Below are 141,785 nucleotides of genomic sequence, written 5' to 3'. Positions count from 1 at the left end.
CTCGAGAAGTTGGGAAAAACTTATCCAAAAATGCCCGTTTCATACTCTTCCATGATGTGACAGTTCCGGGGGCTAGTTCATACAACCAATCTTTAGCCTTTTCCAAGAGAGAAAAGGGAAAAGCCTTCATTTTTAGAATGCTCCCATTAACATTCACAGAGGTCATGCTCGAACAAACAACCTTGAACTTCTTCAAATGTTTATTAGGATCTTCCATGGACAACCCATTGAACTTAGGAATATGGTGCAATAAACTGGACTTTAATTCGAACTCATCGGTCTTTCCTTGGGCAGCCACGGGGTATTAAATGCAAAGTGGTGCGGCATTGTCCAATCCCGAAGCAGAAAGCTCCTTGATTGTTCGATTGTCCGCTGCCATGTCTTATACTTCTTCAAAAATCTGAGCCGGTTAAGATGGTTGGGGTTCTTGTTGATTCCTTGCTCGTCTCAAAGTTCGTTCAAAATCATCGTCAAAGTCAAGGATGTGCTTATGAACAGGTTGAGAACTTCGAGTCATAAACCACCTAAAACAAGAAAAACAAGTAAAGTCATCAACTAGGAACAAAAACACATGAAAATAAACAAAAACAAATAACGAGGGATTAGCAAAGTTGCTAATCCCCGGCAACGGCACCAAAAACTTGATGCGAAAATTATCTTAACACACAAATTTAACCCTCTTTTGACAACTGTAGTATAAGTATAAGTAGGAATCGTTCTGGACCGGGGATTAGGAGGGCTTGCTAATAACCTCTTAAAAAACATAAAACTAAACTTAAAAATACTAAACAAGACTCACAAGACTCAAAGCAAACTTAAAATACTCAAAACAGCTTAAAACAACTAAATAAACTTAAACTAGACACTATGAATGACTTTGGACGAAAATTGACTTTTACTTCAATCAATACATTTTAAAACACAAATTAAAACAGATTCTAACTAATTAGACACACTAAAGTAAAGGGGGATTGAGTTTTGGACGAAGTTGAAACAAACAAACAAGTATGAAAAACTAGACAAATTGTAAAACAAATTTGAGAAATAAGATGATGGATGGAATAGCTAGAGGCTTTTCTCCACACATGACATGTATGCAAATAACTCGATTTCCAGTTACTACTTCATTGAATTATGAACGACAATGCTCCAAATTAATCGTGACATCACTAATTAACTCTCAGATTTTCCTTGTTTTATTGGATTGGATGACATCATTCGACAACCCAAAACATTCTTCTAAAGTTCCCTACATGACATCATAATAGAGATACAATCAAAGATCATTACGTTTAATGAAAATCATAAGCATTGACAAAGCACTTGCAACTATGACATCATGTCACTCATGCTAGGAATTGAACTTAATGAGATCGTTTATAAGCGACCTTCACTACATATGAATATAAGTTTGTAACGATTATGTGAAACTTCCTTATATTCTAGCAACGGATTTATGCAAGCCAATTAAGTGTTGACCTTTAATTCACAAATACAAATAAGTTATCAATCAAATAGTTAAGCCAATTGCATTCACGATTCAAGAGTTTGTAACTGGAATTTATCAAATTATATTGCACACATAATCATGGCTTTGAAATCACCCCTAGCCAAGAAGGGTTTAGCCACTCATATTTACAACAAAACGAAAGGAAATGAATTTAAACATTAGAAACAAAAGAAAGAAAACACCTAAACGTTCCAACGATCAAAGTTGGACAACAAGCACGTCCAAGTACTTTCCTTCCCTTCCTTTGCTATGGCACAAGGTGTTGGTGAATGTTTGAATGTTTGTTTGTATGGAGGAATAGATGTGAAGATGAATGGATGTGTTTGGATGAAGGTTGTGTTGAAATGGGAGTGAATGATCTAACTAAGTATGAACTAAGCTTATGTTACACACACTTCCTTTTATAGAGGAAGTGCATGGCAATGGAAGGGAACATGGAGTGGTGTAGCAATTGAGTGCAATGATGCATGAAATCTGAAATGATTGAGGGAACAAGGAATGGTGTAGCAATTGAGTGCAATGATTCAATGTAATGATGCGTGAATCTAAAATGATGGAGGGAACAAGGAATGGTGTAGCAATTGAGTGCAATGAGTGGTGTTTGAAATGATTCAAAGGTGCAAGTGAAGTGATGATGCAAAGCATGGGGGTAAAATGGAGTGGTGTTGCAGCTAGGGAACATGAATGATTGTGCACATGGTAGAGAAAGGAAAGGGAGGTGGAATGATGCAACAAATGAGTCAATGGAGGGAACATGGATGATGATGCACGACATAGGAATCCAAATGGAGTGCAATGGTAGTGCACAGCAATGATGGAAAGGTGAATGGTGGAGTGACACCCCTTGTGGCTGAGCTCTTTGTCCTTTTTACATTAATTCCTCTTTCTCTTTAACACATTCCTAGCCTCTTTAGTCTTCAATTTCGTCCATCCACCTTGCTCCATGCATGTGATATTCATTCCAAGCCCAAAACTACTCCAAAATGCACCAAAATGCATCTTATTGCTTCATAAGGCTTATGGACCTACAAACACACGAAAATAGCTTAAAATACATAATTAACTAAGAAATAACAACATAAATGCATGAGAACAAGCTAACTCAGTCGCATAAATATACTCCTATCAAGAAGCCAGGTCCGTTTAGTTCACCTTGCTAATTATATTTAGGGTAAAATGCAGTTTAACCCCCTAAATTATTGTTCCAGATGAATTTGACACTCTGAATTATTTTTTTAGTTAATCAACCCTCTAAAATATTTAAAAGCAGTCAATTAACCCACTACCGTTAGATTTCATCCACCATTCTATCAAATTCAAAGGCAAATTAGTCATTTCATTATCAATTCTTACTAGTCAATGATAACTATCAATAAAATTATGACACATGAACACAAAATAATGTGTAAAACATATAGCATAATAAGAAAATATAAAATAAAATAAAAAATCGAACGTTTACATAAAGGACAATTTCACATTGTCATTACACATTATCTGGTGTTCATATGTCATAAATTTATTGGTGGATATAGTTGATAAGTAAGAACTGATGATGGAAAGACTAATTTGCCCTTGAATTTAACGAAATAGTGGATGGAATCTAGAGACAAGGGATTAATTGGCAATAATTCAAGGTGAATTTGGCGAAAATAGTTCAGGGGTCAATTTCAACTGGGGTAATAATTCAAGGGGTCAAATAGCAGTTTACCCTTATATTTATCATGTGTACTAATGGCACACCATGTGCCACAGTTCCTGTCCGCGACAATAATGTTAAACATGTAAGGTGGTCTTATTGCAATCAAGTTTGAATTTTCATCTGCTCATTTTAATCTCTTTATTTAATTTTTAGTAGTCCATTTTCTAATTAATTTAATCTAAATCCCGCACGAAACATGGCAAAAAATTATGACTATATATTTGAATCAATTGAGATTGTGATTAACTTGTTATTTGAGATTATAACTCATTAGTGCTTTGTCGTATCAAGATAAATACACGTAGGCAATGACAAGTATTATATGAAAGAATTTTGTTGCACTCCTATTAGATTAGGGATGTGATTGTGTAAATCCTAGTATATCTTGTAATATCTCTTATATTCCTATTAGGACTTGATTATTTATTAAGAGTTGTAATCCTAAAAGGGTAAGGAATTAACCTTCCCTACTACTATAAATAAAGGCACAATGGGGTGTAATAGAACACACCTACAATTACACCTCTCTCTTTTCTCTACTATTGCCGCACCTTTCTCTCTCTCTATGGCCTCCATAATTGTTCAGTAAATTATGCCTACAACACGTTATCAGCCTGCTATTGACGTTGCGCTAACAAGAGAGTTTGATCTTCAATTAGGGGAGTATTACGTTTTAATCATTTTTTTATGATTAATTTATTATTTTATTGAATTGATCTACATGCTATTGATTCAATTTAATTTTCTGTGTTAAATGTGATACAATGCATTGGAGATGCAATTCCGGCTTTCCGAGAATAATCTTCTACAAATTCAAAGGCTTTTGTTGTTTTCTGCCAATCAGGTACGTTTAAAATAAAGGAAGATATTTGAAATGACCATGAAGCATGAAAACATTCCCCATGATGCATGAACCCCCTACATTTATATTTACCTTCCGATATATATATTGTGTATGTTTCATATATTTTGTCAATATATATATATATATATATATATATATATATATATATTTGTTCATGCAATACACAATTATGCTATGTGTAATATGCGAGTCAAAGAATCGAAAGAAATTAGAAGCAATTAGGGTTTTTTTTGAAACCCTAGAGTAAAAAATCAAAAAAAGGATTAAAAATTAGGGATTTTTGCGGCTAAGCCACATTGTGTAACCTTGGGATGATATCGTTTGACATCTGGACCACCACTACAGCAGCCTTTTTTTTGGGCTTGCTATGTGTGCATGACAACCAGGCTTTGGCCTGAGAAAGGTTCTACACTGGCCTACAGCCCACAGCCTACCTCTAGCAGGCCTGCAGCCATGATGGATCTTGTCCATGCGTCCCTGACCCAAGCAAGCAAGCATGCTGCTTGCTGGACTTTACCCATTGCACGCTAGCCCACTCTCGCAAGCCTGATGCTTGCTAGGCCTCACCACATGTCACGGCCCGCCCGCAGCAGAACCTAAGCTGCTGGGCTCGCCTCGTTCCAACTCAAAACCCGAAGGCAGCTCACGCTGGGCTTTGTTGCGCACCAGCCCGCACCAGCACAAGCTGGGCTTGTTGACCCCTGTGTCATTTTTCTTTGGCCGGTAACATTACATCAAGCATGCAGACTGGCTTTGTTTGTTATTGGGTTGCCTACAACAACCTCACATGGCCCAAAGCCATTTTTAGCTTATGTTTTTTTTACCCGATGCCATATTTTTTGGTATCCCCGCTTCTTAACCATACCCAAATATTTTTGGGATGTTTCTGGTTAAAACCACATTAGGCTATATTTTCGTTATCACTTAGCATGAAGCCAATTGAAGCTAATAAGACTCGAATATCATTATTTTGCTCCTACGATCGACCCTGAATGGTCCAGATCTATTGAATTAATTAAAAGTGACCTGCAGTCCATTAATCTGATAATGAATCCAAAATTATTGACCTAAAGATCACTTTTGGACATTAACGATTCAATAATTTATTTCTCTTCTTTGAACCGTTGACTCACTTTCGTAATCCCAAAGCCCTCACACTTGAGTTCCTAAAGCAACCCAAAATCCACTACACTTAAACCAGCATATTGCATTCTGTGTTCTTAAAAGAACCTCTCTTTTATGAACTAAACGTTCATAAACTAAAATTGAACCTGTAGTTTCAAATTTAGTTCCTTTAAAACCCGAAGATTTCATAAAACAATACACCCATGAAAACCCGACGTTTTTCATGAAAACCATGTCTTAGAACTCAAATGTTGTAACCTTGATGCATATGGATGTTTCATTCCCATAACACCAATCATAATCTTGTTCCCTCTAATTCAATGAATTGTCGAACCGTCACAAATTCGATTTTCCTAATTTGGACGTTTCTCAGATAAACCACTTTATGTGGGGTACAAGACGTGTGTTGATGCACAAAATCAATGAGGACTTTGGTACAACAGAAAATGTTAAGTTTGTGACCTTCGCTAGATTGCTCCGGTCACTAGTGTGAATAAGTATGTAAATGGATAGGGACAGGGAAGCAAACACAAGATGTATGTGGTTCACCCAGATTGGCTACGTCCACGGAGTAGAGGAGTTCTCATTAATTATGAAGGGTTTACACAAGTACATAGGTTCAAGCTCTCCTTTAGTGAGTACTAGTGAATGATTTAGTACAAATAACATTAGGAAATATTGTGAGAGAATGATCTCTATTTATAGAAGAGAGTTTCTAGTTTCATTCTAACATTGACACGTGTTATATTGTGATTGGCTTCTGATGTTGACACGTGTCGCGCTATGATTGGCTTCTGATGTCGACACGTGTCGCACTGTGATTGGCTTTCTAGTTAGAGGGAAACTCTTTTGGGTCCTTGACAGTATAACGTTAACTGGTGCTCAGTAGTTTCGGGATTGGTCAAGTATGGTACAAACAATGCTTCCCTAAGTTCCCGAGTAAGGGAAGCTCCTCAGTTGGGGACTTGCAAGATCCAAGCCATTGAGTAATCACGAAACTTCTAAGTACCGAAGTGTGGTATCATTTTCACTTGCCTTATCTATCTCATATGTAGATGTGGTATCTTCTCTGGAAGTACTTTTTCTCCATCCAGGGGTGGTATCTTTAATCGATGAAGATGCACAAGGTAATGTATCAATTTCACTTGAAGCTTACTTATAGTTTCTGGCTTGGTTAAGTGCGATACAAAACCCTATAGTAGGAGTCCCCCAAGTGGCCGAGCTAGGAGATTTGTTGAAAGAGGTAAAAGACAAGGTAAGCAATCAGACTTCCAAGCAAGCAACCTGGATCGGAGGTTCGACTTCGACTTCCGGTTGATTGTTCTCCTTCTCCTTGTGTCGTAAACAGCAACAAGGATAAGGAGAAGCAAATGGAGAAGAGATGATATGAGATACTTTTGCTTTTGAAGAAGTAACTTTCCACAGGCTTATTCTTGAACTGGGCTGGAGGGTTTTATGGTTTCCTCCAGAGTATAAGGCCGACTCAAGAATTTGAGGGTCAAAACAAGTCCATCAAATCTAAAGTACGTTCGACCCTAATGATATAGGATACTTTTTCTTTTGACAAAGTAGTGGCTGTATCGGCACGTGTTCTGTTACGCTTGTCTCCACATACTTCCTTGTATCATTCTCACTTGACCTATCTGTTCCTCAGGCAAATGTGGTATCGTCTCTGAAAGCATAAGATGTTGAAGATAAGTACTCGAGAGCAATGCCAGGTAAGTAATTAGGCAAGGGGTTCCAGGCAGTCAGTTCCTGACTGAAAGCTTGATTCTAAGTGCTGACTGATTGCTCTCTTTCTCCTTGTCTTGCAAGTAAGAACAAGGCCAAAAGAAAAGACAGGGAAAAAGCATGATATGGGATACTCTTGCTTTTAACCCTGATGATATGAGATACTCTTGCTCTGGTGTGGCTGGTTTGCATAGGTATTATTGGGGGGAAGAAAGCTGAGTATTTCAAGAAGCTTCATTGAGAGTGCCCTCTCAGATATGAGAAAGGGTTGAGCATTTTTGCAAGTCTGCCTGTCCGTGGAGGATGGAGGTCGACATATATAGAAGTCTCCCTAACAACAAGTAGTAATGTTATTCATTTACCCTTCTTGGTCATAGTAATGTAGTGGGAGCTATAAGCTTCACGTGTTTTAACTTTGTCAGAGCACTTTGAAAAAGTGGTATGTGGTATCTGGAAAGCTGATGTTGCATGTGAAGATTGCAGACAAGCTTTATCCAAGGAAATTTGGCTCTCAAAGTTCGGAGAGCAATACCTCTTCGGTTTTCGAACAAGCAATCATGTCGGGGATCTGGCTCTCGAGATTCGGAGAGCGGTGCTTCTTCAATTTTTAAGAAAGCAATCCTGTTGGAAGTCTGGCTCTTGAGATTCGGAGAGCGGTGCCTCTTCGATTTTTAAGAAAGTAATCCTGTTGGGAGTCTGGCTCTCGAGATTCGGAGGGCGGTGCCTCTTCGATTTTTAAGCAAGTAATAATGTTATTCCTTTACCCTTTTTTGTCATAGCAATGTAGTGAGAGCTGCAAGCTTCACATGTTTTAACTTTGTCAAAGCGCTTTGAAAAAGTGGTCTGTGGTATCTGGAAAGCTGATGTTGCGTGTGAAGATTGCAGACAAGCTTTATCTAAGAAAATCTGGCTCTCGAAGTTCGGAGAGCGGTGCCTCTTCGGTTTTTGAACAAGCAATCCTGTCAGGGATCTGGCTCTCAAGATTCAGAGAATGGTGCCTCTTCGATTTTTGAGAAAGCAATCCTGTTGGGAGTCTGACTCTTGAGATTTGGAAAGCAGTGTCTCTTCGATTTTTGAGAAAGCAATCCTGTTGGGAGTCTGACTCTTGAGATTTGGAAAGCAGTGTCTCTTCGATTTTTGAGAAAGTAATCCTGTTGGGAGTCTGGCTCTCGAAATTCGGAGAGTGGTGCCTCTTCGATTTTTTAGCAAGCAATCTTGTTGGGAGTGTTTTCTCGAATGTGAGTAAAGGTTGGGCATTTTTGCCAGTCTGCCTTGCCACAGAGCATGGAGGTTGACACACATTGGGACTTTCTAGTTATCAAGCAGTGATATTGTTCCTTTACCCTTGTGGGCAATAGTAGGGTAGCTGGATCTTCAAATTTTTTTTGTCTAAACTTTGTCAGAGATTTTTGGCAAAGTTATATGCGGTACCCGAGGAGCTGATGTTGCGTGTGGAAAGTGGTGCCTCTTCGATTTTTGAGCAAGCAATCTTGTTGGGAGTGTTTTCTCGAATGTGAGTAAAGGTTAGGCATTTTTACCAGTCTACCTTACCACAGAGCACAGAGGTTGACACATATTAGGACTTTCTAGTTATCAAGCAATGGTGCTGTTCCTTTACCCTTGTAGGTAATAATAGGTAGCTGGTTCTTCAAAATTTATGTGTCTAAACTTTGTCAGAGATCTTTGGCAAAGTTATCTACGGTACCCGATGAGCTAATGTTGCGTGTGGAAAGTGGTGCCTCTTCGAAATCCGGAAAGTGGTGCTTCTTCGATTTTTGAACCAACGGCCATGTTGCCCTTTCTTTTATAAGGGCACCAATTGTGTGCAAGAAGTATATTCAGAGAGTTATTACTTGTAAGAATTCTCCCCTTACTTCAGAGATTTATTGCACCTCATTTCTCCTTCATCATTTCTGAGAATGTCTGGCCCATCCGACCGTCATTTTGACTTGAACTTTGGTGAAGAGGCAGCAATGTCTTCTCAAGACAACATATGGCGCTCATCCTTCTTATCTCCTACTAGTCCTCTTACCGTTGGGGACTATGTGATGAAGAATGATATGACCGCTGCGGTTGTGGCAATGAACCTTCTCACTCCCAAAGATAACAGACTATTTTCCAAACCGTCTGATGAGTTGGCTGTTAAGGATTCTCTGGCTCTCAGTGTTCAGTGTGTAGGTTCTGTGTCTAATATGGCCCAACGCCTATTTGCTCGAACCCGCCAAGTTGAATCATTGGCGGCTGAAGTGATAAGTCTCAAACAGGAGATCAGAGGGCTCAAGCATGAGAATAAACAGTTGCACAAGCTCACACATGACTATGCTACAAACATGAAGAGGAAGCTCAACCAGCTGCAGGAATCTGATGGTCAACCTTCGGTGCCTCCTCTTTCTGGGGTTCTGCCTAGTACTGAGGCTCAGAATAATCACCCTCTGGTGCCTCCTCTTTCTGGGGCTCTGCTGACTGCTGAGTCTTCTCCTGAGCAACCTTTGTGAAGGCTCCCTCTTGTTTGTTTATTTTGATTCATGTATATGTACATATTTGTAACTTATCGGAGATATCAATAAACAAGCTTTGCTTCCTTTCAACGTATTGTGTTAAATACACCCAGGCCTTCTGTACAAAATCAAGGAGGACTTTTGCTCCACTTGACTATCAAGAAGCTGAGAAACCATTGATGTCAACAATAGCATGGAAGATCTGAATAAGCCTCCGCCATGATCTTCGTTCGAAGACTTATGCCCGAAGCATTACAAGCGGAATTACCTCCCGAACAAGGATTCCATGGCTCTTTGGCTCGCTCATACGGACCGTCTAATCATGAAAACATTGCCTGAAGCACACCATGATTACGTCCATGAATGAGTACAATTCTGAAGTTTATAAATCCGATCGAATTTTGACTGGAAAATACTTTTCTTGTCCTTCCATGTTTCTAACTCACCCCTGAAATAGCAGTGTAGAAAATGGAAGTTTACCAAATTCTCGGATCTGATTACTACCACAAACATATGGTAGAATCAAGACCTACCAAGGTGTGGCATAATGCCCGAAGCGTGCTCATTGGCACCTAAGACCTAAAACTTCAAGAATAAGGGATAATATTCTAGAACCTCAACCATGCAACATCTACTTCCGTATTGATGGAATAGATCATTGGTTATGCACCTGTTCGTGCCCCTACCAATGTTGTTGAGGAGTACCATTCTTGTGAAATCACATTCCTGGATTTCATTATTATAATCTACGTATTGGTATTATTGAGATTTTATATTATTTTTCAGGAATTTATATTAATTTATTTGAATTTAGGTTTTAATTAAACTGGTTATGAGGGTTGAAGTTTTGAAATTAATTATTTAAATTCTGTAGACTTTTCGAGGTCATAATTTATATTTTCGAATAAAGCTCGATCTCACGAACGCATAGGTGAAAACCGTTCATCAAACGGAGTTATAACGAAGAAATTAGAGATGTTTTAGTTGTTGGGAAATAAATAAATGTTTAGATGCTACCAAGTGGCAACAAGGGAGAGGGGAGAAAGGAGAGAGAAAAGGAAAGGAGCAGCCTAATCAGAAGGGAGAGCAAGGAGGGGAAAGGAGAGAGACCCGAGTTGGGTCATTTTTTGACCCACGAACGATCATTTTTGACCCGGCCATATCTTCTTCATTCGACTTCCGTTTTTGGTGATCTTAATATTCATGGAAAGCTCTTGATGACTCCTACATTCTGTAGTGTTAAATTTCCATTTTTCTCTTCCATTTTTCTAGGTCAAAGCCACAAAGTGTCGAAGGTTTTTCGACGAGTTTTCTCATGTTATGGTGATTCCGACAACGATTACTATCAATCACCACCACCAATAGACTCCCTTCAACCCCTGGAGCAAGGGCCAAGCACTGGATGAGGCGTCGGATTTCGTTTTGGCGATGAATCGAGGAACACCCATTTCTAGGTTTTCCGAAGGGTTTGAGGGCAATTGGAGTTTTTCCCGGCCAAATTGGACTTAGCCACATATATGAAACTTCCTCCACTCATTGAGATAAAATTTGGTAATTTTTGGAAATAGTTAAATTTTTGGGCGAGTAGGGGCGGCCAACCGCCACCAGCGGCGGTGCGTGGCTGATGTCTTTCTAAGTCCAATTAGATGCCCTGAATTCATAATTGATATCTATATGAAGTGGTTTGATTGTTTGAACATAGTTTTATTATGATACATCACTTGATCAAAATTTAAATCGACGATCCGACCGTTGGATCATCCCCAAACTTTAATGAGTTATAGAACGTAATATTTAAGGATAGCTGGAACTGACAGATCAAGAATCCGAAGTATGGATCTTCCCAAATTAGATTTCTAAGTTAGTAAAATTAATTGTTAACCGTTACCTAAATCTAGCAATTGGCGAAGATTCGACCGTCGGATTGCGATGATATTTTAGTATGTTGTTCTTTGAGCATAATGTGGACCTTAGGAAGCTACAAATCTAGATTATGATGTACAGATCTTCCAGATTAAATTGCTAGGGTGTGGACCTAACCGTTGATTTTTGGTCAACAAGTCGTGAACCATTTGAATTACTAAAATTAGTATTACTAGAGACTCAGTGAAGCTTTGCGGACTTGTCTCGGTGAGTGACTTCAATATATGTGATATGATGATTACCCAATTCTTTATATTAATATCCTTTGTGGATATGACATGGTTTTATAAATGTGTTTTCTGTTAAAATGTGATTCTTTTATAATTGGCCATCGATCTATTTTTATTGAATGTGATTTGATTCATGGATTGGTAATATTTGTGGAAAAGTGATTTGAATTGCATATTGAAATGTTTTGTAAATTGAGGGCTAGTAAGGGACTATGACCCTGCTTGGTTAATCTGTATTGGGGGGTCACTAATGGGTCTACTTGGTTAATCCGCATTGGGGGGTCACTAGTGGTCATGCTTAGTTAATCTACATTGGGGGACCATACTATATATGGATTGCGTTTGGTTAATCTGTGTTGGGCGATCCTTATGGCCATTTATACTAGGGGTGATCATGCTTGATTAGTTCGCGTTGGGTGATCACTGCCTAACAGTTATGTAGGTGTGACTCTGCTTGGTTAATCCGCGTTGGAGGGTCACTACCTACCTGATTATCTTGACCCTGCTTGGTTAATCTGCATTGGGGGGGTCACTAGTGGTCCTGCTTGGTTAATCCGCATTGAGGGACCATACTATATATGGATTGTGCTTGGTTAATCCATGTTGGGCGATCCTTATAGCCATGTATGATTAGGAGTGATCATGCTTGGTTGATCCACATTGGGTGATCACTTCCTAACAGTTGTAGGAGTGACTCTCCTTGGTTAATCTGCATTAGGGGGTCACTGCCTACTTGGTTACTTTCTTAGGGGTAGGTCTACTTGGTTAATCCGTTTTGGGGGGCCACTTCCTATTTGGTTACTTACGTAGGCTTTGACCGAATTGCGTCCATCTAGCCCCAGTTTTTAATGTATATATGAATGATGCCTTTTGATAATCTTGTGATTTGAATTAGAAAAGTCGTTGGATGTCTGGGTGACTCATTCGGAGTTTTCAGTGACTTAACTATGATTTCGTAAAAATATGATTTTATATTCGAGGTTTATAAATGGTGATCGATGGTCTTTCTTTTATTGAATATCACATACTGGTATTATTGTCACTCACCCGAGCTTCGCAGTTTATCCAAGTTCTGGTTGGCCAATGCACCATTCCACTGATGTAGGTACTGATCATACATGTGATAGATTTGGGTAGACTATGAGAAACGCTAGATATTTTGGATTCCGTTGACTAGTCTGGAATCCTTGCTCTTGCTCATTTCCATAAGGTTAGCCTAGAACCCTAGATTCGAGTGAGTGAGAATTGCCCACAATAGACCTTGTGAATATAAATTAGAATTACCATGTTTATTACTTATAATCCAAGTAGGGAATTACATAGAGTTCCTTAATTAAATTCAGGAAATTATATGTTATTTCATTGATTGATTAATGTAATTAGATATTAATATCGGGCATCTTTGATTTATGGAATTGATTAATTGACATGATCGTGGAATGACGTTGGGTATGATTGAGATTATTATGATTAGATTAGTTGATCATTGTGACTTGAAAATAATAATGTGCTTCGCTGGTTCTTTGATATGTTACATACTATGAATTACGGTATTATGTGAAACATAATGATTTATATGATGGATAAATTGGAAAGCATATGTGTGAGAATGGCATATCGGCGTGCATGATAAGGTGATATTTGTTGTTTGGCGTAAGTTTGATGTGTAGAGTGGTACTTTATGAGTTCTGCTAGAAGTATTTTACGAAAAGTTTTAGAGTTTGACGAAAGGTGAACTACGAATGGCTTGATCCCTATTGAGGGTATGTAGGTAGTTTAACGAGAAGGTTAGATGCAGCTATAAAGCATAGAAACATTATTACACAAGTGGTGCTTATTACATATCCCGGAGGCAGGGTATGTTAGATGTACGAGTAATTGGTGACGTCACGTGTCGATCCTGGATGCAGGTTGGGATCGAGGTGTGACAATTCTAGTAGTCAATATGTGAGACTAATTTTGCTCCACCAAACACCCTTGGAAGAGCATAATTTTGACATGGATGGCCTTGTTGGCCGAATCCCCTCAGTAAACCATTTACTTTGTGAACATTTTTCCATGTTCTTGGATTCAAGTTTGGTGTATGTTTTACTTATGGATAATCTTATTGATATTGTCCTCGAATATGAGTTAATTGAATCATGTTTCTTAATACATGTGACCGATTCAATTAAACATATGATTAGGTAGGAATGTGGGGAAGTTAGTTGTCTGGATGAATGTAATACTACACACACTAACTTTACACTTAAATCATATCTCTAACAATGACTTCAGGTCTATCCAACCTGATTAAAAACATTAGCACACTCCTCATTGTATGAATGGTACTGCATCACCATTTACGGGACCTTAAATTCTCCCTATCGTTGAGTTTTTAAGATATTCGAGGTAACAAAGATCATAAATGAAACCACTAAAGAAAATAGAGTGAAATATCTTTGCACCACCTCCAAAAATGAGCATGAAGCTTTGATTTGGGGTCAATGAGTTGTCTCCCAATTGGGAATACACCACATGTGACCGGCCTCAAGCCTGATGATTGAGCAATTTACTTGATTTGGCACAACTTTTTGGGACATTTAGGTCGAACAATGATGCTACGACGCATCTCTTTACCCGAAGTAAGGATCTTATGCCTACAAGCGCACTTGCCAAAGCCCGCTCGTTTGGGAAATTTGATTTTTATATCATTCCTTGCAAAGATACGGAACGACTCTCTTTTCACAGTGGATTCAAGGGAATATATGTGGACTAATCCAACCAAAATGCGAACCATATAAATACTTATGGTTTTGGTTGATGAATCGACAAACTGGTCACATGTTTGTCCACACACATTACTGCTAAACCTCCTGGCCAATTAAGGACTCACCACCCTTCTTATCCCTTAAAGTCCTGGAGACTAGATAATGCCGGAGAGTTTGCATCGACAGTTTTTGATAAAGTATTACATGTATTTTGGATTTATAATTAAACATCGAATTCCCATGTTCATCCCAAATAGCCTCGCCTAGTGATCATAAAGCGCAATTTTAAATGATCGCCCGAATTTTGGTAAACGTACCAAATTTTCAGTTTCTGCCTAGGGCCAGGCAATCTTGTACACAGTTATGTTGATCCGACTTGAGGCCTATTACCACCCAACCTATATGACGTTACAGTTGGTTACTGGGTACGAACCTGACATTTTGCATAATTACGCATTTGGTTGTGCATTCCATGTGCCAAGTTGCGCCACCGCAACGTACCAATATGGGTCCTCAAAGAAGGATGTGAGTCTTTAACGATTATGATTCTCCTTCACACTAGCTATCTTCGAGCCCTTGCATACGATCTTTTTACCGCTTATTTGTGGGTTGTCACTTTAATGAGATAGTCTTCCCGCCGTTAGGGGGAGATAAGAACGTCAACGTTCTTGGAAAATGGCACGAATTTGCGTGGACGTTGCCCATTATGTCTCATCTCGACCCCATACCGCACAAGTGTGATGAAATTCTACTTTTCAGAATGTTGCTCCAGACGCATTCCTCTGATCTAGTTAAAATGACGAGATCATATACCAGCTACAAACATGCCTGCAAGGATAGACGAACTTAACGGACGTCGAGTTAACATCCCTGGAGAGTATGCCGCCCCTGTTGAACGGTCTAGTACACCGGCGGATAGACAATCAATCTGTCTTGGCTGGGAACACGACAGATCATTCGGTTCGTATGATTCACTTCCCTAGAAGAGGAAAACACGGCACAATAATGAATCCATACTTGATCACTGTCTCAAATCATTTCCATCTCATGAGATTAATCCGGATTGCTCTCGAGACTTAAAGTTCTTGGTCCAGTATGCTAGTTTGGATGAGCTAAATGGAATTGAAATAAGATTACCATCGATGATGTTTTCACTTATATGGTAGCCACTAACATAAATGAAAAGCGACGATATCGAACCGTGTTCCGTTAATTAAGTGACAACGTAGAACTGATTGGACAAATAAAGTTACAATTCAGGTCAAATTCTTTACCAAAGTGTGTATTGGACCTGTCGTTCCTACACTGCCCAAGGTAACCCTATTATGTTACAAGTGGGAAAGGAAACGCTATGAGATGAATGAAATAGTGTGATATGATGCACGTTTTACAGCGCAAGGTTTCTCTTAAACGTCATGTGATTGATAGCAGCATTATGAAATGTGGTTAGTGTTTCTCCATGAGGATATAGATACAGAGATTTGCATGTAAGTTCCTGAAGAATTACATGGACCGGTTCAAATAGTTCCAAAACCACAGCACACCCTCTTAACTTGTTTGAGGCGTTCACTTACAATCCGACGGATGTGGTATACCCGTCTAAGTGATTATTTGATCAGTCAGGGATGAATTATGCCCTTGCGTGTTAAATTATGAAGTCTTATTCCAAATTACTAGAGTTACAGTTTATGTCGTTGACATGCACCTCACTAAGACTCTATAAGAGCTTGAGAAAACTGCCTCGCACTTAAAGATGGAATTTGAGATGAAAGATCTTAGGAAAACTTGTTTATGCTTTGACCTGAAGTTCAAGCGTTGTTCTGACGATATTTTGGTCTACCAGTCGAACTACACCTCGAATTTGTTACCTTTGAGTATACCTATGATCGTTTATACGTTATATGCAAATAAGACCCTTGAAGAGGTTATGGAATCCTAAATTCCATATCTAAGTTCAACTTTACGCTTCATTGTACTTAGCTCATTATATTTAGACAGGACATCTCATTTGTTGTTGATCTATTGGTAAAGATGCAGCACCGTGCCTACACGCAACCACTAAATTGGTATTAAAGACGTACCCTGAAGGTACTACGATGGCAAATCCCAACACATCTCGAGTGGATCCAACCCCATGATCCTCAAAATGATGCTTGCCTTGTTTGTTATGCTGACGATGGTTACTTATCAAACCCGCACAAGGCAAAATCCCCAAATGGTTATGTCATTATCGTTAGGGATATCGGAATATCTTAGAGGTCCACGATATAACCTTAGTTGCGAAATCTTTGAATCATTCCAATACTCACCTCACTTCACTACGTCACAAGCGAGACATGGTTAGGAGTTCTTGTAAAGCATATTCGAAGTACTTGTTGTGTTTTCATCCATCGTTGAGTCCTGACGACGATCCATGAAGATTATGCCGCATGTATCCACCCGACCAAGCCATGATACATCAATGAAGTTAACGCCAAGACATATTGCATCCACATCTACATCAGCAAAGCATCAGGAGATTGAAGTCATGCAAGCCGATCCCAGACAACCTTGCCGACCTCTACATGACATCACTGCTAAAGTCAACCTTCCAGAAGCTTGTCCGAGGAATTGGTATGCCTAACTATCATATGCAATGCTTGTAGTTCTCATTTGGAAGTTATGTCAAACTCATGGGAAGTATCCAGAAGTATACTCACTTGATCTTAATGTACTATTTTTCCCTACGATTAGGAGTTTTTTTCCCACTGAGTTTTTGTTACCTAACTAGGTTTTAACGAAGCACCCATCATGGGCTAATCATACCTTTGTGACCTCTTCTACTTGCATCCAAAAGACGTATAATTTTGACTTAATGGAACTTCTCACTTTTCTCCTTAGACTATGAGTTTTTCTCCCACCTTGGGTTTTACCATAGCGAGGTTTTGTGAGTTTTACTTTTTATGCATTCTTCCATTGATATGAGACTCGCATTCGCTCATTGTGTCGATGACTTTATCAACTGTACTTACTTCATCGCTGAAGACCTGATATGCCATTTACTTGAGTATTTACACACTCAAGGGGGAGTGTTGCAGTCCTATTAGATTAGGAATGCGATTGTGTAAATCCGAGTATATCTTGGAATATCTCTTATATTCCTATTCGTAGTTGATTACCTATTAAAAGTTGTAATCCTAAAAGGGTAAGGCATTAACCTTCCCTACTACTATAAATAAAGGCACAATGAGATGAAATAGAACACACCCACAATTACACCTCTCTCTCTTCTCTCTACTATTGCCGCACCTTTCTCTCTCTCTATGGCCTCCATAATTGTTCAATAAATTATGTCTACAACAGATTTAGATTTGTAATGCCTTACCTATTTATTTATTTATTTATCATGATTCTCGTGTTACAACGGCATTGACATTTGACAGTCACCAAACAAACGGCATTGACATTTGACAGTCACCAAACAAAAGTAGAGAGTTAGCCGCGAACGCTATGCAAGAAAAGTTTACATTTTCTCACGTGAAGAAAACCCCACCCAAATAATGTTTTAATATTTTCCAGTCAATTGTATTGGAGCCACATCCATTTCATTTTGACTTTGAGAAATACCAAGGGACTTTGCAAAAGTTACTCTTTATAAACTTTCTGATACATCATAATTTAACGTTAATTTTTATGCTAATATTATAAAATATGTAAGGTGACAGATGCTTCATGAAGATTCCCACTTTAAAAAACTCCATTTAGCATTTCTCTTTGACTTTTATTTTGTGTATAATTCAAAAGATGCAAAGACATTAAAACACGAGCTTCTCAATTGCCCCACTCATAAGTCATAACAATGAAGATTAGTTATGGTGGCAACCTCTGCAGCCGTACAAGTTCCAAGTTACTGCAAAAATTATGCCTTTGAAGTAACGAATGCTCCTTTTACATTCTGCACCTTCTACAATGAGCTATTTTAGTATACGCTACTCGTAAGTGGCTGGTAGGCATAGACTCCATTGTAGACATATATAGACTCAGGGATTAGCTATAATGGGCTGTTAAGAACAGTAGTAGGGGAAATTTTTCAGTATGACTAGTATACGGGATGATACATCACGTGTTATTATATAAATGGTGAGATATGTGTGTTAAAAAGTTAATAACATAAAAAATAAAATTTCCCACCACTTATATAAAACACGTGATGTACCCCTCGTGTTTCCGTCACAATAAAAAATTTCTCGACTGAGCGCACAATGTGATCCAACCTACTCCAAATTACCAAAAGTCCATAATAGATGTCCCAGATCTAGCCTACTCTTTAGACCACTCTCCTCCCATCTAGATGGCTCGACCCATCTCAAATTTAGCGGCCAAGTATGTGCCTGATTGTAAATTCAAGCCTAATCAAATTGGTAAATGATCCTCCAAATTTCGTAGTACGTGGACGATTATTCCTAGCATAATCAATATCATCTCATAAATTACACATCATTAGTCACATCAAACAATACATCTTGTATAATTCAATCTGTCCTTCTTCCCCAACAGATGTGGACATCAATTATATGGCTTTCCAATCCCCAATTGATATAATCATATAGTTTGATTTCACATGGGCAGAGAGCCAAATGCTGGCCAAAAAACACAGTCGAATTTAATACTGCCCTTCACATATGCTTAGGTTTGGGCGCAGGATGATCCCATCCTTGGAGCTGTTGTTCCCTATTTCTCAACCCCCCCAACATGCATGCCTCGCCACCACCTCATCCAGGGTCCTGTAAATTTGACAAATGCCAGTTTGATATATAGTTTTTGTCCGAAATGCCAACCACCTGAAATCTAGTGGGCGCCACTACCGCCACCGGTCTTTTTCATCTCTGGTAGGGCCGGTCTCAAGGAAGTCAGGGTCCCAGGAACGGGGGAGGTCTTGAATGTACCTTCCTGGAAGCTAGGGTTTGTATTTTTTCAATTCAACCCATGAAAGATGAGCTGTAAAGGAGTGAGGGGGAGCATGTGATGGAGCTGAATCAGCTGGTGGTGATAAGATCATAGTAGGAGCGGGAAGATTAACAATAGAAAATTTTCGGTGTAATCATCACGCGCCTTGGTGTTACCAATCACACATGTTATAGCATGTGTCGAGTGGTCCACTCTTCTCATAACTATAACCGAAAGGGGTTGACTGCCACACCAAACAATTTCCAGAATGAAAAAAATAAAACAAAATAAAATACAGGTCGCCCCAAAGTCGTAAGACCATGGGTAAGGGGCAGACCGGAAGGTTAAGGAAGTTCTTGATCTGATGACCGGAAGGTTAAGGAAGTTGCTGATCTCATAATTACTCTAAAATCTTAAGATTTTCTAACCATACGACTCTCAACAGTAGGCAATACACTACAGTAACTTTTGAAAATAACCAAAGCAATCCGCATAAAATTCCATCTCCTTGGAGTAAATACTAAATATCCTGCTTCTCTTCTGAATCTGCAACTGTTTTTACCTGTGTGCCGAACCCTAACACGGTAACTAAAGCATCGAATTGCAATTTGCAATCATAAATAAGAGTCTTCTGCTCAGATATAATCTGTGGAGAGCAATTGGGAGCAAAGTTAACAACCTATTAAGCATTAAGCAAGAATCAGGCATCTATCTGGACTTGGGAGCAGGGGAATATTCATAAGCTCTGAGTGAGAAACTTAGGCCAAGATCCTCCATCCTACTGATAAGATCAAGACTTTGGGTACCCAGATCAGGTCGAAAGTCAGAATCTGAATATTTTTACTAAATCAGCAACAATGAAGTAAACATAAGATGCTAGATTCTCTTTGAGTGGAAACAAATCCTATTACAAGTGGTAGAAAGGATACACATACGGAGATACATGAACAATGGATTGGAAGTGATTTACAGAGCACAAGTTTTTTCGTTTCTCCTATATGCCGGCTGAATTGTACACCTCATTTTGACTCAAAGATGACAGAAATACAGATGGATTAAACGAAAAAAAATTGTAACAATAACAAATAAAAAACAGATATACAATTTTCGTATGGAAGAGTCAATGGAACGATTTAGAAACCCACCATCTTAGTTGACGTTGATTCATGGTCCCTTTTCTCATCTAGCCTGCTAACAGCTGGTATTCCTGTTAGAAAGAAACAAGAAAGGTATGTGAGTGGCACAAAAATGTGACAGAAAACCCAATCAAATCATCCCTAGTAGTACTCGTTACATATATTTAATCATACATGCTCACAACTAGCAAACCAGTAAAACTATGTCCTCATGCCACCACAATAGGTAGAGGTAAAATGCATGAATTCTACTTTTCCGGCTTATTAGTAAATTCGCCAAGATATTGTTTTGGTAACTTACTCGATAGAAATTTTCACATCTCTTGTCAGGGATTCAGTGATTAATCAGGCTTTTACATAATCTTCACCATTGCGCTTCCTTTTGTTTGACCTCGAGAAGCAGCAGATTTGAGCCCAAGTCTTTTTCTGCTTAACAGGTTGTGCTTTAACATCTCTTTTTACGACCAGCTCAGCCATGTATTGAACAACAGCCTAAGATGCATCAAGGGAGCACAGTTAACCTTGAGATAGAAGTTACAAACCTATTGGATAAAGAAGTCAAAACAACAGAAGAAACTTACTTGCGCCCCCTTTTCAGCTATGTGTCTTGGTGGGACTTCAAGAGGGTTTTCTTCAACACGTAGAACACGTAGTCGAGTGAGCATCCTGAAAGAGTCTGGGAGAACCCGTATCTGGTTGTTGCTGATATCCAACTCTTCAAGCATCTCGAGGTTCCCAATAGCCCTTGGCAGGGATCGCAGATCAGCAAAATTGTTTCCAATGTTCATCTTAACAAGTGAGGTGGCAAAACACAAGTTCTCAGGCACTGACTCAAGCTCATTGAAACTCACATCCAGCTCCCTCAGACTCAATAGAGATGACACGGTTGTGGGCAACTGTTTGATGTTATTGTAACGCACGGACAAAACCTCCAAGCTCTCAATCTTTCCCACAGCTTCAGGAAGTGCTTTAAGCCGGTTATAATCTGCACGCAGCTCTTTGAGCGAGGTACAATGACCAATAGTATGAGGAATTTCGTCAATATCATTGGTCTCAACATTCAATGTCTTGAGGCTAGCAAGGGACCCAATTGTGTCAGGAAGCACAGCGAGCCTGTTTGAGCTCAAATCGAGCTCTTCAAGACGCACCAATCGGCCAAAGGTAGCCGGCACAGCAGTCAAGTCGTTTGCTCTAAGGTCTAGTGAGACAAGGCTAAGAAGATCTCCAATAGTGTCGGGCAGCTGAGCAATCCTGTTTGAGTGCAAATCCAATTTGGTCAAGGAGGAAAGACCTCCAATGGTGGTTGGGAGGACCAGAATCCGGTTTTCGGACAAATCAAGGGAGACCAATCCAGAAAGCTTTCCTATCGAGTCAGGCAGCCATTCGATTTGATCCATCAACTTGTTCCGAAGATTAACATCCTTAGTGCCTTTCTTTGCGAACACTTCAATTAAACTCGCCAACTTTATTAGACTCAATTTTTCACCCTCTTGACCTATAGAACCCAACACACAAACGATCAATCAAACAAATGAAACCCACATTACCCAATAAAGCAAAGAGCCCGAGAAACAATTCCCAATAAATCAATAAACAATTCAAACCTATAAATCAATAAAAATATGATAAATTTATATAGTGTATCGAAAACCCACCTCCAACTCCACCTCCTCCGGTTGAGTTGAGAGCGGAAACCGACCTCAGAGACGAATCCACTATCTGGGGTGTTGCAGAAACAGCAGGTCCAGCCCCAATTCCATCCAAGTAGAATGCTTTCTTGGGCTTGCTGACCACGAAACTGTCATCTCTGCTGACTCTGGCTGAAGCAGTTTTAGCAACACCTCCCCTGTCAGTGTTGAACACATACGCAGCAGCAGTAGCAGCAGCAGAACCAGAAGAAGAAGGAGAGGGCCTGTGAGGAAGAACCCCAGAAACGGAATTCGACTTCGAACTCAAATTCACCGCCGCCATTGCCGCCGCCGAAGAGGAAGAAGTGGAATTGGGAGAGGAGACGCAAGTGGAGGCTCTCTGAATCAAATCGTCGAACAGATTATGTAGGTTCTCGAGATCGAGCAACTTATGGGCCTCCCGCATCTCCTCCTTGCTGTTGAAGTAGACCAACTTCCTCTGCATCTCCTGCAGCACCATGAACAGCTCCTCCGGAACTTGCAAGCTCTTGGTCTGCCTGGCAATGGCGTCGAGCCTGGCCTGCTCCGCCATCTCCACATTCCGAACCAGCGTCACCGCCGCTTCCACCTCATCGACGGCCGGCCTCGGCGGCAAAGATCTGTGAATTCTCATGATCTCTTGCACCACTTGGTCCACTGACTCAAACGCCGTCGTTTCCATTTTCCTCCGCTGCTGACAAAAACAAAATCAAAATTTGATTCTTGGGTGTGAAAGTGTGAGTGGAGGAGGAGAGTGGTGGGTGTGGAGAGTAGAGAGGTGGGGATCGTTATGGAATTTGGACGCAAGAAATCAAGACACTCTTGCGTCGTCCTCTCACAAATCCAGCTATTTCCATGCGCTCTCTTCTTTCTCTCTCTCAATCTTCTTTGGTTGAATTTTTATTTATTTTAACTTTATGCTAGCCTTTGTACAGGCGCACGTGCAAAAGATTTTTTTTAAATTATGTCGTGCCACGTATAACTTGCATATTTTAAATGTATTTATATGCATAAATTGAAAGAAAAAAAATTAAATATCTGAAGTAAATGAATAATTTTAGATTATACTAAAAGAAACATTTCATAAACTAATTAAAGCAACTAAATTCACATAATAAAATCGGTTTCTATAGAATTTACATTAAGAATAGAGAAAATAATATTTAATAAATAATTGATTGAATTACATTATTGTTATCCTATTGTGAGGCTAAGCACACCCCTAAAAAACAATCATTTGATAATTAATTTAATTACATTATTATCCGCATGCAAAATACATTTTTTATAAAGAAAATAATATTTAATAAACAATTGATTAAATCACATTATTACTAACATATTGTAAGGTACTAATTTTTTTTTATAAAATGAACTTTACTAATTTATCATCGGTACTACGCAACACTAAATATGTTTTGAACACAATATTCATTATTTTCCTTATTTTTTATTATATTTTTATTTCCCCTTCATGTAAGCACCATCAACTTTCACTCATCCTTCCATTTTTTTATTTTTTTTCTCTTTTGCCACTTATATTTATATTATATTTTATGATGATCAAATTACCCCTGTATTATTTGATATATTATATTGAGTTGCTTTTGAATTTTTTTGGTTGAGGGGCAATTTTGTCCTAATGTTTTTTGTCAAAACCGTGATCCTAAATTGGGGCTCTCGCTTTATATATAAGAGATGTAAGAAAAGGGGAAAGGAAAAATGGTGGTGCTACCGCCACAGTCATTTTACCTCACATACACTTTTTTAATTTTATATCGTCAAATCGAATGAAATGAAATGATTACAAAATAGAGGTTCAAGGCTGAAGGAGTAGAGGAAGCCCTATGAATACTGTGGAAGAGACTCTAAGAAAAGACTTAGGGCTCGTTTGGATGTGCTTTTAAAATAGTTGAAAGCGTTTTTAGAGAAAATGTTTTTTGGTACCAAAAGTACTTTAAGTGATTTCTGCAAGAAGCATCAATTACGTTCTTCTTACAGGAAACACTTTAAGTGCTTTTTCAAGATTTACTTGCATTTTTACTAAGGATTGGTTCCAAAAACATTTTCACCAAAAGTGTTTTCAGTTATTTTAAAAAGCATATCCAAACGAGCTCTTAGAGTACTTGGATCTAATGGAATACGTGACACATAATCGAGTGCAATGGCGTTCTATGATTCGTATAGCCGACCTCACTTAGTGAGAAAATGTTTTGTTGTTGTTGTAGATCGAATGAAATCAAGAAAATCAATTAACAAAAACTAAAATAGTGTATAAGAAATAAAAATGCATATGTGAATATCACTACCCAAAAAAAAAAGAAAATTTTGGGTTTTTAAGTATTTATGAAAAGGAAGATGATATTTTGATGCATATATATAGCGTGAAGCTGATTATGACTCATGGGATGATTGGTTATCAGATGAGTCAATAATCTCATTGATATATAGCGATTTGCTCTCAATAGTCACCACTGCCTTCATTTTTTGCTTGTTGCACGTAAGGCATCGCTCCTCTTATCTGTTGGACGCAGTTGCATCTTTCGTTTAGCAAATAGTGATAGTTTGGTTCATGTTTTATAAAAATGAAGAACAACTTTAAACTTTCTCAAAGGTAATAATATTGTCTAAATGTATCTCTAAGTTAACTGTTAATTATGACGTGACAATCAGCGAGGTTTTTTTTTTTGCTTACGCGATGGTTTGGTGCTTTCGACACATTTTCTTTCACTAGATTAAGGATTTCTTTGATAAAAGATCTTACATTTCTTAAGGTATCTATGATTTTATGAGGCACCAATTTAGTGTTCAAGTAAGAGCAAAATGATTCTAATAAATGTCACGTCACAAAAAATAATAGTTAAGTTGATAGTTAAACGATCATGAATCAAAAGTGTCGCATTTTGTAAACATTGGCAAATTTTTAAATGACATGACGAAACCTTAACTCTCCAAATCACAATACCGCTTGTTCCAAATCACAACAGGGCAGAGTGATTAACTCCAAATACATGTGTAAACAAAAAGTTAATTTTTTACTATATATTTGTACAATCAATTGTATTATTTCTTTAATAGAAATTAGATTCATATGTGTTGGTGGGTCCTATTTAAAAAAATATATACAAATATATGATAAGTGTAACGTTATTCATGTGAACTGTAGTTCCTTCCTTGCATGTAATAAATGAATTAACATGAAACAATTAAACCTGGGTTATTAGTTTTGTGCAAAACTGCTAATCGCCGTTGTTTAGGCCTTAGAGCAACTCCACCCATAAAGCCCTCCCCCTGGCAATCCACTATTCAATCCACCATATTGAACAGTAACTGCCTTAAATAAATAGTAACTACCATTAATGAACAGTAATTGTCATTTACATCTCCACCCTTGGAACCCTCCCCCTGGCAATAAGCAATTAAAATAATAGTTTTTTTTGTTTGTTTAAATAATAAAAATTTGCAAAAGCTCTCTCTCTCTCTGACACAAAAAAATAATAAAAAATTGCAAAGCCCTCGGGCCACAGGCCCGTCGACTCCCCACCCCCCCTTCGCTCGGGCTCCCACCGTCGCTCGGCCTCCACACGGCTAGACCTCTCTCCACCGGGCCTCCGGCCCCTTCTTCTCCACTGTCCCCCGAGCAACCCACATGGGTGGAGTTGCTCTTAATGAATCAATTAAACCGCAATCATTTATTGCACATAGTTTCCATGGGACCCACCTAATTCAATTCTCTCCCTAGTCCAAAACAAGACGGAAACGAGGGGCATCCGCCCTCGTGAGTGAATTCGACCCATTAATTTTTGTACTTTCTAGTTAAATTAAAAAGCCATTTTATGAGATTACATTTTTATCTTTTAATCCACAAAATATTGCGGGACACGTTGACTTATTGCCGCTCAAACAGTTTTAGTATGGCATGAGACGGTAACATATATCTAACTTTATATTGAAACAATATGGTAAAATAGGTCGGTGGCTTCAAAATATGTATCCGTGATTCCGTATGAGTTCAAATTTGAAGCGAGAATTTTAAACATTTGCTCTATTGAACCAAACTCTTGGAATTGTAGGAAATAATTTTTAACATTATGTTTGGATGAGGGGAATAAATTTGGAATTAGATAAAAATCAGAATTTGTAAATTGACATGCACAAATTTCCTTGTTTGGACTCATAAATATAAGAATTTAGAATTTTCGCATGGAAAAAAAACTAAAAATTCCCAAATTCTATGTAAATATGTGTCATTTCCCAATTTATATAATTGAGAGCTTAAAAATAACAAATTCTGTATTTAATTCCATTGTTCTTTTAGGTTAATCAAACAAGAAAATTCACAAATTCTAAAAAATAAAATCTCGTCAATTCAATTTTCGTCATTTTAAAATTCCTTCGTAATCTTAAATTTCTTCATCTAAATATAATGTAAAAGAAAAAGTTAGATTCCATTTTTTCAGAAGTACAATCTTTAGAGATTTAAATCGTAAATGTATTACACGTCGGTCCATAAATTGACTAAAAAGTGGCCTTTTTAATGCATAAATAAAACACCATAATGCAAGAAAAAGAAAAAAAGTATCTGTTTTTTTCATTTGGATTTTATAGGGGAGGTTGGTATGGGTGGTCGGATGGGAGTCCTTGGGTTATAACCTGTGGAGTTGGAGAGATTTTTCAGTTTACTTGGAATGGAAAGATATATTACGTGTCGCTATACAATTAATAAAATATTTTTGTTAAATAATTAACAACTTGAAAAATAAAATTTCTCTTAATTTATAATAATACGTGGTATATCATTCATTTTCCGAACAGAATAAAATTTTCCCGACGGATTGGGTTGGGTCCATTGGGTTGGAGGCGCAGTAAATGCAGTGTCGAGTGTCCACGTGTGGTGTATGACACGTGTTGCTGCTTTATGGGCTGTGGGTTGGAATTTGATCGTTCAACAGCATCCAGCTGGCATTGCAAAGCAGCTGGTCACGGCATAACCGTGTTTCTGTGCATCTACTCCTACCAGCTAAAGCCTTTTGGGGGCTATCTTTTATGGTGATGATTTTTTGGTGTTTCATGGAGGATGCATGGGATGATAGATGATGGGTGGATGGATGGATAGATGGGCGGGTGGGTCGGTTTTCTAGTAACTGCCACTATCATAGTGTGTGAGGACCGAGGAGTGAGGACTCATCTCCTATCACTCATCACATGATCTGCTTTTCTCTTGTCCAATGTGTACTTCACATTCTTCACTTGTTGCAGTAACGGTATTTCAAATAAATCATGTATTGTTATGTGAGAATGTTAAATTTCATGATACTATCTATGATAAGTTTTAGAAACTATCACTATGACAATACAGAGTTTACATAAGTTTCTCAGCCTTGACACTCTTCATTAGGTCATCTCCAACTGATCCGGCCAGAGGGTCATAGAGTCAAAAATAGTCCAAAATGACATGAAAACCGCCTGGAAAGTATTTTATTATTAATTTTTTAAATTAATGGTAATTCCACTTTTGTCCTAAAATGGAATAGTAATTTCAGGTAAATATTTAGCAACGTCTCATGAATAGGTTTTTAGTAAGGGGCAAATAAAGTTTTACCAAATAATTATACATTGGGCTTGAAATACAAATGTAATCATATTTTAAAGAAAAATTAACGAAAAATTTAAAAAAAAAATAGTTTTAATGAAAAATGACAAATAAAGATGTAGTGAATAGTAATAGGAAAAAGTAAAAATGTGGTTTTTCGTTAAAAGTAAACAATATTGTGAGTGTTTCGTTAAAACTCTCTATTTTAGAGTACCTTCCATGTATTTATTATTGATACATTGCATTTGATTCAACGATCATCAATCACTTATTTTTTTGTTGTCCGTTTGCTCAGGTTTTTGGTTTGGGAGTCCGTTGCGACTAGATATCATACAAGTGGAGGGGGGTGATTTCCTAGATTGCTGGAAGAATTTGCATAAGAGAAATCAACAAAAAGAAGTGTTGGAAATATTCAGCAATACGGATGCTACTTCTGTTATAACAAATCATATAAAATTAATATTAGTATATCACAATTTTGTTACAAAAATTTTAAAAATAAAATAAACAAAATAAGATAAAATACTTATCTTTGGTAGGTAGTGAAAGCTCTTCATCTATCCTTTATTAAAACAATATTTTAGGTTGAGGTCTGTAAGTTCATTGTCCTTAAGAGTAGATTTCACCTCTCTAAGATAATGTCTCGGTATAACAGGTTATGACGCCCTATTTTCCAAGATACAACCACATATGATCCTTATAAGCATACACTCCCAATACTTGGATCGAGTGAACGGTTTGATTCTTCCATTGGTACCAAACAATTGAATGACATATCAACATTTGAAAGAATGAGGGATCCATAAACGAGGGAGGAGAGAATTGGAGAGAGTTTTTATGAGAAGCTTCATATATGAATGAGTGGTTCAAATAAGAGAATCACTTGATCAACTCTTATTTATATTTTGGAGATATAAGGATAATGATTCACATCAAAATAGTGACTAACAGTTACAAAGGAAATAATTGATATCAAAATAAAGATGCCAATGAATGCACAAGCAAAACGGCTACTATAGCTACTAATATATATGTGGCTGTTATAAAAACGGTACACAAAAAGTGATGGATACCAACCAATTAAGTGATAATTTTTTTTTTGAATAAGTGATGTTATCTACACTAAGGGGTGGAAGATTGGGCTAAGCCTTACAATGGGCGAATCATAATAATGTGGTTCAAATTCGTCTTTGATGAGAATCGAACCTAAGACCTCTCACTTACAAGTGAAAAGTAATAATATTAGACCGTAGTACTAATTATCAATTAAGTGATAATATTAACAACCATAATTTTAGGAAATAAATCGACTTTGTATTTAAAAAGAGTAAATTGTAGTTATGGTCCGTTAACTTTAACTCAATTGGAGTAATGGTTCCTCAATTAAAAATTCATTACCATTGGTCCCTCAACTTTAATTCAACTGGAGAAATTGTCCCTTAACTTTAACCCAATTGTAGCAATGGTCATTCCAACATAACTCGTTTTGACAAAAATTTTGACGCAGTTGACGAAAAGGACCATAATTACACACTTTGATAAGTTGAGGGACCCTAATTATATAAATGGTTATTCCAACATAACTTATTTTGACAAAATTTTGACGAAATTGATGAAAATAACTATAACTACACATTTTGATAAGTTGAGGGACCATTACTCTAATTTGATTAAAGTTGAGGAACCATTGCTACAATTTACTCATTTAAAAATACCCTAAAAACTCCGGACAAGGATTGTCTGCCCTCCTCGTGCCCTACTGTTTTGTGTGGTCACGGTTAAGCCACGTCAACATTTTATATTACTATTCATTTTTGTCTTATTATATCTATAAAAAAATAATATAAAATATTGACGTGGTTTAACCGTGACCACACAAATAGGAAGGCACGGAGAGGGCACTGAAAGTGGAGGGCAGACAAGCCTTGTCCAAAAACTCCAACAAAAAGGAGGGCGCGGAACTGATGCAGCAGGTGGTGTTTGGTTTGTGGCACGTATGGAGATGCCGGAACGAGTGGGTGTTTAATGGCGCTGCCCCGGATGGATCGTTGCTTGGGGCATTGGGTTGGGGGGAGTACGCGGAGGTGAATGAGGATGAGAGAGCTGAGTTATTAGTGCCTACGTTGAGGAGGAATGAAGAACACAGTGATGGCGATAAATGGTGCTAGCTTCTCAGTTTCAGTCGATTTCGTTTCGCTATTGTTCTTGATCTTGTAACAAAGCACCGCACACCGTGGCTGCTTTTGTGTTTCCAGACAAGGCAGCTTCTTCTGGGATCCGCTTACAACCAATTTGGCTCTTTCACATTCTAGCTGCTTATGCTAATGCAATTATGTAAGAAGTAATGCTTTACTTACCACATATTTTGATGTAAGACGAGCGGGATGAATTTTTATGATGAAAAGATCTCTTAATTAATTATCCATTAAACCAATTTATCTTTTGCAAATCAAACTAGTGGACCCCATAATTTTTTTTTTAAGTATTTACGCTTGTAATCCTTACTAGATTCGTGTTGCGTCATATTTGTATAATCTCTTTAATAAGGGTAGGGTACATGTGCGTCCCGTCTCTATTAGAGAGATAGTATAAGTGATAGAATATATTTGTACTAAGACGATGATACATATACATGCAAAAAAGAAGCAGCCGCTTCTTGGAAACCCTGGTTTTTTGGGGTTTTTCATTCTTCCAAACTCTCTCTCTCTCTCACTCGTGGCCGCACACGACACTGAAGAAGCAAGGACTCCATAGCCGCAGCAGCTCCAGCAAAGAAGCCGGCTGGCCGCTCTCTTTTCCAAGCCACCTCCGCCTGCTATCCCAGCTGAACCGGAATCCCCGACGCCCGGGGTATCCGCACTGAAATTCTTTGCAGGAGGATCCGCAGGGTGGGCTAAGGGCGAGACAACCATGGGCGTCGAGTTCAGGAACAACGAGGCGACTTTCAACGAGATGGCGGAGGACGGGGATTTCACCGATTCCGACCTCGTGATCACATCAGGGATATTCTTTGCTCGGTGTCTTCAGGGGTCACCAGCGGTAAGGATTCCGATTCCCGAACTGGGCATTTCTTACACCAATTTAGGGTTTTAGTGACCTTGGCTAAAAACAAGGACTATGAACGGCTCATTTCGGTTGTGAGCCACGAAGGAATTTGGCGGGAGGGAAAGGCTCGATATGTTCTTCCCATTTGACCCGTGCTTGCTGAAGAAAAGTGACTGGTTTGTATTAACTTTGAACTTTCAAGGTCAAAAAGGAAAGTGTTTTGTTAGCTGTAAGAATCCAATGCCTAAAAATTTCTTTTGAAAGCTTTTCTGACACTGGTTTTTCCTTTATCTAAAGATACATCCGGCCGAAGTTCATTTTCTGGTCTATGGTTCATCCTACATATGATATTGACGAAGATTCCAGTGACGAAGACATAGGTGAATCTGTTGCGAATGAAAATGTGGACGGGATGGATTATGCGATTTTGCACAGCTTGGAGGAACAGCATTACGATCTCGATGAATTTGACTCTGCGTTGAACAAAATGTCCATCACACCAAAGAATTCCCTACATGGTACATTTGGTGGTGCAGTAAACAAACCCATGCGAATGCCTTCAAGAATTAGGCCGTCCACAAGTCCGGAGTCTCTGTAAATTAAAGCGCGAAACCTGTTCTTTTCCGGAAGAAGCGTGAAAACTGTATTGGTTGTACAAACAGATATTGTGCTGGTCAGACTGAGCCGTCGTCGGGGGAATGTGGTGAGCTGATGATGAGTGAGATGTGTGGTGGTAGAGTTCAGCTTCTAGTTATTTTTTGGTTGTATTATGTAAGGTTTATACTTATGGAGCCTTGTTCTCCTGCACTCCATGAATTTAATCAAATTTACAATTTCGAATTTGGACAACCTGCTATGCCTGAGTTCGAAATCCCCCGTTACCAAACCAAACTTTTTAGCCAAAATGATTTCTGAGATTAGCATAACTCCTCAGCTTTGTTACTAACAATTAAAAAAAATAGAAGTGGTTTATGAGTTTGTTCATTTTAAATCGTTTTGATCATTTCGTGAAAATTTGTCACTATTTTCGTTAGATTGTTACGTAAACGATAGCATGATCACCTTTTTAAAAGTATTTTTATCAAACCAACTGCTTCACAAACAATAACCAAAAAAAAAAAAAAAAGGAAAAAGCTTCTGAGCCTATGATATGACCCTTGAAGCAAGCCATCTGGCTTTTGATGAAACTATAAATTTTAAATTTATGTACAAGTCGGTTTAAGGTCATGACAACGTACTTCTCTTACCGCGCCAAGTTCGAATCCTCCTATATAGATAAAGATTAGTTTCAGTTACCACTGTCAGCATGAATTTTGAATTTTAAGAAAAAACAATTTATCTTGTTATTATCTCCATGTTTTGAAGAGTACTTTATAGTTAATTACAAAACCCCCCGCTAAGTTTATCAGTTTTCCAAAGGGCACAACCTTATTCAAAATTCCATTTGGTTGTAAGTATTGACGGGTGCAAACTGCAAACTGTAAAATCATCATGTCCTTGATTGTTTAACTTTTATCAAATCATTAACATTAAAGATACAAAGAAATGTCACCTCTTTTACTACTTCCAACCCACACCAGTGTCATAAATCTGAAACACGAGTTACCGTCGGTCAATTCCGATCACCGTCCCCCCGCCGACACCGGCTGCAACCATCAGTGAAAGTAGTTGAACCAGTGTACTCTTCACATCCAGACTTGGGTCTTCCAAACCATTTTTACTTGATATTTCGCCCCATTAGCATCGTACGTTCTTGTTAGGATTCTCCAAGTTCAGCCCCTCCCGTTGATAAAACCATACTTCGAAAAGGTGCAAACCATTTCCTAATCAAAATGTGGCAATGCAATTGATCCACGAAATATACGAACCTGAACTTGATGTTTCCGAGTAAACCACCTCGTCATTGCTCGACATTAGCGAAATACAGCGCAAACCAAGCCAACAAGCATCTAACAAGCCTGTCATCGCATCCACTTTGTATCTGCAAAAAATTATTCAAGAGAGGCACGATTCATTCAGCCACCACTGATTCCATCCTGTCATCTCCCACAGCCATCCTGTCATCTCCCACAGCAGCCATCTTGAAATGAGGCTTAGAAGGAAATACAAAAATTGTCGATGCAGCAATTGAGGGCTGAAACCCCGTTGAATATCTAACTGATGTTAACGTGAATCTCGGTAGCTGTTGTGCGCCTGAGGCAAGTGGAACAAGCTTGTATCGGACAATGTGCTCAGATTTTGGAAGAATAAAAATGCTGTCATTGTGAGACCCAGCTAACACAAAACTTTGTGCATCTGCTAATGAAATTTTGGCCTCCTGAAGCAATTCAGTCTGGTTCTGTATTTTAACAAAATACGTGAAAGGATCTCCAAGGATCGCATAAGGAGGACATTCCAAACTCACAACAAGAGGCGACAACTCTAGATTAACAACTGGAAGTCTGTGTGTAGTTAAAACTGAAGCCGTAGAACCAGATTCCACTGCATTCCCAGAATCCCTTCTCCATCTAAGACACACATTACCTAACCTGAGCTTTGAAGAATTCATCTCAGAAGTGACAGTGTAAACCTTCTTGAACTCTTCTCCTGGAACTAGAAGGGCAGGGTCTAAAAGGTCCTGACCTCCATGTTTCACAGAACATGACCTTTCGGTGCCATCATTATCATCTGCTTCAAGAGATAAGGATAGCAACTGAAGTGGCACATCGGAGCAGTTCCTAGCACTAACAACTAGTACACTTGTTTCGTTTAAAGGCATTGATGCTGACAGGTCAGAATCAGGACCTGGCTTTATCCTAGAAAGTAACAATGGATACCTCCGGAAGGGAAGCATAAAGCGATGGCTAATAATGATTGCATTCTTTCCTTCAATCTGCAAGCTCTTGTGGACATTTACCTTTTGAGTGTTTTCATTGTTATCTGGAGAATAACCCAATGATACATAGAGCATAATTGGTTTCGGTCTGTGCCACTTGATTTCCAATTTGCAAGACCACGAATCTCCACTTTTGAGAGCAGGAACAGAAACCAATCCAAAAGACTCTTGAATTTTCTTGATTTCATCAGTGTTCAGTTGGGACTCATCTCCTCCGTCTGGTCCAGAAATACCAAGAAGTTCAACATGATGACTATCCGTAGATAGATCCGTGTCCCTTGGACTAAACAAACCACCTCCCCTTACATCCACCAGATTGATTTTCAACTCACCAGAATTAACATCATGGCCCTTGGATGTAACGGTAACAGGTACTATGAAGCTCTCTCCGGTAAGTGCAGGGCCGGCAGACCCTAAACTAAGATCCACTTCTGGGTCTGACTCTTCAACCTGAGTAGCCTTCTGACCAGAGAATGCCAGAGCAGGGTCCTTGGTTGGATAGGTGACCACGCGATCTTCAAATTTCCAAAGAGGCAATTCATCCATTGAAGCAGGACTTTCAGCTCTGCAACAGATTGTGAAGTGGGGTCCTATTTTTGCAACAACAGATATGCATTCAAGCTTTCCGCTTTGATCTGAATAGTCAGAGAATTGTGTTACAATCAGATAATAATAGGAGGGCATGATAGATCTATCAATACCATCAACAAAATGAATTCTTGGTACTCAAAGGAGGAATGCAATAATTTAATAATCAAGCATAAAGCAATGACAGAAACTTTTAAGTTTTCTAAGCTGGCCTAACTCAACCCAGTTAAATTGCTGGATGAACCAGATGGGGCATCCACAACTTATGAGTTGAGCTTCAACCACTTACAATAGAGTACATCAAACTCATGTTGTATGCTAATTCAATGATGCATAAGGCAATTTCTACTGCATGCATATCTAAATGAACCTAAATGCATAATCTGAACATTGACAAGTGCAGAAAGGAAACTTTGTTTACCAGATTTGATGTTATACGTCAATCGCAGCCACTTATTTGTAGAAAGTGCCAAAGAAGGAGCAGTCTCTACTCGGCGACCTTGTTGGTCATCACTCATGTCAGCTACACGAGGCCTTTGGCCATTCATGATGATGAAGTTACAGTCAGACTGATTGAACTGGACTTCTAACTGATCAATCTCGAAATTAAGGGGTAACTGTGACAGAAATGACAGCGTAACCAATGTGGATGAACCAGGCTTAATTATTTGTTCATGAAAAGCAACTGAAGCTAGAAGTACCAATCTGAGGGGACTGACAAGATCAACTTCAAGGTGAAGTGGACTTTCACCAGATACTTTCAGATCATTACCATTTTCAGTTGATGCCAATCTCAGTTCTCCACTAACAAGCCCAAAAACTTCTTTGTGTATTGTTTCTCTTTGTTGGAGAGTCGCAGGCCCAGCTGGACCAGATTCTTCAAATCGGAAAGACCGGATACCAGTATCAGCTGATATAGGGAGCGCAGCCATTTCAAAGGAGTACTCCATAAAATCTTTAACTTTACTCTGTCTCTTTGAACATTCACGCAGATAACCCAATACCTCCCACAACAAAATGACCCAACCCTCTTGTCTGTATAGACTTGCAATGTCATCAAAAAGCTGTTTCGCATTGCTAAAATCACCTAGAGCATAATATTCTCTAGCCATCTGGAATCCACAAAATGAGCCCATTCTCCTGACTTTGCGATTATTGTACGATTCACAAGATTTTTTTAGTAACGCAATAATTTCAAAGGAATCTTGGAACCTTTTTCCTTCAGAAATAGCATAACGCATGTACTCTTCATCAGTAAGGCTGCAAGTTGAATTAAACTTTGTTAGCTTTAGTAAGAGAATCAAACAAGTCAAGAAAAAAAAAATTCACAGTATTGATCAACACTTACGGTTGCATGACAAATGTATCTCCTTGCTCAATTAAGCGAGCAAACTGACCCAAATAAGATGAAGGTACCACAGATTCAGCACTGCAATCGATATCACCTTCGGACATTGAAACTGCAAATTCCAAAGAAGATCTCTTCTCCTTCAAGTAATGAGCAGCTAACTGTTTTAAGAATAAAGTTCTTTGAATCAACAGAGCGGAAAGTATAATCTGTCTACAACAACAACAACAACAACAAAGCCTTTTCCCACTAAGTGGGGTCGGCTATATGAATCCTAGAACGCCATTGCGCTCGGTTTTGTGTCATGTCCTCCGTTAGATCCAAGTACTCTAAGTCTTTTCTTAGAGTCTCTTCCAAAGTTTTCCTAGGTCTTCCTCTACCCCTTCGGCCCTGAACCTCTGTCCCGTAGTCACATCTTCGAACCGGAGCGTCATTCGGCCTTCTTTGCACATGTCCAAATCACCGGAGCCGATTTTCTCTCATCTTTCCTACAATTTCGGCTACTCCTACTTTACCTCGGATATCCTCATTCCCAATCTTATCCTTTCTCGTGTGCCCACACATCCCACGAAGCATCCTCATCTCCGCTACACCCATTTTGTGTACGTGTTGATGCTTCACCGCCCAACATTCTGTGCCATACAACATTGCTGGCCTTATTGCCGTCCTATAAAATTTTCTCTTCAGCTTCAGTCGCCTACGACGGTCACACAACACGCCGGATGCATTCTTACACTTCATCCATCCAGCTCGTATTCTATGGTTGAGATCTCCATCTAATTCTCCGTTCTCTTGCAAGATAGATCCTAGGTAGCGAAAACGGTCGCTTTTTGTGATCTTCGCTAGATTGCTCCGGTCATTAGTGTGGATAAGTATATAAATGGATAGAGATAGGAAAGCAAACACAAGATGTACGTGGTTCACCCAGATTGGCTACGTCCACGGAATAGAAGAGTTCTCATTAATTGTGAAGGCTTTACACAAGTACATAGGTTCAAGCTCTCCTTTAGTGAGTACAAGTGAATGATTTAGTACAAATGACATTAGGAAATATTGTGGGAGAATGATCTCGTAATCACGAAACTTCTAAGTATCGGAGTGTGGTGTCGTCTTGACTTGCCTTATCTGTCTCATAGGTAGATGTGGCATCTTCTCTGGAAGTACTCTTCCTCCATCCAGGGGTGGTATCTTTAACTGGTGGAGATGCACAAGGTAATGTATCAATTTCACTTGAAGCTTACTTGTAGTTTCAGGCTTGGTCAAGCGCAATACAAACCATGTAGTAGGAGTCCCCCAAGTCGCCGAGCTAGGGGGTCTGCTGAAAGAGGTGACAAACAAGGTAAGCAATCAGAGCTCCGACTGATTGTTCACCTTCTCCCCATCTTGCAGCAGCATGAAGGATAAAGAGAAGAAAAATGAGAAGAGATGATATGAGATACTTTTGCTTTTGAAGAAGTAACTTTCCACAGGCTTATTCTTGAACTGAGCTGGAGGGTTTTCTGGTTTCCTCCAGAGTATAAGGCCGACTGAAGAATTTGAGGGTCAAAACAAGTCCATCAAATCTAGAGTACGTTCCACCCTGCTGATATGGGATACTTTTGCTTTTGACAGAGTAATGGATGTATCGGCACGTGTGCTGTTACGCTTGTCTCCACATGCTTCCTTGTATCCTTCGCACTTGCCCTATCTGTTCCTCAAGTAGATGCGGAATCTTCCCTGGAAACATAAGATGTTGAAGATGAGTACTCGAGAGCAATGCCAGGTAAGTAATCAGGTAAGGGGTTCCAGGCAGTCAGTTCCTGGCTGGAAGCTTGATTCCAAGTGCTGACTGATTGCTCTCTTTCTCCTTGTCTTGCAGGTAAAAACAAGGCCAAAGGAAAAGACAGGGAAAAAGCATGATATGGGATACTCTTGCTTTTAACCCTGATGATATGAGATATTCTTGCTCTAGTATAGCTTATTTGCAGAGGTATTATCGGGGGGAAAGAAAGCTGAATATTTCGAAAGGCTTCGTTGGGAGTGCCCTCTCAGATATGATGAAGGGTTGAGCATTTTTGCAGGTCTGCCTGTCCGTTGGGGATGGAGGTCGACATATATAGGAGTCTCCCTAACAAGTAGTAATGCTATTCCTTTACCCTGCTTGGTCATAGCACGGTAGTGGGAGCTGCCAGTTTCACATGTTTTAACTCTGTCAGAGCACTTTGAAAAAGTGGTCTGTGGTATCTGGCTCTCGAGATTCGGAGAACGATGCCTTTTCGATTTTTGCGAAAGCAATCATGTTGGGGGTCTGGCTCTCGAGATTCGGAGAGCAGTGTCTCTTCGATTTTTGAGAAAGTAATCATGTTGGGAGTCTGGCTCTCGAGATTCGGAGGGCGGTGCCTCTTCGATTTTGGAGCAAGCAATCTTGTTGGGAGTGTTGTCTCGAATGTGAGTAAAGGTTGGGCATGTTTGCTAGTCTACCTTGCCACGAAGCACAAAGGTTGACACACAGGGACTTTCCAATTATCCAGCAATGGTACTGTTCCTTTACCCTCTCTTCGATTTTGAGAAAGTAGTCATGTTGGGAGTCTGGCTCTCGAGATTCGGAGGACGGTGCCTCTTCGATTTTGGAGCAAGCAATCTTGTTGGGAGTGTTTTCTCGAATGTGAGTAAAGGTTGGGAATGTTTGCTAGTCTACCTTGCCACGAGGCACAGAGGTTGACAAACAGGGACTTTCCAATTATCCAGCAGTGGTACTGTTCCTTTACCCTTGTGGGTAATAATATGGTAGCTAGACCTTCAAAATTTATGTGTCTAAACTTTGTTAGTGCTGTTTCTTTGCTATTCTTTTACCTTTCTTGGTCAGAGCGATGTAGTGGGAGCTGCAAGCTTCACGTGCTCAACTTTGGCAGAGAACTTTGGCAAAGTTATCTGTGGTACCCATGAGCTATTGTTGTGTGTGGGAAGTGGGTGATTGAACAGTAAGATTCATGTGCTTTCTACTTCACCAGAAGTCTTCGACAGAATGCCCATAATTTCTGCAAAGCTGAGTGTGCGTGTGACAGGTGCTGACAAGGCTAGAAAAGTAGGTGCCTCTTCGATTTCTGAGATCGGCCCTCGTGGTCTCTGAGCAGTCCAGCTTTTGAGAAAGCGAGCGCCTCTTCGATTGATTCGGAGAACGATGCCTCATCGATTTTTGAGAAAGCAATCATGCTGGGGGTCTGGCTCTCGAAGATTCGGGGAGCAGTGTCTCTTCGATTTTTGAGAAAGTAATCATGTTGGGAGTCTGGCTCTCGAGATTCGGAGGGCGGTGCCTCTTCGATTTTGGAGCAAGCAATCTTGTTGGGAGTGTTTTCTCGAATGTGAGTAAAGGTTGGGCATGTTTGCTAGTCTACCTTGCCACGAAGCACAGAGGTTGACACACAGGGACTTTCCAATTATCCAGCAATGGTACTGTTCCTTTACCCTCTCTTCGATTTTTAAGAAAGTAGTCATGTTGAGAGTCTGGCTCTCGAGATTCGGAGGACGGTGCCTCTTCGATTTTGGAGCAAGCAATCTTGTTGGGAGTGTTTTCTCGAATGTGAGTAAAGGTTGGGAATGTTTGCTAGTCTACCTTGCCACGAAGCACAGAGGTTGACACACAGGGACTTTCCAATTATCCAGCAGTGGTACTGTTCCTTTACCCTTGTGGGTAATAATATGGTAGCTAGACCTTCAAAATTTATAGGTCTAAACTTTGTTAGTGCTGTTTCTTTGCTATTCTTTTACCCTTCTTGGTCAGAGCGATGTAGTGGGAGCTGCAAGTGCTCAACTTTGGCAGAGAACTTTAGCAAAGTTTTCTGTGGTACCCATGAGCTATTGTTGCGTGTGGGAAGTGGGTGATTGAACAGTAAGATTCATGTGTTTTCTACTTCCCCAGAAGTCTTCGACAGAATGCCCATAATTTCCGCAAAGCTGAGTGTGCGTGTGACAGGTGCTGACAAGGCTGGAAAAGTAGGTGCCTCTTCGATTTCTGAGATCGTCCCTCGTGGTCTCTGGGGAGCCCAGCTTTTGAGAAAGCGGGCGCCTCTTCGATTTCTGAGATCAGCCTTCGAGTTCTTTGAGCAGCCCAACTTTTGAGAAAACAAACGCCTCTTCGATTTCTGAGCAGGCGCCTCTTCGATTTCTGAAGCTCCGTCGAGTGCAGATTTTTATAGGGGCTGGCATTAAGTTCCAAAGCACACTTGAATCTCCACCAGTAGAAGCTTCATTCTTGCACTTCTAAGATCTTGATTTGTCCGACCTCTTCTCTCTTCAACACCTTTGAAAATGTCTGGCCCCTCCGACCGTCGTTTTGACTTGAACCTTGTTGAAGAGGCAGCCCCGCCTTCTCCAGACAACATATGGCGCCCATCCTTCGTCTCCCCTACTGGTCCTCTTACCGTTGGGGATTCCGTGATGAAGAATGATATGACCGCTGCGGTGGTGGCCAGGAACCTTCTCACTCCCAAAGATAACAGACTACTTTCCAAACGGTCTGATGAGTTAGCTGTTAAGGATTCGCTGGCTCTCAGTGTTCAGTGTGCAGGTTCTGTGTCTAATATGGCCCAACGCCTATTTGCTCGAACCCGCCAAGTTGAATCATTGGCGGCTGAAGTGATGAGTCTCAAACAGGAGATTAGAGGGCTCAAGCATGAGAATAAACAGTTGCACCGGCTCGCACATGACTATGCTACAAACATGAAGAGGAAGCTTGACCAGATGAAGGAAACTGATGGTCAGGTTTTACTTGATCATCAGAGATTTGTGGGTTTGTTCCAAAGGCATTTATTGCCTTCGTCTTCTGGGGCTGTACCGCGTAATGAAGCTCTAAATGATCAACCTCTGATGCCTCCTCCTTCTAGGGTTCTGTCCAGTACTGAGGCTCCAAATGATCCCCCTCCGGTGCCTTCTCTTTCTGGGGCTCTACCGACTGCTGAGACTTCTCCTAAGCAACCTTTGTGAAGGCTCCCTCTTGTGTGTTTATTTTGACTCATGTATATGCACATATTTGTAGCTTATCGGGGATATCAATAAATAAGATTTCCTTCATTTCAACGTATTGTGTTAGATACACCAAAACCTTATTCGCTAAGTTCTTTGAATTTTCTTTTGTTGAAGCTTGTATGTTGAAGCTTTCTGAGTAGAGCATGTAGGTTGGGGTAGTGTTTCCTTAATTTTCCGAGTGAGGAAAACTTCTCGGTTGGAGACTTGGAAAATCCAAGTCACTGAGTGGGATCGGCTATATGAATCTTAGAACGCCATTGTGCTCGATCATGTGTCATGTCCTTCGTTAGATCCAAGTACTCTAAGTCTTTTCTTAGAGTCTCTTCCAAAGTTTTCCTAGGTCTTCCTCTACCCCTTCGGCCCTGAACCTCTGTCCCATAGTCGCATCTTCTAATCGGAGCGTCAGTATGCCTTCTTTGCACATGTCCAAACCACCGTAACCGATTTTCTCTCATCTTTCCTTCAATTTCGGCTACTCCTACTTTACCCCGGATATCCTCATTCCTAATCTTATCCTTTCTCGTGTGCCCACACATCCAACGAAGCATCCACATCTCCGCTACACCCATTTTGTGTACGTGTTGATGTTTCACCGCCCAACATTCTGTGCCATACAGCATCGCCGGCCTTATTGCCGTCCTATAAAATTTTCCCTTGAGCTTCAGTGGCATACGGCGGTCACATAACACGCCGGATGCACTCTTCCACTTCATCCATCCAGCTTGTATTCTATGGTTGAGATCTCCATCTAATTCTCCGTTCTTTTGCAAGATAGATCCTAGGTAACGAAAACGGTCGCTCTTTGGTATTTCTTGATCTCTGATCCTCACCCCTAACTCGTTTTGGCCTCCATTTGCACTGAACTTGCACTCCATATATTCTGTCTTTGATCGGCTTAGGCGAAGACCTTTAGATTCCAACACTTCTCTCCAAAGGTTAAGCTTTGCATTTACCCCTTCCTGAGTTTCATCTATCAACACTATATCGTCTGTGAAAAGCATACACCAAGGAATATCATCTTGAATATGTCCTGTTAACTCATCCATTACCAACGCAAAAAGGTAAAGACTTAAGGATGAGCCTTGATGTAATCCTACAGTTATGGGAAAGCTTTCGGTTTGTCCTTCATGAGTTCTTACGGCAGTCTTTGCTCCTTCATACATATCCTTTATAGCTTGGATATATGCTACTCGTACTCCTTTCTTCTCTAAAATCCTCCAAAGAATGTCTCTTGGGACCCTATCATACGCTTTTTCCAAATCTATAAAGACCATGTGTAAATCCTTTTTCCCATCTCTATATCTTTCCATCAATCTTTGTAAGAGATAGATTGCCTCCATGGTTGAGCGCCCTGGCATGAACCCGAATTGGTTGTCCGAAACCCGTGTCTCTTGCCTCAATCTATGCTCAATGACTCTCTCCCAGAGCTTCATTGTATGACTCATTAGCTTAATACCCCTATAGTTCATGCAATTTTGTACGTCGCCCTTATTCTTGTAGATAGGCACCAAAGTGCTCGTTCGCCACTCATTTGGCATCTTCTTCGTTTTCAAAATCCTATTGAAAAGGTCAGTGAGCCATGTTATACCTGTCTCTCCCAAAAGTTTCCACACTTCGATTGGTATATCGTCTGGGCCTATTGCTTTTTTATGCTTCATCTTCTTCAAAGCTACAACCACTTCTTCCTTCCGGATTCGACGATAAAAAGAGTAGTTTCTACACTCTTCGGAGTTACTCAACTCCCCTAAAGAAGCACTCATTTCATGTCCTTCATTGAAAAGATTATGAAAATAACCTCTCCATCTGTCTTTAACCGCGTTCTCTGTAGCAAGAACCTTTCCATCCTCATCCTTGATGCACCTCACTTGGTTTAGGTCCATTGTCTTCTTTTCCCTTGCTCTAGATAGTTTATAGATATCCAACTCTCCTTCTTTGGTATCTAGTCGTTTATACATATCGTCGTAAGCCGCTAACTTAGCTTCTCTGACAGCTTTCTTCGCCTCTTGCTTCGCTTTTCTATACCTTTCACCATTCTCATCGGTCCTCTCCTTGTATAAGGCTTTACAACATTCCTTCTTAGCCTTCACCTTTGTTTGTACCTCCTCATTCCACCACCAAGATTCCTTTTGGTGTGGGGCAAAGCCTTTGGACTCTCCTAATACCTCTTTTGCTACTTTTCGGATACAACTAGCCATGGAATCCCACATTTGGCTAGCTTCCCCCTCTCTATCCCACACACATTGGGTGATTACCTTCTCTTTGAAAATGGCTTGTTTTTCTTCTTTTAGATTCCACCATCTAGTCCTTGGGCACTTCCAAGTCTTGTTCTTTTGTCTTACTCTTTTGATATGTACATCCATCACCAACAAGCGATGTTGATTAGCCACGCTCTCTCCTGGTATAACTTTGCAATCCTTACAAGTTATACGATTAATCAATCATTCTACATAAAATGTTGGTATAGTATGGGTTAATTAGACAATCTAATTTGGTAGAAAACTGTAAGAATACTGTCCAGGCAGCAGCTGCTTTGAGTAGAATGAAAATCAAACAGTACAGATGGAACTAAAAAAATTGATTATGGAACTTTAAGGTGATATATCATGCAATTCCTTGATTTGGTAAAATATTAGGATGGTAAGCTCACCTGATAGTAATGAGCTGGCTGAAGTTCCCACTCAGTCAAAGGTCTGTCTGCTGTGCCTACAGGAAGAGGTGAAACGCTTTGAATGGCTGTTGAACTCGTCTCCAACAATTCAGCAAACACCAAGAACTGTCTACCCATCCACTCCCAGTGAAGAAATATAGCTTCTGGTGCTCCTATGAGCTTTCTGTATGAAGCATTGTGCAGGCGGAACCACACAACTGCTTCTACAATCTTCCCACCATGCAATAACAAGGTTGAAATTTTAAAATGCAATTGCTCCGCAATAGTTTTTATCTCAACTAACCGTTGAATCACCGACACACTAGTTGATGCCCCAGCAATTAACTGCAAGCAAATTCAAACATAATCTCAACAATTTTGAACATGTCGAAAGTTACCACCCATGACTTATCTTTGATGAAAATCCATACTATTTGCATTGTACTATTGGGTTCGGATTTTTGGGAAGCTACTAACTAACTAGAAAGACATAAAAATGTGGAAAAGCACAATAAAGGGTACCTCCCGAAGGGTGTGATAAGCATCCTCATAAAACCTCAGAGCTTCAACCCAATCTCTTCTGAACTCAGCATACACAGCAACCTACAAAATTCATGAAATTGAATTGATAGATACATTATCACCAGAGAGTCGAAAACCGATACAGATTCAGCTAGTGATCAAAAGAAAAAGGTTCCAGCTTGAACTTACTTTGAAGGAATAGCGAATGTTGAGGTCAGCCGGATTGGAAGACTTCCTCTCAATGCGAGCTCTAACCCTTCGTCCTTCGTCTCTGTAATACAATCCGGCCAGCTCTGCAAACACGTTTCCCAGTCTATGGAGAGACTCTTTGAACTGAGAACCATCGCTGCTGCCATCTGGGTTGCGGTAAAACGTGAGAAGATACTTGGCATCCACCTCCGCGCGCTTCCGCACAGCCACCATCTGATCCTCTGAGATTTCATCTGCACCAAATCGAACCCAACAAAATTTAAAATCCAATCTTTTCAAGACCCAATTAAATCTACCTTACAGATTTCGAGTCCCGGGGTTTCCGACCTCTGGGATTGGAGTAGACGACGACGACGACCAGCTTGATGTTTCTGCCGCGGAGGAGGGCTTTGAGGCCGTCGAGGTCGGAACAGAGTTGGAGCCACTGAGCCGGGTCGCCAGTGACCCGATCGGATGAGAGGAGGGCGGCGACGACGGCGGGGATTTTGGTGCGGTGCTTGAGGAGCCAATCTCGCTTTATTATTCCGGCGGGTGGAGGGGCGGAGGAATCGGAGGCTGGAGTGGAAGTAGGGTTGGGCTTTGGGGGTAGGATGAGTGAGGCCTTGGAGAGGTCCGGAAAGGCGAGGGTGTTGATTGGTGGGGAGAGAGAGTGGAGGTGGGCGGAGATTGAGGTGTGGAGCTCCGGGCATCCCACCACTGACACCAGGCTCACCGGCGGACTCCTCATTTCTTCTGGGTAGTCTTCCATTTTCTCCGATTTTCTCTTCTGCTTCCTCTTCAGTTGGTTTTTACAGATGCAAATCTGAGAAATGGAATAACGAGGACGACGATGCTTGGGGTTGAAGCATATGAGATTTGAGATTATTGGGCCTTATTACAATTACCTTTTAGTTTGGGCTTCTACCCACCCACTCACACCCAAGATTTTTATAGAATGTGGAAAGCATATAGACATTCTCAAAATTCCAAGTTTTTTATTTCAAAAAGGAGCTCAGCTGGAACATGTGTTGCATTGCATCCCACCACTATTCTAAAAACTCGTGGCCTAATTAGTGGTTCTTACTTAAGTAGAAAATAGATAACTTTCATTTTATATTTTATTTTTTCTTTAATATATTGTAGAGACTTGTTGAATACTTAGATGATCATACGTTATATGTTTGTTCCCCATGTTTTCATTATATTCTAATACTTTAAACCTATATGTCATTTTATACTGCAATTGTGTATTTTTTAATGCACTTATTTATACGATATATAGTAAATTTACTTAAATCCGCCTAATTTGCCTATGCCCCCGCCTAGAGGCCTAGCCCCAGCCCGCCACTCAACTAGCGCATTTTAGAACCTTGCATAAGAGAGTACTAGTCCCGTTGCATGAAGAAACCAGAGAGTACTACCATCAAGCCATATATAACATAAAGATGTGACAGTCGCACGCAAAATCGTTTAGATGACGAATTTTCTCCTGCAAACACGGATGTCATTTATATTAATCTCACTCCAATAAATAATCAAACCAGATGGTAATAAAGAGGAAGAAGAAGCTGAAGCTTCAATATTAGCCAAAGGAAAATGACGAAACGCGGATTGAATAGACAAATTCAAATTGAACAATGACTTTTTCTGCTGAATTCAATGTGTGAGAGACTAGACAATTGACCCATATGTTGGGTCCCCAGTCCGTGAAATGAATCGTATTTGATTCTTTGATGCAGGGGATGGTTTAGCGTTATTTACACATTTACATTCTTATTACGCTGTGGCAGTCGGAAAACCATATTTCCGGCAAACAGCAATGACCCATAATATCGCGCCAAGCGACTTTCAGCCACATGGCACAGCAACGGCATATTTTACAGACACCACCAGGTGAAAAAACAACAACCCATGATGCTCTTCCACCCTCCTTAACATCTAACAGCTGACTTTGCAGTATCTCTGATGACCACCATGAATGACCTGCAATGGTTGAACATATCATACATATTTAGAAGATTTTATAAATCAGAAAATAAATTTAAAGAAATAAACAATGAGGGTATTACTTGATACAGTGACAAATGTATGTATGTATGTATGTATGTATATAATATTAGGTCCAATGTGCTTTGATCCCTGATTTCCTGGTTACAGAAAAAAGCACTGTTTCTGATGTGGCTAAAAATCCCCAAAGTTGGGAACTTGCTGGCTTCAGTCAGAATTAATAGGAAAAAATCTGGGGTGTCAACGGGTGTATACACACGTGTGTCACTCTTTCTCATCACGAACATGGTGCCAACGCACTCTGACGAAACCTCTCCAAATAATAGAGCTTAAAGTAAACTAATTTCAGGTCAAAGATGATAAAGCATCATTATCCATTCCAAACACTGCTAAACCCTTGTTGCATTGCAGAATGTTAATTTGCAATTTGTCATAAGTTCATAAGCTACGATTCTGTGCTACGAGTAAAATCTTATTTTATAAGGGAAAAGCAGGTGTCACCTCTAGAAAGCAAAGATAATAACTTGCAAGGCTAGATTTAGAGCCTGCCACTTAGGTAGCAGTAGCTTCTCTTAGTCCTGCTGCAATCTAAGGATTACCTGCATCCCCGACAAAGACAGATGTCCAGTATAATTACACAATTTTGATTAATAAAAAGGTTGTCAATGTGACAGTCTCTACCTCAAGATGTGACCTTTCTGATTTACCACTCAACCTGCAGTTTGATCGGAACCACTGGTGAATTGAGGAGAATTAGTAGGAAGCATAATCTGCGTGTGTCCTGGAGCTGGTGCAATTATACCTGAGAAAACCAGCAAACCAGAATCACTGATTTTACACTCGAACTATTTAAACTGCATACCACTTCCTGCCAATTTCCATCAGTGCAGCAATGTTGTATGATCATATACATGTTTTGCAGAAAAAAAGAAATAGGGTTCGCAGGCATAGCGTACAATATGAGTTACCATAAATCAGGAAAAATTTAAGATTTTCAAGAGAAAATACTGATAAAGTTACTAAATTGCAATGAAGGTGTGTTATCATCTTTGTAAATGGGAATAAGGGTTTTGGGAAGAGAATGTTGCCTGCAGGATATGGTGTTTGAATCGTCGGAATGGCAGCTGGGGATGCAGCACCAACATTGGAGCCGCCAAATTGCATTACATGATGACCTGGAACTCCATAGTTTTGAACCGTTGCATACCCATGACTCCCGGGGAGTGAATGACCCAATTGTCCATATGAATATATGCCAGGGTTAACGGTGCCTGGTACCCCATATATCTGAAGGTACTGCTGCTGAGTCATGTAAGGACTGTAGGCACCCTGGCCAAAGTTGATGAACAAAAAACGGTAACAGGACAAGTTAGCTTTCCAATAATCAAGCATTGTTCTTATACTCTTCAATAGCAAATAAAAGCTTTATAACAACATATTAAAATAATGACCTGTGGATAGACAAATTCAGGTCCATATCCTGTGTACCTGCAAAACAGAAATTGAAGAATCTCTTGAAATCATATAGCCAAATGGAGTTTCAACATTGTATGGAATTCAAGCTTCATCTCACGCTTTTCCAAGATGGGCACTGGTTAAGTGTCAGAAAAAACAATGGGAGTACAAGAAGTAACTACTACAACTCAAAACTCTTAGTTCCTTTAGCAGAAGAGATGAAATACTATAGCACAAGCATAAAAGCTACAAAGCAAATTAAACAACATAAGATTTTCATTATAATGTGATTTTATGCATTTGCACAGCTTAATGCTAGTTAGTAACGATGTAGTCAAGCATATCCCACCCAGCATTCAACATACAGTAAACGACAAACGACCTTTGACACAAAACTTGCTCCATATACACAAAATTTTATATCACCTGTAAAGATGACATTCACTAGCTAACATTTCAGTCTTGGGTACCTAAAACAATTACTTAATAGCTCAAATTTAAAAAACGGGAATGCTCAGGAAATGGTTGGCGAGAAGAACACTCGATCAGATAATTGTCGTGTGTTCAGGAATGAAATGTTGCCTCTTGCAGTCAAGACAAAAGGAGCCAAATTGCATAAGCTCCAACACCCAATTGGCCTCAACCAGTAAGCTTGAGAAGATAATCTAAAGTCAAGAGCTTTCTAAATTAGAACTCACCCATAAGATGGGTACACGAACCCGGGCTGGTAACCATGAGGAATAGGGTGGTGGTAAGCAGGGTTGGGGCTTCCCATGTAAGCAGCTCGAGGCGGTTGCACACGACCGAGGATTGGAGCTGGTGATCTCACTTGCCCTGCAATCAAATCAACCAAACCAACAATTTCGTAGCAAATCAAGCATTAGAAAAGCAGTTCCTAAGTACCCAATAGAGCAAAAATGCAAGGAAAACAAATACAAAACGAGAATTAGATTAAAAATATACCATGAAAAGGGAAAGGTTGGCGGGGACGACCCAGAGAAGCAAGATTGCAGTTGGCTCTGCGGCCATCGATCACAGGATTGGGATCCAAACAAGCCCTTCTTGCAGATTCGGGATCACGAAATGTGACCTAAACCCTCCAAACAAAAACAACCCAGAAACAAAAAAGCTGATTAATTTCAAATTTATCAAAATTTGATCAAATGTTTGATATTTTTGGGGAAATTAAGGAGAAGGGTTAGTGGGTACTGACAAAGCCATAGCCTTTGGATCGGGCGGTGTTCTTATCGGTGATGACGACGGCCTCGAGGATGTCGCCGAACTGCTCGAAGTGACGTCGTAGAGTGTCGCTCTGGGTCTCCCAGGCCAGCCCCCCAACGAACACCTTCGTCAACGTCGTGTCCCCGAACGGGGAATTGAACAGCTGCCCACCTCCTTGCTGTTGCTGGTAAGCCATATACACACAAACATAGAGAAGGGGGGAGAGAGAGAGAGAGAGAGAGAAAGAGAGAGAGAGAGAGGATCAGGGAAGACGACGACTGAAACAAACGGAAAATCTTCAGAGTCACGTGACAGACACGTGGACCCAGTAGGCGCTGAGCTCCATGATCTTCTGCTCTCTACCTTTTGCTTTCAGAAACCCTACCCCTACTTACTGACCTAGTAGTGGACTCTACAGAAACAGAAGTATGAAAAGTCGTAAACAGAAAGAGACAGAGTTTATGAAGAATTGAGATTGGATCAAATCAAAATTTTGAAATTGAAATTAACCCAATTCGATTCGAGGACTGTAAAGCAAAACCCAGAAAGGGATTCATAAAAAAAAGGCGCTGGCGATTTGGAATTTTGGGATTTTTTGGAGGGTAAATAGCTGCAGTGAATTGCATACGACTGACTGACACCCAAAGGATGTTGCTAATCATTCGATCGCGCTCAGGCCCTGAGAAATATGGCTGCTTAGCTGTTATTTTTAATTTCTATCTACTTCTTTTTCTTCTTCTTTTTTAATAATCTTCCCGACATTTTCATCACTCATTGTTATTATTCTCATCAAATACTATTTTATTTTCCTCTTTTAGAAGGGGAACCCCAAAAAACAAGTGCTCAATCAATAAAATAAAACAAAATTTTCCTTTCAAAAAGTTTCTTAATGCGAAGAACAAACGTTGTAGACATATATGAATATGTTTTTAAAATAATTAAAAACGTTTTTGACAAGAGTATTTTTTGTTTCAAATGCATTTTAAGTGTATCTTTAAGAAGCATCAAAAATGTGTTTATTGCACGAAAAACTTTAAAAATATACAGTTAATAAACAAACACACAAATTATAATATACATGAATTAATGGCGATATAGATATTAACGATTTTTGCTATTTTGAACATTAAAGAAACAACATAGCTAATATTTAATAACCTAAAATATAATATTTAATATAAAAAATACACATGTTAAAACACGAGTGAATTGATGTTATTATGCCTATAAATGCAACCATGACAGTAGAAAATAACTATTCCCTCCATGGAAAACTCATTCGGTTGTAGCAGCTAGCAAAGGTGGTGCCGGTCGAGCATATAAAATGTCAAAACTTCAGGTGAATATGCTCTGAATTAATTAGGCTTAGTTTTCTGTAGTGGATAAACATGCTACGTGTCCGTCGGGGAATTAAGAATTAACAATTAAGGAGATCTCTCTCTCTCCCTCTCTCTCTCCCTCTTTCTACTTTGGTGACAGAGACGCTCACAAAAACACAAAAAAAGATGATGGAATACATGGAGGCTTGCTTACTGGGCACGGTTCAATTGTTTAACCGTGACTTATTGTCGAAGAACACATACAGAACAGTCACTCTAATCCATTACAACACTGCCGTACAGATTGTTATTTATATGTTTCGATTTATTACAAGGAACTTTAACGAAAAGCTTCCGGTACTGTTTATTTTAACGAAAAATCATATTTTTACACTAATAAGTTAATCATGGTACTATTCACTTTACCCTTTATTTTTTCATTATCGTTAAAATTTAAAATTGTCAAATCATTTTCATTAGTTTTCTTTTTATCATACGACGGGATTGCAGACTTTGCCAAACAGCATCAACATCGAACTCAGTGGTTTGGATGTACAGGGATTTCGGAGGGGATCCCAACAAGGGTCGAAAACAAGGACAGCGGAAGTTAAGAAACTTCCTTCCCCTAGGTGACGCTGCTCATGAGGTGACAGTACCGAAAAACACGTGCATCCATCGTTTGAAGTCCTTAAGGAAAGCGTAAGCAGTATCAATTCATAATACTCATTTAGCGTTGGCTTAATAATTATATTGTCCTTTAAATAAAAAACAATCTAACACAAATACCCGCAAGTTATACGTTGATCCATCATATTATTGATATCTTGAATGTTGTAATACGTGACATGAAAAACGTAGCCACCACATTTAGTCCACTTTGGATGCAACTTAGAACTAAACACGTTTGGGTGGAACTTGGAAGACATCACCATCATGTGTTTGGAAGATGAATTATTGCACATCGAGTCTCCAGTCGTTTTTTTTTCTCTTGTTTCGAAAATCATGATAAAGTCTTCAATCTTCATCAACTATCTAGATTTTCAAACCTGATCCAATTAAAGATAAGCCTGTATGTGTACATGGGCTTGGATATCACTTCTCCAACTTGGACTCATACGTGGGCTTGGGATATGTTGCGAACTTCAACCAAACTAACCAGGCCCAATCAGATTATATTAAACCCAGTATCATCTTGTCCCAGGAAACTCGGAGGATTTTGTAAGTATTGGGTGGATAACCCAAGTGTAGTTAGTTATTTTATATGGCACATTTACTTAATAGGAAAGATAAAAATATTAAATTGGAGAACTTTGAAACAGAGGAAGTAAGGAAAATGAATCAATTAACTACGGAGACTAGTTGATTCAATTACTAATTTTCAGGTATATATTTTATTACAGATTTTAACGAAAAATTCACATTTTTATACTCCCATTGTATTTTTAAAGACAAAGGAAACTAAGAAAGTAAACGCAAATAACTCAATAATCAAAATGATTTTAATTCTAATTCATGTAAGCAGACATGTTATTAACCAATATTGTAGACATGTAAATCTAATAAGAAAAAAGAGAAAATTTGTTCAAAAAAATAAAAAGTAAGAAAAAAGAAAAACATAACCATAGCAAGTGGCCCAATGCTCAGAGCGCGGACTGTGGCTCTCCAATAAAAAAAAACGTGGGAGGTCCCCGGTTTGATGCTTCGAATTGCTGAGTCTATTTGGTTGTGGTCACGGGCATGGTGAAATTACCCATAGCCTCTCCGGGCCTGAAAATAGTGGATAACCGTGGTTTGCCACTACTTCTCCCCTTTTAAAAAGAGATGAGAAAAAAATGAAAAACATTTTATTAACGTTTAATATTCATATATGTTCATAAAACGTTTTCCCGATCATCATGTGTGCGTGCTTATTATTAAACACGTTTTGAATGCCATGCACGACCATGGGTAGCGCAATCCCATCCAAAAATTGAAGGAAAAATACATTTTTTTTAAAGAAAAGTACGATATTCATTAAACAACTTAGAACAAGCTGAGGATAGTGTACATACTAGTCCTCGATAAAAATCTTGTCATGAATTTCAACCCAAATTATGGAAAAAAGAGACACTGCTTCACACCCAAAAAGAAGCGAGCTACGTCTGAGTTAAACTTGGAGATGGAAGTCTTCTTTCGTTTCTCGACGGTGAAGTAAGACTAAGCTCATGAGCTTATTATCCTAGGTCGGAACAAGTTGATAGGATCCCCTTTTTTACGTCCTCATGTCCCTCCCGTGTGGCGACGTGGGGGCGTAAAAAAGGAAAGAGAGGGATGGGGTGTCATACACAACAATACACATATCCTCAAATGAACAATATAAATGGCAATTACAATCCCTTAAAGACATTAAAATCACATTTTAATTAATTAACTAATTTACATAAGCAATAGAAATTGACAACACGTACGTTAATTAATTTGCATGCCATTAATTCACATGCGGCGGGTTGAAAATTAGGTCTTGATTAATATCGCTCGATGATGACTTTTCTTCTTTGTGACTTTTTAATTAGGGGCATTTATACTTATGGACCTAAAGAAGATTATTTTTTCATTATAACCGGAATGCTTTTATAAATCTAGTTTTAGTCCCTAATTTTAAAACTCATTATTAATCATATTAAATACCCTTGCCCACTTTTATTATTTTCATTTTTTTTCTTCTAAAATACCTAATTTAATCATCAATAAGGCCTTATAAATAGAAATTTTTATTTCTACATTTCAAATTTAGTAATTTAAAATGGAAGAATTTTTAAATCATTTTGCTAATGAGAATTAAACTATATAAAAATTTATACAAACAATCACAAAACCAAACAAATAAATTAATATGTAGACACAATAAACAATATACATTATAAGGGTACATGAATATATACATAGGTGCATATATATAGGTACATATATACATAGGTTCATATGTATAGGTACATAAATGTACATATAGGTGCATATATATTGGTAACATTTATACATTGGTTCATATATATAGATACACAAAAGTATATATAGGTGCATATATATTGGTACATAAATATATGGGTAAATTACATAAAACTACCTCAACTATTGGGACAGTCACAATTTCATGCCCCATCTTTAAAAAATTTCAAAGTCATACCTTATCTTCGAATTTGTTGCAATGTCATACCTTTCACCAGTTGTTTGTCAATTCCTCTGTTAAATACTGACGTGGCTTGAGGTGGGGCCCACTTTCTATTAAAAAATTTATAAAATATTAAAAAAAAATTTACCCTTAAAAAGAAAAGAAAAGAAAAACCCCCATCTTCCTGGACTCCTTCCCCTTCCATACAATCCAAAACCACCCCAAACCTAGATCCCACCCACGCCAACATCTCCCCCCAGACCCACCACCTCCTTCTTGCCACGTCATTATCCTCCTCCTCCTATCCAACCCCTAAGCCTTCGAGCTTGGCCACCGAGCATCCGCATCAGGCCTGAAATAGCAGCACAGCACGGCCATTCGTTTGCGCCATCCACCTAAGCTTAGTTCTAAGGCACTCGTAATCAGGATTGCCCTCGTTGACACAACAAAACTCGACTACGAACAACGTGGTGGCGAAAAAGGCGACGAAGTCAACGACGTAGGGGACGGGAATGTGGTGGAGGTGGAGGGTGGAGTGAGAGAAGAGGAGGGAGATGGAGTTGAAGATGAAGGAAAAGTAGGAGGTGATGAGGAAGGTCAAGGAGAAAATGACAAGAATGAGGATGAGGAGGTCAAGGGTGGCCAACGGCGAGTGCTTACAGAGGAGGGTGCAATTAAGGTTTGAGGATTTGGGTTTGGGGGTTGGATAGGAGGAGGAGCATGACGTGGCAAGGGCAGAGAAGGATGAGGTGGGTTTGGGGGGGGAGATGTTGGTGTGGGTGGGATCTAGGTTTGGGGTGGTTTTGGATTTGGGTTGCATGGGAGGGGAAGATGGGTTTTTTTTTTTTTTAATGGTAATTTAAAAAAAAATTAATTAAATTTTAATAGAAAGTGGGCCCCACCTCAAGCCATGTCAGCATTTAACAGAGGAATTGACAAACAACTGGTGAAAGGTATGACATTGCAACAAATTCGAAGATAAGGTATGACATTGAAAATTTTTAAAGATGGGGTATGAAACTGTAACTAGCCCAATATTTCAGGTAGTTTTATGTAATTTACCCTAAATATACTTATGTACATATGCATAGGTACACAAACTATGTGTGTGTATATACACACACACGTGCATATAAACATATATGTACTGTTACCACTTAAGCAATTTTTGTACCCATATTGAATACAAATTAAGTAAAAATCTTCTATTTATAATACTAAAAATAAAACAGAACAAAAGTTAATAATTATTAGCTAGATTTTACGTGATATATAAAGTCAAAGGACCAAAATCAGTATTTAACCTTACACCAAACTTTAATGAAAAATAAATCTTATTTAAGGATTATAATTTAGTTTCCTATTTTAATTATATGACCGTACTAACTAGCTCTTCGTTTAATATGTACATAATCGTTCAAATATTATAATAAATCACAACCTTGAACCCCGTCCGTATATTGTAGATTGAAAAAGGTTAAAAAGGATCGATGATGATGTAAAAATTAAAAAAATTAGGCAAAATAGCATGTTGAAGAATGCTACATATTAGACTACGCTTGTGATTAAGTTGAGACATTATCGATATAATTAATAGTGAACTATTGATCCCATGCTGAAATCTTAACAAGATATACCAAATATCAAGTACGTAGGGCCTTTCGCCTTAATTATCTCTTACGTAACACAGTATGTTTATATCATCAATGTTTAAGAACATTACTGTACATGGAACATGATTTGTGGGGGACACATGACATGACGAACATGCATGCACGTACGCTACCTATCATATGTATATATAAAACACAGGATACAGGCATGCATGCATGATAAAGAATGGGCAGAGGCTACGGGAAGTATGGGAGGAGGAGGAGTTGGAATATGGTTGGAATGTGGTGGTTTTAATCGGTGTATAATTATCAATGTTCGTACGCGTGAGTTTGGCTTCATAAAATATACGTATTGCATGTATGCATGTATGAGACAGTAAGTCGTCCCTCTGGGGCTTCTATTTTATTTATTTATTTATTTTCATATTAATCTTAGGGGCTATACCATTTCATTTTGTGTTACATGTAAATAAAATTATTTTTAATTTTTGGTTTTTGATTTGTATTTTGTTTTAAAATTTTGGAGAGACGAGACAGTGATCTACTATTAAACACATTGTTTTGGTACCTAATTACTTGCATATATATATATATATATATATATATATATATATATATATATATATATATATTCACTTACGCAACTCATATAGGTGTCATTGGAAGTGAAATCATTAATTAGCCTATTAGTTTTCCGATGTAGAATTCTTGTATTTCAACATTTCGTGTGTCGTTGGTAGATATTTATTTTGCAGTACTTTCTACCTTCATTCCCCCGTCCCACATACCTCTTCTATATGGTAGAATAAAAACTGAAAACTAATATCAAAACGATTAACAAACCAATCGTTAGAGCAAAAGATATTAAAGAATACAATATATATGGTCGTGGGTTTTTTTTGTCTCCAATTCAATATCTTATTTGTGTTTCCTCTCTCTCAAATCTTGACACGTGTACAATAAATAACTCTAATTTAATATCGTCAACTCCTAATAAATTAAAAAAATGAGTTGTTATTAGCACACTAAATTTCATTTTACACTTTTTACAAATGTATTTTTCTTTCTAATTATAGAAAATTTGAAATGAAAAATGAGATTTTAAAAGTAGCATTGACAATTGCCAAAATAATTCCTAAAAAACTAAAGAAACAACAAAAGCCCAAGATAGCCACAACCTGACGGCTGTTAGGTTTACACACAGCTCGGTCCCCGACGGTCACCTAAGCTGCCGGGCCACCCCGGCGTCACCGGCGGTAACTACCACTCCTATTCCTCTCCGCCAAAACTTCCCTTCGTCTCCTCCTCTCTTTTAGCCTAAGATTTATATAGCCATCGTCCCCACAGTCAACCTTCCTTTTTATGAAGGTCAGATTCATTCCTGGGTTTAGGTTCTTGATATAAAAAATAATTCCGTTAAATAATGCCTCAGATTGGGGATAGAATCAGGGCTTTTTTTAATACAAAAAATCCAGTAAAATCTGAGATAAATCATCAAGTCTTGAAAAGAAACACGGGGATGTTTTGCGGCTGTCAGTGAAACCCAAGAAGAAGAATATTATTGGTGGGTCCGGTGAGAGAGGGGAAGAAAGTAAAATTGAAAGAGAGGAAACGAGCTATCGCTGGCGACGTTGAGTGTCGGCGCCGACGAGGTTGTGTGTGGTTTGGTGGGTGGTTGTCGGTTAGGTGGAGAGTTCGGCTCCTTTTGTTTTTCTTTAATTTCTTTTCATTTGTAATAATATTAGTTTTTAAAAAGATAACACCACTAAATTAAAAGCTAAGTACATAAACAGTTGCAAAAAGTTAGAGAAGAGACAAAACATTGAATTGGGGAGAGCAAACTCATAACCATATCAACGTGCAAAATTTCTGATGATGCACACTAAAACATTGAATTGGGGATAGCAAACTCGCAACCATATGAACGTAATAAACTCGTAACCATATGAACGTACAAAATTTATGATGATGCACGCTAAAACATTGAATTGGGGATAGCAAACTCGCAACCATATGAATGTACAAAATTTCTGATGATGCACGCTAAATTTTCTTTGCCAAAGAATACCAAACATGGTCACGGGTGGTCCAACTCATGCTTAACCCTAGATTGTCAATACAAGTATATTAGACCATCTCCAACCGAACGAGGCCAGCCCTCCAATATATTAATATTTTAATGAACAATATAAAGTCATATTTGCCTCCATCTCTAACCGAGGGCCAAAGGGTCATAGGGCTTATTTTAGCCATGTTACAAAAAATCGTCTCCCACCAAGAGCCAAATGGTCAAATGGCCATATGGTCAAACATAATTTATTATTTAAATTTAATGTTATTTAATGTTGTTTCATATTGTTTAATGTTGTTTCATGTTATTTAATTTAATTTAATGTTGTGTAATGGCTTAGGAAGTTATAAGAAAAAAAAATAGAATTAAAAAAAAAAAAAGACAAACAAACAAACAAAGGCATACCATTCCTATCGAATATAACCGACATGAATAAGTACAATGCCATCGAATATAACCGACAAGAATAATGAAAACTCTTGCCAGCCCAGGGTTGGTTGAGTTGGGCTAGCCGATTGGCCATTTTTTGTCCAGTGGGGCCCACGAGCCCTTTGCCCTAGCCCTTAGTTGGAGACGGTTTTTGGGCTATTTTCAGCCCTATGGTCCTATGAACCCTTTGGTTGGAGATGGCAAAAAATAACCCGAAAATCGTCTCAAAAAACAAGTGTATAAAAATAATTTAGATCGTACTAGTATAAAAAGAAAAAACAACTGGTATAAAAATAATTTAGATTGTACTAGTATTTTTTGGAGTATACACATAAAATTGTTGTATTCAATTATATCATTTTTGATGCACTAAGACAATAAAGAATTCACATGTGGTTCAATATTTTAGTGGATAGGGTGTTGAATTTTCACTTAATCATCCCCGATTCAAAATTTATCCCTTCCATAAATTATTATTATAATAGTTTTGATCCCTGCCCTCCACCTTAATAATAAGTAAGTTAAAAAAAAGAGTAATGTTATTCATACCATGTTTTTATACCACATTTCTATATCACCTTAGGTGGCATCTGATGTGAACAGTCACATCATTTGAAAAATTTGCAAAATCCAAAGAAATGAAGGAGAAAGACTCCTCGTATACCACAATCATCATTTAATTAACTAATTTTTCTTAATTATTAGTTTATTAAATAATGAACTAAATTTAAAAATTTGATTAATTCAAATGATGTGGCTATCCACGTCAATGTCACCTAAGGTTGTATGAAAATGTGGTACAAAAACATGGTATGGATAACATTACTCTTTGAAAAAACACCACATATATATTAAATTCACTTTACTTAAGCTCTTGCTCTCTTGATATTTTTAACCGTTTCTAATATTTACATCACATTATTACTAGCACATTGTGAGGCTTAGCTGCTTAGCTCACTCCCTCATCCCTTTATTGCAGATAATATCGTTTATTTAAAAAAAAAATACACCACATATATATGCATGGATATAATCTTTGGATATAGCTGCTACATAGTTGTATGATGTATACTTCACAGAATTTCAAGAATTTTTAACAAAAATAACATGCAAAATTGCTAACCGGAGAAAGTGCATAGTTTCTTTATTTGGAATCAGCTACAAGAGTTGAAGGCAAAAAGGAAAAAGCAAATTTAAGCAACAAGAAAAATATTAACAAAACCATTAGTCAATATTGTCCAGCATGAAATCAAAGGAAGTGAAATCGTGTTGCTGGCCACATTTGAAAGAGTAAGACGAAATCAGTCATCTTTTTTTTTTTTTTTTTTTTTTCAATTTTTGTTGATTTGTTATTGAACTCGTTGTCCCTTCTGTGATCCCCAGCCGTCTCCCTGCATACGAGGGTTTGAATTTTCAGTTGAATTCATTCATTCATATATTATAAACAAAAAAAAGTATGAAGCACAAGACATATAATATATATATATATATATATATATGTATGTATGTATGCATAAATATGTTTCTTAAGCAGGCAATTAAGTAGCTAATTGGGTAATTAAGCTTGACTTGGTGTGTTATTCTAATTACTAACTAAGAATTTGCCATATCTTATTCAAGTGCAGGATTGATTTAAGGTAACTAAGCTTGACTGGACGTTAATTAAAAACTTGAAGGGTTTGACCAATGGCCAATACATTTGTAAAGACTAACGTACATGCTCATGACTGCAGTAATAATAAACAAAACATTTTCTCTAGACATATTCAGTGGCGACAATAATAATTGTAGAATATCTGTTAAGGCATACTAAATGGCAACGATAATAATAAATAAAACGACCCTTAAAGTTTTACAAATTACAGTATATGAATCATAAAATCGAAGCAACAGTTTGTAAATGAACCTGAGTTATAGAAATTGATCACCACCACAATCCACGTCGTATCTTGGAATAAGCTTGTGATCCATAAGCTAGATCGATCGATCGATTGTTTGTTTCCCAAAAGATTGAACATATACCAGAAAATGACTTGGTCGGTCTATTGCCTACCCATTTAAATTTCTTCAGTTCACGTGAATGGTTATTTGAATTCAAATGCTCTCTGTTACAAGTTATATATGAGTAGGTTATTGATTCCATACGTTTGTCGGCAGCAGAGGCACATATGCAGTTTGCATCAGAATTATGAAAAAAGGGGGCTGTTTTGTTATGAATAAAGAATACCAAAATCTATGAATTTTAGTGATGTATAGTTCTCCATTTAATTGGAAATGTTTTAGATTCCACTAGATTATCAATATGTATTTTTGGTTAGTCAATTTTTAATGTTTGACTAAATTTTTGAAGAAAGTCGAGTTATACTCTAAAACCAATTGATGATAAGACGACTGACCAAACTTCTTATAAGAACACACATACAAAGTTTAGTTAACTTTCGACGTAAGACATTTCTTCACTCTCACAATTTTGACTTCACCATTGTGGTGTGACTTTGTTTTGGATGTGCTTTTGTTGAGTTTATGTATGACTCAATATAGTAAATGATATGAATGAGAGTTTCTATTTGCCTCGAATACTAAGTACAACAATAATCTACAAGTTAAAAGTTCGTGCTTATCATATTAGCATCGAAATCTTTTGGAATAAAATCTCATATATCAATAAATGAATTAGGCATGTATAATGTATTGACGCGTAAGGGTAAACTTAAATGGTTAAATTAAGTAAAGTACGAATATTGAATTGTATTGAACAAATCAGATTGTGTAAGTGTTGGTCATGTGGATAAAATACAATATTACACAAACATCTTATATTCAATTGCTTGTACAGATCGGTTTTCCAGAATAAAAAACAAAGTTTAATGTAAATATAATATGATAATACGATTTGGAACGTAATTATTATTTTGTTCACTTGTCGAAGTCTTGTACGAAAATTTAACAAAAAAGACGACACGTGAAAAAGGCAGACGAGAGGCAGAGATGAGTAAAATGGAAACAAAAATGGCACGTAAATTAGGAGGAGATTCTCTGCCCTCCCATTTTTCGTGCATTCTTGTTTTGTGTGATCCTGATTAAGCCACGTTAATATTTTATATTATTTATAGACATAATAAGATAAAAATGAATAGTAATATAAAATATTGACATAACTTTACCGTGACCACACAAACAGGAGGATACGGGAGGGCAGAGAATCTGCCTCCAGTAAATTAATATGAAAACTAACGAAAAAGATTTGAAAACTTTGAGTTTTAACAATAAGGACAAAATAAAGGGTAAAATGAATAGTATCATGATTAGTTTTTTAATGTAAAATTGTGATTTTTCATTAAAATAAACAGTATCGAAAACTTTTCGTTAAAATTTCATAAATTAATAGGAAATGAGAGAAGAGGGAACTGAAGTTCATGGCGAGTGACTTCCAAATTGAAAATTTGAATAAAACAAGCTCGTCATGAGTGCACGACGACGATGGTCAATAATCATGGATTTGTAGTAATTTTTGGGAGTCGCATATATATATACACACACTGTTAATGAAGTTACTAATTTGTTTGGAAATCTTTTTACTTTTTTAGATATTAAAAGTGTATTTTTTTTAACAAATCTCTACTAATTAATAAAATATTTATTGTCAACTAAAATTATATGAAATTACCAGTTTAAATTTCTAATTAAAATAGAACATGAATAAGAAATATGGGGTAGAAATGTAAATTCACACAACCAAATTTTGCTGTTTTTTTTTCAAAACCTCATCTATATTTAATCCTAACATATCTATTGTTGATGCACAAAATCAGTGAGGATTTTGGTACAACATAAAGTGTTAAGTTTGTGACCTTCGTTAGATTGTTTCGGTCACTAGTGTGGATAAGTATGTAAATGGATAGGGACATGAAAGCAAACACAAGATGTACGTCGTTCACCCAGATTGGCTACGTCCACAGAGTAGAGGAGTTCTCATTAATTGTGAAGGGTTTACACAAGTACATAGGTTCAAGCTCTCATTTAGTGAGTACTAATGAATGATTTAGTACAAATGACATTAGAAAATATTGTGAGAGAATGATCTCTATTTATAGAAGAGAGTTTCTAGTTTCATTCTGACATTGACACGTGTCTTGTTGTGATTGGCTTATGATGTTGACACGTGTCGCGCTATGATTGGCTTCTGATGTCGACACGTGTCGCACTGTGATTGGCCTCTTGATTTGAGGGAAACTCTTCCGGGTCCTTGACGGTATAACGTTAACCGGTGCTCAGTAGTTTCGAGATTGGTCAAGTATGGTACAAACATCTATAATTATAAAATAAAAAAAATTCCTAGTCTCACATTCTCTATAACTCTCTTCCTCTCTCATTCTATTTCAAAAACAAAAATTAAAAAAAAAAAATTTCCCAGTCCCCCATTCTTTATAACTCTCTTCCTCTCTCCTTCTATTTCAAAAACAAAACAAAAAAAAATTTCGCATACTTTGTGTGTGGGCATATGCTAGTAATAATAAACATGCTTTGTGACAATAAAAAGTGCTACTAAGCGTTTGCATTAAAAACGAAATTCTTAATAAAATAATTTAATAGTAATTTTTTTTAAAAGCACTTAAATTGCATGATCATTGATCCCATGAGTCATCAAAATGCGCAATTATGGTTCTTTTCGTTAACTCCGATACAATTTTTGTCAAAATTGGTCACATGCCATGCATGTGAGGCTAAATTAAGAGGCAAATATGAAAAATCAAATGAGAAAAGTTATAGTAATGGTCTCTCAATTTTAACTCAATTGGAGACATAATCTCTCAACTTTACTCAATGGGAGCAATGGTCCTTCAATTTTACCTCAATTGGAGACGTGAAATTTTGCAAAATTTTGACGGAGTTGACGGAAAAGATTATAACTACACGTTTTAATGAGTCAAGGGACAAATGATCATAAATTTTTAGTTGAGTGATCATTACTCCAATTAAATTAAAATTGCGAGACTATTGCTACAATTTTCTCTTGATGTTATTGGTGGAATTTGTATCTACATGATTATAACAACAGTTCCTCCAAATTTGGAGAAAATTTTCATTATAACCGGAACACGGATGGTACATCACGTATTTTTATATGAGTGACAAAAAATTTTATTTTTTAATTTATTAATTTTTTAACACATATATCACATTATTTATATAGTAACACATGATGTATCATTTCACACTTCGATCACACTAAAAATCTCTTTCAAATTAGACGGTCAACACTCCAAAAGTTCGCGAAGGGATTCACTGGATCCACAGATCCGATCGGAGAGACAAACCCAGACACGCGTAACCACAGCGTACGTGTGGGAGTGGGACTCCTGGTCCTGGCAGCCAGCGCGCCAACCAACTCACCCCGCACTCCCTTCTTCACTCCCTCCCTCTCCTCTCCTCTCATCTCCTCTCGCTATAAAAAAGGGTCCAAATCCTCCGCCTTTTCCCCATTCCAGCTCATTTTTACAACAAACTCCCTAACAAAACCCCAAATTAATTAAATAAACCCCCACCACTAATCCCTCCCTTTTGTTTTATTTGCCTTATTAGTTCCTTAATTACCTAATTCCCCCCTTTCTCTCTCTCGCTCTCTAATAATGGCAGTTCGCCGGCGACCTTCAACCGCCTCTGCCGCCGGCGAACCCATTAAGTCCGACAAGCAGCTGCTTAAGGCCTCCGACGCCCTTCCCCTCCCGCTCTACCTCACCAATGGCCTCTTCTTCACGCTCTTCTTCACCGTCGCCTACTTCCTCCTCACCCGCTGGCGAGAGAAGATCCGCAGCTCCACGCCACTTCACGTCGTCACGCTCTCTGAGCTCGCCGCCCTCTTCTCCCTCTTCGCCTCCGTTATCTACCTACTCGGCTTCTTCGGCATTGACTTCGTCCAGTCCTTCGTCTCCCCCAGCTCCCGCGCCGCCCACGACCCCTGGAAAGACGACGTTGTAGTCCAGCGAAAAAAATCCGTCAATGCCAGCGCACTCCTTTCCTCCACCTCCGCCGCTACAACCACCGCAACCACCATCGACGATAATTCGCCGGCGTTGTCGACCGATGACGAGGAAATTATCAAGTCTGTCGTCGTCGGAACCACGCCGTCATACTCTCTCGAGTCCACTCTCGGGGACTGCCGGCGAGCGGCTGCGATACGGCGAGAGGCTCTGCAGCGGACAACCGGTAGTTCGCTGGTGGGGCTCCCGCTGGAAGGCTTCGACTACGAGGCGATACTGGGGCAGTGCTGCGAGATGCCGGTCGGGTACGTCCAGATCCCGGTGGGAGTGGCGGGGCCGCTGCTGATCGACGACGAGGAGTACACGGTGCCAATGGCGACGACGGAGGGATGCTTGGTGGCCAGCACCAATAGGGGCTGCAAGGCCATCCACATGTCAGGCGGGGCCGGTAGCGTGGTTCTCAAGGACGGGATGACCCGAGCTCCCGTTGTCCGGTTCAGCTCAGCCGCCAGAGCTGCCGAACTCAAGTTCTTCGTCGAGGACCCGCTCAACTTCGATTCCCTCGCTGTCGTGTTCAACAGGTTCGGACCGTTCAACTTCAACCCTATTTCTTTTGTTTCGTTCTTTTTGTTTTCTCATTAAATAGTTCGAATTTCACCTGCGATATTTTGTATTTTAATTTTAACAATCTAATTTTCTCACTTTAACTCAAGTTGGTGAGTCTTATTTTCCTTTTATTTTTGTGTTGTGTTGCAAAACGATATTATAAATTAGTCTCACCAACGAAAGAAATATTCAAACTGGATTACAAAGAACGGGTTCAGCATGCCCTCACCAACTCACCTAACTTACATGTTTTTTTGTTTTTTGTTTTGTTTATTTGCGGGGCTAAAGTGAACACCTTTTATTTCGGGAGTTTCATTTGCATACAGTGTGAGTTTGTATTACTTTCTGGCGAGGAAGAGGAGAAATGATTAAAAAATGATTTTGTTACTAATTGACTAAAGTTGGTTAACTTTATCTTTGATCTGCTATATCTCGATGACGTTGATGGGATTGTGTTCCTTTCCTTCTTTTTCTTCGTGAATCCTTTAAATTAAGGAAAATAATTTTCACGCTCCCGCATTTTTCCAATCTTTAGGATGAATAAAGTGAAGAAGAATTAAATGACATAAACAAGAGGAGGGTAGTATAAATCCCTGTTTTAAGTGATCACAGAAATACCATTTTGTTTTTAAATTGAAGAGTTAATTATTATTTATCTATTAGTTTATGACACGGTAAGAATTAATAATTTGGAATTTCGTTTGTTGACTTGACTGCATATGCACTGTTCAGATCTAGTAGATTTGCAAAGCTTCAGAGGATTCAATGCTCGATGGCAGGGAAGAATTTGTACATGAGGTTTACTTGCAGCACTGGAGATGCAATGGGGATGAACATGGTCTCCAAAGGCGTCCAAAACGTTCTAGATTTCCTCCAAATCGACTTCCCTGACATGGATGTTATTGGCATCTCTGGTAACCTAATTAATCTCTTGCTTCCTCTTCTTTTTGTCCATAATTTGCATGTGAGTGTTAATTTCGGGAGGTTCTCGCATGTCGTCGGAAATTGCATGCAACTGAGAGCGTATTTCGTGATGACTGTTATACTCGTAGCAGATGTACAACGGTGATGACTACGTTTTACGTGACGAGTGTTATGCTCACAAGATAATGTTAGATTAAAAAAACCAAGGATGCAAAATTCATTGTTAGTCACGTTGGAATATGTATTTTGCCCTCTCAACTTTAAGTTGTCAGATCTGAAAGTGTGATTAGATGTCTGACAAGTGATAGCATAAGAAAAACAGAATATTTACTGTAATTGATTGGGTTGATTTAGTTTTTCTTTACTCCGGAATGTGCAGGAAACTTTTGCTCCGACAAGAAACCGGCCGCGGTGAATTGGATAGAAGGGAGAGGCAAGTCAGTAGTGTGTGAAGCAGTGATCAAGGAAGAGGTGGTGAGGAAGGTACTGAAGACCAATGTGGCTGCCTTGGTGGAGCTCAACATGCTCAAAAACCTAACTGGTTCTGCCATGGCTGGTGCTCTTGGCGGGTTCAATGCCCACGCCAGCAACATTGTTGCTGCGATCTACATCGCCACAGGTCAGGATCCGGCTCAGAATGTAGAGAGCTCTCACTGCATCACCATGATGGAAGCCATAAACGACGGCAAGGACCTTCATGTCTCAGTCACCATGCCTTCCATTGAGGTACAATACAACTATAATTAGTGCTTGATTTACGGTATCAATCCACAATTCATGCTCAATTTTAAAATGTGTTTAAAAGGCAATGTTAGATCCACAAATACTGCTTGGCTCCATACTATTTATGGAGTAATTCTTTGTTCAACTACAAATCACAAACCGACAAACCGACAAATATATTGACTTGTAAAAACATCATAAAACTTTTCAGCGCTAAGTGTTAAACTGTGATTTGTGTGTAAAATGGCTCCCTCACATCACAACTTGGTGTCCATTGTGATTTTCTTCAACCGCAAATTCCAAAGTAATACTAGATGTTTCTGCACAATTATTAAACAGTGTCGCTTCTGTAGAAAAAATTATTAGATATAAGACGCCAAGTGTCATATTCTGCTATTTCCAGACAATTTGTCTTATATCAACCTCCTAGGGTTTAAAAACTCCCGGGTTTGAAGGGTTAATGTGGAACAGAAGCCATTGGTGTGAGTTCCAACATATATAGAAGAACGTAACACCAGTGCAGAATTTACAGACATTTTTGTTTTTTTTTTTATGGCTTTAAGAAAATATATTTCTGAGTCTCTTTGAGATCTTCGACTGAGTTGACACCTAACTCATCCCAATTTAATTTATTTTACTTAAACTTTTTCAGGTGGGAACAGTTGGAGGAGGAACCCAGCTTGCATCCCAAGCAGCCTGCTTGAACCTGCTGGGTGTAAAGGGTGCAAGCAGAGACTCGCCCGGTTCAAACTCTAGGAAATTGGCCACCATTGTAGCCGGTTCAGTGCTCGCCGGAGAGCTCTCGCTGATGTCAGCAATTGCAGCTGGACAGCTGGTCAATAGCCACATGAAATACAACAGATCTAGCAAGGATGTCTCAAAACTTGCCGGCCCCCGCTAAACGTGGAAAGGAGAGAATACAATGTCATAAACACCCTTGGAACCTTTGGTGTATGTAGAGAAATAAGTAAGCTCGACGGTTCGGGGGTTTAAGAATGTCTCGAACCAGTGTGTGATAATTAAACTTGAGATGCTGACACAGTGATATTTCATGCGTCAACAAGTTTGTCGGTGCGCCATGTGTTTGTGACATAAAGCCACGTGTTGGGAGCAAGAGATTCCAAGCATCTGGTTTTCGGGGTGTCTGTTTTTTAACATGTGTAGTAGCTGGCTTTGTAATCTTTGATTGCTTGTTTGTTGTCAAGTTGTCATTTAGTTTGTACTTTTTAATTAGAAATAATTAATTTTAAAAACACATCCAAGAGGAGCGGTTGCTTGTATGTATTAAATATGCAGTATAAACAATTGTATATTTTTGCACGACACGAATGAGATTATATATATCCAAAAATCTCCCTCTTCTTTAAACATGGTATATTTTCTGTGTCCTTTGCTTTTCTCTATTCATCTGTGACTCCATGGTTGGTCATGATGAGTTGTGAGTATTTTTGTCAATACGACCGACCATAGGGTATTGGAATGCCAAAAAATATCCAAAAGCTAAGGGAGGGGTCCACGATGACAAAAATATCGCCATCCATCACGAATGCCAAAAACAGAGGACTACTAAATCTGCACTGAACAGGCAGATTATGGACAAAGTTGCTTGCCATAATTGTCAAAGGGGGCAGATATAATGGACTTGGATTCTCTGCCCTCCAATTTCTGTGCCCTCATCGTGCCCTCCTGTTTTTGTGGTCACGGTTAAGCCACGTCAACATTTTATATTATTATTTCTTTTTGTTTTATTATTTTTATAAAAAAATAATATAAAATATTAACGTGGCTTAATCGTGACCACACAAAACAGGAGGACACGAGGAGGGCACCTAAATGGGAGGGCAGACAATCCAAGTCCAGATATAATTGTCAAAGGGGGCAGATGGATTTTTAATTTTTCAAACAATAAACAAATTTGGAAATAAAACTTTCAACTTTCCAATTATAATTTCTTCTTCTTTTCTCTCTCTCCTCCTCCTTTAATCATGTTTCATTTTCTGTTTCCTTGATCATTGAAAATATGACCTGCTTTGCTCGTTGGAATGGAAATTTAGGGGAACAGGAGACAGAATCAAAGCACAATTTACAATTCAGACTAGGAAATTAAAATTGTTCATACATATTTATTGATTTTTTTTATATTAATGAATTTTCATGTCACATTAGATCTCAACCATTGAAAAATACTAATTTAAGAGCCTTTGTGTCAAATCTTGTGTCACGAATCCGTCCCTAAGTTATATTATGTACAAATATGTTTTGATAAAAAACATAATAATATTCGATGGAATTTGCCCTCGCAAATGCTTAAAATGGATAAAAAAAAACCGCCGTCTGTGGGAATCGAACCCACGACCACGTGGTTAAAAGCCACGCGCTCTACCAGCTGAGCTAAGACGGCTTATTTGCGCAAGATTTTCCATTTTGTTGTTATCATCGGTTTAAGGAAAAGCTTTGCATAGCTAATCCGAGTTTAATTAGATTAGTACCGGGCCTGGGGGACACAAAGGAAGAATTAGGTCAGCTCACATTGAGCCATCCGTACGACCAGAGACTCGCATAAACCACTTGGCCACTGAGCCACCAATACCAAGTCAGCGGGACCAACTTTAGACCTGGAAACACAAGGCCAACTCGGCTACTTAATTTGCACCTTTACTCTTGACTTCTTATACGAGACAATATTCTTTAGGGTTGCCACAATCTGGAAATTTTCTTTACGGAAAAAACATAGATAGAGAAGCTTCATATACACGTGAGATTATGTGCATTGCGAGGTGTATTTACATAGATGAGATAGAACTAGAATACATCAAAATTTATTCATTTGTGGGAAATTTTTATTATCTAGCTGGTCAAACTGTCTTACTCAAGTTTTTTTTTTTTTTTTCAATATAATGAAATTTGTGAAGTGGTATAGGACCACCAAAACGTACGAATTGAATCGGGAGGGGGGGGGGTCCAATGACTCTTACACAAGTTTTTCCCGCTTTGTGCACATGATATATAACCTTTGAATTGTTGTTCAACAATGAATATAGTGTATGCAATGCATTAGGCATATGTTATTTTTCAATACCAATTTGTATTATGCTATCCTCAATTTTTGGGTCGACATTGCCAGCTCTTATATAAATTCTATTATTTTGAGCATTTAACGAGATAATTACACAAGCACGCCTTGAAATTAGTGCTTTGCCGTCTTAAAAATTGTGAACCAACACGATATGGACGATAGAGAAAGGTAAATCAAATGTGACTGGATTGGTGCTTTAAAACCCAGATAAGTAGATGCAATCTTTCTTCTTTCCTCCTCCTCCACATAGATTACTTTATAAAATAAGGTTTTTGCACGCACCTTTCGACCTCGGTTTCCCTTAACATAAGTGCTTAGGATACGCATAACGTGATCTTAAAAGAGATGATACTGAATCTCGCACTTATTTAGCTTTTCTTCTATATAACCAATCACTTTAACGTCATGCATAATTACAAGTTCACTTTACAAAGCTCGACAATAAATAAAAGGTGTTAGGTACTGTTGGCGTGTAATGATGTTCTATCCTATCTTTGCCTTGACTCTGAGAATCAAGAGATCCAAATACAACCTGAATAACTAAATTTAAATTTGTGATTAAACTTCAAGCTAAATGATGTTCCATGCTAATCAGGTGATTTATCTTCATGTAAACAAGAGTCGTACCACTCTACCCTTCGAGCCACGAGCTTTTGATATTTTAAAAATGCCAATAATTTCATCGAAATACAAAATAACAAATGTTAACACACGTATCAAATAAGAACTACCTACTTTAAAAAAAAAAATTAATCAAATTATACTTAAGTGTTGATTAACGTGCTTATTTTTTATTAGTGACACATCACATGATTTGCAAATGAGGTCTAAAAAGTTGATCTACTTAGCATTACTCGTTAATTTTGGTAGGACCTAAATCTTACTTTCTACGATTCTTCCCTTCCCTTATCTACTTTAGAAAATCTTACGTATCTCATGTTGCATTTGTGCGTATAATTTGCAATCACTCTTTGAAATTTGTCATGTGATCATGATAATGACGCCTGAAGATACTCTCTCAATAAACTCTCTCTGATTAAGCAACTCTCCGGCCACAAGAAAAAGTCAAGGTAAATCAAAATGTCCCTTTAAAAGTTAGGTTTTAGAAGTGTCGCTCATTTTCCCTCTTAGGCACTGTATATTTATAAATTCTCTTTTCACATAAAAAATTATAATAAAATGAATAAGTGAGGCGAAAAAAAAAATGATAGTGCAATTGCAAACCACACGTAAAAGTTGAATTCAAGGAATTGGCTGAGACCTGAACCCATAGATATTGATCCTAAGAAGTTAAGGGGTGGGGAAAAAATTGGTTTCGTACTCGTCATTTATGAAATTCGAATCTCAAACCTCTCACTTACGAGTGAAAAACAATATCACTAGATTGTAATAAGTGGCAAGATCATGAGAAGTTAATTGAGGTTAGAACTTATTGAGAGCTTGAGGCTGTCTCCATATGAATGGAAAATGAGATGACTGATGTTTAGTCCTTCCTACAAAAACATAAAGCTAAAGAATTATAGCTGTGCAATATAAACCAGAGGCAAAGAATTAACCATTACAACGCCGTCTGTGGGAATCGAACCCACGACCACGTGGTTAAAAGCCACGCGCTCTACCAGCTGAGCTAAGACGGCTTGGTTGTCAAGAACTCTTGTTATAAAATATTTATAAGGCTAAACAGTTAAACTCATCGGAGATTATTATAGTCCCAATTTAGGAGAAATTTTCATTATGCTCGGAACATGGGTAACAAACTAAGTGTCCTTATATAAGTGGAAGAAAGTTTTATTTTTTAAGTTGTTAATTTTTTAACACTAGTATCTCATCACTTATATATTAACACGTGGTGTATCACCCGTGTTCCAGACATACTAAAAAAACTCTCCCAATCTAGAGATAGGCCTGCTCCATATGCACGATGAAACTGAAAGTGCACGACCACTATGGTTTGTTGGTTTTGGGATTTTCATGATTCAAAATAGTAGATATCTCTCGAGTTTCTCTATAAGCATGTTTACTTATTTGATATTGGGAAGTCTCGAATTGGAATAATACCTAATTGTATGTATAGGATATCATCGACATCTCCAACACCAAATTTTCCCACTTTCATCTAGTTGCGGGTATGTTGTTTCCGTTTTTGTCTATTTTCTAATTGTTTGACACATGTTCCACTATTAACACAGTTTAAAAATAAAAATAATAATAAAAACTAAAAATAAAAGATCACATTAGCCACATCCAACCCCACTCCCCGGTCCAGCTTTCCTTCAACAACCACCACCACCACCACCTCCTCATCCGTCTCCTCTCCTTGATCACCCATCAAACTTGAGTTTGATAATTGTGGCTTGTGGGCTTCAATTTTGATAGTTTTTTTTCAATCTGATTTTTCTCCTTTTTAATGCATAAGATACATGAATAACCCATCTTCCAACTTTATCGTTCTGGGGGGAGGGGTACAGGGAATATTGTATCCATTCTCGGAATAAAAAATTTGGAGCAACAAGGACACAATGTTTGAATATTCGATGACAAGTAATATGGTGTAGCCTATAGGAGAGGACGGGTGTGGTGGATTGTAACTGCGATAGGAGTTCCTGGGATGGCGGATGGAGGAGGACGGGAGCCGTGGCGGTGGCTATTGATGTTGCATAACCTATTCAATTCAACCAAATTTTATCAACTTAATGCTATGATTTAGTGAAGAGGTCGCACTTGGTGCGATGGCAAGTGCCTTCGCCCATGAGCGGTAGGTCTCGGGTTCGAGACTTGGGAGCAGCCTCTCCATAAATGGGGGTAAGGCTAGCCGACATTCACCTCTCCCAGACCCTGCGTAAAGCGGGAGCCTTGTGCACTGGGTACGACCTTTAATGCTATGATTTAGTGATATTCCTCTTGACTTGTAAGAGAGATGTCTTAAGTTCAATCCTTATCAAAGATGAGTTTGAACAACATTATTGCTAGCGCATTGTGAGATTAAGCTCACCCCTTCTCCCTTATAGTGTATATAATATCGTTTGTTTAAAAAATAAAAATAAAAAATCAACCAAATTTTGGATGCCAATTGCCAGGTAACGAAAAATTGCTAAATCTTCAAGCCATTTTTCTATTCCTCCTAAGCATACAAAGCACACGATCTCTTCGTTCCCAGATACCATGCCATGAACATGTTCATATGCGAATTATGAAGGAATCCTACAACACTAACACTGTAAAACAAATAAAATACTTGAATAATTACTGCAAATCTTCGGTTCCAACATTCCGTGATTTTGTAGATCATTTTTTTGCAACCAAATGATAAACATTTATTGGTTCCAAATCGAAATTTTAGTCTTTATCCTGCTGTTGATTAAATTTTGCTTCTAACCGAGCATCGCTTAGATTCCTCGCCAATCGAAGGTAGTCAATCACTCTTACCCTCCTGGGATCCAATCTCTTGCAAGTAATGTTCTGCTTCCAAGGCTGCCATGCATCCTGCACCATTACAGGAATGAAAGAAATCAAGTCTCAGAGATTGCAAAAACTAAACGTCTTATAAGGCACTTAAAAACAGAGTTTGAATATACCAAGAAGACTACAGTTAACGTTCTCTGCATTCTCATTTACACGCATGAAGAAATATAAAGTTGACCAAAATTATCTAGACGAGCTTGATAACGGTGCTAGGCAAAGTCATCAACTAAATAGTTTTATGTGAAAGGTCGGCCAAATCTCAGAAAACACAACAGGCAGGCAACCATCCATCCAACTCAACTTCATGCATCCTTATGAATTTATCTGGTTGTGTAAGCAAGCTTGCTGAATTAGAGAACAAGTTGTGCAAATGCATCATTGTATGTCCAAGCTCAATTCACCGAGCCTCAAAACAACCTTGAGTAACTTAGAAAGTCTTTGGAAATTAAAATTTGGCAAACCGTTACCTAGTGCACTTAGGTGAAGCTCAACAAGGGGCAGGATGAAATCAAGTCCCCCACATTGATAAACCTAACTTAGAAGGGTGGGTTCAGCTGAAGCTCGACGTCAGTCTATTTGTATATTTCCGACAGCTTCTTAGCTATTCAGCCTCAGGAAGCTGGCTATGAATAGAACAGCTCAAGATCCCCTACCCTATAGTAGGAGTTTAAGTCATGAAAAAAAAACTTAAGTAGGACACCCCAACCACATCATATGTACAGCATCTCTCATGAAAGCATGAAATCCCCCCATAGTTTGGTCCTCTCAACCAAACACTAGTTCTACTCACTATAAGAGTTACCCTAGCAAGATAGCCCTACCAAAGTTTCTTGTCATTGTGGTAACATCAAGCATAAGAAAAGAAAAATGAGTAAACAAATAACAGTTCAATGCAACACATATAAGATAACTGTTCGTACTACCAAATAAAAGCGAAATCTTTAGTCGTCATTTCAACCAGATAACAAAACAGATTTGTTGATGCACAAAACCGAAGGTCTTGGAACAGCGTAAATCCGACCGTAAATCTGCAAGAAATGTAAATAACACAAGATGTATTGTGGTTCACCCCAAGGTTTGAGCTACGTCTACACTGATATTGTATTTCTCTGTTTGTGAGGGAGAGAGATGGAGAGAGCTTCTGAGAGTCAGAGCTTTAAGAGGATGAGAGGTTAGGCCTAGGAATTGGCCTTCCCTAATTGTGAGGGTGAGGGAGTGAGAGCTTTGCTCTAGATAGGAGAGACTTAGGGTTTGTGAGGGTGAGTAGGCCCTTTTATAGAATAAGGGCTCCTCTCCTTTTTACATATTTGCCCATTCTTTTATTACATAATTACATTTGAGTCCTCCGAGTATTTATACGAGGTATAAATACGAAGGCCCTAAGTATGGTATAAACAATAGTCCCCCAAGTCTTCAGTCAAGAGAATCTTTTGGCTGGAGACTTGAAATTCAGTTCATGTATAGGCCGAAGTAACTAGATGTTGTCTTGAACTGATGCTCGATATAAGGCGGTGCTCAATCTGAAATGATGCTCTACTAGAAGTAGCACATGCTGCGAGGCTGCTCGGCTCGTGGCTTATGTTGCCTTGGTTGGCTTGGCTTGTGACGTTGAAGGTGGGGGAGTTATTTTTATAAAATAAAGGCTCGCTCCACAATATATGAATGATGGGCTAGAGTGATGCTCGCAGAGAGGCGGTTGCTCAGCTGGTGGCGATGCTCTCTAATGAAGGTGAGGGAGTTCCTTTTATAGAATAAGGGCTCACTCCTCAATACATGAATAATGGGTGCTCGTTAATGAAAGTGAGAGAGTCCCTTTTATAGAATAAGGGCTCGCTCCTTAATACATAAATAATGGGCTAAGTCCCTCAAGTATTTTTCATGAGGCCCAGTTGAGGACCAATATATGGTACATAATGTAGTCCCCCAAGTCTTTCGGTCAATAGAGTCTGTTGGCTGGAGACTTCAAATTGAATCCATGTATGGGCCGAAGTGACGGTTGTTCAGAGGCGGTATTTGTATACCTTGCACTGAAGCTTTATAGGTGAAGCTTTGCAAGTGAAGCTTTGAAGCTAGAGCTCTGTAAATGAAGCTTTCGAAGCTGGAGCTTTTGTAGATGAAGTTTTTGAAGCTAGAGCTCTGTAAATGAAGCTTTTGAAGCTAAAGCTTTGTAAATGAAGCTTTGAAGTTGATTGACATGAGTGATGCTCATGGATGTTGTCATGAGTGATGCTCATGGATGTTGTCATGAGCAAGGAAGAAAATATCGATAATATCGGTAGTTCGAAAACACGGAAATATCGGGATAATATCGATATCGATAAAAATTACATGGAAACCACATAAATTGTAAGAAAAACTTGGATATTTTTAATGAAACTTTGCAGGACGTTTATTTAGTCAATTATCTATTAGTTTATCACAAAAAATTGGAAGGAAATGCATTGCATGATGGATTTAACTGATTTAAGTTGATTATATAGCGAGCTGGCAAACATTGTGAGTGTAGAAAATATGTAGTAATTAATGAAAGAAGTTTAAACACACCATAATCATTTATATATAATTAATTAGTACAATATTTAGAGGTTTTATTTAGGATATTAAAAAAAAAAAGGGAAGTGAATAAAATGATGAAGAATAATGTGCCGAATTTGACACTTTAAATTTCTTACACATAAGCATGCGTCTAGACGTTAAAGTTCCAAATTATGGTATATCAATTAATGATTGAAAATCAATACGTTGAATAAGACTAAACTTTAATTTGGATGCCGATTATGTTTTTTCAAGTTTATATAAAGTAAAAGAATTGAATTTTGGAAGCCAGGAGTGTGTCAATTGTTTTATAATTCGTCCGAATACATATATCAGGTTGCTACTCAACGTAATTTGAAAGTATATCTAGTGCAAGGACTTGTCTTTTTTTGTTGATAAGCAAAGGGTTTGTAGCTTTTTTTGCTAAGCAGTAGAACATATTATGTTTGTTTAATCTTTAGCATTTGATGGTTGTCCACAAATATAGGATAGAAGGCCCCAAATTAGATCTGGCTCTTACCTAGTTGGAGTCACAAGTTCACATGTACCAGCCCTTGAGGCAAAACGTTTTGGTTTTCCGGCCAAACCACGGCGAGTTGGCCGGCGTGCAAGGTATCAATCTCTTCGTCTCGTCGAGTAGTACAACTTTCCTTTTTGTTTCACTCAATTTCGTTGAGTATTGAAAAAGTTATACTCATTTGAATCTTACCCAGTTTCTGACGACCTCAGTGGCTTTCGAGGCATTTTTTCAGCCAAACCACGACGAGTCAGACGTCGTGTGAGGTACCATTCTCTTCGTCTCTTCGAGGGCTACAACTTTTGTTTTTGTCTTGCTTGATTTTGTTGAGTTTTGACAAAGTTATGACCGTTTAAAGTGGGTGTGGATTTTCGGCCGAAATTCCGATTCTCTCCCATTGGGTCGAGTCCCACATCGCCCACGCGAGGGCAGTGAGCAAGCAAGAAGGCCTATAAAAGCCACATTCCCAAGCTGAGAAAAGCATATCTTGCTCGGCCTTTGGGCTATGATCAAGTGTAGTATGTGTTGAGATTTCTCAGCATTTTTAAGTATTTTTGGATATTATATAGCGATATTATCGATAATTTCGAAAATATCGCGATATTTTGACGAAAACCATTTGGATAGTTAAAAAAATATCGAACCCCCAAAAAAACGATAATATCGGAGAAATATCGCCGATATTATCGATTTTTTCTTCCTTGGTCATGAGTGATGCTCATGAATGTTGACATGAGTGATGGTCATAAATGTTTATGTATGATTGTGAATGTTTATGTATGAACGACATGAGTAATGCTCATGTATAATTTGGAGTACTGAGCGTACTTTTGATCACCTGGTTTGTGGCATGAAGGAGAGTACGGGTTGTATATTTCATTATCTGGTTGGTGGCATGAATGGCTAGTTGCCAAATGATATTAGAGTACGGGTTGTACATTTCATCACCTAGTTGGTGGTAATAGCGGCAGGTTGCCGAATAATTTTAGAGTACTGGGTGTACTTTTGATCACCTGGTTGGTGGTAATAGCAGCAGGTTGCCGAATAATTTTGGAGTACTGGGCGTACTTTTGATCACCTGGTTGGTGATAATAGAGGGCCTGGCTCTTTTGGGCATATGGGCCTTCGCCCTCCACATGACATTGCAGCTCATTATTTTGGGCTTGCCGTTTTTTTTTTTAATTTTTTATTCTTAACCTCTGATGGGATTTATACAGATGTCTTCGAAAAAAAAATTACATCATTCAAAAATAACAAAAGTAAATCACATCATTCTGGTGGAGTATTTATTCCTCACTTTTGCTTTCTCTTTTCTGCTTTGTTCCCCACTGCTTTTATGCTTTTCTTGATCTCTTCACCTTTGTTGCTTTTGCCTTGCTTGAACCGACGAATATGACTCATTGGTGACAGCTTGCACCTCTTTTGCTTTTGTCTTTCTCTTTTGCTTTTGTTTTTGCAGATGTCGTAGATGGCATCATTGTCAAGCAACACAGATACATTGGTGTGCTCCAGCAGAGAATGGGTTGAGAGAACGCTATTGTAAGGCTCCACCACAGATGTAGAAACTTGGGGAGAAGGGTATACCTAATCCCAGCTTGGATTTCTTTGGATTTCTTTGGTGTAGATCCATCATTGAGTTCACCAGGCTTGCAGGTCCACACATCACACCTTGTCTGCATTAAACATTCTGTGGTTCCACTTCCAGACGCGCAGAGTGCAGTCGCTAGAGTTAACGGTCCATATCTTGACGGTGTCATCCCAGCAGGAGGTGAGGAAAGATTCAAGGTAGGAGGAAGCCATGGTTGCCTTCTTGGAGTGATCCTCATAAAATTGGAGAGGACAAGTCACATAATGGTGTAATTCCCACTTGGGTCAGCATCATCTGAGAGCAGAGCCCCATACGGCGATTCTTGGTCGTCCATCACAAGGTCAAGGTCCTCCATCCCCCTAAACACTACGTGCAACCCAATCAAAACGACCCCAATCACACCTGAAACGATGACGTTGAGCCACACGTGAATGGGGACCAAGGAAGAAAAAATCGATAATTCGCCGATATTATCGTTTTTTTGGGGGTCCGATATTTTTTAAACTATCCAAATGGTTTTCGTCAAAATATCGCGATATTTTTGAAATTATCGATAATATCGCTATATAATATCCAAAAATACTTAAAAATGCTGAGAAATCTCAACACATACTACACTTGATCATAGCCCAAAGGCCGAGCAAGACATGCTTTTCTTAGCTTGGGAATGTGGCTTTTATAGGCATTCTTGCTTGCTCATTGCCCTCGCGTGGGCGATGTGGGGCTCGACCCAATAGGAGAGAAAATCGGAATTTCGGCCGGAAATTCACACCCACTTTAAACGGCCATAACTTTGTCAAAACTCAACAAAATCAAGCAAGACAAAAACGAAAGTTGTAGCCCTCGAAGAGACGAAGAGAATGGTACCTCACACGACGTTTGACTCGTCGTGGTTTGGCCGGAAAAATGCCTCGAAAGCCACTGAGGTCGCCGGAAATTGGGTAAGATTCAAATGAGTATAACTTTTTCAATACTCAACGAAATTGAGTGAAACAAAAAGGAAAGTTGTACTACTCGACGAGACGAAGAGATTGATACCTTGCACGCCGGCCAACTCGCTGTGGTTTGGCCGGAAAACCAAAACGTTTTGCCTCAAGGGCTGGTACATGTCAGCTTGTGACTCCAACTAGGTAAGAGCCAGATCTAATTTGGGGCATTCTATCCTATATTTGTGGAGAACCATCAAATGCTAAAGATTAAACAAACATAATATGTTCTACTGCTTAGCAAAAAAAGCTACAAACCCTTTGCTTATTAACAAAAAAAGACAAGTCCTTGCACTATATATACTTTCAAATTACGTTGAGTAGCAACCTGATATATGTATTCGGACGAATTATAAAACAATTGACACTCCTGGCTTCCAAAATTCAATTCTTTTACTTTATATAAACTTGAAAAAACATAATCGGCATCCAAATTAAAGTTTAGTCTTATTCAACGTATTGATTTTCAATCGTTAATTGATATACTATAATTTGGAACTTCAATGCCTAGACGCATGCTTATGTGTAAGAAATTTAAAGTGTCAAATTCGGCACATTATTCTTCATCATTTTATTCACTTCCCTTTTAATTTCCTTCCAATTTTTTATGATAAACTAATAGATAATTGACTAAATAAACATCCTGCAAAGTTTCATTAAAAATTTCCAAGTTTTTCTTATAATTTCCGTGGTTTCCATGTAATTTTTATCGATATCGATATTATCCCGATATTTCCATCGATATTTCCGTGTTTTCAGACCACCGATATTTTCGATATTACCGATATTTTCTTCCTTGATGAGGACCAAAGCCACCATCGTCACCAAGGCAAGAACAACCATCACGACCCGGTCTGGGACCGCAAACCCGAACACCTCGAGGGGCTAGTCACGCGAGAAGCAGAGTACGAGCCACGCGGCGAAGATGATCAAGAAGATGATGATGGAGAACGGGTGGTAGAGGAGGCTGAGGAAGAGCACGATCAGGGCGTAGTTGGACCGAGAGTGGGTCAAGTTCTGGGCGAGTCGGGTCGCAAAGGGAGCAGAGGAAGGCGGAGTTGGAAGAGCAGAGGAATCTTGGTCGCAAAGCTCGCAAGCCCTGTAACTTTCTTCATTTCTCGATTTCCTTTTGAGTTGTGATTTTCTTTATGTTCTCATTCTTTCATCTAATCTCCCTTTTACTTCTCTGGCTTCCACTCCCAGCTTCTCATCCATGTATGCTTGGTTCAGTATGCTTCGTTGCAGTGGAGAAGTGGAGGTGTGGTGAGATATCATGGTTGCTAGCATACAAACAGAAACAAGAGCGCCTGGTGCTACCATGGATGCCGCCGACACACGGTGGCTCTCTGCTCTGACGGACTCGTCTCCTCCGAGCACTTTCCACACCAGGGAGCATTCCAGCCATTAATTTCAACCTTGAAATTCCAATGACACAAACCCCAACAAAGAAAACAAGTGTGGTTTTAGAGACCGTTCAACGTCCTTCTACAGAAGACATTTGGACAAGTTGATTTTTGGGATTTTTCAGGAGCTTGCAGGTATAGGCTTTTGGGATTTTTGCAGATTCACATTGGTGAGATGAAAAATTGAGAGAGAACCGACATAACTTTTCGTGTCGTTTCCCACAGACGGCGCCAAATGTTGATGCACAAAACCAGAGGTCTTTGAACAACGTAAATCCAACCGTGAATCTGCAAGAAATGTAAATAACACAAGATGTATTGTGGTTCACCCCAAGATTTGGGTTACGTCCACATTGATATTGTATTTCTCTGTTTGTGAGGGAGAGAGATGGAGAGAGCTTCTGAGAGTCAGAGCTTTGAGAGGATGAGGGGTTAGGCCTAAGAATTGGCCTCCCCTAATTGTGAGGGTGAGGGAGTGTGAGAGCTTTGCTCTAGATAGGAGAGGCTTAGGGTTTGTGAGGGTGAGGAGGCCCTTTTATAGAATAAGGGCTCCTTCCCTTTTTACATATTTGCCCATTTCTTTATTACATAATTACATTTGAGTCCTCCGAGTATTTATACGAGGTCTAAATACGGAGACCCTAAGTATGGTATAAACAAGATTTATGCACAAAAGTCAGGTGGGAATTGAGGAACAATGTTTTATCCAAATCTGTCCACACAAAGTAACCAATACATGTGTACAAGCAGAAATCACCAAAATGCCTCAAGTCCATCATGCAAAGGGAGGAACAAATTGCATCCCGACAATTATATAATACATTGATAGAATAAGCAAATCACAAAATGCAAGGGAAAGGAAATGTGTAATTGCCAAAATGCCTTGCAAGAAGATTACTATCTATTCGAAATTTCAAAAGATCAAGTGAAATGAATGTTTGAACGTGAACGACAGTTTGGCAACACATAACATAGCCTGTAAAACATGTCAATTCGAAGTTCAACCTCTCGGTAAGTGAGCATTTCCCTAGCATGTAGTGATTGTGTCTCTGTTGGCAATTCGATCTTAACATGCAACTCAAATAGTAGGGATTCTTAATTGAAATACAAACAACACAAAAGCTGATAAATCATAAACTAAACATCTCACAGAGAAATTTCAAATTGCATTTCAAAGTAGATATCTTTATTTAGTTAGAACTTAGAAAAGGAAGAAGAGTTACCACTTCCGGCGGCAGTGATAGCCTGCCTGTACTTCTTGTCCTGAACATCTCCGGCGGCGAAAACCCCTTTTACGCTGGTCTGCGTAGTCCCTGGTTTCGTGGCAACATACCCATCAGCATGGAGATCCAATTGCCCGTCCAAAAACTTGGTCGCCGGTTCGTGCCCAATTGCGAAAAAGAGCCCCGAAACCTTAAAATCCGATACCTCCCCAGTCACCACGTTTTTCACCTTCAGCCCCGCCAGAGGCCCTTTCCCTTCGCCGTAAGCCTCCACCACCTCCGAGTTCCACACCACCCGGATTTTCGGGTTGCTAAGCGCCCGATTCTGCATAATTTTCGAAGCCCTAAACGTGTCCCTCCGGTGAATTATGTGCACTTCTGATCCGTACTTGGTCAGAAAATTTGCCTCCTCCATCGCTGAGTCACCACCTCCAATCACCGCCAGAGGCTTGTTACGAAATATCGGGGCGGCACCGTCGCACACCGCGCAAGCCGAAATCCCGCGGTTCCAGTACTCCTCGGAGCCAGGAAATGGAAGGCGCTTGGCGACGGCGCCAGTGGCGACGACGACGGAATCGGCCAGGACGGTCCTTTCATCGGCGAAGATCTTGAACGGAGTGGTCGAGAAGTCGACCTTGTTGACCGTTTCAGTGAACACCTCGGTGCCGAAGCGGATGGACTGCTTTCGGCACCGGTCCATGAGATCGTACCCGAGGATTCCGTCGGGAAAACCCGGGAAGTTCTCAACGTCGGTGGTGGTGGTGAGCTGGCCGCCGGGGGCGATGTCGTTGGCCATCATTCCCTCAAACAGAATCGGCTTAAGCTCCGCCCGGGCGGCGTAGATGGCGGCGGTGTGCGCCGCCGGGCCGCTGCCGATTATGCAGACCTTGGTCCTTAGGGTTTTGAGGTCGTCCATGGCAGAGGCTAGCTTCGGTGCTGTTGACGTGGAAGCGGAAGACGACGAAGGAGACGAGGAGAGACAGGCGGCTGCGGCTACTCCAACTGCGCTGCAAGCTCTTTTCAGCAGGCTCAGCACCTTCGGTGGGTTTAGGCAAAATCTCATCTCTGAAAAACGACACGTCGAATTGCAGCCCAGTCGATAGAACGGGTCAAACAAAAAAACGAGACAAAAGAGATACGTGTTTTATTTCCACAGTACGAGTCTTCTGCCGCAAAAAACAATTTGTGACGAGAAAAATCCGTTGCTATTAATAGAGAGATTTTTCAATGTTCCCGTCACACGAAGTGGTATATCACGTGTCTTTATATAAATGATGGGTTATGTGTGTTAAAATGTTAATAACTTAAAAATTAAAATTTTCCACCACTTACATAAAAACACGTGGTGTAGCATCCGTGTTCCCGTCACAACTAAAAATTTTCCCTATTAATAATTGGATATTGATGTTATTTGTGGTTTATTTATAGAACAGTGCTTTGGAGGGGAACGTGGAGACACGATTACTTGGTAAGCAAGAATTGAGCGTCTTGTGAACAGGGCAAGTAACCTTGTTCTTTGCTTTGCTACTTCACCAATACACAAGGGATATTTTTGGGCCCATTTGGTTACAAGTGAGTGTTCAATACTCCAACTTATTGTTATTCTAACAGGTTCATAGGGTCTAAATCGGCCTGAAATTGCGAGTTTAATTCTCATAAATTGGAATGATACACAAACGGTGGGCGAGAAAAATTGAGTCACTTTAGAGTGAGTTCAATTGTAGAGTGGAATGTATGAGTATCGTGAGTTTGAAATATACAAAATTATCGCTCTCAGACTTTTAAAATCACACTATTGCATCTGTAGTATTGTCCTAAACCGCTTCGTTCTAATTTCACTTGTCATAGAGAACTATAGGCTTATGTTTTTGGTTCACGGAGAAACTAAAAGCTTCACTAAGCTATCAATTACCATTTTTTGGGCCGAAAATTCAGGCTTTATTAGTGACAATGTTATAATTAAAGCCCAAATGATATTATTTTGGGCCTCTGGGGACTGGAGTCCAATTCACAGATAACCCAGGCCTCTTTATCATTTTAAAACAAAAAAAAGTGGTCAATTAGTGGGTTATTCAACATCAATTAGTGTTGTTAATATTAGACTTTTGCTTTAATCCTCGATTTAAACAATTAGATGGTGGGCGGTGGGCACCCTTTTTCAAATATTAATTTCAACAAAGAAATTTCCTTTTCCTTTGTTTTTGCCCTTTTGTTTTTATGTTTTTTACGTCAGCAAAATACATATAATATAAAAACATGTTAGGTGTTAATTGAATCTGCATTCAACCTACTATGAACCTTCCCAAAAGGTTGCCACCCACCACAGAATCTCACTACCAAATTAATCCTCAATAGTGGTGGTATTTCTTCGACACGAACCAATTAGAGTCAGCCAGAACACGATACAAAATCGATATAAAAAACAAAAAATAAAAATCTTCTAATTTTGATATTAATTTACCAAGCTTTTTACACAAAATTCATGTCACCTCCAAAAAAAACCAAAACTCCTGACCAAGATCAGATGTACAGAGAGAACGAGGAAAAACAAAAGCAAGTTTCCGGCGCAAGCAAATAATAATTTACATAAAAATATATATATTTGTTGCAGCACAAAGCATAACATAAAAAAATTAAAAAAAACTAGGGGTTTTGATCAACAGAAACAGAAGACCTTTTGATGAACTCCAAACAGTCAGCAATGGCTTCTGCATAGAAAGAATTGGACCGTCCATATGATCTCAGTCTGCAGCAATCAGCTGATCCCGACCGTCCCTTGTTTTGTTTCATCTCTTTAGTGACCAAACTCCTTCTGCTGCTGCTGCTGCTGTTCCTCTTGATACTACTAGGGCCATAATTAGTACCGGGACTACTAGTCCCAGGACTGTTTCTTCCCATGCTTTTCTTTAGACACTGCAGAGCTTGCCCATATGAACACCTTAAGAATTTGAACAAACACACGAACCGGGCACGTAGGAGCCTGGAGACGGAAAATCTTCTAGGGTTTAGCCGGAATCCTCTGTTTGGTCTGCTATTTCCGACTCTGTTGTAGCTCATGTGTCCCATGTTTTTCATTTGGTTTTGGGTTATGGAGGGGTTTGTGAAGTTTTTTCAGAAGCAATGTGAAATATGTTTTGTGGTGTGGGGGTATATATAAATAAGGTTGAAGGACGACTTTTTGGATGGTGAGGGTGATGATTTAGGAGGAGGGGTTTGGTTTGGAGGGAAGGGGCTTGGAAATGTCTATGGAGTGTCTTAGACTTTTGGAAGGCACTGTCAAGTGGGTGGACTGGAATCACATCCTTATTAAATACATAAAATGACACGGCTTGACTTCATACGCGACAAAGAGATGACAAACAAGCTGTAACTATTTAGGAAATTTTAGACATCTGGTTTGGTATGTCGGATTGAATTAGAATGAATAGCTCGTTATATTCAAAATATAGTTAAGTTTAAGGTGAATAGCTTTTTCTTTTGAGATGAATAGCTCGTGGATTATATACATTTGTTTAAGAGAAAGCTTAGTTTTGAATAATTGATATGAATGGAGGCCATAAGGGGGACAAAAGAAAGAGGAAACCCAAGCGTCCCTTTTCAAATTAGGTGAGTAAAGTAGCCAAATTATTAGACAAAGTTGATTCGATTCAGTGATCCGTGGGGACAAAGCCCTCGCAAGCTGGTAATCTAATATAATCCTACGTTTTAAGGTGGTCTAAATTCTAACAATGTTTGACTTGTGAATTGGCTTTTTTGGTAGAGTGGTTAACTTTTTTATTAGGGTTTTGATAAATAATTAAGAGTAATAATATCTTTCAAGGATACATTAGGGTTTTGATAGACTTATGAATTGGCTTCTTTGGTAGAGTGGTTAACTTTTTGATAAGGGTTTTGATAAATAAGAGTAATAATATCTTTCAAGGATACGTTAGGGTCATGATAGATGTATGAATTGGTTTTTTTTTGGTAGAGTGATTAACTTTTTTACTAGGGTTTTAATAAATAAATAAGAGTAATAATATCTTCCAAGGATACATTAGGGTTTTGATAGACTTACGAACTTGCTTTTTTGGTAGAGTGATTAACTTTTTAATTAGGGTTTTGATAAATAAGAGTAATAATATCTTTTAAGGATACATTAGGGTTTCGATAGACTTATGAATTGGCTTTTTTGGTAGAGTGGTTCACTTTTTAATAGGGTTTTGATAAATAATAGTAACAGTATCTTTCAATTTTCAAACACATTAAAAAAAATAGTCACTAGCTAGGCTATATTAATTGTTAATCTCAGTTCTAGCATATTAAAATTGTTATTTATTTTATTAAATATTGTATAAATATTGAGAGAACTTTATTAAATCCATCCAAACAAATCTATCATAGACAAAACCAAGGAAAATTACAAACCGATAAATCAGTAGATGAATGAAAGGTGAAAAGATGTGACAAAATAAATGACATTTTCCTTGTTGGTTATCAACTTTCTCAAAGTTTTTTGCAGGTGCTACCATGTCATGCAGCTAGCGCTGAAAGCGATTAAATATGGTTAAGGCCGTTGTTGTTATGGTAGGAAGAAGAGTGCAGGGGATGATCAACTCCGGCCACCGATGCAGAACTCACGCTAGCATAAATGATTCGTGGGGAGATATTTTGCTTAATTTGTCAAACGTACGCATTCGGAGGTGGCACCCTCTCCCTTTCTTTCCCTAGCTCTTCCTCCCTTCCTCTTTCCCCCTCTTCCCCACCTCTCGCCAGTTTCGATTTTTCCCCTCCTCCTCACGCCACCCCTTCCCTGTGTCGCCCCCTTCCCCAACGTTTCATTCCCTCTCCCTCCCCGTGTCCTCCCTCCCCCGCGCCTCTGTTCTTTCCATTTCTTTTCTCTCATTCATTGTGCCAACCCTCCCCCTCCATTTTTTCTAGCTTGCTCCATCCTTGTTCTTCTCCCCATCTTTTGCACAGGTGTCCTGTGATTTCTAGTCTCTTTCCTATATCCGGGTTTTGGCCTTTTCAAGTTATTCTTTTGATTTGGGTCTGATTCGAGGCTTGGGTTTGGATTGAGGTCGTTTGGTAGGTCGAAGCCACTCCTCTACCAGTGCTATGATGTTTCCTCCTCTTGATTTGGACACACCACTTCCTGCGCCACCCTCTGTTTGCTTCGTCTGGGTCGTGCTTTTGCTAGGGTTGCATCACTTGGGCTTTTCCAAATCTGGCTTCTCGTTGTGCAGCCAGCTGCCTTGGTTCGACTTGCTGATGAGGCTATCCAAATTTGTGCAGTGGTCTTTATCAAGAGTGGCGCATCCTTCTATTGGAAGGTGTGTTGCCTTGTGGCTTCATTCTCGGAATATTTTGTTAACTACTGAGGTGTACAACGGACCCCTTTCTAGTGTTGTCTCGTTGTCCACTTGCCTTTGTGCACCGTGGTGTTGCTGTTTTTTTGGTCAAATTGGTCCTTGCCTTTGTGCGATGCGTTTTGGTAGTCTCATTTGCTAACAAAACGATGACTTGATGTGATCTCGCTTTTTCGCGATGATTTTTTGTGGCCTTGCTTTTCAGTGATGTCCGTTGTGGCTGTCTCTATTTCTCTGTTGCTGCTATCGTTTAACATATCTGTACTGTTAGCTCTTGTGGTTGTCGTTTAGGGGTTTCCTCTTATTTGTCTATTTGTGTAATTCACTTCAAATCAATTTATTGGTCACTGAAGCTATGTACCCAATGACACCCTTGTAATGGTTCATGTTGATTAATGAAATACACTATTGTTTCCTGTCCAAAAAAAGAAAAGAGAAGAGCATCTCACCAATCTTGTGTGTTCGATGCAAGGTTCTAAAGACACTATCTAGGGCTTAAGTGGTTAGGCGGAGACCTAAGCGGATTGGGCGAATTTAAGTAAATTTATTATATATCGTATAAATAAGTACATATTTATATTTGAAAATATATATATACTTGTATTGGAATAATAAAATGAAAAATAAAATGACATATAGGTTATAAAGTATCAGAACATATTGAAAACATAGGGAACACCAATCTTCATCCAAGTATTCAATATGTCTATTACATTTTATTAAAAAAAAATTATCGATTTTATGTCTAAAGGAGAATCTCGACTTATGTGGGTGCCTAGACAGACGCCTAAGCAAGTCTAGACCTCATTTCTTAATTTTCAAATGTCTAGGTATTAAGCGTATGATGTCTAGCCACTTAGAGTCTAAGTGGGGCCTAAGCTGTGGTTGACAAAGATTTTTAGAACAATGATTCTGTGTATCCATCATATGATGACACCCAAAAACTTTCCCTGCAATTATCAAGTAACTAGGAGTCCACCACACTAATATTTGGAAGCCACCCACGTACATGTGTATTTTTCTTTTATCAAAGTGTATGCATAATGAATGGTGAAGATATTTTTTAATATGCCGAAAAAATGAACACATTTGCCCCGTGTTGAAATTTTTTCATATCTCACACATTACCTGTCATTGTATCGATCACGATAAATCGGTGAGACTTAAATTTTTTCTGCACGCCGAATCGTAATGGGAACTAGTAGGTATGTGAATTTGCGTGCATGTACATGGGAAGTCAAGGCACGAGTTTAAATACAGAAGAAAGTCATTAGAAATTAGGAATTTAATCAAATCACGTTGAAATTGGTATGCAGATTGGCATTTGCCACCATAAATTAATCCATTTGTTTATAACAAACGATATATACACTTAACAATTCCAATGGTTAGAATTTGGTACAATTTTTCAGCCACAGAGAGGGTTGTCGTGGTTAGGGATGGGCAATGGTTATGCGGGCGGGTAACCGCGGTTAATTTACCCATAATCGTTTATGCTCATATCCGCATAACCGTTTACCCGTTGGGTAATTGCCTAAACGGTTATACCCATACCCATAACCGTTTATAAACGGTTAACCATATCCATAACCGCATACCCATTTAACCGTAACCGTTTAATACCCGTTTACCCATTTATCATTTTTAACCCGTTTATCTTCATTTTTTTTACCATTACCATTTTTTCACCCGTCTACATGTTTTTTAACAACTTGAAAATTAAAAAAAAATTGTCATAAATTTTTTTTTGACAATTAAATATCGTTATAGGTACATTCATCATACATTTCCATATTTTAATTTTAAAAGTCCTTATACCATTCCAATAATTGAAATAATAGTTTACGAACGATATTTTTAACTGTTACCAATGAAGGTAAATATAATATTTGCTAAGTATTATTGGGTTACAAAAATTGTTTAGAAGACATTTCTGTCAAAGCATTTATGTCAATTTCACAGTTACCCGCAAGGAATTTAAATTAATTTGGCCAATTCCTTGATGATGAGAATCATCATTCCTGTACTAGTGTTATTGAGAGAATGACCGATGAATTCCTTGCTAATTTATTGGGTGCTAAGTATTATTGGATCGAGAATATGGTTTGTGTTAGTTTTACATATATAAAATAAATGGGTAAACGGTTACCCGTTTATAACCGTGGTTAATACCCATAACCGCCCATTTAAATTTCGCGGGTAAATGGTTATACCCATAACCGTTTATTTATCTAAACGGTTACCCATAACCATAACCGTTTAATTTAAATGGGCGGGTAACCGCGGTTAACCATAACCAATGGGTATTTGCCCATCCCTAGTCGTGGTCCTCCCACAACGTTGGAACTTCTAACTTGTAAAAGGGTGGATGTTTGATCAACGTTCGCATCGAAAAATATGTTTGTTGGTAACCCATCTTTCAGAAGATTAGAAGAAGGAAAACCCTAAAATATTATCCAGAGTGACGTGGCCGATGATGACGGATTCCAAGTGGCAATCCTTAAACCACCATGACGGTAAGAACGTTCTTCCTTCCATTTGGAGGACTATTCCATGAGAAGGAAAAATGAAAACTAATAAAACAAGTACATGTGTTTTATTTGGTCACAATTTTTTAATTACAAGACAATTCTAACATTGAGAAGACTTGTTATGCATGATTATTCTTGAGTAATTTGATTTGGATATTTTCGGATTTTAATTAGGTTAGGTGGGAAGACCAATAGAAAATTTACTCGATTAAATATGTCTCATATCTTATATAAAACTACATGTCTAAATATCATTTAAGTAATGGTGGCTCAAGCTTATGTATGTTAATGAAGATTAACGCCTTTTATTTATTTATATAGAATTGCTTTAAGGCTTATTTTTAGCTATGGTTCTGAAATTTGATTTTAATTTCACTTTACTCTCTATAACTCAAAAGTCGTCACTTTACTCTCTGAAACTCAAAGTACACTCCACTTTGCCCCTTGTACTTGATTTTGATCATATTTTACCCCCTGAAACTCAAAATTTGTCTCTATAAAACTCAAAACTTGCTATACATTGCCTTATATCTGTTAATTCTTATGTAGGTTTGATTTGAGTGCACTAGGCTAATCAATTTAATTTTTGTTTTCACCTCTTCAATTTTATATAAACTTAATATTCTCTAATTGTTTAATGTAAACGCATCGAATTTATTGCAAATATGACATAGTCTTCATGGGTATTGGATCTCACATATGTTTTAGAATGTGACCTATAAGTTTCAAGGAAAAGAGAGAGTCCAAAGGTCAAAGTGGAACAAATTTGGAGTTTCAAAGAGTAAAGTGTTGACGTTTGAATTATAGAGAGAGCAAAGTGAGATCAAAATGGAGTTTCAGGGAGCGTGGTTAAAAATAATTAAAGATTCAAGTATCTATCAACGGTAGTTTCATTCAACCTTCTTTTTTTTTTTTTTTTTTTTTATAAAAAAACCTATGAATTATTTAAACTTAAAAAAAAGGGGGAAAAGTGTACGACACTAGCATCGAAGAGGAATGTGATATTTAATAATATGGTCTAGTGATCGATGCCAAATTTGAATCAAATTATTATGGCTTACTTCTATGTGATTTAGCTCAAAGCTCTCATTTTTATAGTGGATATATCGATGTAAAAAAAATGGAGAGAAAAAAAACAAAATTGGCCAATAAGGGTCACTTATTCATTAGTCCAAGTTTAGGCCTTAGGGGCTCGTTTGTTTGACCTCCTTAGCTAGGACTGGACTAGCTAAGACTAATAACCCACGTTTGGCATGGTCATGGACTAAGTTAAATGGGACTAGCCCGGACTCACATGGACTACCAGCCTCGTTAAGTCATCCTAATTAGTCCGACCAAAAAGCATGGGATTGCTAAGAACCTCAATACGCTGCTTCCCTCGCCGTCTCCTTCGCGTGAATTGGTGGGAGCGAACCGTTGTTCTTCGTCAAAGCTATTGATCCTGTGATGAGCTTCCAGAACAAGTCTCCTTTCTCTCTCGGATCAATATGGGAATTGGGGGATGAACTTGGTAATTAGAGCTGCTCATGAACTTAGTCAATTTGCCTTAAAAATTGATAATTATTTCTCTTGAATTGAAGAAGAACCTTTTGGCTGTCCCTTTTTTTCCATGCTGATGTTGTGCCCATTGGATGCAGTCAAGAAATTCCGATAAAAGAATTTCAAAGCTCTTGTTGAAGCTTGGCCTTGGTAGCTTGACAATTGTGTCCTATTTCTGATGGGTGAGTGGGTCGGCGCATGGGAGGGTTGAAAGAGCACTACCCAGATGAAGATTGAAGATGATGGAACAAATTGTCAAATTCCGATTTCGTCAATTTTGGAGGAGAGAGAGGATAAAACGGTGGTGTTCTACTAGATTTGATCTTTTATTATTTATTTATTTTATTAGTTTTTAGTTTTTAGAGTAAATTGTACAAATGGTCCCTCAACTTTAATCAAATTGGAGCAATGGTCCCTCAACTAAAAATCCATTACCTTTGGTCCCTCAACTTATCAAAACGTGCAGCTATGGTCCCTCAACTAAAAATCCATTACCATTGGTCCCTGAACTTTAATTCAAGTGGAGAAATGGTCCTTTAACTTTAACCCACTTGTAGCAATGGTCCTTCCAATATAACTCGTTTTGACAAATTTTTTGACATAGTTGACAAAAAGAACCATAATTATACACTTTGATGAGTTAATGAACCCTAATTATATAAATGGTCATTCCAACATAGCTTATTTTGACAAAATTGATAAAAAGGACTATAGCTACACATTTTGATAAGTTGAGGGACCAATGGTAATGGATTTTTAGTTGAGGGACCATTGCTCCAATTTGATTAAAGTTGAGGGACCATTTGTACAATTTACTCTAGTTTTTATTTTTTGGAAACTGAGTTTTTAGTTTTTCTTTTGTTAAGTAAGTGTGGATTAAAAATGAAAAAAAAAAAACGATTTGAGACCTAAAAATGAAAAAAAAAAAAACGATTTGAGACCTAAAATATTTTAGTCTATAGTTTAGTCCAGTATTGTACCAAACACTTCACTATTCTTATCCTGCTTAGTCCAAGCCAAGCCAATCAAGCTTAGTCCCTAAAGTTAGTCCAGTCTGAGATAGTCTGGTGCAACAAACGCACCCTAGAAGTTATACAGGGTTACATATTTTTTCTTGGGTTTCAAGAATCGTTTGAGTCCAATGAATCTGACCATTAGGGCCTGTCTTGGGCCTATGTTTCAAAAGTTGATGTCCGATTAAATTTTTGAATCCTTCCATCATCGGTAAGTTGACTTTTGTTGTTTGTTTAACGAAGTAATCAGTTGCTCACACTTTAACAAATGTCTTACGGTTGACCAAAAAACAAAGTCTTGTCACAATAAGTAAGTTGTTTTTTAGGAAAGAAAATCTTAACCTTATAGAAGTACCAAAGGACCGAGAAATGAAAGTTGACATACGTAAAATTTATACAATGTTCATGTAACCTCACCTCATGTATAAGAACTAACCTTTAATTTAATACTTTGAACGAATGGAAGATTATAATTAATTTGATGTACTAAAGGACCAATTATGTAACATTTATAACTTTAAGTCATGTACAAACATTTTCAAAATACATAGAAAATGAATGATACTTTTGCTTCTTGATTTTCAAGCACGGGCATTGGACTATGTTGTTTTGCGTTATTTTTTGTATGATCTTATATTATTTTGAATAAAACATCTTATCCTAGAAAAAAAAAATAGACACACAAAACATTATTATACCTTAAATCATGAGTAAGATTTGCACGTCAACTTAAACATAATGCCATTCTAAACTAGTAATACAATATTATATAAAAACGTAAATATACATAACATTATATTATTGACAGAAAACGTTATCACAAAGTAGCAAATGACGCATAATTGGATGTACAATACCAAATACCAACTCAGCAAAGTTTGGACGTTTCACTTTTGCTTCAACTAGGGCCAGCACTGACGCGGCAATTAATTCTTTTATGACAAATTAGCTGTGAATAATCCAACATGATTTTCTTCGAATGGTTCCGGTGAAGATCCGGAGAATTTATAAATAGTATCCGTTCATCGTATATTATGTGATCAGTTTTTATCAGATATTATTTACGTTTAATTTTAAAAAAAATATTTAAAATGATTTATAACCGCATAATATACAATGAACGAACATGATGAACGGATCCTCACAATTCTCACAAAGAGGATCCGACGAGGATCCAGATTCGTGAGTAATTGAAGGAGAAGTGACTATTGCACTTCCCAAACAATAATTTAAATTTAAAAAATTGACATATTAATCAAAATTAATACGTGTATAAACTGAAGCAACAATTAGAATTACACTCTGTATTACTATGTATTCTGCAAAATTCCCAGATGAATTCATGTATATAAATTCATAAACATTCACATTTAATTCGTATTTTTTTAGGGTTTGGTCAAAGATGTCAAGCAATTCAGATGCAGAGATTGCAGCGGCGGCTGCTGCTCCATCTGCATCTCAAGAAGTTGCAGAAGTATTAGCAGCAGCACCGCCGCCGGTCTCCGATTCGGCGTCTTCCGCCGTCCCCAACTCCGAATCCGAAAACAACCCATCACCGCCGGGGCCTAATCCGGAAGCCCCAGTGGGCTGGCCGGCCGACGGAAAGCTCAGTCTCGAATGGATTCGGAACCTCATGTCCGTTTTTGATTGGGCATCCAGAAATCTGGACCCGACCCAGTTGCCCGACGTGTTTCCCGTAGAGGTTTTCGATAGCTTGGTCCTCTGCGCATCCAAGATTCTCCACAAAGAGTCCAATTGCGTCGCTGTCGATCAGTTAGGCCCGGAATCTACCGTGGTGGTCGTCGGTGACCTTCACGGTCAGCTGCACGACCTCCTTTTTCTTTTAAACGATGCTGGGTTTCCATCAGAAAACCGATTTTTTGTCTTCAATGGCGATTACGTTGACAGAGGGGCTTGGGGTCTAGAAAGCTTCTTAATTTTGTTAGCTTGGAAGGTGTTTTTGCCCAGAAGTGTTTATCTTTTAAGAGGAAACCACGAATCGAAATACTGCACTTCGGTTTACGGATTCGAGAAGGAAGTACTGACAAAGTATGGAGATAAAGGGAAGCATGTGTACCGAAAATGTCTTGGGTGCTTTGAAGGTCTTCCCTTGACCTCTATGGTTGGTAAATATGTATATACTGCTCATGGCGGGCTGTTTCGCAGCACGCCGGCCACCCCCAAGAGATCGAAAGGAAAGAAGAATAGGAGGATAGCTTTCAATCCTGAACCCAGTAGTACATTGTCTCTTGGATCCTTTGAAGAATTAAATAAGGCTCGAAGATCGGTTCTTGATCCTCCGTGGGAAGGTTCGAACTTGATTCCTGGTGATGTGCTGTGGTCGGATCCCTCAATGAAGCCCGGTCTTTCTCCGAATAAAGAGAGAGGCATTGGTCTGCTTTGGGGTCCTGACTGCACTGAGGATTTTCTCAAGAAATTTCAACTCAAGGTAATAGCAAGATTTGGAATCTACATTTCTAGTCTTAGGCAATTGAGTGTTAGTTTACTTACACGGTACTTATGGAAAAATATTCGTTTTAGGATATAATGTTGATACTTTGATTTTTAAGAGTATGCTTTTTCTTGTTTGCTTCATGGTGAACTGCTTCTTGTTCGTTGTTAAGTGATGCTTCAATTGATAACGTAATACGACTGAAAGCATTGCATACTTCAATTGTAATCTAGAGACAAATCGAGACAAATCACGTTTCTTTTTTTGGAACAAAGCTTTTAATTTAATTTTGGTACTGCTGGGTTCCAAGTGCGGTGATGGCTGGATAGCAATTAGCCAATAACTATTTATCCTTTTGAGAATTTGAATTTAGGGTAACATTTATATTCAAATGCGGTGGCAAGGGGTAGGAAACACGTTAACTTCGCATTTACTAGCCATGTTAAAGTGGTTAGTGGAAATAATATCAGCCCGATGATCAATTTGCAACCCTAATATAGTGTTGATGACAAATAGGTTATTACCACCGAGTATTTTTGTATGTCCTAGTTACATGATGACAGTTAAGGCTTAGTTATGAAGGCTTGTGAATGAATATGGAGGTGCTTATGGGTTTGTTTTTGCTTTGATAAATTTTAACCACCCTGGCCTTGGTTCAATAGGTAGATGGTTGGTGGGGTTCGACTATGTCTTTTGTTAAAATTTTACTAGTTAAGAAAGAAAATACACAAGTTTTAATTCTCTTTTGAAAATGACTAGCAGCTGTAATGTTTCGGTACTGCAGAGAGGCTGTTGCACTTTATGTTCCTCTCCTGCAGTAAGCATGTGATGATTTATATCTACTGTCTTGTTTCGTTTACCTATGTTGTATTTGCATGAATAGCAATCATAATCGAGATGCAATACTAAGATTTGGGTTATTCTATATTGTTAAAACGACAGTTGATTATCAGATCGCATGAAGGCCCAGATGCGCGGGAAAAGCGGCCAGGTCTTGGTGGAATGGATAACGGGTACACCATAGATCACATTGTGGAGTCCGGGAAGCTCATTACTTTGTTTAGTGCTCCAGACTACCCACAATTCCAGGTTTGTGTAGGATCCCTTGAGATCGGTGTTCATTAACTCAGTTTTTAGTGAATTCTTGGCATAACTGTTCATTTATTGGCTGTTGGCAGTATACGGTTTTCCTTTGCCAAATTGCGCTGCAAAGTTTACTTGATGCATGTATGATTGTTTTGATGGGGTTTTACATGTTTCCTTCTAAGATCCATCCTCTTTTAAAGTAGATTGGGTGCTGTTAAACATCTCATTCAAAATGGTGCTTTTGTGTATGTCACACAGCATGTGAAACGTGCTTTCGCGTGTTGAAATGTATGGCTATTGATTATTCGTTTAACTCTTCCATCTCCATTGAGTTGTGCTGTGATCCTTTCTTAACTCTTGATTGAGTCTTCGAGTTTATTATATTGTGCTTTCGTTGTCACGGGACATTAGAACCTGACTCGTACCAACACGCTAATGTTTTCATATCAATTAATATCACTTTGTTTTTTCTTTTTTTTTGTTTTCTGTTACTCAGGGGACAGAAGAGAGGTACAGAAATAAAGGGGCTTACATTGTTCTAGAACCCCCGAACTTCGATAATCCTGTATTTCATAGCTTTGAAGCAATCACTCCAAGACCAAAGGTAGTTTTTAGTTTCGCTTTCGAGTCGAATGTTCGTGTATAAAATATTTTCGTTCTTACTTGGAGCTTCCATTGCAGGCAAACCCCTTTTACAACTTCGAAGAAGTGATTGATTCCGATGAAGAGTTGGACTTGGCATCGATGGCGACTAGCCCGTGAAGGTCCTCGGTCACCTGTTTCCGTCTTTCGTATGATGTCGATCGCCAGTTTTACAACCCGTTCATGATTTTGCTGTGTTACTCAAATTTACGGAATGCATTTTCTTTTGCCTTGCGAAATGCCCTTTCAAAATGTACAATTATCTTCAAATGGGGCAGTCTTATGGTAATCATTATTCTTTTTTGGCTGTGACACTCATTAATCTGTTATTTATCTTCATCTTTCATCTTTAAAAACTTAGATACGATTGATCTGAAGAGCACAAATTCGACATAGCAGTCGGCCGAACATGAGCGCTCAACGCATATCTTCCCGAAATAATATTACACCTTCAAGAAAATGAATGAAGAAGAGGATTCCTAGCCATGTAACATCAATGGTTTAACCGAACATGTTGGTAAATAAGTACAACGGTTAGGTTATATCCTGTACTGACCTAGTGGATTATAACCAACTATTACTAAACTAGCTAACTTGGCCTGATTACGGTTGCTAGAGTCTGTCTACTTTCTACAGAAGAGCCTGATGGTCAAGAATGGACAGGCATCACGAAATGCTACTGATCCGACTGCTCAAACGGAACACGAACAAACAACTGCCCGTGCAGGGTGACCACAGCTGATGTCTGGTGTGGATCAATTCTTGATGGTAAGGTGACAACCTGTTCACGAAGCCAAATACCATATCAATCACCTTTGCTGTTTAAAAATGTTTAATCCTGTAACATGTCAAGAAAGCTAAAGTGAAAGATATGAAGTCCGATCTTTATGACCGTGGTTTGTTTAACATTAGACAGAGTAGCCACGGTGCCAACTTTCGAAGCAAGTTGGAGACATTCGAATTTTTCCTCCAAAGACGCATTTCTTATATTGTTACTCCACCAGCCCTAGAGTTTCCCCATCTTTCTTGTAACTGTTCTGTTATTCATGTAGAAGAAACACTCTACTCTTCAAGTCAAGCATATGCTGTGCTGTTCCATTTTTGATTAAAGAGAATCTCATAACAATTTCGACATATCATCAAAGAAATCTGATTGGTTTTCTTTACTTCCGAATCTGACAAGTTTCTCATCTGGTTTTTTAATACTGGAATATTCTTAGATTAGTAATTTTTCCACATGGCCGTATCTGATTAAAGTTATTACACCACACTGCTAGCCGACTAAATATTCTGTAAACCATTCACTAACAAAACGTAGTTTCTGTCACACATTTCATAACACCTTAGAGCGGAAAGAAAAAGAAACGCACCTTTTTGAAAGATGTGACACCCCATGGATTATCAGGATGCTCAGGTTCTCCACTTATAACCAGTCGCCCAGCTGGATCTGATTGAACACGCACCTGAGGATTGATTTCCAGAAGAATAGGATAAGCAATGTAAATTATGTAATTACTGAAACAGAAACCTAATATTTTACACATCAAACAAATATCAAGCAGGACTTCTCAGCTCAATTTTAGATTCTAAAGCTTTTTCCCTTTTCTTGAGTACAAAATCCAAAAACTGATAATAGATGCCTTGATATGCAAACATGTACATACTCTACCAAGGCATAATTTAAGGGGCCCAAAATTTGTCTGAACATCTTTCAAGGATGCTACTTCCTGTTTTTACAACGTGGCTTATGATTTACTGCCATTCCCACCTTAATAAGAACATAACAAAAAGAAACGATTGCATACATGTCTTCTAAAAGAACATTCAAATGATCTCTATAAGAATGCAAAGAATCGAACAGTAGCAAAGCAAAAGGAAGGAGAGCGACAGATTCAGGAACGTGTATACTTACCTCCTCACGGAGAAGCCCTGGAACTAAAGCATAGACCTCAAAACAATCTTTCTGCAAAAATGACACATCTCATTATACTGGTTGGTGCTTGAAAATTCCACAGATGCAAATTTCCTTGTGTTCAAACATGTATTGGATAAACTTACAGTTCTCTGCACATTGATCTTCACCCAATCCGCTGGAGGTCCAAGATCGACCACATCTACATCCAATCTACCCAAACAGACAAAACAAAGCCAAGTTAACACTATAATAACATGTCGACTGTGTACTGGCACTGAACAATTTCCTGATATATTAGATATAGACAAACGAAATAAAAATAGAACATTATCTCAACTGTAACTTAGATTCTTTAGCACGGGCAGCTTTTACCACATGCTCCACAAAAGGTGGCTTCTTTCTTTTAAGTGAACCTGAAGTCAACATACAAAATCTGAGGTGAGAAGTTATATAAGAACTATATTATTACAAAGGACACCAGTTCCACTGAGAGGCCATACCAATGCTTTTAAGCTGTTTTTCACGCTTTTGCAAAGAAATAGCATTTTTATCCTAAAGAAACAGAAGAGATGGTAGTACCATATCAGAACCAACTTCTACATGGAGAGAATGAAAAATAAAAAAATGAGAGCAAAAATCTTTATACTTTCCAGACCTTTATGATAGGGTCACTGACTTCACCACTCCCAGTGATACGTTGTGAGTGCCAACCCTGCATGGCACGTGCTGCAGCATCCCTTCTTGCTCGACCTGACCCTGCAGCCTAATTACCACAATCATGCATTAAGTGTTGGGCTCGTTGAAGAAACTCCTTGTTGAGCAACCAACTGCACCAATTTTCAAGGTTGACGTGCCATAGTTCATTGTGTCGAAATTTTTCATGCGAATAACAATGAATGTATACGTTCTCAGCAGTACATGGATACCATTTTCATTCAATGAAACATTTTTTACCATGAGATGAACAAAGTGGCATAAACACCATGCCACCTAAGAGGGATACAAATAAACGCCACAAAATCATCTAATACGGTAATACACAAAACATTACCAAAAGATCCCCGGTCATAAGATCACAACTTACCTGGTTATCGATATTCATAGGCTCTGGCAGGGAAGAGATTGGTGGTTCAGTACCAAATTTATGCCTTTCATAATCTAGGAGTGCCTGAAGTCACACAAGAACAACCAATAATGACTAACATATAAACATTATGTTTTACTCCAAGGAAGAAATTTAACAAATCACCGTTAAAAGAGGATTTGACATAATGGACTTATAAAAATACTGAGGCGACCACAAGTGACTCGAATAGAAGCTTTTATAGTTAATTTCCAACACAGGCCACTCAAGCACATATCCACATGGTCAACCACCAAGAAGATGGACACACCCAGATTTGCTCAATCATAGCAGGCAATTGAGTCTACGATTATGGTTGCCGATCCCATAATTCTTGATCCAGTATCAAATTTGAACAGGTGGGAAATTACAAACACATAGCAACTTATAACCTATGGAGAATCTATAAGAAAGATGCAGCTTGCAACCAAGTGTGTGCACACATACCTTCTCATAGAAACCTCGAAATGTCCATGAAACCGTAGTGCATGTCCTGCAGCAGAAATAGAAAAATAACTATCATATAACACATGGTAAACATTATTGGACCTTTTTAATCCACTCCTCACAGCACCCCCTTTCCACTTTCCAAGACAGCAAATCATGATGGGGGTTAAATAGGAACTAAAGAAATTTCACACCTAGAAACACATTAACTTTACTTCAAGTTTTTGTCATGATATAAACATCACAAAGTTGACCCTTACAAATAACAAAGGAGAACCAAATGACCAACAACGTATTGCCAACGAAAGAAGTCCCCCAATTTCAGTGTTCATAGATTATATCTATTAGAGAATTAAGGAGGGTGGATTTTCTTCGTTCATGTCCACAAACTACAGCACTTCAAAAATTTCCACATCTCCAAGTAATGGAGCTTGCACTATGTATATAATAAGGGAGTTGAGCAGATATTGTTCCTTACTTTGGAGGTCTAAACGCTTCTCCCACTTGCCGCCACAACTTATTTGAGGTCACCTACGATAAGCAGACAGATTATATATGAGCTTCCAACAAGAAAACACTATAATTCTGGAAATGAAAACTCATATTATATATAAGTGTCTAAGCTATATGAATAAAAATGCACACTCCACACCTTATCATAGCCACCCAATCTTGTCACACCTCTCCAAAGCCTTATCCCAGTAAAAAGTTGAAATGCATTAGCCAAAATAAATAGCATTCATATAATTAGTAAACAATACAGAACCAGTAAAAATGACAAGTATAGACTTACTTAAGGCAATTCAAACCCTCTCCATAAAACTTAGGAGGTTTAAATTCCATGCTCCTCTCCTTAAAGAAATTTTCCACCTCCTTCATGAAAGCTGATTGCTCCTCTTCTGTTCCAGAACCATTACCTTCATACATGTCACTGTCATCTAAAAGAAACATGCCCTTTGAGTTTGGGGTTCCATTACTTTTGGGTGTAGTAATATCTTTTTCATCCACCTTATTCTTCAATTCTTCCCCACTCCCAGAATCAGCCCTTATATCAGAAGATCCGGCATGAGGGGTAACAGGTTCCTTATGACTCACAGTTCCACTTTCTTCCACGGGATCGCCAGATTCCCGCTCCGGCACTTGAGAAACTTCATTTTTAACACCAACAGTGGGTTTAGCAGTCTCTGCAAGACTTGTGGAAACCATGTTGCCATCCTCACAGCCATGACTATTACTTTGAGGCAAATCCTGGGCTTCAGCACTCTTGGCATCAGCTACGGGTTTAGTACCTTGCTTGACTAACTGATCGCCTTCATCCTTTAAGGATTCGGTATCTGGCTTGACTAATTGTTTGCCCTCCTCCTTTAAGGATTCGATATCTGGATTGACTAATTGTTCGTCCCCGCCATTTATTGTGACTGATGGAGGAGGCAAATCCTTATCGGATTGCTGCGAAATGGACAGTGGTTCTACTTCTACATTGGTGTTATCATCAGCGGTCATCTCCACGTCGGTCTTATTGGGTAGAGCTTCGCCATTTTCAGCAGGATTCGGGGTTTCCTGGACCGGTCCAGAATCTCCAGAATTCGGAGAATTATTCTGCTTGTTATGATCATTTTCTGGTTTCCCATTATTTAAAGAATCAACTGGCAATTCTTGTCCAGTTTCCTCCTTGTCTTCGGTATCACTCATTTCTAAGTACAAAAGTACAAAAGCAGTAAAATTTCTACTCATCCAACAAAAAATAAAACAGAAAAACTAAAAAATATAAATAAAAAAATTAGGGCAAGAAGCAAGAACAGAAAATCGTATAGCGGTAAACTAATCAGTCAAAAGTAAAATTTACTACTCTGCGCTTCTGCCGCAAACGATTGTATCAAAAAAATTGAAATTTTAGGCGGCATCGTACAAAATCATATATTTTTTCCCGAAAACTAGAAAAAAATGCAGAAATTGGGGAAAGAAATAACAGGGGATTGTAGGAGCTGCGTACCTGGGCTGGAATTGAAGAAGAAGAAGAAGGTTCAAATTCGTACAACCAGAACGAAGAACCCTAATTCTTTTATTTTTCTATTATTTATTCAGCCGATTTTCTTTCTATTTATTTCTGATAAATCGGTCCAGAAATTCGATGCTTTTAATTTCTTCTCTCAGGTGAAATTGACACGCTTCGCGCTTCAAATTATGACCCGAACGACGTCGTGCTTTTCGTTATTCCCCCAATTATTACATATTGCAATTAATTAATTTTCTTTTTACTAATATTATATTTTAACTATTTTCTCTCCAGTGAAAATATTTTTGATATAAATATTTTATAAAAAATTCAAGTTGTTGAAGGCATAATTTACTGAACAATTATGAAGACCATAAAGAGAGAAAAAAAAGTGCGGTAATAGTAGAGAGAAGAGAGAAATGTGTAATTATGGGTGTGTTATATTCCACCCAAGTGAGAATGTTAATTCCTTACCCTTTTCAGATTACAACTCTTTAATAGGTAATTAATTTCTAATAGGAATATAAGAGATATTTCAAGATATATTAGGATTTATACAATCACATTTCTAATCTAATAGGACCGCAACATTCCCTCTTGAGTGTGTAAATACTTAAGTAAATGGCACATCAGGTTTTTAGCGATGAAGTAAGTACAGTTGATGAAGTCGTCGGCATAATGAGTGAATACGAGTCTCAAATCAACAGAAGAATGTGTTGATGCACAAAATCGGAGGTCTTAGAACAACGTAAATCCGACCGTGAATATGCAAGAAAGTAAATAACACAAGATGTATCATGGTTCACCCCAATGTTTGGGTTACGTTTACACTGATTATTGTATTTCACTGAGATGTTGAAGAGGTAGAGAGAGAGCTTCTCTGTGAGGATGAGAGCTCTGAGAGGGTGAGGGTATGACCTAAGAATTGGTCTCCCTTAATGAGGAGAGTGAGGGGTCATTTTATAGAATAAGGGCTCCTCACTTATTACATATTTGTCCATTCATTTATTACAGAATTACATTTGAGTCCCCCGAGTATTTATACGAGGTCTAAATACGGAGACCTTAAGTATGGTACAAACAGTAGTCCCCCAAGTCTTCAGTCAAGAGAGTCTTTTGGCTGGAGACTTGAAATTTAGTCTATGTGTGGGCCAAAGTAACTAGATGTCGTCTAGAACTGATACTCGATATGCGGCGTTGCCCAATCTGAAATGATGCTCAACTAGAAGTAGCACATGTTGCAAAGCTGCTTTGCTTGTGTTGCCTTGGTTGGCTCGGCTTGTGGCGTTGAAGGTAAGAGAGTCAATTTTATAGAATAAGGGCTCGCTCCTCAATACATGAATGATAGGCTAGAGTTGATGCTCTCTAATGATGGTGAGGGAGTCCCTTTTATAGAATAAGGGTTCGCTCCTCAATACATAAGTGATGGGTTAGGAGTGATGCTCACGGCGAGACGGTTGCTCAGCTGGCGGCGATACTCTCTAATGAAGGTGAGAGAGTCTATTTTATAAAATAAGGGATTGCTCCTCAGTACATGAATAATGGGTGCTTTCTAATGAAAGTGAGGGAGTCCCTTTTATAAAATAAGGGTTCGCTCCTCAATACATAAATAATGGGCCAAGTCCCCCAAGTATTTTTTTATGAGGCCCAATATATGGTATATAGTGTAGTCCTCCAAGTCTTCGGTTAATAGAGTTTGTTGGCTAGAAACTTCAAATTGAATCCATGTATGGGCCGAAGTGGCGGTTGTTTGGAGGCGGTATTTGTATACCCTGCACTAAAGCTTTGTAAGTGAAGCTTTGCAAGTAAAGCTTTGAAGCTTGAGCTTTTGTAAATGAAGCTTTTGAAGCTTGAGCTCTGTAAATGAAGTTTTTAAAGCTAAAGCTTTTGTAAATGAAGCTTTTGAAGCTGGAACTCTGTAAATAAAGCTTTTGAAGCTAGAGCTTTTGAAGCTAGAGCTCTATAAGTGAAGCTTTTAAAGCTAGATTGACATGAGTGATGCTCATGAATGTTTATGTTGATTGACATGAGTGATGCTCATGGATGTTGACATGAGTGATGTTCATGAATGTTGACATGAATTATGGTCATGAATGTTTATGTATGATTGATATGAGTGATGCTTATGAATGTTTATGTATGATTGACATGAGTGATGCTCATGTATAATTTTGGAGTATTAGACGTACTTTTGATCACCTGGTTGGTGATAATAACGGCATGATGTTGAATAATTTTGGAGTACTGGGCGTACTTTTGATCACCTAGTTGGTGATAATAGCTGCAGAGTGCTGAATAATTTTGAAATACTAGGCGTACTTTTGGTCACCTAGTTAGTGATAATAGCGGCAGGGTGCCGAATAATTTTGGAGTCATAGGGCCTGACTCTTTTGGGCATATGGGTCTTCGCCCTCCACATGACATTGCAGCCCATTATTTTGGGCTTGCCCTTTTATTTTATTTTTTTATTTTTACCCTCTGATGGGGTTATACATATATCTCCGAAAGATAAGAAAAATAAATTACATCATTCAAAAATAAATCTGACTCTCTGCTCAATGGGTCATGCCCATAATTCCATCACCACCACAATTATGTTTGCTTTTTTTTTTATCTTCTTTTGCTTTCTGCTTTTGCTTTTGTTTTTCTCTTTTCCAGCGCACCTGTCTGTCTCTTCACCTAGCAGACAAAATGAATCATAATAATAGGAAGATCTTTTGCTTTTCTTCTTTTCTCTTTTCCTTTTTCTTTTCACTTTGTTCCCACTGCATTTCTCTTTCGGCCTGGTTATTACTTTTGCTTTTCTCTTTTGGCGTTGTGCCCTTTCCGATGAAGACTCAGATTTTGGTTTATCATCTGGGACAAAACCAGTACCACTAACTAATGGACCTCCCAGACAAGCATGGCGTCCTGATTGGTCATTTTCTTTCCCTGCTGGGTATACAAGCAGGCGACTTTGCTACCTCCATTGCCGATCAATCTGCCCGGAATATCAACCTGATGGCCCAAATCTCCGCAACCCGCTTTCTCAGCTCCCGGCTTCTTCCTCTTCCACCGTTTGGAGCCGTCTTTGGCCTTTGAAGAAGCGTCGTCGGCGTAGTCCACTTTGCTCTGCTCCACCATATCACTCATCTGCCCTAAGCTTTTCTGAGTCGAACAACACGAACCCATTTGGTATTCGGATTTATGCAGTGTTCCAGAAAAAAAAAAACCCAATTTGCCAAATCGGATCCGGAGAATTTTTTGTTGTAGAGATTCAATTCAAAAAATGGAGCACAGTGGAGGACGAAAACGGGTTGAGGTCGAGCAAGCTCTCTGCCAAAGATTCAGGGATGAAGTTTGGGTCAAAGTTGCAACCTACTGTGTCTTGATACATTTTTGGTTTTGGACAAAAACCGTCTCCTTCTTTTGCTCTTTAGGATCCGTTCATAACATTAAGAACTGGTGGAGATAGAAAGAGAATTTGTGTGAGAGAGAGATCTGGTCTTGATGCATGCTGAGAGATCTCCATCTGAATGCGGGGCATCTGTAGACAGAAGGGCCAAGACCAGCTGATGGTTTAAGAATATGGGCATTATAGATGTTAAATACGGACCCAGAACCGATAATCTCAAAAGCACTGCAATCGAACTGCAACATTGAGCTCAAACCAAGTTTCGAACTGCCCATCTTCGAGTCCATTATCTCTAAAGTAGACACGGCAGCAAAAAGATTGAAATTATCTCCGTTAATGCACATACCATCTTGAAGATCTTTACATGCGGCATCGAGAAGGGGCGAGATGTCGGCCCAGACGGTTTGATCGCCGGAAGGAATGGGGGTGCCACGATCGGGTAAGGAGAGGTTCACAGTAGTTTCCTCTGCACTAATCGTCCCGGCCATCGTTGTAGATGCTTTTTTTTATCTACTGTTGCGTTGGAATATCAGTCCTTTTGGTTTAACTTATTGGTTGCTGCTACCCACTTTGCCTGCCTTGAGAAAGTGAAACGAGGAAGGAAGACGGTGAGCGTGGACTGGTTCCTTGGGTTTTTCAGGGAAAGCTTTGGTTGTTGGATTTTTGCAGATTTTGCAGATTCATGGTGGAAGTGAAAAAATGAAATAGAACCGACATAGTTTTTTGTGTCGATTCCCACAGACGGCGCCAAATGTTGATGCACAAAACCGGAGGTCTTGGAACAACGTAAATCCTACCGTGAATCTGCAAGAAAGTAAATAACACAAGATGTATCGTGGTTCACCCCAATGTTTGGGTTACGTCCACACTGATTATTGTATTTCTCTGAGATGTTGAAGAGGGAGAGAGAGAGCTTCTCTGTGAGGATGAGAGCTCTGAGAGGGTGAGGGTATGGTTTAAGAATTGGCCTCCCTTAATGAGGAGAGTGAGGGATCATTTTATAGAATAAGGGCTCCTCACTTATTACATATTTGCCCATTCATTTATTACATAATTACATTTGAGTCCCTTGAGTATTTATACGAGGTCTAAATACGGAGGCCCTAAGTATGGTACAAACATAATGCATAAAAAGTAAAACTCACAAAACCTCGCTATGGTAAAACCCAAGGTGGGAGAAAAACCCATAGGCGAAGGAGAAAAGTGAGAAGTTGCATTAAGTCAAAACTATATGTCTTTTGGATGTAAGTAGAAGAGCTCACAAGGGTATGATTAGCGCAGGATGGGTGCTTCGTTAAAACCTAGTTAGGTAGCAAAAACCCAGTGGGAAAAATGCTCCTAATTGTAGGGAAAAAAGTATATTAAGATCAAGTGAGTATACTTTTGGATACTCCCTCTGAGTTTGACATAACTTCCAAATGAAAACTACAAGCATTGCATATGATAGTTAGACATACTAATTCCTTGGACAAGCTTCTGGAAGGTTGACTTTGGCAGTGACGTTGTATAGAGGTCGGCAAAGTTGTATAGGATCGGCTTGCATGACTTCAATATCCTGATACTTTGTTGATGTAGACGCAATATGTCTTGGCGTTGACTTTGTTGATGTATCATCGCTTGGTCAGGTGGATAAATGCGGCATAATCTTCATGGATCATTGTTGAGATTCAACGATGGATGAAAACACTGCAAGTACTTCGAATATACTCAACAAAAACTTCTAACCATGTCTCACTTGTGGCTTAGTGAAGTGAGGTGGATCTCTAAGATATTGCGATATCCCTAACGTTAAAGACATAACCATTTGAGGATTTTTCCTTGTGTGGGTTTAATAATTAACTTGCATCAGCATAATTGTCACATCCCGGTCTCGACTCCATCATAGCACAATATTGTTCGCTTTGAGCCCCGGCCATACCCTAACAGTTTTGTTTTTGGGAACTCACGTGAGAACTTCCCAGTGGGTCGGTCACCCATCCTAGGATTGCTCTTGCCCGAACTAGCTTAACTTCGGAGTTCCGATGGAACCCAAAGCCAGTGAGTTCCCAAAAGACTTCGTGCTATAGGAGATGGGCATGTACATATAAGGCACATCACCCCCTTTCCGTTGGTTGATGTGGGATGTTACAATCCACCACCCTTAGGGGCTCGACGTCCTTGTCGGCACACTCGCACTACACGGTAGAGTGGCTCTGATACCAAATTATCACATCCCAGTCTTGACTTCGTCATAGCACGATATTGTCCGTTTTGGGCCCGGCCACACCCTCACGGTTTTGTTTCTAGGAACTCATGTGAGAACTTCCAAGTGGGTCACCCATCCTAGGATTGCTCTCGCCCGAACTCGCTTAACTTAGGAGTTCCGATGGAACCCAAAGCCAGTGAGTTCCCAAAAGGCCTCGTACTATAGGAGGTGGGCATGTACATATAAGGCAAATCACCCCCTCTCCGTTGGTCGATATGAGATGTTACAATAACAAACAAGACAAACATCATTTCAAGGATCAGAGAGTCGGATACGCTCGAGATACGTCAAGATTTGATTTGCCCAAATTCATAAGACCTTCATGGTATGTCTTTAATACCAATTCAATGGGCGCGGTGCTGCATCTTTACCAAGATCAATAGTGAACCTGTCTAAATACAATGAGCTAAGTACAACGAAGCGCAAAGTTGAACTTTGATATGGAATTTCGAATTCCATAAATTCTTCAAGGGTCTCATTTGCATATAACGTATGGACGATCAAAGGTATACTTAAAAGTGACATATTAAGGGTATAGTTCGACTAGTAGACCAAAATACCATCAAGACAATGCTTCAACTTCAGGTCAAGGCATAAACGAGTTTTCCCAAGATCCTTCGTCTCAAATTCCATCTTCAGGTGCGAGGTAGTTTTCTCAAGCTCTTTCGGAGTCTTAGTGAGATGCATGTCAACGACATAAACTGTAACTCTAGCAATTCGGAATAAGACTTCATAGTTTAACACACAAGGGCATAATTTATATCCTTGACTGATCAAATAATCACGTAGACGGGTATACCACATCCGTCAGATTTTTCATTCCATAAATGAATGCCTCAAAACGAATTAAGAGAGTGTTCCATGGTTTGGAACTATTTGAACCAGTTCATGTAATTCTTTGGGAAGTTACATGTAAATCTCCGTATCTATATCCCCATGGAGAAACACTAACCACATTTCATAATGCTGCTATCAATCACAGGATGTTTGAGATAAACCTTGCGCCATAAGGCGTGCATCATATCGCACTATTTCATTCATCTCATAACGTTTCCTTTCCCACTTGTAACACAATAGGGTTACCTTAGGCAGTGTAAGAACAATAGGTCCAAAACACACTTTGGTAAGGAATTTGACCTGGATTGTAATTTTGGTTGTCCAATCAGTTCTACGTTGTCACTTAATCAGCAGAACACGGTTCGATATTGTCGTTTTTCATTTATGTCGGTAGCTACCATATAAGTGAAAGCATCATCGATGGTAATCTTATTTCAATTCCATATAGCTCCATCCAAACTAGCATACTGGACTAAGAACTTCAAGTATCGGGAGTAATCCGGATTAATCTCATGAGATGGAAATGATTTGAGACAGTGATCAAGTATGGATTCTTTTTGTGCTATGTCTTCCTCTTCTAGGGAAGTGAATCCTATGAACCGAGTGATTTGTCATGCTTCAGGCCAAGACAGATTGATTGGATATCCGCTAGTGTACCGGACCGTCTAACAGAGGCGGCACACCCTCTAGGGATGTTGAGTACGTTAAGTACGTCTATCCTTGCATGCATGTTTACAGCTGGTATATGATCTCGTCACTTTAGCTACATCAAAGGAATGTGTTTGGAGCAACATTTTGAAATCTAGAATTCATCACACTTGCTTATCATACTTGTGCGGTATGGGGATTAAGATGAGACATAGTGGGCAACGTCCACGCAAATTCACGTCGTTCTACAGGAACATTGACATTCTTATCTTCCCTTAACGGCAGGAAGACTGTTTCATTAAAGTGACAACCCGCAAATGAGCGGTAAAAAGATCGTGTGCAAGGGCTTAAGGAGAGCTAGTGTGAAGGAGAATCATAATCGACAAAGATTCACATCCTTCTTTGAGGACCCGTGTTGGTACTTTGCGGCAGCACAATTTGACACGTGGATTGCACACCCAAATGCGTAAATATGAAAATCATCAGGTTCATACCCAGTAATGTCATATAGGTTGGGTGACAATGGGCCTTAAGGTGGACCAACATAACTACGTACAAGATTGCATAGCCTTAGGCAGAACCCGAAAACTTGGTATGTTTACCAAAATTCGGGCGATCATTTTATTTGCGCTTTATGATCACTAGACGAGGCTATTTAGGGTGAACATGGGAATTCGATGTTCAATTAGAAACCAAAAATACATGCAATACTTTATCGAAAAACCATCGATATAAACTCTCCGACATTATCCAGTCTCCCGAACTTTAAGGGATAAGTAAGGTGGTGAGCCTTTAATCGGCCATGAGGTTTAGCAGCAATGTGTGTGGACAGACATGTGACCAGTTTGTCGATTCATCACCAAAACCATAAGTATTTATATGGTCTGCATTTTGGTTGGATTAGTCCATATATATTCCCTTGAATCCACTGTGAAAAGAATGTCGTTTCGTATCTTTGCTAGGAATGATTTAGAAAATCAGTTTCCCTAATGAGCAGGCTTGGCAAAGTGTGCTTGTAGGTACAATATCCTTACTTCGGGGGTAAGGATATGCGTTGTAGCATCATTGTTCGACCTAAGTGTCCTAAATGGTCGTGCCAAAGCAAGTAAACTGCTCAATCACCCAGCTTCAAGGCGGCCACATGTGGCGTGTTCCTAGTTGGGGGACAACCCATTGGCCCCAAATCAAAGCTTTAGGCTCATTTTTGGAGGTGGTGCAAAAATATTTCACTCTTATTTTCTTCAGCGGTTTCATTGATGATCATTGTTCTCTCGAATATCCTTAAAAACTTAACGATAAGGATAGTTTAAGGTCCCTTAAATGGTAAATCATTACCATTCATACAACGATGAGCGTGCCAATGCTTTTAATCAGGTTGGATAAACCTGAAGTCGTTGTTAGAGATGTGATTTAGGTGTAAAGTTAGTGTGCGAAGTACGCATTCATCCAGACAATTAACTTTCCCACATTCTTACCTAATCATGTGGTTAATTAAATTGGTCACATGTATACAAGAAACATGATTCAATTAACTTATATTTGAGGACAATATCAATAAGATTATCCATAAGTAAAACATACACCAAACTTGAATCCAAGAACATAGAAAAATGTTCACAAAGTAAATGATTTACTAAGGGGATTCGTCTAACAAGGCCATCCATGTCAAAATTCTGCTCTTCCAATGATGTTTGATGGAGCAAAATTAGTCTCACATATTGACTACTAGAATGGTACTCTTTAACAACATTGGTAGAGGTACGAACATGTGCATAACCAATGATATATTCCATTAAGACAAGAGTAGATTCTGTAGGGTTAAGGTTTAGGAATACTATCCCTTATTCTTGAAGCTTTAGGTCTTAGGTGCCAAGGATCACGCTTCGAGCATAATGCCACATCTTGGCAGACCTTAATTCTACCATATGTTTGTGGTAGTAATCAGATCTGAGAATTTGGTAAACTTTCACTTTCTACACTACTGCTTCAGAGGTGAGTTAGAAACATTGAAGGACAATAAAAGTATTATATAGTCAAAATTCAATCGGATTTATAAACGTTAGAATTGTACTCATTCATGGACGTAATCATAGTTTGCTTCAGGCAATGTCTTTCATGATTAAATAGTCCATAGGAGCGAGCCAAAAAGTTATGGAATCCTCGTTCGGGTGGTACTTCCATTTGTAATACTTTTGGCATAAGTCTTCGAATGAAGATCGTGGCGGAGACTTATTCAGCTCTTCATTGCCATTGTTGGCTTCAATGATGTCTTAGCTTCTTGATAGTCAAGTGGAGATTCACGCCTTGTACCCATATATAAAATGGTTTCTATTAGAAATGTCCAAATAAGGGAAATCGAACTTGTGACGGTTCGACAATTCATTGAATTTGGAGGGAACAAGATTGTGATTGATGCTATATGAATGAATCATCCATAAGCATCAAAGTTAGAACATTCTAGTTCTAAGACATGGTTTTCATAAGTGTATTGTTTTATGAAAACTTCGGGTTTCAAAGGCACTAAATTTGAAACTACAGGTTCAATTTAGTTTATGAACGTTTAGTTCATAAAAGAGAGGTTCCTACAAGAACACAAAATGCAATATGCTGATTTAAGTGTAGTGGATTTGAGGTTCTTCGGGAACTCAAGTGTGAGAGTTTCGTTACTACAAAAGTATGTCAACGGTTCAAAGTATAAAAATAAATTATTGAATCGTTAATGTCCAAAAGTGATATTCAGGTCAATAGTTTTGGATTCATTATCAGATTAATGGACTGCAGGTCATTTTTAATTAATTCCATAGATTGAGACTAAACGGGGTCGATCGTAGAAGCAAAAATAATATTAAAATAATATCATGGGTCGAAAATATCATAGCCCAAAAGAGGGCTGGGTGTCGTCAACAAAAGAAAGGGCTCGGGTTTGGTATGGCTCCAAAAGAAGCCTACAGATTGGTCTTCAGGCCACGAGCCAATTTTTGAAGCCCATCAACAAGTGATGGCGTAATTAGGGCTAAGTGGGGGCACGGGTTTAAGCCCAACGAAAGCTGGCATGTGGGTTCGCATAGAGAGCCCAGCCTCATGGGCTGGCGACTTGCGATGTGGGTCGGGGCTAACACAAAGCCCATCAAGCATGACAGCTTGCTGGTGTAGGCTGCAGGGACCAAGCCCAGTCATGTGGGCTAGCACCAAAGTAAACAGGCTTCAAGCTTGGGTGCGTGCGGGTCAGGAGCCCAGCAAACAAGGCTTGCTGGCTGTGGGTTAATGGCTGCGGGCCAAGGTGCAGTTGAGCTCAGGGCTTCAAGCCTATTGTGACGTGCATAGTGATGGTGCGGTGGGTGTGCCGCACCATATCCAGTTTCCTTTTTTTTTTCTTTTCGAAATCCCTTAGGGTTTAGGTAACCCTAAATATGCTTCTAATTTATTTTATATACATTGACTCACAAATTCCACATAGCAAATATAATTGCGTAATGCATGAAACAAATATATGAACATATCGGAAGGAAAATATAAACATAGAAGGTTTCATGCATCATGAAGAATGTTTTCATGCTTCAAGGTCGTTTCAAATATCTTACTTTATTTTAAGCGTACTTGATTGATAGAAAACAACAAAAGCCTTTGAATTTGTAGAAGATCCTTCTCATAAAGCCAGAATTGCATCTCCAATGTGTTGTATCACGTTCATCACAGAAAAATTAAATTGAATCAATATCATGTATATCAATTCAATAAAATAATAAATTAATCATAAAAAGAATAATTAAAACGTAATACTCCCCTAATTGAAAATCAAACTCTCTTTAGCGTTGCGTCACAAACGTGTTGATAACGTGTTGTAAGCATAATTTACTGAACAATTATGGAGGCCATAAAGAGAGAGAAATGTGCGGCAATAGTAGAGAAAAGAGAGGGATGTGTAATTGTGGGTGTGTTCTATTCCATCCCATTTTGCCTTTATTTATAGTAGTAGAGAAGGTTAATTCCTTACCCTTTTAAGATTACAACTCTTTAATAGGTAATCAACTCCTAATAGAAATATAAGAGATATTCCAAGATAAACTAGGATTTACACAATCACATTCCTAATCTAATAGGACTGCAACACAAGTGAATTTTTTTTTCAGTACATCGATATTTTTAGGGGTGGTTCGGTATAGGATCCCATACCGAAACCTTTGTCCCGATTCCCAAACCGAAAATTTTGGGAATCCCAATTTCAATCCCGATCCCAAACCAAATTTTTGGGAATCCCGAAATAGTTTTGGGATTTCAGGACAAAGCGGGAATCCCAAAATAGTTTTGGGCTTTTGGACTAAAATTTGATATAGTATGCTTTTGGGCTGCCAATCTGTTGAACATATAACTGTACAGACACAAATCTTTTCTTTGTTTTTGTTTTTTAAGGAGAAATTTTGCTAACTAACTAAAACATGAAATGACATAGAGTTCTCAACGAGTAAAACCATAACACAAATCTATGCAGTGTGCAGTGTGCCATTCTGCCTAATCTGTGCAGTGTGCACAAATCTGTGCACAATGACAATAGCACAAATTTGTGCACAATGACAATAGCATAAATCTGCCTATTCAAATTCTACTACAAATGCATGCAATAAAAATAAATTAAGTAACAAATCCAAAAGCAAAAAAATTAGTTACAAGCCAAGGTTTTAAAATAAATAAAGTAACAAACCCAAAAGAAATACGAGCCAAAGTTTCAATAATTAAGTTACAAACCAAAAGCCAAAAAGCAAAGCTTAAAGTTTATGAAGATTGTTGGCCTCTTCGGCCCCTAGATCTTGTTGATGCTTGTGGTTGCTCCCTTCTTGTTGGTACTTGTGCTCTTCCCCTTAATGTTGATGGTTGAGCTCTTCCCCTTACAATGGATGGTCGTGGAGGTAGTGATTGATTTTGACGTTGTTGAACTTGAACTTGATGTGGTCGAGGAGGTGGAGGTGGCATATCATTTTCTTATGTTGTATTCTCCTCACCTCCCAAATTAGCCGTGCCTAAAACAATAAACCACAAATCATTTACATTGAATTATAGTCTAATAGATAATAAATACTAAGAAAATAAAAGAGGAAATTAAATTGTGTACTTACTTCTTTCTAATCGTTCAAGCTCTTGGTAGAAATGGAATTTGTCAAGTGTAGGCTTCTTGTAGAAACAAAATTCCTTTCCTCTAAGCCAATCACTAGTACACACTAAAGCCTCAACCGTTTTAGGTGTTAAGGAAGTTCTAAAAGGATCAATAACTCTCCCACCAAGACTAAAGGCATTCTCACTAGTAACGGTGCTACTAGGAAGGGTCAATACATCCTTAGCAACTTTACTAAGAGTTGGATATTGAGCACAATTTCCTTTCCACCAATCCAAAAGATTGAAACCCTCATATGTTAGGCTTTGATGTGGATCATTGAAGTACATATCCACTTCATTGGCTATCTCATTTTGTTGTGCCTCCGCTATCTTTCGTTGGATCTTCTTTGCCATCCTTGAAGCTACATCAATATCTACGATTACACCCCCCACATCATCTAGTACAACACTTGATCTTTGCTCCACAGTTGAGGGAGCACTACTACTAGTACTACTAGTACTAAGGACCACTCCCTCTTTATATGCATTATACAACTCGGTTACAGAGTCTTTAACCCTTACTTTCTCCTCCCTTATTTTGTCCCATCCATAGCCAAGCTCTTCTAAATTTGTCTCCAACATATCAAATTTGTACCTCAGGTCGAGTACTTAGGCTACAAAGAGAATAGGATTCACCTTTTCAATGTGACCCTAATATTTGTCAAACTTGAGCTTTATTGAGGTAGCCACACTTTGCAAAGTGGCATTAGAGGCATTTGAAATTTGTTCTTGTATCTCCACTTGCAAGGCAATCACCGTGCTAAGTATTAAGTGTGATGTTGGAGTAAGGGTTGCACTCAATGTCAAGGTGGCATCATAAAACTTTTTAAGAAAGTGAGTAAAACTCATTGACCTTTCCTAATCATCCACCTCCAGAAGACCCACCTGCTTGGCCTTTTTTGTCACCCCATTAACCTCTTTCGAGGCCTCCTCTTTAAAGTAAGCAATAAGAGAACACTTCTTTAAACTTGAAAGCACTATTAAGCATTTTATACGTGGCATTCCACCTTGTGACAACATCAAAAAGAATACTTGACATCCTATCAAATCTCAACAAGACACAATATTCCCTAAAATACTCCAACCTTGCCGGGGATGAGTGTATAAACTTCACACAATTTCTTATGGCATCAATCCCACAACTAAGCTCTGTCATTCCATCCTTAACTATCAAATTGAGGATGTGACAAACGCACCTCATGTGCAAGTGAGCCCCGTCAAGTAAAAGAGTACCATTTGACTTGAGTCTTCTTTTCATGTATGCAATAACGGTGTCATTTGCACTAGCATTGTCAATGGTAATACTAAACACCTTGTCTATGCCTCAATCATTCAAGCAAACCTCTAGACATCTTCCAATATCATCACCCTTGTGAGAAGTAACTTTGACAAAGTTTAAGATCCTCTTATGCAACCCCCAATTAGTGTCCAAAAAATGCACCGTGATGATCATGTAGTTTATCATTTGAATCGAGGTCCAAGTGTCGATTGTAATACTCACTTTCAACCCCTTAATCACACTTTTTATTTTTGCCTTCTCTTCAACATACAACTCCAAAACCGCCCCCGCCACCTTATGCCTATTAGGAAGTTTGTACTTTGGATTCAAGTCACGAATAAAATCTCAAAAGTCCTCTTGATCAACCACCCTAAAAGGCATCTCCGCTATTATAATCTATCCTACACATCTCCTATCAAGTCTTTTTTGATTGAAAGTGTGAGTGATAACCGGACTTCCCATCCTCGCTTGTGTCAATGTAGGTTGGTTTAGATCCACATTCTCAAAGAGACTAGAACCCGGGCATTTCCTCAATTGCTTAAGAATTCCGGTCGTCCCATGAGTTATAAGGTGTGTCGGTACTAAGAGTTTGCAATGCTTGCATTCGGCCATGAAAGATTTCTCCCCATTGTTATCGGTGATCGTTACCCTCTTAGCATCATTCCACACCGGACTTGGACCCTTTCTCCTATTGCCCTTTTTTCGAGGAGGACCCTCCCATTGTCTCACTACTTCTTCTACTTCCTTTTCCCCCTCTTCCTCATCTTCCCCCTCTTCTTCTATTTGTTTTAATGCAATATCCTCCTCCATATCCGGATCATCATCCCAACAATCTTCATAATAATCATTATGCAAATAATCTTGAGGTGAGGGAGTGCCTAGTTGAAGGGTACCACTAGGTTGAGTTTGTTTTCGTTTTCCTAATACCGAGACCATAGGTGTACTAGATTGGCTACTAGACCCGTCCATCCTAACAAATAAAATAACAATGCACATTAATATATCACAACCACAGTTCAGCGTATATCTAAATTCCAATCAATAAATAAAATATTAAAATATTTCCAACTGCTATCTAGTCCAGATCAAAGCAAATTCAACATAGAATCAATATAAACATCAACCTAGCATCACTACCAAATAGTGAAACAGATATTCGGAAAACTTGCAATAAAAAGAAAGTAACAGTTACCTCAATCCTTAAATCAACAACTCGGTAAACCACGATGCAATCAATCCTTAAATATTTATAATGCTTGTCTAGAATGTGGCAAAAATAAAGGACACATATCATGTCTTAGTAGTACAAGTCTATTAGCCATGAATGAACATCTAAAATATGTAAATAAATTTTTAGTACTGACATTTAAGAATGCACATAAATTTTTAAAACAACTAAATATCAAATGAACTAGATTCACCTTGAAGCTCAAACCTCTTAATCTATGCTTCTCGCCAAACGATTTGTAGACGTCTCTACACTCAATTAGAACATCCGAATCATCCTTAGGCTCCTGAACTCTACTTAAATCCTCTTATTTAAATGAATCTTGATCCGAAAAACCATGTCAGCCACAGTTACCATTTTATGATCTGGATTAGTTTTAGCTACTACAACATCTAACTACGCATTTCATGTGTCCATCGGAAATCCAACACGGTGATCAAAACACGACACAAGTTTTCCAAACTGCAGCTTATCGAAAACAACACAAAGGAAATAACATATAACAACATAATGTAGATGTCAAAAGAAGCCAACATAATGTACAAACATTGATATTGATATATCGAATGGTAAGACTCGCGAATTATGGAGGCATGTTAAGTTGTCTGTCGGTGCAACCTTTATAGACAGACACACACACATAATCACTTCCCAAAACCAGCATCAGCTCCTCAAATCATTCAGATACGAGGTTATCTTCCTTAAATTTGTAACACAAAAGCAAATGCAACAAAAAACCAAGTAAAAAACACATTCATACGAAACGTTACACAATCAAAACATAATCTGTTCATCCTAATAATTTCCAGAAACCACCAAAAACCAAAATATACAATACACACATAAAGCCGCCAACTTTCATGGTAAGGCAGCAACATCAAGCCACAATCGACCAAACCCAGAAAATAAAATGCCTCAAAAATCAAGAAAGCACCAACCTTGATGAAATTGTTGCTTGCCTGCGATTAGGTCTTCGGATTTTGCCTTCGATGAGATAACAGATCGAGAGAGAAAACGGTGGTGTGGCGGTCGGCCGGTGGATGTGTGGTGAAGGAAGGCTGGAGTGGAGAGTCAGAGATAGACGATAGTATGGTGTGGAGAGGGAGGTTTAGGGGCTGGAGATGAGAGAGGCTCAGGCAGGGACAACCGGACAGGGGCTGCGCAACGCTTCCGCTTCGATTCCAGTTCGATGGAACAAATGGAGACGGAAGTGAAGTGAAGTGAAGTTAGTGAGATCAGACCTAAAACAAATCAACGGCACAAATTAAATCTAAAACAATGAACGGTTCAAAGATTTTTCTTATAATTAAAAAATAATATATATATATAAAATTTTTTTTTGGGTTCGGTATGGAAATGCCGAAAAAATGAAATGCAAAACCGAATCCCATACCGAAACTTTCGGTTTGGTTTGGGATTTTTGGAATTTTTTTCTAGCCCTAATATTTTTACACTAAGGAGAGAGGAAATGCTGCAAAATTACATAATGGGCAACCTAATTTGGTATCGCATTCACCATTTACCAGATTCGAACTTAATACCTCTCACTTCAAAGTGAAGAGAAATACCACCGGACTATAGTACCGAGTGACAATTAAAGTGATTCTATAAGAACACTTGGAATACTTAGAAGTGTTTTTACAAAGTCCAGGTGCTTTTGTAACCCAAAATTATTTTTCTTAAAAATGCTTTTAGTCATTTAAAAGCATTTCACGAATCAAACATTAAGTTAGTGTTGAAAAGTTTAGGACGTCTTCTTCAACTTTATAGAAAGAAAGTTTCTTAGAAAACATCATCTTCAATTACTTATGGCCCAAATAAGCTCAAAACGTTAATATGTCAAACTGCGTATTTACTTTTATTTAATCGCCATAATCGAACGACTTGTAATTTAGGGATGAGATTTTGACATAACCAACAAGTATGACTTGCGAATCTACTCTGTTTGAAATTAATCTGAAGTTCCATCATTTTATCACTTTTATTCAAAGGAGATTTTGCTTGTCCTACAATCCAAACATAATAAAAATATCGATCAAGTGTATATATATTATAAAATATCAGTAAACATCGAATAAAATAAAATATAATTTCAAATATAATATAGAGAGTTTTAACAAAAAACCTTGTTCACTTTAACGAAAAATTATATTTTTTACACTAAAAAGTCAAATCTGATACTATTTACTTTACCCTTTATTTTGTGTTTATAGTTAAAACTCAAAGTTTTCAAGTCATTTTCATTAGTTTTATTTATAATATAATATTGACTCATAGCACGGCTTTCTTGCCGAGTGTGAAAAGGGTTTTAGGGCAGGATCCAACGGCACGAGACGTGGTAATCCCTGATACTCCTCCACGTTTCGTCAAGTACCAAATCATCTGCCCTAAACCCCCGCCACACTCCACCACTCCCCCTCCCCTCCCCCCTCTCTTTCTCTCTTACCCACTCTGTTCGTCACTGCTCTGCACGTTCAATTCACGCGCCGTCTCGCTCCTCCGCACTCCCAGGCGCTGCCAAAACATCTCCAGAGTGAAGATTTTTGTACCCATTTGCAATTCCTCCTCCTTCCTGCTCAAATGGATCGCCTCCAAGGTTCTAGCTTTCCCTCTAAAATCCAAAATGCCATCAAAATTATGCTTTTTTTATTTTTTATTTTCCCATTTGCCCAATTTTGTTCGTTGTAATTTATGATTGAATTGGTGATTTATAGCATTTTGGTTTTAATTTAAGCAAGAGAATAAAAAAAATTCCATGTGAAAAAATGGAGTTTGAACCGTTGAGCTTGGGCAATGATGATGTTCTTGAATTCGACATGATGGGTCTGGGTTACATTGACCAATCTGTTGACCATGATGACCTCCTTCATGATTCTCCTGCCACTGCTATTCCCACTCCTACTGGTTCCGATGTTGTCAGTAGTGTTGCTGTTTTGGAGCATTACATCCCGGAAGGAGACAGTAGCCTTGAACCCTGTGAGGGGATGGAATTCGAATCTGAGGAGGCTGCCAAGGCCTTTTACAATTCCTATGCTCGCCGCATTGGCTTCAGCACTCGTGTCAGCATGTCTCGTCGCTCCAGGCGCGATGGCGCCATCATTCAGCGGTCTTTTGTTTGTGCCAAGGAGGGATTTCGTGTCAACAAGAATGGGAAGTCTGGGTCTGACTGCGAAGGGCGGGCCAAGCGCCCCCGAGCAGAGACCCGAGTTGGTTGTAAGGCCATGTTGGTAATAAAGATTCACGACTCTGGGAGATGGGTTGTGTCTGCTTTTGTTAAGGAGCATAACCATGAGCTGGTTCCACCTGATAAGGTGCACTCCCTTCGCTCTCATCGTCATGTCTCGGGTTCTGCAAAGTCTTTGATTGATACCTTGCAGGGTGCTGGGATTGGCCCCAGAGGAATTATGTCTGCCCTCGTCAAAGAATATGGTGGAATTAGGAATGTTGGCTTCACGGAGCGTGACTGCAGGAATTACATGAGGAGTTGTAAGCAAAGGACCCTTGGAGGCGACACTCAGCTGCTCTTGGATTACTTGAAGGACAGGCAAGCTAAGGACCCGGCATTCTTCTTTGCTGTGCAGGGAGATGAAGATCAGTGCATGGGCAATTTCTTCTGGGTTGATCATAAGGCAAGGAATGACTATACTTACTTCGGTGACACTGTTACCTTTGACACAACTTACAGGTCTAACCGCTATCGGTTGCCTTTTGCACCTTTCACAGGGGTTAACCATCATGGACAGCCTGTGTTTTTTGGCTGTGCCCTCCTGATAAATGAATCTGAGGCATCGTTTCTTTGGCTTTTCAAAACATGGCTCATGGCAATGTCTGGCCAACCTCCACTGTCAATTACGACTGATCATGATCGGGTGATTACCATGGCCATTACCCATATTTTCCCTGAGACTCGACACCGCTTCTGCAAGTGGCACATATTTAAAGAATGCCAAGAGAAGTTGTCCTCTGTGCTTTGTGAGCATTCCAACTTTGAAGCAGAGCTTCATAAATGTGTCAACCTGAGTGAATCAATTGAAGAGTTTGAGTCTTGTTGGCTGTCCCTAATTGGTAAATATGATCTCAGGGAGCATAAATGGCTCCAATCGATGTATGCTGATCGGCAGCAGTGGGTCCCTGTGTACCTGAGAGGCACCTTCTTTGCAGAAATGTCAGTAACACAGTGCAGTGATAGCATGAACTCTTATTTTGATGGATATGTCAATGCATCAACAACTCTACAGCTGTTTGTTAAGCAGTATGAGAAAGCTGTTGAAAGTCGGTATGAGAAAGAAGTGAGGGCAGATTATGATACTATAAACACTGCTCCGGTTCTTAAGACCCCTTCGCCCATGGAGAAACAGGCAGCTGGGCTTTACACGAGGAAATTGTTTACGAAATTTCAAGAGGAGTTGGTTGAGACGTTAACATTTTTGGCAACGAAGGTTGAGGACGAGGAGGTAGGATCCATTTATCAAGTTGCTAAATTTGGGGAAAGTCATAAAGCTTATACGGTTAGATTTAACGTTCATGAGATGAAAGCATTTTGTAGTTGCCAGATGTTTGAGTTTTCTGGCCTTCTTTGCGCACACATCTTGACAGTTTTTAGGGTGACAAATGTTCTCACTCTGCCATCTCATTTCATTTTGAAGCGTTGGACGAGGAATGCCAAGAGTGGTGTCATATTGGAGGAACATGCCGGCGATTTGCTGAGTAAGTCACAAGAATCTCTAACAGTACGGTACAATAATCTGCGTCACGAGGCACTTAAATATGTTGACGAAGGGATTACGACTGCTGAAATTTATAATGTGGCAATGGACGCCCTTCAAGTGGCTGCAAATAAAGTTGCCACTGAAATGCAGAACGGCAGGAGAGCGGCCACAACTAATACAGCTGGAAGAGAAGATGGGTTTCGTTTGGGAAATCAATCAAACAATACCTTCGGTGATCATAAACGGGGTTTTGAAACTCTATCCGCGGTCAGTTTCCTTCTGTAACCACATGAAACCTCTTACCTATATGATAACATTAGGGCTTTATTGTCTGTTGAAGTAGTTGGGGAGGGATAGTTGGCAAGATATCATGAGTACCGGAGACGTGGAAATTTGGGTGCACATGCTTATCTTGCGGGATACATCTGTTACGTTTTCATCCTTCGATTATTTGACATCTGGTATATGGTTTTGCAAATGCTGAGTTGATGGTTAATTTTGCGATTCAATTCGATTTTGCAGGATCACCAGGACAAGAAAATGCAGAAACTAGAGCGTCAACTCGAGCGTGCACGACGGAAATGTGAATGGTATAGAGCTAACTTGCTTTCGGTTTTGAAAGATATTGAGGAGCAAAAGTTAGAGCTCTCTGTTAAAGTTGAAAACATTAAGTTGAGAATGAAAGAGTAGTGTTCAATGTTCTCTCTGCAACCCCCCCCCCCCCCTTCCCTCTCTCTCTCTATCCCCGGCGCGCCTAGATATTATAATTATGGTTAAAACCATGCACTGGTTATTCCATTTTACGTATTTTAGTACCATACAATAATTTTTGCGCGAGTGAGCAATTAGGATCAATGTCACATCAAGTAGGGACGAGTGGGACAAACAATTAATTGAAAAATGGAGTAAGTGTCTTCACTACGGGCTTCGACCCTATATAAACTACTAAATTGATTAATAAAGTATGAATTAATTTAGAGCTTAATTTACAAGCATAAATATGCCACTTTCTGTTGCTCCAGATGAAGGTTTTGACTATCAGCTTTGACTACTAGCTAAGACATCAAGAGCGATTCTACAATCTGACTTTATAGTTAATACAACGTGTTATCGCTAAATTTCCCAGAAAATGAAAAGAAAAAAAGAAGGAAAACTAACGAAAAGTTCTCAAAAACTCTAATTTTAATCAAAAGGACAAAATAAATATGTAAGTGAATAGTATTAGGAACGATTTTTCAAGGTAAAAATGCCCTTAATGTTAAAAGTACTAGAAGTGTTTCATTAAGAATTCCCAAAAAAAAAAAAGACCGGAGAAGAGGGAGCTGCATGTATAGGTGTACATAACTAGAGTACGTACGATCTGTTCAAAGAATTTTCAATTGGAGATCAGCGTGTCCAACCCGTGCCTTGTGCCGTTCGAAAAGATCCTGCAGTGCTGCGACAAACTGACCGTGCACTTCATTCACCTGTAAAAAGAAAATAGAAGCATGAACTCCGACATTTTAGCCATCACGGTCTAGTAGGCTACAAAATTTTCGAACTTAAATATATAAAACTCCGTGGAGCTGCAGCAGCCAGTGACTCCCATCACCCCGTAAACTTCAGTTCATGGATTTCGCTGATGGGATGGAACTAAATCTATATCCAATAGGCTTTTGAATACATTAATAGCTCTTGACATGGGAGGAGTTCCTCAAGTCAACGAGTAATATATGCTATGGCTCTGTAGAAGATGCGATATTTCACTCGAATGGAGTTTCAATTGCAAAAGAAACCAAAGATGGAGATGGATGTGGTATGGAATAGGCATCGAACATTACAACTTTGGTTTTGAGAGACGTCTTGTTTTTTAAGGCAAGATGAGATGCATTAAATCAAGCATGATGCATGTGGAAGATGAAGTTCGGGGCAACAGAAAGAGTGCTAAAAAGTAAGTTGGATACTGTCCAAGCACAGTTTTCCCATGATTGAATGTTCAGAGAGAACTAAACACATACGTTATGCTCAGTTTTGGTGGAATCCATACCTCTTCCATGCTGGGTTGTGGAGTCTTCTTGACATCAATTGGTTTTCCGACCACCACGTGCATTGGATGACTGTACGGTACAGGACTTCTGCATTCGAGAAGCATGATATGAACAATTAACAGTTGCCAAAAACCACAGCGTTGCTAATATTCAAAAATCACAAATGTACAAATATACATAACTAAATCCTTGTTTGGTTAGAAAAATAAACGAATCCTTCAATAGTAATATAACTTCTTCTCACTCTAATGGGAAACTTTTTCACCGGAATAGTTTTTCCTTCTGAGATTTTACAGACATACTTTCCAAAGCTAATTGCAAAGATAGAAGTTCTACAATTGCTATTAAGACGACAACAATATAGTATCTTAAACTCAAAATGCATACCCAAATAATCCCCAGAAGAAAACTGGGGTGAACTTGATAACTCTAGCAAACTTCAAAATCAATTCCCCACTTGGTTTCCACCACTTGTAAACATTTGACTGCAACATGGATGGATCAATAGAAAAGAAATGGGAATATCATTCCATCGTTAGATGAAGCAGATGCATTAGAGATGAGAAAAGTATAATCAACAATCCCAATAAATGATGTGGTTTCACATAGAAATTGCAACGAACTAATCTTAATAGCTAGAAAACTGTTGACATCAATACATGTTTGGACCAGAAAAGCCAGCACACAGATGCAAAACAGATACCACGTGACTGGGTAGTAGATGACTTAATAGGTGGAAAAACTAGATTGAAAATGCCAAAAATGGCGATACCTGACCAAAGCAGAAAACTGGAACCAGGGGATTACCCAGCTCCATGGCTATGCGAACAAATCCTCTTCTCGACTTGAGGAATGCTATCTACAAAGTAAGAACGGATTAGCAATTAGAAACGGAATTACAATTGAGAAAACAGACACCAGCTGATTGTCAGATTAGTGCATATAGCAACAGATGACTAGATGAAAAAGTAGAGCAAAAGCACAAGAAAGATTTTATAGATGTAAACCTCAGTGCCATGCTCCATATAAAATGTCTCCTGCACTCCACCAGGCACAATGATACAACTATAACCAGCAGATAAGTGGGAGATAAAATTACTCCTTGTGGCCGGTGTAAGACCCAGCCATGTCCATATATGTCTCAGGAATGGTGTGTAGAACACCTAAACATAATTCCCAACACAGAATCAGCAAAAGTATAGAATATAGATAAGAAACTGTAGGGAAAAAGGTTGAGACATGAATTGAAGAAAGAGTAGTGCCAACTAAGCGAAGATGTCTTACCGCGCTACTCGCAAGGACCTTAATTTTGGGGAGAGGCAAGAACCCAGTAAGGTCAGCAAGTGCAACAACACCAATTGGCAAAACCGAATGTGGTTCATAACCAAAGACTGCATCAACCACAGATAGCCAAAATGCCACTCCTATTATTAATTCATCACAGCTTCTAACGTGATATAAATACATTGGGAAACATGCAAAATTTTGACCAGTCACAAACTTTAACTCAAAAATAGAACTAGAGGGACACTAAACCGTGGTTTATGTCCATTTAGTGTACTTGGGTTCTATTTTTTATTAAAAGTTTGTAACCGGTTCTACTTCGATAAAAGAGGAGATACCATAAGAGCGATTAGGATCGAAGGCATTGATGTCCTCTGCGTACAGAGTCACGGGAAAATAAGCACAGGCATGCTTACATATGTACCTGAAAATCCAATCGAAACTAACATAAATTACTTGTATACTTGTCAGTTCCGCTTTGTGCAGGACGTCTCGTCTTTAACTAATCCGATACTATAAATAAAAAGCCTAAGCTCTCCATGATGATTCTACACCCTAAAACCATCAACGTCACTAAATATGATCAACTTTGAAGTTAATAAATTGCGCAAATGACGTCCTGCACGGAGAACCTCTCAAAAACTAGCAATCCAATTCCCAAAGAGCCCGAAAAGGGTGCAACTTTTACCTGGAAAGTGATCTTCCTAGTTTGCTCTTATCATCAACTGGGATGATCATAAACAATACAAGCAACCCAAGTACACTGAAAAATTTCAAAATTTTCACCAAAAAAATCAATAAATTAATGACAAAAAAAATAAAAAACCAAATTAGGGGAGAAAAAAAAAAGGCTGAGAAAGATGAACACTTACAGAAGGGCCTTGGAAAACGGAAGGAAGAAGATTGTGAAGAGAACCAGAGCCGCGTTGAAATGGATTGTACCCAGCCAAATACCCAGAGCCAGAACCATGTGCAAAACATTTGACCCGAATATTTCTCTGCCTTTGAAAACCGCCATTTTCTGAGATTCTTCCTCCTTCATCTCCATCATTTCTGCTTCTGCAACTTCTTCTTCTTGTCCTTGGGAGCAATTTAATCCGACCCAACAACTTAAATTGCTAATAAAGATGGAAACTTGGGTGGTTTCGAGAAGATCTGGTCACTGTTGAGTAGCATCGGTGTCAGCTGTCACCGTCCCAGCCCCCTTCTCTCAATGTTTCTGGGTCTTTCTCTGTTAAGCGCATCATTGTATCACTTTCCATCGGTGAGGCGTATAAAAGACCAAGAAAGTGGGCAAAACAAACTCGTCCACCAATTATTTATTTAACAAATTTGGTACAACCGTCTCCACCCGACGACAATGTTTCATGTTTACCGCTGCACTTAAATAATACAGTGTCATGTTCTACACGACGTTTTTGGTACAAATTGAATTTATGATTTTTCATTTAGAGTAATATTATTAAACTGTATTACTAAGTAGTAAATTTTATTTTTATTTTTAACCATGATGCAATTTCGTCGTTGAAACCAGCACTTATTTTCGTTTAGTCATTTGATTATTGTTCCAAACATTTATATATTTTTTATCCAAAAATTGTGTTGGTATTTATTTGATCATAATTATAAAACACTAAATGATTTTTAATTTTAGTAAGTTTTTACAAGATGATCTTTCAAAGAATATATGATAAATAAATAAATTGGATAATGTAATACATGATCGGGTAGACGAATTGAGTACTTAACACTTTTATAAAAAGTGAGGGTTTTTTTTTTTTTTTATAGTGCATTTTTGCTGAGCACATTTAAGTGGTAGTGATGCACATCACTTTATTAATTACTGTTAGATGAGTTTAAATCTTGAAATTTGTAGTAGATAAATTAAATCAAAATCATCCAATGATAATCAATGAAGCAGTGAGCATTACCATCATTTATGGATGATGAGCAAAATAATTCCACTTTTGGTTTACTTTCTTTATCTTCTTTATTGAATTTAGGGGTGTGTGAATTTTTTTTACTTTCCACACACGTCTTTTAATTTCAGTCGTCGAATTTTGAATTAAAGAAAATCAAAAGCTAAGTTAACAATGAATTTGTGAGAACCCAAAATAAATGTGTGAATAGCACTACATTTGGATTAAATTTCAAAATGGCGTGAGTGATATGCCTATGTTAGTACTATAGTAAGAAAAATGTTAATAATATCATTAACTATAATTCATTACCAACCTTAGCCGAGATCCAACTTTCCATTCAAATTCTGTCATTTTTGCCTACGTGCGATTGGTTAAATTTGAGAGAATTTGAATTAAAATTTCTATTTAGACTAGTTTAATCACATAATTATTATATTGAGATTTTTTTCTTTAACTACAGACCTAACATACAACTTACAAGACATGAAGTTCTTAAAGCAAACAGGGAATTTGATGCAAAGCCGAGTGCAACATTGTTCTTGAATTCATACAGTCGATCTCATTTATTATGATAAAATTTTAGGATGGTGTTATCCATATACCTATTTTTACCTTCCATACATCTCTTGGTAATTTATATAATTTGATATTATTCAATTCATTTAATCCAACGGCCAGAAAGTGAGAAGAAAGTGAGAAGAGCGTGTGAATATCACTACCCAAACTTTATTGTTGTTGATGGTGGTCAAGTACATACCTAACACGTTACCACACCAGAAAGATACTTTATGCAAATGGATAATGTTCTTTACACATTCATGTTTATTTTTCATATATCCTTGTTAACATTTGGTTAATGACTGTTTTTTTAATTTATTCGATCTAATGATGTAAAATTAATAAATTAAAAAAAATGTTAATAAGTAAAAATAAATGTATGAATAACATCACCTATTGAAATTAGTCTTTTTCCTAAACATGACAAACATGCAGTCGACCAAAGCTTAACCAACTTTTCACGACTGTACCAAATTCCCAACGGCAGTAACGACTACTATTCAACGAAAGACCATAGTTTTGCTTCACCCGCACGGAACGTCCATTTTTCACATGTCATACTGAAGGTGTGTTTGCTTCTGAAATTAGGCCAGTAGAAGATGCAATTTACCACGCATTAATTACACGTGAACAACAACCAGTAGTGATCAGAGAGCGGTTACATATATTGTCGGAAAGGCTCGCATGGAAGGGCTCTAGTTGTCCAAAGGTAATGTGAATCCTTCGATTTCTGGGCCGTTGGCTATCAACGGTCCATATCAAACTCCCTTTTTCTAGCAATCTTTTGAAATTGAACTAATAGTTCATATTCGTTTTTGTCAAATTCAACGGTAAAAAAATATTCAACGGCTAAAAAAAATTCAAGGGCAAAATAATAAAATACATGTTTGGTGTGTGTAATGAAGTTTGGTTGGTTGGTGTGTACAATGAAGCTTGGTTTGTTGAGTAGTGACTAGTAATTTTGGAAATTTTGCTGGAATTTAATTCTTTTTATGTTAAAACATTCGTAAAATTAAATTAAGATAACATAACTCAAAGTTACCAAAAAAAATCATACTGAAAAAAATATTGGGTTAAATTCATTCCAAAACAATTTAATACATTTTAGGTCTTGGAATTTAGGTCATGAGTAGGGCCCCAAAATTTTTTAACGTGATACAATACCTATAGGTTATATATGTTGTTGTGCACTAGTATAACAAAGTTTTCTCTTAGCACAAGTGGTGTTTCTTTGTTCAGTTTCATGTGAGATTTGTGGGTTCAAATCCCGTCACCGCCTCCAATCTTGGTGTTTTGTCTTTTAGGTGATCATAACCAGACTTATTTTCTATTGGTACTTCTCTTCAAATTAAAAACCTTCTATATATTGTTACATAAAATTATATGCCAATGTGATTTACATCTCAAAATTAGAGTGTTAGATACAAATTTAGAAGTGGCGGACAATTGGACATTGATTGGGAGAAGTATATAAACAGTATAAGAAGTTTCTGGCAACGGCGAACATTCGGTGGTGGCAGCTGATCAATTGGTACATGCAAAAAGTTTAAGGTTTCGTGACCCTATTACGTTTTGGTATCTAATTTGGTTTGTATTGACTTTTTGGTTGAATTCCTTGCTTGGTGGAAAGATTTTTTTTTATTACCGAGTTAATTAGGATTTGGATTTACTTCCAATTAGGATTAGGATTGTCATTGTAGCCAAAGTCCTATGCATTATAAATAGGACCTTAGGGGTTAGTTTATTTTGTATGCCGTCACCATTAATGTAGAGAGTTTTCTCTCTTTTAGTTTTTGGAGTGGAGGTCACCGTTTGAAGTCATAAGTGTGGCAAATTCATAGCTTTGGGAGAGACTTCTCCGTTTATTTTGGATCCTCTACTTATTTGGTTTAGAATTTGTAAGTTGTGGAATTTGCGTTGTGAGAGTTAAAAACTCTTTTGTAATCTCAATTTGTTTTGTGAGATTTTTCTTCATGCTTTGCCCATGCACGTTGGCTTTACACCGAATCACATAAATCTCTAATCTTCTTTTGAGATTGTTTGTTTTAACTTTCGCCTGTAACTTTGATATTTGATACTTTGTTAGAATTTACTTACATATACACATAAAAGTACAACACATGTAATGTAACCGGCAAACTCTTAATTTAGCGGCCACGAAGTAAAGAGATTAGAGGAAATTGATGAAGAGAGGGGGAATTAGGGAGAAGATAAAGGCCCGAGAAACTTCCTATCGCACATCTGGCTCCTGCTTTAACTCACTTTTCAATGTTAGAAGATGTCCCAATTTCGAACGGCTACTCTCACCCCCAATTGGTTGAAAAAAAAAATTCAATATAAGGCCATCTCTTTATCCCACCCCCATTTAGTATTGTCCTCTATTTTCTATTCATATTCTAGGATGTGTGATTGTAAGTGATAATTTTTTGATATTTTCTATAAATATTTTTCTTATTGTTTGGGGATAAATTGTAGGGTGCACTTTCGTCCACGACTATTGTGGCATCTGGATACATACATAATATAGGTTGTCCATTATCTTATATTTAATTAAACTAAACAAAAAATAATTGCACACGAAATCAATTATTATCTTAATCCTGTTTATCAACAAAAACTTGTGGCAGTGGTCATCTTATATTTATTTAAACTAAAAAAAGAAAAAATTGTACACGAAATCAATTATTATCGTGATGGATTAACATGTGGCATCGACAATTAATTAATTAATGCAGAAAATAATTTTTCAGGATGATTAATTAATTAACATCCCATTCTCCTCCATCTAAACCATTCTCTCATCTGAATAATGGAAGCAACATTTTTCTTTCTTCTGCCCTTCTTGCAACAATTTGGCTTCCTCACATATGCTTCTGAAGATCCTTGCCCAATTTCCTCAGATGCTTCAATTGTGAAGCAGCTTGAACTTGATGCATTTTCCACATCCATCTCATGGCTTATCTAAATTGGGGAGGATGAAAAATATTTCAAAGATATTACTAAATTCATAGCGAAAAAAAAAGATTTGAAAAAAATCTACCAAAAAATATTCATTCATGGTTACCTGCAAAACACGCTTCTCAAGCATAGCTACTCTCTCCATCAGTGTGCCTTTGTGATGTGCTTCTTCAATTGCAGATGACAAAGTCTTACACTGATCATCTTCTGGTTCCAAGGAGGTAGGACAAGAAGAATGCTTGGCTGATAGGCAATGCTTGTGTTCCAAGAACTGCAGCTGTAAATCATGGAGATGGTGCATCTATGAGCATATGCGCAAGCTCATAAAATAAAACTATCAATGGGAAAAATAAAATGAAGAGACATTTTACCAAACGATCGAGACGATCCAGTCTTTGGAGAATCGGCATTGGTAGACTGATTTCTTCTTTTCCATTTTTATCCATGATCGAGATGTGGACGTAACTACATTGACTAAAGTATAAACAAATAGCAGATTCAAGCATGCATTTTTTTTTTGTAGCTAAATTGTAAAAGTATAACGTTTTTCAAGAAATTTGGGCTTATAATTCTGAAACTTTTAAGAGCATGGACAACGCTTCCATTTTAGAAGCAGCTTTTAAGTGCAACCACCTTGCCATACTTTCACTACTACAAGTTTTCTTCTAGAAATACATATTTTTTATTTATTTATTCTTATCTCATCATCTCTTATCTTCACAAGATTTTGCTTTCAATATATCTCTTTCCAATCTCTCTTCCTTGTCAGAAGTGATGGGTTGGCGCTTAACTCCAAGAGCCTGTACTCCAAGAGCCTGTTTGGTTGGCTGAATGAAATTGGATTTTATGGATAAGATTGAATTGGCAGAGATCGATTAAGTTTTGTAAGACATAACTTGTAATTTAGGTGTAAGAATATGTTATATAACCTATTCTATTGTAGATTTATAATTCATCTTGTCTAACTCACATTTTGATACAACAAACAATGGACTGTCCATTTTAATTGGTCATAAAGGCTTCTTTAGAAGTGCTTTTAAAATTGTTGAAAATGGTGAAAAAATTTCTTAAACCAATCTTTAGTTAAAATATAAGTGAATTATGGAAAAAAAAACACTTTAAATGTTTTTGGAATCCAAAAACATTTTTTTTCTAAAAGCAGTTTCCATTATTTTAAAAGCACGTCCAAACGAGGCATAAATCTCTGATTATATTCTATTTACATAATTGTGTTTAGTCCTATTACGATTACATGCATTTAATATAAACTGCAAGAAAGGAATACGTTCTCTCTAACTCTAACTAATATATGATTATACTCACGTCTACAGATTGCTCGTGGTTTTGTATATTCAATCTTGCATAATTTTCCCGAGATGGAGAAGATTAATATAAGAAATATTATTCTTATTTTATGGTTTGATCAAGAAATTCCCTCGAGATTTGATGATTATTTCTTAAATGCATAAACAATGTCCTTGGAAAGTGAATATGGCTTTGTTTCACATGCACGGATCCGCTGTCGTTTTCCTTGGCGCATAATCAAATCTTTGCGGCAGCTTTGACATTATTTAGTTGCGCAAGGCCATGCTAATGTTATATGTATATTGTTCATTTTATCGGATGTTCTTAAAAAGGCAGTTCACAATTATATTGAGTTTTTTCGAGTAAGTTTTTCATATAATTCAAACTTGTTACATCTTGCACGAGTTTATGCATGCATATTAAGCTATAATTAGGCTTATAAATATTTTTTTTAATTATTAAGAAGATGAAAAAGATTTAAAACTATTACAATAATTTAGGAAGGAGAAATTCCGAACTCTGAACAGCTGGATGAAAACTCAACACCCTATTTACTGGGATATTAGGTCACATGTGAGGCTTAGAGCAAGTCCACCCCTAAAGACTTTACGCCAGCACCCATCTCATTTATCCACTCAAGTGAATAGTAATAGACCCCAATAAACAGTAATAGGTCAAAACATCTCCACTCCTAACAAAAAATAGCCAAGTCAATTTTATTAAAATATTATTATTTTTTATTATAAAATAATAAAAAATAATAATCTGACAGATTGTACATCAAAGCACGCCAACCCACCACCACCTTCATCATCACCATGAGCTCTCTCTCCCTCTCCTTCCCTCTCTCTCCAAAAATGCTCCTTAGACCAGAGCATGCCAACCCCGCACCCCCCCATCTCCACCCTCCATCAAATCCCCACCTCCTCTTCACTCTCTGCTTCTTCTCCACCACCCACCGCCCTCTGCGGTCTACCCACCCCAAACTGGTTAATATCGGCACGTGGGCTCGCCAGCTCCAAATCCACCGCCTCTGGACCTATGCCCTGACCTTCAGCTGCATCGTCGGATTTGATGTTATCGTCCTCAACAGCTTCCAAGACCAGCTCGTCCTCAACAACAAGTTTTGGGTCGGCGACCTTGTCCTTGAAGGTAGCGTCGTCCAGCCGTCTTCCTCATCGGAGATGGAGTTCGTCATCACCGATTTCATATCATGACGTCAGCCTGACGTCATATAGGTCGGTCCCAAGGTTTGTCAATTTTGGGCTGGCCTGGAGACTAGCTTGGGCTGGGTGCCAGGCAATCCCGTGGGCTGGAGTGGGTTGACAGGTCCCAGCCTGGTTTTTTGATTGGGTGCTGGGCTATTCCACCTCCGGTGGACTTGCTCTTATAAATGGAATGATTTCTTGTAATTAGGTTCATTGTTTACAAGATTTCATCACTAAACTTGTTACATCGCTTATTCGCTTAATAAACAATACCCACCTGGAATTGTTTAAGAAATTTTTTTATTTGTTCTATAATTTATTCTAAACTTGGTTACATTCATGAAAATTGTATTTTGTAATTTAACAAGAAAAAAAAGTTCAACCTCCATTTTCTATAAAAATCTGGACTTGCACAATAGAAACTTAACTACAACTAAGATGCCGAAAGTTCTTCACGACTAGCACAATAATATATGCATAAATATATATTATGTAGTAAATTCTGGATACAGAAACTATCAGTCCTTTTCATTGGGACTTTCCTTTTCAAAAGGGGTGAGCAAGGCATAAGTGATTGCCATTGCTATCCAACCTCCAACTAAAACCCTAACAGCAGATGGCATCGCCGGGGAGCCGCCCATACGAGCTCCCACGCAGCCAAAGAGAGCCAGAGCTAGTGAAGCCACTACCACAACCACCGCCATTCTTATAGTATTTTGAGGAATAAACATGGCTGAGAGTAAAGGCACAAGTGAGCCACACAGAAATGCCAAGGCTGATGCAGCTGCTGCCTTGTGTGGACTTGGCAAAGACTCCTTCCCTTCCCTAATTTGTGTGATCTCAATGGCAGTAATCTTCCTCGTTTTCTCCGGCTGCTCCGGCGGCTTGGATGCTGAATTTCCACATGGGAGTCCTGTTGAAGGAGTCAGTTCAACTGAAATGGTTAGGTTAGATTGTTCTTTCATCTCTTTCTTACCCGTCTCAGTTTTGAAACCGCCCTGTCTTAAAAGAGAAGTCCTTTCAATATCTCTTTGTGTTGATACCGAAACAAACTCCCCCACAGCCATGCTGCAAGCTCCTGCAACAGCTCCCGCTATGCCGGATAAGACCATCGTCCCACGATCTTCCTTCGCTGCCCCGACACCAAGCATCAAGGACGTGGTTGACAGTAACCCGTCGCTTGCTCCCAGAAGAGCAGCTCTGAGCCACTGAGCTCTCTGCATTTGCTCGGTCCTTGTGTTCGCGTATTTCTCGTCATCAGTTACAGGAAGCTTGTGCTCAACTGGGGTTTCGAGCGTTCGACGAGAAGTATCCATGGGAAAGAGATGGAAAAGTTTTACTGCAGAAATCGGATTTGGGGAGTGTGGCTTCTTCAATTTTCCACAAGCTCGGAGGAACACGTGGTGTTATAAATCAAAAGTCTAGGCTCCCACATTTGATGATTGAGAACGAACAAAAAAACCTAGGTGGTTCCGTTGAAGATGACAAGGAACCCAAACGTTTAAACCTATGATTTTTGTCACATCTCATTGCTTTCTAAGGAAAGATTCTTACCTATGTTGCTACCTTCTCTTCTTTCATTTTATCTGCTGTGTCGTTTTTCATCTCTCCTAAGGTACCAATAACTTATTTTGTTGCATCTTTAAGGATATTCCATACTCTTAAGTGCTCGTTTCAACCGACACGCTCACAAATCGTACTTCTTCTGTTCGACAGCAAAAAATTTCCAAAGAAAAAGTTTTGATAGATCTTTTCATGCTAGGGTATGTGCAGAGGCATCTATACTTTCTCATACATGAGAATATGAGATGCATTTGTCTGAAGGTAACTACAACAAATGATATGTTTCATTGGTAAATTGTGTTCCTATGTCATAAAAAAAAAAAAAAAAATTTCATCTGCAAACACTTATGCTGGTTTCTGCGGATTGCATATGTGGAGCTCACCGAGATATTCAATGCTGAAAACCGAAGAAAAAAGATGAATTAGGTTAAATTCTGAATTTTAAACTTTTATCTATTCAAATGAGATGTCTACAACAGCGATGTGTGATCCGCATAGTTTATTGCACAAGTGTACTGTATGACTGGAATAACTAAAGCCACAGTAACCATCAGATACATCTAACGGTTTATATTATGACAACCAATGGGACAAGATCAGCATATAGAATCATCAGTCATGCCACTTTCCTGGAAAAAATAAAGAAAACTATTGGGGAATTATCGGTATCATCTACCATTGTGAGCTACTTCGGAGCTCTGAGATGGACTGTTTTAAACAAAATCAAATAACTAAGACCATAACATAGGATTAAGAAATAGAATCGAATATTTTTGTAGAGATAAGTCTATATGGTGGTTAATGCATTAAAGGTGCTGTTTCTTACCCTATCGATATCCATCCCTCTTGTCTTGCTCCTCAGCTTCCTTGTTAGCAGTTTGAACAGATTTGAACCACAGGAATGCCTGCATTCAACATCCACGTTACAAAGCCAAGGGGATTGAGTTCATATCATCCACACACACAATCATCCATACCCCAGATTATTGATCCGTTGAAATGAAATTTTCAATGGTTTAGCATAGCACAATAGTTAAAAAGAATGATAGGTTCATGATGGAGGATCAGTAAATGAATAGATCAAACCTTGAAACTGAATTAAGAAGATCAAAAGAAACAGAACAACTTACAGAAGTGGGAATGCCAGTAAATGCAAAAAATCCAAGGACTGGAGCATAAAATATGCTGTCTGAACCCAAGATTCCGAAGACTGGCCTTTCGTTCACATACTCAAAAACAGAACCTATCTGCAATTCAACATTATTTTTCCTGTTATAAACCACATCAAAGGGACATATACAGTTTCAAAAGGACCAGGCGAGGGAGCTTACTGCGGCAATTGCAGTGATCGCTGAGGCGAGTAGATAAACAAAAAAGGGAACCTCAAATCCCTCTTGTGCATCATCTTTCTTGCCTTCATTCTGTGCCCAAGGAGGAGGCTCGTCTGAATCCGGTTTAGCCCACGAGGGGATTTTCTCATCAGACTTGCTTGATTTCGCGGAACCTTTGGTGACAGCAGAAACGGAAAACCTATGAGAGGACTTCCTTGTTAGAAAGCATTGATGCGTTTGATTTGTATTTGAAAGCGTTTGATCCCGGATTCTGTGTCCAGCACCCAAGAACAGTTTGGGTAACGGATTATCATTCATACAGCCATGGTTTACATTAAAATTGCACGCAAACAAGAAGCTTGCAGCCATAGTTTGTTCCTCTTCCTCGTTCTGCTCTTTCTGTTACTGAAGATATTAAAAAGCATAATATAGTTAGCAGCTAAACAATACTAATTCTAAGGCGGTTTTCCAAAAATTAAGATTGCTAAGCTCTTGTGCCATCTTCTCTTTCGGATAACACATAGCGGCTATATATTTTACATGATCAGTAGTCCAAGCTTGTGAGTGACACTAGTAAAACTCAGACCTATGTTCTGCTGTGGTTCTGAGTCTAAGTTTTTGCGGAAGTAGGGATTTCGCACTCCCTTCTACTTTTTTACGGATACAATTGAATATATCAAAGAAGAATCAACGAACAAAAATAAAGAGGAGTGCAGAAGGAGAAATTGGGGGTGTGAAATCACTACTCTTTTGCTAACAAGCTCCACAAATTCAATCAATTTTAGATGACCAAACGACCCAAAAAGGTGGACATTGCCTTTCTAGCTTTACCAAAATTCAAATAACTATGATGAAAATGGAACCAAATGAGTGACTTAGATGCATCTTAATCATTCATTAGATTAGAAGATTATCCATGGAATGATGAGGCCAAATCTTTAATTACACAAAATTCATCAACTGTATTGTTCTTTTCTCCTCAACAATCCGATATTCTAAACTGCTCTAACGTACATCGAAGGGAATTGAACTCAGTGCAAGAGAAATGAGAATTTTTTTTTTCTTTTTTCAGTTAAAAAAGGGGGAAAGATTAGAGCTTTTAATTATTCTATTGACTATAATAAGAGTGGGTTAGTCAGGCCAGTACAAGTACTAAAGAAAGCTTCTTCCCAAGTGACTAAAATCTGAACAGAAAGTCATGCAACTTATGAAGACACGAACTTTTCTGCACTAACGTGAATTTTAGCACATCAAAATTCATTGATTATGTTTACAATTAAGCTGAGCTGAATTTTGAGCAGATGCAAATTGCAATGAATTCAAAACCCAATTGAAATTTCACTAGTGATGATATAATAGAAAGAAAAAATAATAATTACTGAAAGAATTACAGAAAATTAAGAGGAAAATATGAGAGGTGAGGGAGGAGCGTAGAGAGCTTACCTTCTCGCTGGTGTTCTGCTTTATTTGCACCAGGTGCTCTCTCTCTCATTCTTTATTTATTTTTATTTTAATTATCTAGCATGGTCACGTGCCTCCCTCACAATCATGTTTCAATTTTTAATTTTTAATTTTTAATTAGTTGGATTCCTTCTAATTTTCAATCAATAAAATTTAGAGAACTTTAACGAAAAACTTCCGGTACTGTTTACTTTAACGAAAAACCACTTTTTTACACTAAAAAGTCAATCATGGTACTATTCACTTTACCCTTTATTTTGTCCTTATCATTAAAACTCAAAGTTTTCAAGCCATTTTCATTAGTTTTCCTTAAAATTTATTCCCCATTAAGTCAAATCAAATAGATATAATGGATTGTTGGGGTATTTTAATATGTAGACTCAGCAATTTCTGACACAACACAAAGATAACGAGTTTTGGGTCAACACGATAACTTATCAGGTCATTATCGGGTGACCCGTTAAGAACCTGTTAATAACGGGTATACACGCGGGTAACACGTTTCGATCCGTTAAGAAAAAATTTATTTTGATAATTTTAAAGTTTAATTACTAAAAGATTTATTATAAAATACAATAGCCATATTAATATATACAATATATTCTATATTAAATATATAGTTTTGTATTATTATTCTATATAAGTTTAAAAAAAAAAAGTTTTAGTCATTATTTATTTTTATTATGAGAGTTCCTTATTATCATTACTAGGATAAATTTTACTTAACATGTTGTTGTCCAAAATTAAAATAAACTAATATAGTATTTGTATAAGTAAGAACTAAGAAGACATACATACAAGTATGAAAAATGTGAAAGAATATATAAACACTCGTGATTCATCATTATTCCTCCACAAGTACATAATGGTTACACTTACATTATCGTTCAGATTTTTAAAATCCTCCAAACCTTCACGAATAGTGTTTTTTATTTGAGGGCAAAATTAATAAAATTAATAAAAATTATTGTAGAAGTGTAAAAAAATGTAAAAAAAATATACAATCACTCATAGTGACAAACTTTCCAACTTTCATGAAGGGATCAGCTTCGAAATCTAACATTATAATTCATAAACCTTAAATTTATATTTAACCGTCGAATGCCATTTACGCTTTATTCTTCTTACTAAATCTCATTTTTAAAATTTTCTTTTTTGAAACCATAATCATCTGGCGGATGTAAGAAGATGAACGGTTCAGATCTTTGATATCACGTTTTGATATTTACGGTTAATTGAAATATAAGTCGATGTCATGTAGTTTGTAGAAACTTTATAAACATCAAACAATATTTTCACTAACCGTAAAACTCTGAATATAATATCAACGATCCAAACCGTTCATCTTCCTGCATCCTCTAATAGATCAAGTTTTCAAAAAACAAAATCCGAAAAAACAAAATTTGATGAGAACAATGAAGCGTAAATGTAAACAAAAATCAACGGTTAAATTTTGATCTATGATTTATATGATTATAGTGGCGAATTTCGAAGTTAAGCTCTTCATGAAAGTTGTAAAGTTTGTCATTACGAGCATTTATATATTTTTTTCCATATTTTTTTACACTTTTACATTAATTAAAAAACTATTAAAGACTTTAGGTAAGTGAAATATACTTAAAAAGAAAATTGCGTTTTTATATTTTGAATGTGACAATATGATATGTATATACTTATTTAGTATTATGTTTTTCATTTGATTATTTATTGGTTTAAAATATATTTTCCTTAACGGGTAACGGGTAACGGGTCGGGTTATATTACCTGTTAATATTATCGGGACGGGTCATTTTACCCGTTTATTTTAACGGGTATTACACGACACGACCCGTTAAGATATCGGGTATGACACAAAAACGACACGAACACAGAAAACACGACACGAATGCCAGGTCTATTGGTATGGGTCCAAAGTAACTAAAAATTGGACATATTTCAAAAGTCAAAAGTTACTAAAAATTGGACTTATTTCAAAAGTAAGCCTATCAAATTGGATCTATTTCAAATTTTCCTCTTTTTTTTCTTGGGTAAACTGGATATATTAACCAGGCAAAAAATGCCAAAAATACAACGAAAGCCCACACGAGGCAAACAACCAAAAAACAAAGCCGGAAGTGCAAGAGGAGAAAACCCGACAATAAAAGGAACAACAAGTGTCACCCCTTGCACGACCAAACAAAATTAATGTGGGCAAGGTAGACAATCATGGTGAAGTACATGAACAAATGAAGATAGAGGTCGATTGACCCAAGTAAAGTTGCACATCTCCACAGAGCTTCGCGACGCCAAATGGTCAGCCGCCAAGTTGGCTGATCTTGGAACCCAAGACCAGCGACAGTCATGGAAGGAAACACCGAGTTTCTTGTACTGTGTTAAGATTGGAAACGCTTTCCACCTGCCATTTGTGAGCGTACCCATTAAACACAAGATTGAGCTCAATGAATCAGATTCTATAACCACACTGTGGATACCCATGGAATGACCTAACTCACAACCCCTTAAAATGGTGATAGCCTCAGCAGCCGTAGCAGTAGGGGCCTAAATAGGAATTCTTCAAGCAGTAATGAAAGCACCCACATAGTCTCTCGCCACCAACCCAACAAAACCATCATGCGAGGCAGCAACCTAACTCGCATCACATTAATTTTAACGGTGGGATGGCATGACATCTGCCATCTTTCTTGCAGTTGATGAGCACGAGTTCTATGCTTTATACTACCCTGCCTTATAGTATCCGAATGACTAAACAGTTTTGCACTAAAAGCCTTGACTTTGGTTGAGATATCTACCATCACCTGTGAAGGAACTATTGGTTGCTACTAAAAGAGGCAGTAACACCTGGCCTTCCATATATACCAACAAGAAAACACAACCCAAGTGAGAAGTCAGTCCTTATTAGCGATTGAAAGCTCAAAGGCCGTGATAGTGCCCATCAACCAATTCGGCCATGTAGAGATTTTAGCCCTATTAACTATATAATTGAGAATGCCCCCAAACCAAATAATTGCCACCCACAGACAAAGGAGAAAAAAAGTGCTCCACCGATTCCTCATGCGATTTGCAAATGGGACATAGAGGGGAAGAGGTAGAATGACGTTTGTAGAGGGACTGCATAGTGGGTAGGGCATTGTGCATAATTTTCCATATAAAGCACCAGAGCTTAGGAGGGGATTTGAGTTACCAAATGAGTTCACAACCATTCCGGAATGGAAGAAGAGGAGGAGGAGCTGAAATTGGTCTGTGGTAGTGCCTTGGAACGCAGCCAATGGTAACCCGATTTGACTGAATAAGAGCCTGTCTTAGTAAGGGGCTATATTAACCGGTTCGGGAGCTCAGGGTCACCTAGGTGGATTTCCAAGATAGCCACATACTCCTCTGGCGAAATAATCGGTCTTAAGAACTCAATATCCCATTCACCACTTTCATGATTAATTAAAGAAGCTACATTTGTGTTACAACTGACTAGCACTGATGTAGTTAAAGTGGAGTGTCCAACCTGGATGAAAGGCACCCACCGATCACCCCAGACCTGAATGGCCTTCCTACTCATGACTTGCTAGTGAATTGCCCATAATAAAAGATCACGTCTAATAAGTAAACTAGACCATGCCCATGACGTTTGCCCACCCCATTTGGCATCGAAAAAAGAACAGTGGGGGAAATAACGAGTTTTCAATACCTCTGCCCACAGTGAATCCAGCTCGTGGATGAGCATCCAACATAGTTTTACTATGAAAACATCATTAAAATCCATAAAGTTCCAAAACCCAAGCCCTCATTTCGCCTTCGGCAGCCCCAGAGTAGCCTTAAAGACCCAATGAATGTGTTTCCTCTCCATGTCATGTCCTCACCAAACATTGGTAATCAGAGAGTCCATTTCCTTGCAAATAATATCCGAAATTTTGAAAAGATTCATCGGATAAGCTGGAATTGCTTGAACCACCACCTTGATTATAACCTCACGACCTGTCTGTGACAGGGTAGCTTGTTTTCATCGTTGGAGTTTCCCCAAAATCTGCTCCTTTACATAGGTCAAACTTTCCGCTTAGACCTTCCTCACATAGCTGGCACGCCAAGATAAGTTCCGGGATCATTTACTATCGGCATACCCAGGATGCGGCCAAGATCTTCCTACAAGGCGCTCGGGACATTAGCTCCTAAAAAAGCACTAGATTATGAAAATTGATCTGTTGTTCGGATGTTGAACAGTGCTGTTGTATTAGCTTCACTAAATTCTGACAGTTCTCCACCTCAGCTTTTAAAAAGAACAATGTATCATCAACAAAGAAATATGAGAAATAATAGGTCCATGGGGATTAAGTTGAACCCTCGAAATCAATCGCTTATCACACTCTTGCGAAATTAATAAGGAAATGACCTCATTAACAATGAGGAACAAATATAGGGATATGGGATCACCTTGTCGGAGATCACGCGAATGAGCAAACTTCCGACCAAGCTGACCATTCATTGAAATAGCAAAATCAATCGACAAAAGACAACCAAATATCAACTGGCACCACCGCTGATTGAACCCCATCCTATCCATGACTGCTAATAGAAAATCCCATTCAACTCTGTCATAAGCCTTATGCATATCCAATTTAACCCCAAGTTCAAATTTACCTTTTGTTATTTGTATCTTCAGATAATGGAAGATCTCGTGTGCAATGCCAATGTTATCTTGAATCTACCTTTCAGTAACAAAAGCACTCTGTGAACGAGATATCAACTCCGGCAGCAACGGTCGAAGACGATTGGCCAGGACCTTGGATAAAATTTTATAAGAGTAGTTACATAGGCTTATAGGTCGGAACTGGGCAATAGACTCTAGATTTGGAACTTTAGGAATGAGCACAACATGTGTGGAATTGATGCGGTGTAGAGAGGGAGACCCATGCATAAAACCTTGAACTAAACCATTAACATCAGCCATAAGATTATCTTAAAAAGACTGGTAGAAAACACCTTAGAAACCATCGAGGCCTGGGGCTTTTAATTTTCCCATTTGAAAAACAGCGTCTTTATTCTCCTCTGGAGAAACCGGTACAAGGAGTGAGGCATTCATATCCTCCGTCACCTTCAGCTGAATATAATCAAGAATGGTTCCTCACTTTTGATCCTCATCCGACGTAAATAGATATTATGGATTTTGACATCAAACTAAGTATGATTTACCAATTCGTCAAATTAAACTTTCATTATAATACACACTATGATAATCCATTATCATCCATGATTTCTGCACTCCAAAATATGGATCCGATTGCGATTAGTTTATTGTTGATGAATAAGAAAAACTTAAGTATAACCAGCTCTATATTGTTATAAAATTTATAGTTTAAGTGTGATTGTGTAAATTCTAGATTAGATTTGATTCTATTTATTCTTTCCTGAACTTGTATTCCTTGGGGATGAATGATTTATTCTCTCCCTTATTACTATAAATAAAGGCACTACGTAGGGGGGAATAACACATCCTCTGCACAGAATTCTACATAACCCTACAAACACATCTCTCTATCTACCCCCGACCCTCTTTCCCTATAAGATAATATAGGCTACAAAACGTTATCAGCACGTTCCTACACGTTATCAAAACATTCACCATAATGCATGACCCAACTTTATGTTTTTCGAATTTTAGATTCTACATAAATTGTGTATACATTATATCCATAATTATTGAATTATGTGAATTTGATATTGCCATGAATTACATCAAATATATGTCCATGCATTAAATTATTGAATTGAATATGCATGCAATTGAATTTTGTAATATGAAAAAAAAAATTTGGGTTCTTCAAACCCGTGACCTCGAGCAAACATGGAGCATCAAGCTCCATTGAAACCCGACGCCTATGATGTCCAACCCAAAAAACCCAACTCATCTGCAAAGAGACCACGGCCTTACCATGCAATTTTCTGGCAAAATCCGACATGGTGTCGTGATTTTTGAACCAATATCATTGAAATTCCAGAAGAATTCCATCGAATTTGGGTGAAATTATAATTTGAATTTCATGGGTTTTCTTTTTCCTTCCCCTCGATGTCAAGGTACTTCCTTTGTCACTAGGAATTTGTTCGCCGTTGAACCCATGGCCTTGCATCGAGAACCATTTTCCAAAACACGGCCGCCTGAAGCGGCGGCACCAGTCTTCTTCCTCGGCGAGTGCACCCAGCTCTGGCTGGGGTGTTTTCGGCTGAAACCCAAGCCCAAATTGGGCTGGCCCTCCCGGTTTGTGAAAAAAAAGGATTTTTTTGTGACTGGACTCGCATGATGCGGCCCAAGCCATGGCTTGACCCTCAATGTGACACTAGCCCGTAGAGTTATAGTGTCTCTACGTCTGCGTCACACTAGATTCCAGCCCGAAGTTGGAACACCGGTATACTGCACCCTCAAAGCACTGGAGTGCGCCTCCTA

General features: G+C 38.5%; 13 protein-coding genes, 1 long non-coding RNA gene, 2 other non-coding genes and 1 pseudogene across 19 annotated transcripts; 4 read left to right on the top strand and 13 right to left on the bottom strand.

Moving 5' to 3' along the window:
• Positions 1–20,118: 20,118 nt before the first annotated feature.
• On the bottom strand, positions 20,119–22,961 carry LOC126604066 (plant intracellular Ras-group-related LRR protein 4-like). The gene is made up of 4 exons (XM_050271142.1): positions 22,052–22,961; positions 20,978–21,891; positions 20,698–20,888; positions 20,119–20,467 (listed from the first exon to the last, which is right to left on the bottom strand). The coding sequence occupies exons 1-3, from the start codon at positions 22,743–22,745 to the stop codon at positions 20,742–20,744; spliced, it is 1,755 nt and encodes a 584-aa protein (XP_050127099.1). The 5' UTR covers positions 22,746–22,961; the 3' UTR covers positions 20,119–20,467; positions 20,698–20,741.
• A 6,514-nt stretch (positions 22,962–29,475) lies between these two features.
• Positions 29,476–31,550, top strand: LOC126601978 (uncharacterized). The gene is made up of 2 exons (XR_007615912.1): positions 29,476–30,877; positions 30,999–31,550. It is a non-coding gene; the product is annotated as an uncharacterized LOC126601978 (long non-coding RNA).
• A 630-nt stretch (positions 31,551–32,180) lies between these two features.
• LOC126602628 (uncharacterized) lies at positions 32,181–44,795 on the bottom strand. The gene is made up of 7 exons (XM_050269549.1): positions 44,223–44,795; positions 43,875–44,128; positions 43,686–43,766; positions 43,164–43,508; positions 35,513–35,673; positions 34,586–35,424; positions 32,181–34,211 (listed from the first exon to the last, which is right to left on the bottom strand). Exons 1-7 carry the CDS (start codon positions 44,641–44,643, stop codon positions 32,713–32,715), a joined length of 3,600 nt encoding a protein of 1,199 aa, XP_050125506.1. The 5' UTR covers positions 44,644–44,795; the 3' UTR covers positions 32,181–32,712.
• Positions 44,796–45,471: 676 nt separating this feature from the next.
• On the bottom strand, positions 45,472–49,266 carry LOC126602629 (uncharacterized). Of its 2 annotated transcripts, XR_007616173.1 has the most exons (8): positions 48,550–49,266; positions 48,300–48,426; positions 48,035–48,170; positions 47,333–47,369; positions 46,970–47,210; positions 46,563–46,683; positions 46,383–46,480; positions 45,472–45,857 (listed from the first exon to the last, which is right to left on the bottom strand). XR_007616173.1 is itself a non-coding variant. In XM_050269550.1 (7 exons), exons 1-6 carry the CDS (start codon positions 48,751–48,753, stop codon positions 46,592–46,594), a joined length of 837 nt encoding a protein of 278 aa, XP_050125507.1. In that variant the 5' UTR covers positions 48,754–49,266; the 3' UTR covers positions 45,472–45,857; positions 46,563–46,591. The 2 variants fall into 2 exon arrangements, 1 of the variants encoding a protein (XP_050125507.1); XM_050269550.1 differs by lacking the exon at positions 46,383–46,480.
• A 4,059-nt stretch (positions 49,267–53,325) lies between these two features.
• On the bottom strand, positions 53,326–53,844 carry LOC126602750 (uncharacterized protein At5g19025-like; annotated as a pseudogene).
• An 8,764-nt stretch (positions 53,845–62,608) lies between these two features.
• On the top strand, positions 62,609–66,739 carry LOC126603659 (3-hydroxy-3-methylglutaryl coenzyme A reductase 2-B-like). The gene is made up of 4 exons (XM_050270577.1): positions 62,609–63,699; positions 64,457–64,638; positions 65,028–65,374; positions 66,024–66,739. The coding sequence occupies exons 1-4, from the start codon at positions 62,768–62,770 to the stop codon at positions 66,270–66,272; spliced, it is 1,710 nt and encodes a 569-aa protein (XP_050126534.1). The 5' UTR covers positions 62,609–62,767; the 3' UTR covers positions 66,273–66,739.
• Positions 66,740–67,699: 960 nt separating this feature from the next.
• On the bottom strand, positions 67,700–67,772 carry TRNAK-UUU (transfer RNA lysine (anticodon UUU)). Its single transcript has one exon. It is a non-coding gene; the product is annotated as a tRNA-Lys (tRNA).
• A 2,239-nt stretch (positions 67,773–70,011) lies between these two features.
• TRNAK-UUU (transfer RNA lysine (anticodon UUU)) lies at positions 70,012–70,084 on the bottom strand. The gene has a single exon. It is a non-coding gene; the product is annotated as a tRNA-Lys (tRNA).
• A 1,581-nt stretch (positions 70,085–71,665) lies between these two features.
• On the bottom strand, positions 71,666–81,239 carry LOC126605140 (thioredoxin reductase NTRB-like). Its single transcript, XM_050272507.1, has 2 exons — positions 80,162–81,239; positions 71,666–71,930 (listed from the first exon to the last, which is right to left on the bottom strand). Exons 1-2 carry the CDS (start codon positions 81,222–81,224, stop codon positions 71,860–71,862), a joined length of 1,134 nt encoding a protein of 377 aa, XP_050128464.1. The 5' UTR covers positions 81,225–81,239; the 3' UTR covers positions 71,666–71,859.
• Positions 81,240–82,577: 1,338 nt separating this feature from the next.
• LOC126605147 (uncharacterized) lies at positions 82,578–83,423 on the bottom strand. Its single transcript, XM_050272514.1, has one exon. It carries the CDS (start codon positions 83,234–83,236, stop codon positions 82,805–82,807), a length of 432 nt encoding a protein of 143 aa, XP_050128471.1. The 5' UTR covers positions 83,237–83,423; the 3' UTR covers positions 82,578–82,804.
• An 8,358-nt stretch (positions 83,424–91,781) lies between these two features.
• Positions 91,782–95,128, top strand: LOC126605139 (serine/threonine-protein phosphatase 7-like). The gene is made up of 4 exons (XM_050272506.1): positions 91,782–93,041; positions 93,987–94,133; positions 94,627–94,734; positions 94,812–95,128. Exons 1-4 carry the CDS (start codon positions 91,995–91,997, stop codon positions 94,890–94,892), a joined length of 1,383 nt encoding a protein of 460 aa, XP_050128463.1. The 5' UTR covers positions 91,782–91,994; the 3' UTR covers positions 94,893–95,128.
• LOC126605138 (AT-rich interactive domain-containing protein 6-like) lies at positions 95,114–100,418 on the bottom strand. The gene is made up of 13 exons (XM_050272505.1): positions 100,251–100,418; positions 99,051–99,951; positions 98,910–98,949; positions 98,736–98,788; positions 98,258–98,303; positions 97,772–97,855; positions 97,343–97,450; positions 97,188–97,239; positions 97,025–97,100; positions 96,831–96,897; positions 96,685–96,735; positions 96,143–96,235; positions 95,114–95,553 (listed from the first exon to the last, which is right to left on the bottom strand). Exons 2-13 carry the CDS (start codon positions 99,947–99,949, stop codon positions 95,449–95,451), a joined length of 1,674 nt encoding a protein of 557 aa, XP_050128462.1. The 5' UTR covers positions 99,950–99,951; positions 100,251–100,418; the 3' UTR covers positions 95,114–95,448.
• Positions 100,419–117,336: 16,918 nt separating this feature from the next.
• LOC126605136 (protein FAR1-RELATED SEQUENCE 5-like) lies at positions 117,337–120,443 on the top strand. 2 transcript variants are annotated; one of them, XM_050272503.1, is made up of 3 exons: positions 117,337–119,540; positions 119,679–120,008; positions 120,264–120,443. In XM_050272503.1, exons 1-3 carry the CDS (start codon positions 117,798–117,800, stop codon positions 120,429–120,431), a joined length of 2,241 nt encoding a protein of 746 aa, XP_050128460.1. In that variant the 5' UTR covers positions 117,337–117,797; the 3' UTR covers positions 120,432–120,443. The 2 variants fall into 2 exon arrangements, with proteins under 2 accessions (XP_050128460.1, XP_050128458.1); XM_050272501.1 differs by having other exon boundaries at positions 117,337–120,008.
• A 502-nt stretch (positions 120,444–120,945) lies between these two features.
• LOC126605141 (diacylglycerol O-acyltransferase 2D-like) lies at positions 120,946–124,380 on the bottom strand. The gene is made up of 9 exons (XM_050272508.1): positions 123,925–124,380; positions 123,741–123,815; positions 123,391–123,476; positions 123,053–123,159; positions 122,776–122,931; positions 122,541–122,627; positions 122,156–122,253; positions 121,768–121,855; positions 120,946–121,207 (listed from the first exon to the last, which is right to left on the bottom strand). The coding sequence occupies exons 1-9, from the start codon at positions 124,101–124,103 to the stop codon at positions 121,106–121,108; spliced, it is 978 nt and encodes a 325-aa protein (XP_050128465.1). The 5' UTR covers positions 124,104–124,380; the 3' UTR covers positions 120,946–121,105.
• A 3,722-nt stretch (positions 124,381–128,102) lies between these two features.
• Positions 128,103–129,136, bottom strand: LOC126605146 (uncharacterized). Its single transcript, XM_050272512.1, has 3 exons — positions 128,862–129,136; positions 128,597–128,767; positions 128,103–128,493 (listed from the first exon to the last, which is right to left on the bottom strand). Exons 1-3 carry the CDS (start codon positions 128,994–128,996, stop codon positions 128,296–128,298), a joined length of 504 nt encoding a protein of 167 aa, XP_050128469.1. The 5' UTR covers positions 128,997–129,136; the 3' UTR covers positions 128,103–128,295.
• A 2,240-nt stretch (positions 129,137–131,376) lies between these two features.
• On the bottom strand, positions 131,377–132,596 carry LOC126605142 (vacuolar iron transporter homolog 4-like). The gene has a single exon (XM_050272509.1). The coding sequence runs from the start codon at positions 132,317–132,319 to the stop codon at positions 131,522–131,524; it is 798 nt and encodes a 265-aa protein (XP_050128466.1). The 5' UTR covers positions 132,320–132,596; the 3' UTR covers positions 131,377–131,521.
• Positions 132,597–132,726: 130 nt separating this feature from the next.
• Positions 132,727–135,433, bottom strand: LOC126605144 (uncharacterized). 2 transcript variants are annotated; one of them, XM_050272510.1, is made up of 5 exons: positions 135,341–135,433; positions 133,898–134,302; positions 133,697–133,813; positions 133,393–133,471; positions 132,727–132,963 (listed from the first exon to the last, which is right to left on the bottom strand). In XM_050272510.1, exons 2-4 carry the CDS (start codon positions 134,264–134,266, stop codon positions 133,394–133,396), a joined length of 564 nt encoding a protein of 187 aa, XP_050128467.1. In that variant the 5' UTR covers positions 134,267–134,302; positions 135,341–135,433; the 3' UTR covers positions 132,727–132,963; position 133,393. The 2 variants fall into 2 exon arrangements, with proteins under 2 accessions (XP_050128467.1, XP_050128468.1); XM_050272511.1 differs by lacking the exon at positions 132,727–132,963 and adding an exon at positions 133,034–133,195.
• Positions 135,434–141,785: the final 6,352 nt, after the last annotated feature.

Source organism: Malus sylvestris, chromosome 15 (assembly GCF_916048215.2).
Source record: "Malus sylvestris chromosome 15, drMalSylv7.2, whole genome shotgun sequence".
NCBI classification, from domain to species: Eukaryota; Viridiplantae; Streptophyta; class Magnoliopsida; order Rosales; family Rosaceae; genus Malus; species Malus sylvestris.
The sequence above is the reverse complement of the archived record's forward strand: the minus strand, read 5'-3'. Positions and strand labels throughout refer to the sequence as shown.

Excerpts from the sequence above, each read along its gene's own strand:
- LOC126604066 (XM_050271142.1), bottom strand. The coding sequence starts at position 22,745 with ATGGAAACGACGGCGTTTGAGTCAGTGGACCAAGTGGTGCAAGAGATC. Across the intron at positions 21,892-22,051 it reads CGGAGGAGGTGGAGTTGGAG|GTCAAGAGGGTGAAAAATTG; the intron begins GTGGGTTTTCGA and ends TGGGTTCTATAG. Across the intron at positions 20,889-20,977 it reads TAGCTGAAAAGGGGGCGCAA|GCTGTTGTTCAATACATGGC; the intron begins GTAAGTTTCTTC and ends GATGCATCTTAG.
- LOC126602628 (XM_050269549.1), bottom strand. The coding sequence starts at position 44,643 with ATGGAAGACTACCCAGAAGAAATGAGGAGTCCGCCGGTGAGCCTGGTG. Across the intron at positions 44,129-44,222 it reads CGTCTACTCCAATCCCAGAG|ATGAAATCTCAGAGGATCAG; the intron begins GTCGGAAACCCC and ends GATTTGGTGCAG. Across the intron at positions 43,509-43,685 it reads CTTATCACACCCTTCGGGAG|TTAATTGCTGGGGCATCAAC; the intron begins GTACCCTTTATT and ends ATTTGCTTGCAG.
- LOC126602629 (XM_050269550.1), bottom strand. The coding sequence starts at position 48,753 with ATGGCTTACCAGCAACAGCAAGGAGGTGGGCAGCTGTTCAATTCCCCG. Across the intron at positions 48,171-48,299 it reads CCAACCTTTCCCTTTTCATG|GGCAAGTGAGATCACCAGCT; the intron begins GTATATTTTTAA and ends ATTTGATTGCAG. Across the intron at positions 47,211-47,332 it reads CTGAATTTGTCTATCCACAG|GGTGCCTACAGTCCTTACAT; the intron begins GTCATTATTTTA and ends AACTTTGGCCAG.
- LOC126603659 (XM_050270577.1), top strand. The coding sequence starts at position 62,768 with ATGGCAGTTCGCCGGCGACCTTCAACCGCCTCTGCCGCCGGCGAACCC. Across the intron at positions 64,639-65,027 it reads GGATGTTATTGGCATCTCTG|GAAACTTTTGCTCCGACAAG; the intron begins GTAACCTAATTA and ends CGGAATGTGCAG. Across the intron at positions 65,375-66,023 it reads TCACCATGCCTTCCATTGAG|GTGGGAACAGTTGGAGGAGG; the intron begins GTACAATACAAC and ends AAACTTTTTCAG.
- LOC126605140 (XM_050272507.1), bottom strand. The coding sequence starts at position 81,224 with ATGAGATTTTGCCTAAACCCACCGAAGGTGCTGAGCCTGCTGAAAAGA. Across the intron at positions 71,931-80,161 it reads TATCACTGCCGCCGGAAGTG|GATGCATGGCAGCCTTGGAA; the intron begins GTAACTCTTCTT and ends GTAATGGTGCAG.
- LOC126605147 (XM_050272514.1), bottom strand. The coding sequence starts at position 83,236 with ATGAAAAACATGGGACACATGAGCTACAACAGAGTCGGAAATAGCAGA.
- LOC126605139 (XM_050272506.1), top strand. The coding sequence starts at position 91,995 with ATGTCAAGCAATTCAGATGCAGAGATTGCAGCGGCGGCTGCTGCTCCA. Across the intron at positions 94,134-94,626 it reads CAGACTACCCACAATTCCAG|GGGACAGAAGAGAGGTACAG; the intron begins GTTTGTGTAGGA and ends TCTGTTACTCAG. Across the intron at positions 94,735-94,811 it reads CAATCACTCCAAGACCAAAG|GCAAACCCCTTTTACAACTT; the intron begins GTAGTTTTTAGT and ends CTTCCATTGCAG.
- LOC126605138 (XM_050272505.1), bottom strand. The coding sequence starts at position 99,949 with ATGAGTGATACCGAAGACAAGGAGGAAACTGGACAAGAATTGCCAGTT. Across the intron at positions 98,789-98,909 it reads GATTGGGTGGCTATGATAAG|GTGACCTCAAATAAGTTGTG; the intron begins GTGTGGAGTGTG and ends TGCTTATCGTAG. Across the intron at positions 97,451-97,771 it reads CTATGAATATCGATAACCAG|GCTGCAGGGTCAGGTCGAGC; the intron begins GTAAGTTGTGAT and ends TGTGGTAATTAG.
- LOC126605136 (XM_050272501.1), top strand. The coding sequence starts at position 117,798 with ATGGAGTTTGAACCGTTGAGCTTGGGCAATGATGATGTTCTTGAATTC. Across the intron at positions 120,009-120,263 it reads GTTTTGAAACTCTATCCGCG|GATCACCAGGACAAGAAAAT; the intron begins GTCAGTTTCCTT and ends TCGATTTTGCAG.
- LOC126605141 (XM_050272508.1), bottom strand. The coding sequence starts at position 124,103 with ATGATGGAGATGAAGGAGGAAGAATCTCAGAAAATGGCGGTTTTCAAA. Across the intron at positions 123,816-123,924 it reads CCGTTTTCCAAGGCCCTTCT|TGTACTTGGGTTGCTTGTAT; the intron begins GTAAGTGTTCAT and ends GAAATTTTTCAG. Across the intron at positions 123,160-123,390 it reads CGATCCTAATCGCTCTTATG|TCTTTGGTTATGAACCACAT; the intron begins GTATCTCCTCTT and ends TGGTTGATGCAG.
- LOC126605146 (XM_050272512.1), bottom strand. The coding sequence starts at position 128,996 with ATGCTTGAATCTGCTATTTGTTTATACTTTAGTCAATGTAGTTACGTC. Across the intron at positions 128,768-128,861 it reads TGGATCGTCTCGATCGTTTG|CTGCAGTTCTTGGAACACAA; the intron begins GTAAAATGTCTC and ends CATGATTTACAG. Across the intron at positions 128,494-128,596 it reads TTGAGAAGCGTGTTTTGCAG|ATAAGCCATGAGATGGATGT; the intron begins GTAACCATGAAT and ends TCCCCAATTTAG.
- LOC126605142 (XM_050272509.1), bottom strand. The coding sequence starts at position 132,319 with ATGGATACTTCTCGTCGAACGCTCGAAACCCCAGTTGAGCACAAGCTT.
- LOC126605144 (XM_050272510.1), bottom strand. The coding sequence starts at position 134,266 with ATGGCTGCAAGCTTCTTGTTTGCGTGCAATTTTAATGTAAACCATGGC. Across the intron at positions 133,814-133,897 it reads CGATCACTGCAATTGCCGCA|ATAGGTTCTGTTTTTGAGTA; the intron begins GTAAGCTCCCTC and ends GTTGAATTGCAG. Across the intron at positions 133,472-133,696 it reads TTACTGGCATTCCCACTTCT|GCATTCCTGTGGTTCAAATC; the intron begins GTAAGTTGTTCT and ends TGTTGAATGCAG.